Source organism: Nelumbo nucifera, chromosome 1 (genome assembly GCF_055504915.1).
Source record: "Nelumbo nucifera cultivar China Antique chromosome 1, China Antique-T2T, whole genome shotgun sequence".
Lineage (NCBI taxonomy): Eukaryota > Viridiplantae > Streptophyta > Magnoliopsida > Proteales > Nelumbonaceae > Nelumbo > Nelumbo nucifera.
This window is the reverse complement of record NC_142649.1, coordinates 19,612,371-19,756,549: the sequence shown is the minus strand read 5'-3', so window position 1 is coordinate 19,756,549 and position 144,179 is coordinate 19,612,371. Positions and strand designations below refer to the sequence as shown.

The following is a 144,179-nucleotide window of genomic DNA, read 5'->3' as shown; positions in this document are numbered from 1 at the left end:
TTCATTGTCTCCTACAGTGAATTCGGCCAGGCCTTCTAACAAAGGTTGGGCTGAACCCATATGGCTGATGTGTAGATCGATATAAGGGTCCTACGCCATACAAAGAGAGCCAATTAGGCATCAGGTTAAAAGGTAAGTGAACACATAAGCTTAATGGGCCTAAAGCCCAATTCAAACTGGGCTTAAATTAGTTAATTAAAAGGGAGCAAGATATGATTAATAATCTAATTAGGATTGACTGAAAGGATAAGATAAGTCTTATCCATTTAAGAGACCAAATCCAAATATCAGATTTGGATCAAGAAACTCTCTCCTAATTAGATTAGGAGGCTAATCCAAAGAAGACTATAAAAAGGGGGTGAATTCCTCAGTTTTACATACAACAATCTGTAGAATTCTCTCCTTGTTCTTGCTATCCCTACCCAGTTCGATCTCCACTTGTGGAACTGATCAAGAAGAGTTCTTGATATTATTTCTTGGCTGAAAAACAATCTGAAGTCGTGCTCACCAGCTCTTTACTCCATTCTTGCTGAAGAATTTGTTTCTTGCTAAAGAGTCGTCCTGTTGATCTTGCTTCACTACACACTGTGTCATATTCAATGGAAGCGAGTTTTGGTTTTCTTCTTGGGCATGAACACCTTCATTAGGAGTTACTGCTACTTCGTATCCGGTATATCCCTCTCCTCCCTTTGGTTTCAGATCTGGTCCGGTTTTATTTCAAGAATGATCATTAAAAATGCAGTTTTCTAAAATAGGGAATGCGATTCCCAGACGGGAGAGAGAAATTTTTGAAATTTTGCCCAACGTTCCTGTAGTGTTCGACCATCCATATGATATATCTCTCATCCCTTCTGTGGTATTAGAGCCAGGTTCACATTCTTGAACCAAAATCAGACCTGATTTGAATCTACGCGAATAGGCAGAATCGGTTCTACCCAATTTGCGCAGATAAGGGTTTTCACTAAGAGTTTGGTTCTCATCCAAGGGCGATTGATCTGAAATTAAATCTTTTATTTTTTGTAATATATTTAGAACTGTTCTATTTATATTTCTTCAAATTTGGGTTGTTTGTATGGTGGAGATCAAATTCTTTTATTGGCGCAAGAAATCTGTACACCTACTGATTTATTCTATTCATTATTGGTCTGTAAATAATTTTTTTTTTATTTTTTAGACGGGATGTATAGGATTTGATTCTAATGTAATATTAATAGAAAAAATTAGGTTTTTTCTATTTTATTTCATGGAAGACGAAGTTGGTTCACGTGGAGGAGAAAACTTGCGCAGATAAGAAACCTACAAACTAATTTCTTGTTTTACAGGGTTACATCCTTACGAACAACCCCCGTTTGTATTTGTTCATTAATTCTTGAATGTCATTTATCAGTTATTTAATTTCAGATCATCTTCTTGAATTGAATCTTGAATTAAACATCAAACCCTAGACCCATTCAAACCAGATTGGACCAAACTGGTTGGACCGAATCTGTGGTTTGATGGGGTCTGTTCTCAACCCTAAAATTTCCTTCATGGGTCGAGGAATTGATGGATAGTTGCAAGATGTAATTCGACCAACATATATAAAACCCTGTTTTAATTTGTTAAAACTGCTTTAGCCCAATTCAGTAAAAATGTTGTATGGGCCGAACTTCTCTTTACAGTTCAGCCCATATACCTAGGTAATATTAATTGGTAATATTATGGAGTTAAATGGGGTTTATTTATGGGTTTTACAGTTATTTAATTGATTGGATCAATTATGGATTTCATGCATGTGATGTATGGATGTGTGATGTGCTATGTCCATGGGCCATAAGCACATGGCCCATGCTGATTCGATAGTGGCTCTTTCGCACACCATAGTTGAATGCACATCATTGCCATGGTGTCCTTAAGATCATTGGATGATCTCCCTAGGTGGTGGGCCCAACATCAGCTTCCTCCCTGAGAGGAACCGTGCAGAAGCCTAGCCGTCTAGGGCCCATCTAAATCTGGCTCTATGAAAGTCAGTGGGAGCCACTTTGGTTTGACCTAAATAAAACTAGGGCGTAATTATTCATTTTCTCCTAAAAAATATAAGTGCATGTGATAGGGAGATTCATATGATGAACTCTCTAAAGGCCTTCCATCATTAGCATGAAGATGGGTCCTTCAATAATGAGGAGATGCACCATAAAATTGGGTTATCTATTTGCTGTTGGATCTGTTGGATTGTTCCATAAGATGATAGGAGCGTCATAGACCGATGTGGGAGGGGCCTATCCTAAAATAGAAGACTCTCTCACGGTACCTTGGCATTCACGAATATGATGGGTAAGCACTTACTAAACAAAAAGGTTTAACCTAAAATGGCAATGAACCTTGTCTGACAGAGGCCAAAGGGAAAGTTCATTAGATGAGTGAATGTGATCCTTCACAGAAGGTGGTGGGGTAATGCAGCTGAAACAGTTGGCTCTATGCACTGTATGTGGTTTCCCACATTTCCAGAGACATAATTCATAGTCTCCGTCACTGAGGTAGGATGGAAATATCATAGATGAATAAATGAAAATGGAATATAGAGTAAAAGCCATATCTATGTAGAAAACATAAATCAATTTAGGTTGTGAACTAATAATTTGTCTTGCCTTTTATCAGAAATCGCAAACAGACAATTCGCCAAGCTGTTGAACAATAACAAACTTAAGGGCCCAAATTATGCTGACTTGTACCGCAACCTTATGCTGGTATTAACATCCGAGAAATTGGACAAGGTAGCTAAGAACCCTGCTCCGGATTGTCCGGGTGATAGGGCTTCTGAGGCACGTAGGAAGGAATATCAAGAATGGGAAGATAAGAATTCTTTTGCCCGGTGCTACATCATAGCCTCCCTCGACAATCTGATACAAAGACAATTCGATCAAATCAAAGTAGTTTAATTCCCTGAAATGCCCTAAAAACTAGTTGTTTTTCAATTGTTGGGAGGGGTATTTTGGTCATTATAAAGTCATTTATCACTTTACCTAAATACCCCTCTAAACTAGCTAATATATAGTTGGTGGGGAGCATTATTGTCATTTTATCTCCCCCAAAGCCAAAATACATAAATACCCCCTATATAGTTGTTGGGGTGGTGTCTCCAATGGCTAGTTCTTTAGACGGGCCACGGGTGGCATGACAAGATTGTGTGGGTCGTGCCGGTCCGGCCCGCCAACCTGAAACCCCAAGCCTGACATAGCCCATCAGCCCATAAAATCATGCCAGGCCACGACATGGCCCGTGAACCATTGGGCTAGGCCGCGGGTAGCCTGACCAGATTTACACCTCTAATATGGGGTTAATTAGGATTTAGGAACGACAATGGGGCAAGGATTATATTTTCATCTTTGTCCCCAATTATGAAATAAATCTCCGTCCTCGATTTGAGATAGGGACGGGGACTTCATTCCCCATCCTCAGCCCTATTAGGTCGGGGAAGTTAGGTGCTCCACAGAGATAGAGAAAATTACCGGGTTAATCTAGGCCTAACCCTAAGATATAAACTTCATATTGGACCCAATCTAAGCTTAATTCGACACAATTTCAATTGGGTTTGGATTCGGGTTGGGTTGTTTTGGGCCTAGCCACGTTGGTCGGTTTTAAAAGATATTATGAGAATACTTTATACAATTATATTTATTGGGTTTTAAATCCCAAGTTAGAAGTAGAATGGGTTAAAATATGAATAAATTTTACATTATCATCTATAATGAAAAATTATTTTTTTATACAAATAAAAAATGTTTATATGTATGAATTTCTTTGAGAAGGCTCAGGCTACCTAAGACTTCAACCCAAGCCCAATTCAAAGCCCGAAAGCTCAGGCCCAACCTATGCACAATCTCGGATAAGAGTTGGATTGAGCTCGCCCAAATTAGATTCGGATCTGCTGACCACGACACATTGCTGGCCACGTGCATCCTGTTGTACATCAAGAACATTGGTTGTACTTTAAAACATTGATATTCCCGATGTATAGTTGGATGCACGTGGCCAGCAATGTATCTTGGTCAACAGATCCTGACTCCCCAAATTGTACCCCTAAGAAGACTATCCGACGAAGAGGTGAAGCCATACTTTTTTAACTCAAGAGGAAAAAGCACAATTATAAGAAAAACCAAGGCTATGTTTGGAATCAGTGTAAAAGTACACCGGTAACATTTTTACACTGAACTGTGAAAGTGATCGTTGCTTTTTGAAAAACACGATGGGTGAAGAGTGTAAAGTTTTACATCGATAAAATTGATATAAAACTTTATGTTTGATAGGTTTTACATTGATTATTGACGTAAAACTCCACTCCATCCAAATGTACGCAAAATTGAACCAAAATGGGGTTTTATGCCGATTATAATTTCACTTTTCTTCCAAACACGGACAAAATCGAACCGATGTAAACTTTGACACCGCTCTTGATATCGATTCCAAACGCAGCCCAAAGAGAACCTAATTCTATATGGTTGGTGGAAACTAGAAACATCGGTCCAAAACTGTTCAATCGTCAGATGTTCACTGAATCAAGAATATAGAAAATGAGTATTGCATGCAAATCATGGTTTTTAAAACCGACTCAGTGATTGAGCCGGTTAGGGGTTTGGTTATCAGGTCAAACGGTCCAACCGTTTGAATCGAACGCTTGGCCCGTTCTGACAAGAAAATAAAAAAATTCAAAAAAATAAAAAAACGGTTAAAACCATTCAAACTGTTTGAACGATTAACCACCCAGTTCAGTGGTTCGCTGACCAAAATCAACGGTTTTAGGAGGAAATCCGGCTTTTGGGGAAAACAAAACCGGTTGCCTGACCGGTTCCCAGTTTTTCCGGTTCAACCATCCAATCTGGTCCAGTTTTAAAAACAATGGTGCAAATTTCTAACGGCCATCTTTTCTACTTTTGGACAGTGGAGACTGGATACTATTCACCTTGAAATGGAATATCATCTCAAATTGATTTTGGGGTAATCGAACGAGAGGGAGAGAGAGAATTCCTGTTTGACCACTAATAATTAGGGCAAGATAACTTGCACTTCTCTTCTTTGTGGTATTGAACTTGGGTTTAGGCTGGAATGCCAAAGTTTCATTTTGGTTCTACGGAGCTACACAATAAGGATAGTGGGCCATCCCCCAAACCCATAACTCTTCAAGGTGATGGCAGGATTTAATCCTAAGTCGACATTACAGATGGCAGGATTTGATTAAATGATTAAATCACTAAGGGAATAACCGAAAAAATTGGAAAACACTAGATCCGATTGCAAGTCGTCGAAGATAACCACTGTACTTGTCGACACTAAATCTTTGAATGGGATCTCTGTTCTCTTCTTCTGAAAGACAGAAATTCCTCTTTCATTTCATCTCAACAAAACCCTAAAATGAAAAAAGAAAGTAAAAGGAGAATGAAAATAAAAGAGGGTTGGGGTCAGGCATAGGGTTAGGACATGACCGGCATTTTTAAAAATTCTAAACCTAACTGTCACCTGCTAATCTGGTTGTCTGGGTTGACGGTTCAATCATTTGGGTCGATGGTTTGTTGACTTTGTCAACAGCTTTTCATTAAAAAAATGAGTTTTAATGAAACAGAAATGTGGTCAAGCGACGGTTTGGGCGGTTCGACTGTCCGAATCAACAGCAGGTTAAAAACATTTCAAACCAACTTCTCAAAATTGTCATTTTGGATGATTTTCTTGGAATTCAGCTAGCTTAATGGGGTTTCTTTCATCATAAAATTTATGAGATTCCCACTCAAACAATATCTATCCCAGACCTACACCATCTAAGGAGCTTTTTCTAAGGGTGCTCTTGGCTCAATTAACCAAATTGTGGGTCTACTTTTGAAACCGAACTAGTATTACCGGTTTTTAGAAAACCAGTAGCCGAAACTGAACTGAAGTTAATTGGTTAACCGTTGGTCTTTTGGTTTTTTATATTTACAATATATATTATAATTATATTTGTAAGTAGAAATATACATAAAATATTATATTTAAAATAATAAATAATATATTATATATTTATATATAATGCATATTAATTAATTTGTAATATATAGAAAATATAAAATGTATATAAAAATATATATAATATACATGAATGTACATAAAATATATAGAAATATATGTATATCACTCAGTTCAGCTAACCATCAATTTTCTATATTGGTTAACCAAAGGTGGGATCGGTTAACCAGATTTTCGTTTTTCTTCCTCACCCCTAACTTTTTCTACATAAAAGATATGGACTGTGGAGTGTTTTTTTTTTAAATCTCAACTATATTTTTATGTAAATTATTGACTACAATCCTTTATTTTGGGTTAATTTTAGGGGAATCCATTTGATAGGGCACGCTGAGTTTTTGGGGTCTTGTCTTTAAAGATCAAGACTGTTTGATTCACGTCATGGTCTACCAGGCTATTTAAAACAGCTAGCAAGGTTCCTTTCAGCACAGAAAGATCAAAAGCTTCATTTGAAGCTTTCTGATTTTTGTCTTTTTTGGTCTTTCCATGCATGCACTTGTCTTCGTGTATTTTGATCTATGCAATACCAAATGAAAAAAGAGCACATTTTCAACTTTACGCAGACCAAAAGACATGCTAAACACCACCTTATCTTTTAGAGCTTTTTGGGCCATTCAATTACATTACTAAGGTGGCATGGTAACACTTTTCAGTTTAAAGTCTGAAATATTTGCTTTTCAGATGCGATGCTTTTATTTGGTGGTGCATCTGAAATATTATCTGAAAAGTTTTTTTATATCTGTAATTTTAAGACTCAGGCCTGTCACTTAATGTGTTCAGACGTGTTTTAGACATGGCCTAAAGTCAAAAATACCCCTGCCCTATTCGATCTCTCTCTCCCCTATCATCCCGCCATTGCCGCCGCTACAAACTTCTGCAAAGTTTCAGAAGTTTGATTAAAATAATAAAATGTTAAATTATTAATAAATTTATAAATTAATTATTAATAATAAATAATTGTTTATTATAGATATTTCATAGAAGTTGTTAAATTTAGAATAAATAGACAATAAATTAATCCATATGGATAAAAAATTATAAAATAAATATTTCTCAAAATCCAGTATTCAGATTATCAAAGCTTCATTAAGTTAAAAGATCCAAAAAAGCAGAAAATCGATCAAAAATTTCCTTGTTCAAAGCTGGACTGTTCTTACGTTCTTAGATCTTTCTTGCTTTTCAGAAATCAAAATTGAGAGTTAGCCGTTCTCAAATTTTCTTATTTATTGTTCAGTCCAAGAATTCTGCGGCAACTAAAGCCAGTCCAAAAATAATGGAGCAATCGCACAGTTGGTAGGTTCTCTAACTCGTCGGAGTAGAGACCTGGGATCAAATCCGGCTGCGACCAGGGGTTGGGGATGGGCTACCCACTGTTGTGTAGCCCCAATAAGCGAAAAAAAAATAATAATGGAGCAATCGCAATACGACACGTCACCCAGAGCTAACGTGGTGTGCCATTTATTGACCCAGGATTGCCAACTCTCAAGTCAGACAAGAATTAATCCTAATAAGAATTTAATTGTAATAAAGTAATAACTATAAGCACTGATAACTGAAGCAGTAGAAGCGGAAATCACTGAACCAATAGAATTATTACCAAGAAAAGATAAAATTAACTAGTTGAAAGCCCTTTTACATTTTTCTCCGGTCAGCAGCACTGGCCACTGGATGCCGTCGGGGACCTTCTGGGTACAGCGCAGTGATCGGAGCAAACAGAGAAACATTTCCGTCTCAAGAACCCAAGAAATACAAGAATCAAATCACACAATAAGCTAAATAACTCCTTGAGGATTAAGAATATCAAATAGAAAAGATAACGTAGCCAACTAGCCATGCAAGAAGCAAGAATCGATTCATTATTTTTTTCGCTACCAGCGAGAATCAATTCATTAATAAACAGATACAAGGGTATTTAATAAATCAAATCAACGGATCTGTTTCAGATATATAAAAAGAACTGAAACCAGAAACATTGAAACAAGATTGATCATCATCGACAATATTATCATACAACAGATAAGAACGAAGTTAATGGAAGCTAAACAACCCCTTGAATATTTTCTTCTTGATATTCCCTCTCCTCGGTGGTATCGTCGTGGTAGAACATTCATGGAATCGGAAGCGTTCATTCGAACTTCCGACCCAGGATGATCTTGCTTCTGCACCCACCCCAGATACTTCTTCCTCCCCTGTTTCCACCGGACCCACGTTAACAGTTTCATCATCCTCTGTTTCCATCAACACCATGTTTATGGTTTCATCTCTCAGTCCCGTTCCGTTCATCTCCATCTATGTGTGCGGCGAGCGGTCAATGCGAGCAAGCAAGAGCGAAAGAGAGAGAGGAGAGCGAATGTGCGTGAAGCAGAGGGCTGTATGGCACCAGAAAGGCTGCGAGTGATGAATGATCGGTGTTCTGTGGTGACTGGAGTGAGATACTTATAAGGTTTTCTCGCCCATGATCCATGGTTCAACCAGTAAACTGGATATGGACAAAATTTTGACCCATTTATAATGGACCAAATCCAGATAAGTGAAGCCATTACGAATAATGTGCTGTGCTTGTGACTTGTGAGTTCTGAGGGAAGGCTCAGCTCTAATGGTACTACGTTCTGAAAGTCCAAGTCTGGATCGAATTGGAGATGGCAGTGGATACTATCAAGCATGGATAATGGCTTGACCCGAATTGAATGGAATTCTTCTCTTTTTTTTTTTTTCTCTTTAATTTTCCTATTTCTGGGGGCACGCAAGTGCGAACGCATGAATGATTATAGATTCAGTCAAACCGACCAAAGCCATGTTGTCAAAATTAATTCATTTTTTAATTTCTGACCTGGCTAGAAAAAGATAAGAGGCGTTTACCAGGTGATGCCTCTGCCCACCGTTTTGGGCTGCTTTTTGATCTCTTTCTTTTTCACCAGTGGACAACATATGAATTGGAGTGAAAGTTGGGCCGGTTTTGTCAGGCAGAGGTCAATCTAACCCAACCTGAACTATTGAACTTCTATTCCGTTTTGCTAAATATTCTTATTTTCTGGATTTAAGGTTCCCTTTGTTTTGTGGGAAGATTTGGGTGGGATAGGAATAGAGAGATCGAATCAGCCCCCACAAAATTATCCTCATAACATCTCATAGAACATCCCTGCTGTGTATTGGGAACATCTCCCAATGATATATCAGAAATGATGATGTCATCATCAGGAGATATTTTCAATACATGGCAGGGATGTGCTGTGGGACATTGTAGGGGGCTGATTTGAGATGGGATGGGACGGGATGAGAAAATGTGAAAATTTCACTTTTCATTATTTGGTTATACAAAGGAAAATAATGGGAATATTCCTTTTCCGATGTTTGTTTTGTGGGAAAATAATTGAGAGAAAAATGATTGGTTTACTTGTTTTTTGCCAACCAAACCCAAAAATAAAATATTATATTATAATTCAAAAAGATTTGTCCATCAAAGCCCAATGAAGGGAATACTACAGTTCGGTTCCCTTACAAATAGTGTATGCTATTTTACGAGCTCTCTCATTTTTCTGCAAATAGCTCTGTCATTCATATATATTTTATAACACCAATTACAATCTAATTTAGGATGTTTAGGCACATAGCTATATACATTGCGCATTAGAGAAAATATTTATTTGCTAGATTTTTCCTTTATAGCACTAGAAAAAATATTTTCCTGCCATTTAGATTCCAAAGGATTCAGATCTTGAGATGTGCAACCTACCACTGCTATCTCCTTGCAATTTTGCTTGATTAGCAGCCATGGGATCAAGATTTATGTTTCCATGCAATCTTTTGCTTATTGCATCTTGTATGAACCAGAATACAATAGCAACATTCTCCAATGCTTGTCTCTATTCAGATTTGGGTAATGTTTTTAATGAGTTTTAATCTGTTTAATTCCATTCTGTGATGATTCCATGGAACATCTTAGTGCTTGCTAGAAGATGTTCAGATGGAGAGCCAACCAAATTTCTCTTGCAAAATGGCAGAAGAAAAACAAATGATGCATTGTTTCCTGATGTACACCACAGATAAGACATTCTTTATCTTCTTCATGTAAGAAAAAAAGCTTGTCCATAGTGGGAATTGCATCCCAGTGAGCTCTTCATAGGAAAATATGGAATCTAAATGAAATTTTTAGCTACCATATATATTTCCATTGTACCACTTGATGAAAATAGCTGGGACAGGACTGTATAAAGAATATGTATACAGATTTTACTGTGTAAATGTAAGAATTTGAATGTTTCCATAGCAATTGATCATGGTGCAAGTGACCAGAAGGAATGATTATTATTTCCTCCATACTGCCTTGAGGGAAAATTTAAACAAGAGTTTGTAAATCCCATTGACCATTTGGTGGGGATGAAAATTCAATACATCTTCTTGGCTTAAAAGAAAACGAAAAAAGAAAAAAACTTCTTGTTTAATACTCAAAATAAACTATGACCACAAAGAAAAAACAAACAAAAAACCACATTAATTAGATATTTAATGAGTGTGCATAGTTAGTTATGAATCAATGAGCAACGAAGAGTGCTAATCCTGGTTTTGAAACTAGGAATGGAGGTTTGGTGGAAAGTGATAAACTTGAATAATTAAATTGAAACCAGGCAAAACAAATGCAGAGGAATCCTGTACACCCACCAACTTAAGGAATCCGGTACAAAGCCCTTTCATAATATTTAGGAAAACCCAGATTTGATCTGTTAAACTCAAGTGGGTGAAAAGTTTAGACCTAGGTAAACCGAAATCTGAGATATTGAACTCAAGTTGGTGACAAAAACTTAGACCTGGCTTTTCTTATATTTAGTAAAAAGAGCTCAGAAAGGTATTGATGCATGGAAACGATTGACATAGGCCAGCCATCATCGTTAGCTACCAAGGCAGCCGTGGTGGTGATAGCAGATCAAAGTTGCAGAGCAAAGGCAGCCACAGTGGTAATACCAAGTAGTAAGTCACGAGTCACGAGGAATCCAATGTACTTTTACCTTGACCAGAAAACATGAGAACAAAGCCAGGTCTAAACTTCAATCGTAATCCAATCTCAGCTTCATATTTTTCATCCGTAGCCCAAACTTCAAGTCAATCCATTCTAACCTGACTTTTTGAACTGGATTGGGGTTGGGCTCAGACTAACCAATAAATGAACCAGTCAATAATTTGTAATAAAAGAATGCCTGAGGCCTTTATCCTTTGTCATTCCTTCCAACACTACTGTTAACAGAATTCCATTATTACAAGCTAGCATCACCTTCCACCGCCCAAAAAGAAGTTCAAATTTCCTAATTTTGATGATGCCAAGTCAAGTCCACGTTGTTTCCATTGCGGGCTTTAACATAAAACCTAGCCCAATCCTGGAGTTTTCAGGCTGGGCCGAAATGATCACCCTACGACCCATATGGGTCGTTTTAATATAAATGGTAATTGACAGAAGAGGCGACAAGAATATAACTTAAAATTCTTGAAAATTGTATTATCACTGTAAGATGAAAATTAGATAACGCTAATAGTTTCATATTGCTGACTGCCATGTGTATTTGTATTTTTAAATGAAATTATTAAAAATATAACAAGGTAAATAAAATTTTTATGAGTCTTCATTGTCTCTCATAAATTTCATATTTACTCTCTAATAATAAAATAATACCAAATATATGGAGTATTGATTAGATGGATTGAGTTATATTAAGAGCCAATCTAAATATGAATCATAACTTCGACCCAAACCAAGGTTCAAAGTATTGAAAATGTAGGATGTATTGGAAAGACAATTCTAAGAAGCATATCAGGATATGCTTTTGATACGCATAGATAGGGATGAAAAATCATGATATGCATAAATATGTGGGAAATTCAAATACATCATAAAAATACAAATTTTAAATGATTGTAAATAAGTCATTTAAATGTAAAAGTCCATAATTTAATGGTTTATATAATGTGAGATATCGGGATATAATTAGTAACTATTGAAAAATAATAGAATAAAGAAAATTTGAGAAAAACAAAAAAAAACTAAAATGTGTATATATATACATCTATTTTCAAATAACCAATATAAATGTAAATGTGTATACATCAATTTATCTTAATATTTATAAGTATATAAATTTTAGTAATTAATTCTAGAATTTATTAATAAATATCCACTAATAAACAATAAAATTTACTTAAAGGTAATAATGCATATGACCTTAGTAAACAAGTGGGTGTGGCCTAGTGGTGAACTTATGGTTGTTAAAACTTGGTGACTAAGGTTTGAAACTTTTTTATTCTTAAAGTTTGTAGTTTTATGCTAATAAAATGAAATTAATGAGAGAGAATCATTAATTAGTAGAATTAATGAGAGTACCATTAATTAGCAAAATTAATGAGAGAATTTCACTAAAATTTAAATTTAAATTTTAAGTAGGAGTAAATAACTAATTAATGAAAGAAAAAATAGACTTAAATATAGAAGTAATTAAACAAATCAAGTGTATCGGACTATATCGGTTTATTTTAGGTCTGTATTAGCCAATACAAAGCTAAAATAGCCCAATATGGGCCTGTATCGATGATATGAAAAGAAACAGAACGATTGATTTCTACATGTATACTTATCAGCTCATACAGCCCATATGTTGCAAAATTTTGAACATTGCCCACAATGCAAAGAGTTTTCTACAACCACAATTGAGAACAACCCCTTTTAAAGAGACCAGATCTGCTCCTCACCAGGGCGCCTCACACCACCCTCACACGCACATCCTACCATGCATTGGGAACATTTCCCATACTTGTAAGTTACTATTCAGGGGAGATGCTCCCAATGCATGGTGGATGTGCCTGTGAGGCGCCCATGTGTGAGGAGTAGATCCCATTTCCCTTTTAAAACCCACTAAAGTTAACAGAGTCAAAACTTAACGGGCATCTGAACTCAAGAAAAAAAAAACATTTCAAATTTTATAACTTGTGTTCGTTAGGAATGAACCCAACTCATCCCCTACTTTTTAGAGCTCTCGCCTTCTATATCTTCTCTCTACATGCAGGCATTGAGTGCAATGTTGGGTTGAAGAAGAAGAAAAAGAAAGGCTGATGAATATAATTATCCAAATAAATATTTCCTAAAAATCCTTTATTCATTCTGGAAAAAAACTAACAAAATAGTCAAATGTGCCACCATGGTGTTAAAAGTTCTTGCATGTAAAAACAAATTTAAGGTTCAGTTTAGGAGTATGATAGTGCGCGATCTGGATGCTCTTAGCTGGAGGGCAACTTGGACGTTGGCCTACTTTGCTGGCTGGTCGAATTGCAAGAGAGAAGAGCTCAGAGGTCCTGAGGTGGTTTACCCAACGTGGGCGCTTCGATGCTTAAGTTCGTACTGAGTTGTGCGAGCTGAATGCTAGTATGCTAGTAAGCTTATGAGCAATAAATCGTGCATACCTTGTGATGTTGGGGTTAGCATCTTTATATAGGTAAGCTGCCATGGGTCTCATGCAACTCCTCTGAGATCTCTGACTCGTGCTGCTAGGAGTCTGTTCAGCACTAGGAGGTGGACTTCATGCTAGCTGATAAGGCTTATCGAGTTCGTCTGATCCGGATGGGATGAGGATAAGGATCGCAGATGTGCATCGTGATCCTGAAGAGATCGGGGACAGCTAACTAGCTTCTAGAAGTTGGCTACGTGTCATCTCAGCAGGTTGGGCCATCATGAGCTCCTTGGACCTCGGTCTTGGCCGAGGTGCCTGAGGTGACTTGGCTTGCCAAGGTGGTCACTTCAGCTCGACACTCGGACTCCAGTCCGGCCGAGGAGGACACCTCGGTTCAGGAACGAAAGGCATCTAGTAAGAAAGCATCATGTTCACGTCGTGCTCGTAAGCCCCGAGGTCCAAACAGATTAGGTCCTTCTACTCTGACACCCGAGAAGATCTGTCTCTGGCCACCAAGTATAAATTTCCTAACCACTACAGGTATTTCCTGCCCTTGGATGGGAACACAACCATTACGAAGTTACTGTCTTTGAAGAATAGTTGATCACCGGGCTGTGTTTCCCTCTTCACCCCTTCATTATCGAGGTCATCAAGTTTTTTGATATCATTGTTGACCAGCTTCATCCGAACTCATTCCATACTGTGGTCGGAACCATTTCTTTGTTCCACGACTTTGACATGCCTTTAAACTTAGACATTTTCAGCTCACTATGTGCCATTAAGAAAAAGCCTACCGGCCTCCCAGGAGTAGATGGATACAATTATTACATATCTTACCGACCTAGGTACAAACTTCTCCACGAGTATCCTTCCAAGGTCTCGCCCTGGAAGAGTAGATACTTCACTGTCGTTGTTGATAAGGGGTGGCCTTTCCCAACGCACTAGAGGAAGGGCACTAGTGATCCCAAGGACAAGTTGGATAGGAAGCTAAGGAAGAAGATTCGCTTCATGGTTGAACTCGGTCTAAAGTTAGAGGATTATATGACCATGGAGAAAATTGTTAAGGTCGTGCTGAGTCCCCCAGGTAGGTTTCCACTTTGTGTGCACTTGCTTCTTTTTGATACTTACTTTAATTATATATCACCTTAGCTAATCTTCTGTCCATCTTCTACAGGTATCATGGTTGATGTTCCGATAACTACGTTGTTCACTGACATGAAGAGGAGGATGAAGAGGAAGGCATCTTGGGGTGACACTTCTCAGGAACTGGCGGCCAAGCCCGCTACACCCATTGCATCCACTGCTCTAGACAGGGACAAGGAAGTCCCCATCATCAACCTGGTCGAGGAAGATCAAGGGACAAAGTCTCCACCTCACGAACCCGAGGTGACCCAGACACCCAAGCCTTGGTCTAGTCATCCTGAGGCCGACACTTTTGGCATAGGCCCCAAGGAGAGCCAAAGTGTCTTTAATCCCTGGGTTGTCGTCCTCAAGAGTAAGGACGTTGTCTTCCCTGGCGAAGTCTCCATGTATGTCTGACTGCCGCCTCTCCATCTTGCCGCTAAAGCCTTGGGTCATCTCATGGTGCTATGCCTCCAATCTCACTACTATACCTTGTTTGTTCTTTCCTTTTTCTTTACTTAGCAAATTGTACTCTTCTTGCAAACAAACACTATGATCCACTCGTTTCTCAAGCAGTCTGAGCAGCAGGTTGCAAAGATACAAGTTGCTGAGGCAAAGGCAAAAGATTTCAAAGCCAAGGCATAAGTCATCGAGTCTACAGTCGCAGAGTGCCAAACTAAGCTGATACAGACTGTCAACGCCATTAGAAAGCTGGAAGCCGAGGTGAAATCAAGGGAGGAGCATATTGACAGGTTGGTGAAGGAGGCCAAGGAGCAGAAAAATGTTCTTGCCAAGCGCGAAGGTACTTTTGCCAAGTGTGAAGCTACTCTTATTCAAGGGATCAAGGATGCCAAGGTCCTTGCTACCAAGGCTTACAAAGACTCTTTGAAGCTCAATCAGTTTAGGCAGGACATCGCTACATTGGCTTTTCGAAAGGGCTTCAAGCTTTCTTGTTGGTTGGCCAAGCGTGCATTCCCCCAACTCGACCTCGGAGCCGTCACCATGGAGATGGTGGTTCAATCAGAGAAGGAAGAACCAGACTCCGAGGAAGAAAGTGAGAACATTGTCGAGGAGTCGAAGAGAGGATCATTGAGGAGGACAGCCCGAACACCACTACTAAGCAGGCTATGGAGACCGAGCCGGCCAAAAACTCTTCCGAAGATGTTGAAGATGGGGGCGAGGAGCCTTGTGAAAACTGAACTTTTGCCTCTTTTCTTGGACGTCTTTGTAAAAACAATCTACAAAGCCTCCGAGCTCGGTCTTATTAGACTTTTCTCTCTGTTTTTTGAATGTATGAACTCAATCTTTTGAAGAAATGGAATGCAACTCTTCCTTTTGTCACCTTGAGCGCAACAATTTTTCACAATAAATTTCTAAGTGTAGGTTCTCCCAAGGTGCCTAGCATTTAGAACAACTAGGCATAGTAAGGGATTAAACGAAGTAGCTGTGAGCTGAGGTGAATAGGCACGGTAGGGTATATGACCCGAACTGCCTATACACTAATGGCCTAAGATTTGTTCACGCTGCACATATGCTTAGAAAGCGAATGAGTCTTATATTTTAGCACCGAGGTCATTATTGGCTCAGCACTGTGGCCCTTAGGCTTTTTGAGTGACTTGTGGTCCACTCTTTATTATAGTTTAGCTAATGTGCGGCCTAACCAGTTTGCCTAAGCGGGTGGTCATTTGTACTTGAAAAATTTTGCGGATGCGTTGTTCCCGATCTCACATGTAGTATCTCCATAGGTTGTTGACGTTCCAGGAATGGGGCACTCGCCTACCTTCCAACGTCTCGAGCTCGTATGTCCCTTCTCCCAAAACTCATCTTACTCTGTATGGACCCTCCAAGTTTGGTCCAAGCTTACCTACACCGGGCTCAGGTACCATCACTTTTCAGAGTACAAGGTCGCTAACTCAGAATTGGCATTGCTTCGCTCGGGCGTTGTAGTACCGAGCTACTCGTTGTTTGTAGGCCGTAGTCTGGATGTAGGCCACGTCGCGTACCTCTTCGATTAGGTCGAGGTTGGTCCACAACTCGTCGTCGTTGGCCTCCTCATCGTATGCCTTGAATCTTAGAGTCGATACTTCGATCTCAGCTAGGATAACGACCTCCATACCGTAGGTCAAGTTAAACAGTATCTCACCTGTCGCGGTCTTTATAGTAGTTTGGTAGGCCTATAGGACACTAGGTAGCTCGTCGATCCACAAACCCTTAGCTCAAGCTAGTCGAGCTTTTAGTCCGCGGAGAATCGCCCTGTTCGTCACCTCGGCATGTCCGTTCTCTTGTGGATATGCTACCAATGTGAAGTTCTGTTGGATCCTCATCTTGGTGCACCAATTTTGGAACTTGATGTCTTCGAACTGCTTCCCGTTGTCGGAGATCAGCACCTTTGGCAGTCCGAATCTACATACTATGTTCCTCCAAAAGAAGTTTTGTACATTCTAGGCTGTGTTAGTCACCAAGGGCTTGGCCTCCACCCACTTGTAAGGTAGTTAACCACTACGACTAGGAATCTTCTTTGCTCGGTTGTAGGTGGGAATGGACCGAGGAGGTCTATCCCCCACTGGATGAAAGGCCACGGGCTGGTCAAATACTTCAGGTCAGCAGTGGGCTGGTGAAGTATGTTGGTGTGCCTCTGGTAGTTATCACACTTCTGAATGAGCTCGAGCGCATCTGCTTTCATAGTAGGCCAGTAATATCCTTGCCTTAGTGCCTTTTGGACAAGCGCCATACCCCCCAAGTGTCCTCCACAAAGACCTTTGTGGATCTTGTGTAGCACTTGGCTTGCCTCTAATTGTCGCAAGTAGCGCATGTAGGGGAGTGTAAAGGATCTCCTATACAGCTTCCCGTCAATGATCTGCTGGTAGGGTCCCATGGAGCAAATAATCAACGAGATGATCAATCTAGCTCGATTTTGCTATCAACATGGGAGCGACTTCTTCTGCCGCCCTGACAATGTTAAGTTGCGGGTCTTACGCAACCCCTTCAAGATCTCTGGCCCGTGCTGCTAGAAGTCCGTTCCGCACTAGGAGGTGGACTCCGTACTAGCTGATAAGACTTATCGAGTTCGTCTGATTCGAGTAGGATGGGATAAGGCTTGCAGATGTGTGTCATGATCCTGAAAAAATCAGGAACGTCGGACCATCATGAGCTCCCCGTACTTCAGTCTTGGCCGAGGTGGTTGAAGTACCCAAAGTGACCTGATTTGCCAAAGCGACAAAAAATACTGAATCATTGTCCAATCAATAAGTTGATTCCACGTATCCGAACGGTAATAGGTCAGACCAAATTAGTCGATTACAAATATAGGTAGAATATTACTTTATATATTTGTATTTGTAGTAGCAATCCGTGCGGCTGGACGTCTCTGGTCTCGAAAGCGTTTGGTAAGCGCCTGCTAGTGCTCATGTTTAGGCGCTAACATCAACATCGCCGCCATAAGATATGATGGATTTTGACGCCAGAACCAAGGTCAGAATTCGCCAACGAATTATTGGTATCGGGCCTTGACCCATGAGCCCATTTCCAATAATTATTTCTCGAAACATAAATGAAAAATGAGGAAAAAACAAGAAGAAATCAGAGTCGAAAGAGTTTTTGAGCTAAAAAGTTGTGGATAATTAGAACCCATATTTATTACTCACTTTTCCTATCCACTCTCTATACACGTGTTTGACTGCAATTTTACTGAGGATAAAGAAGGATAAGAAGAGTGAGTAGGAAATCTCGTTTGGGATAATCAGAGGAACAGGCGAAGGTAAACCATATTGACATTTGATGATTTGACCATTAAGAGAAAAGCAGCACAAAAATAAAAGAGAATGTTTTGCGGAGATGCGAATGTGAACTACGGAGACTCAAAAACCTAATTCCAATTTCCACATGGTCGGTGGAAACTAGAAGTGTCGGTCCCCATAAGCTGTTCAATTACCAGACATGTTCAATGAATCATCAAAAATGAGCATTGTATGCAAATTTCCAATGGTTTTCCTTTCTACGTTTGGACGGTGGAGACTGGATAGAAATTTCTGTCCACCTTCCCAAGGAAAATGGTCTCAAGTTGATTTTGGAGTCTTCCAACGACAGAGTGTGCATGACCATCAATAAATAGGTCAAGATAGCCTTGACGTCTCTTCTTTGTAGTACTGAACATGAGTTTAGGAAGCAGCCTCCGCAGCGTGTCCAGTTAATTCTCAATTCTCATTGTGGGGTCGTAAGGAAAAATACTGTTACCATTGGAACAGCTGCATATTAGGAACAGCTAAATTTCAACTACAAGCATGGTTCAAAGTATCGATACGTCTATGTGTATCGGCAGGAGTGTATTAAACGTTTTTTAATGGTGTTTTTATTGAAATAAACCAGGGTCCTGAAGCACCTGTAAATAAGTGTATTGAGACCAAAAAATATAATACGATACACCCAAAACTTGGCTACAAGACCTTGACACCTTTGATCACGTAAAGATGTGGTACCTGTTTGGTAGGGCTGAAGCGTGACTTATTCTGGCTTTTTGAAATACAACAACATGGACATCAGCGTGACTTATTCTGGCTTTTTGAGATACAACAACATGGACAGTTTATCTGGAGCACTTCAAATTAGTTGAACTAGTTTAGTTCAATCTTCAGCACATCCCTCCCTAACGAGTATCACGAACAGCGTATGAATTATATTTGGTAAAAAGTCAGGAGAATTCATATCAGCTATTAGTAACTCATTTGAAGGATTGTATACTTCAGCTTCTTTGAATATCTTATTTGGAAAACTTCAACTTAATTAACTGAATCTTTAATTCAATCCTCCCAAACAGGAACCCAGAATGCCTTAGCTACCAATGTCCTACCCACAGTATACTGCAGCCACACCTCTCATAATGCAAGATGGCGATGTGTGTGGCTGCAAGGCGGAGAATGTGGGTAGAGAGTTGTGAGCAGGAAATCTGGAGTGTCAAAACAGGCCCATAGATTAAACCAGCTGCTCATACCCAAAATCATAATTTGGGGTGATTTCCTTGCAATTCAGGTAGCTTAATGGAACAACTTATACTACAATGGCCCAACTCATACAAAAACTCAGATTAGGTCGGGTCAGGCTTAGGTTAAGCTCTACCAAGTTACCAACCCAAGTTTTGAAGGCTAAGTCAAATTCGAATTTAAAAAATCTCTACTCAAATAAGGAGGATGGTGAGTGGGTGGAGAAATTAAGTGGGTCAGTACTCAGTAGAGCCTAGTCTGGTACCAGTTCCCGATCCAAATCAAATATAGGGCCCAAGGTTTGGGGCTAGTATGGTGATGTCTGGTGTGGATGGGCTTTTGCTTCAAGCCCAACTGGTGGTCCTAGTTTCTAACATATGTGAATGCCTAAAGAAAGCCATTGAGCCTAGGAAAAAGAAGCTAGGCCCAATAGACGATGTTGCATAATTTGAAATTCTCATGGAATTCAAGAGAATTTGGCAAAAATTATGATTTGTGTTCAGTGATAAAAAAAAAAAAGGTCTGGGAGGCTCAATTTTGCAATTGAGGAGGAGAAGAAGGTGAATAAGCCCATTAGTGCAGTGCAGTTGATGGCATTGGTTGGAGGTCAAAATGGGTCTCAAGCTGTTGATGAGTAGATTTTCAAATTGAGTGTAAGGAGAGTGCTCTTCAACTTGTGGAGGTGGGTTCCAATTCCTCCCTAGAGGAGTGAGGCGTAACTTTGGTTAGAGTGCTCTTCAAGGCAGTGTTTTTGAAGTTGGAGAAACATTCAAGACATGCCCCGTAAACCTGATGATAAAACTTAGTACGATTTGTTTGAGGAAGAAGATGAGGCAATGAACATTTTGTATGATGCTCGATTCGAATACCATCTTGGATGATATTGTCAATATTTACTCTTTTGGTGGACTGTTGGGTAGGGGTGTCAATCGACCGGGTTTGGGTTGGACCCCGTCTGAATCAAAATCAATTTGAATGGATTGGACCGATCAATAAGACATTGAATTGGACCAGTCCAGACTTAATGGTTCAAAATAATTACTGGATTGAATTGGACCTGACTGATTTGTAATGGGTTTATATTGGACTGGATTGACATAAAATAAGAATACATACAGGTGTCAACGGACCAGGTTTGAATTGGACCCGATCTAAATTAAATCAATTGGAACAGTTTAAATTGGATGGTTCAAACATTGAATTGGACCAGTCCAGAATGGTCCAAATTAAGTATTCATCGGATTGAAATGGACCTGGTCCATCTGTAATGGATTGGATCGGATTGGACATAGTGTTTGACGTTGTGATGGGGGGACGTGAAAAGACTTCGTTTTGAGGTGGAGAGGGGAATTGTTTTGGACGCTCTTTGATTATTGTTAAAGGTTTTCTAGGCCGTTGGTTTATTGATCTTCTCGGTTTTTTGGGTGTTATGTGGGTTGGCCACTTCTCTTGTATTTGCTTTATATTTTTTAATGAATTTTATTTTATTACCAAAATAAAAAATTAATATGGGCTGAGCATTTTTCCATTATATAATTACATATAATCATTTTCCCTTAAAGTCTTATTGTAGAATCCAAATTAGCTTGCAGTGTAGTTCGTGTTCGTAACATTTGAAACTACAATAAGTGGGAATAGCCATTTCCTCATCCTTTTCACCATGATTTGCTTATACTAATTAATTAAGTTCTATAACTAACACTTGATACGCGAAATCAATGTAATTTTGTAGGAAAGGGATTTCAAGTGAGCACAATTCATAGAATCCCTCTCTACATTAGTCATCTATGAATGAGATGGCAATAAACGACTGGAGATCCATTTCGATCAAGCTGAATGATAGTGATGAATGGTTAATCAACATAATGAATGCGAATCAAGAATTGACTCCTACAGACAAGAAGTGCAAGATACCATGTGTTCCCAATAAACAACAATGCTAATATCAGGCCATATCGAAAGGAACTGAACATGGAAAATAAGACGATAGTTTCAGTAGCAAGGGATTTTCTCCTGCTGGAGAACCAACTCCCATATCTAGTGCTTGAGGTGGTGTTGATGGACTCCATATTTGGAAGAGATGAATTCAGAAGAATTAATAATGATCAGAGAGTTTACTTCCACTCTTGTTTTCATTGTATATTTTTGGGACGCCAGGTAGAGGAGGAATACTACGTAAGATTCATGCTTACCTGAACTTGACGACATCTTTCATGACTTTACACCTTGTAATCTCCTTGACCTCCTTCGAACCATGCTGGTCAGAAAATATCAAGAGATCAACTGCATATCAAGGTCGAGGTGGAGGATCAACTACTGTATATCAACAGCATCGACTCTATCGCTTGTCAATTTCGATTTTGCTTTTTCCTGTGATCTTGTTATTCGCCATGAGGCTCATGTTAGGTATTGCGCTCTACTATTTTGTTTGGGGCTTTTGAAGGAGGAGGAAAATATGGCGTCGGTTCTGTACAGCGAGCGAGCTTAAAGCTTCAGGGATCAGTTTCAGGATGAGTGAGTCATTCAGTCGACTGAGGTTATATTTCTAAACTTGAGATAGCCTATGAGACAAGTTGTTTTCAACTTGTTGATCATGCCGATGATGTCAAGGAATTAAGGGCGGATCACATACTTATCAATGACTTTGGCAATGATGAAGATGTAGCCCATCTTATCAATCGGTTAGGAAGGAATTTGATGGATCCTAGTATATCTGAATGTATTCAGATTAAAAGAGACATTCACGAGTTTTGCAGAAAGAAAAGGAAACTAAGGAGGTGGTTTGCTGAAACCAAGCTCCAGTATTTTCGTAGCCCTTTTGGACTATCAGTACTATAGTAATAACTAATAATTTCAATAATTAATAATTATTATAAGTTTATATACAATTTTGGCATGTTTACATGATAGCCAGAAGTTTTCTAATCTCTCGAAAATTGTCAAGGCAAAGGATATAACTTGGAGCAACAAGTAGTAGTTACATCACAAAGTTTTTTTTTTTATTTATTTAAGTAAAATATTTTATTACAAAAAGAAAAGAGAGAAAGACATAAAGGAGAGAAGGAAAATATAAAAGGGACGAGCCCAAACACACAAAAAAAAGAGGCTAGAGCTAGGGGTGTAAACGAATCGAACTCGAACCGGATTAAGCAATATTCAAATTTGAATCCGATTAAAAAATTCAATATTCGAATTCGAGTCGGAATCCAATGGATATTAAAAGTTATATTTAAAGTCGAATCCGATTAAATATTTGAATATTCGATTCGATTCGAATTTGAATAATTAATTATTTTAAGTAATTAATAATTATATAAAATAAATATTTTATTTATATAAAATATATAAATATATAATTATTTATACAATTTAATTATTATATATATAAATTATATAAAACATTTAAATATTTTATACATTATATATAAAAATTAAATAATCAGTTCAATTTTGAATATTTACTGATGATCTGAATTCGATTTGATTATGTCAAATCTTAAATTTGAAATCAGACCCTAGCGAGAGCCCCCAACCCACCATAAAAGCCAACTTAACTATATTACCATACATAACAAAGCATCCAAAGAACTTCTGGTTTGTTGATTTTTATGCTTCCTTCTCATTCTTTGCCTCTAAAGCTTGGGTTGAAAAGGAATATCTATGATGCCCGAAAGGTATGACATTGAAAGAATTTTTTTTGCTGAAAGGGAATATCTATCATCCAATATCAAAATCGTTATGTCCTTTCAGATACCATGCCTTTCTAGTATCATTATAAAAATGCCCCATTTTAAAGGAAAGTATTTCTGAAGTTCATTTTCTCTTGTAGTATACATATTCCCAATCAACTTTTAGGCTGTGTTTGGTTTGAAGGAAAAAATAGGGAAAGGAAAAGAAAGGTGGAGAAACCTTTACAAACCTTGTTTAAATTTCCCTGTCTTTTCCTTCATTTTCTTATATTTTCCTTCAAACCAAACATAACCTTAGGGACTGGATCTATTTAACTTTTTTATGTTGCACTTGTCACTCACTTTCATTCAATCTGTAATAGGGGTCTCATTATTACAGTGTTCATATGACCACATATACAATGGAAACAAGATTATGTTTTGATTTTGGCATATCAATAGGTAGTCAAATCACTGCTCTGCTTTACTTGCTTATTACATTATAATGTATAACTTTGAACAAATTATATTTTCTTTGTCTCACAAAGTGTGGAATATCCTATCACAATGACTACTTGTCAAAATGTCATCCTCATCTACTCCAATATATCTAGTTATTGGCCTTAGAAGGATCTTATTTGTTGACATATAATAAACAAACAAGTCTGATGCTTGACAAAGTACTAATATCATGTCTCCAGGCTACATGCAACAATCCGATTGGAAAATCCAAAAGCACATTGGAAATGATCCATTTCAGTATTTTATAAACACCACACTTATGCTTTGGATTTAACCAAAGTAGTCAATAAAAATTGCTTCATCCCTTAGGTAGTACAAATATGTCAATCTTGTAGGGATAAATTGCCTAAATTCATCGATTGGTTGACAACTTTTAGGGGCCATTTGACAAGTCTTTTTGGGAAGATCTTCTGGTAGCTCTGACAGTCGAAAGACGCATTGAGGCTTTGCTTGAAGATCTGAGCAGCTCGAAGTTAGTTTGACTACCGCGCGCCTTCCCGTGTCTTTTCGTGCGAGAATAAAGTGAAGAAGACATGAAAAGATCTATTTGGAGCTTCCCAAAATAAGTCTAAAATAGGCTTCTTGCGTCTTTTCAATGCTCCGGCTTTTGATGACTAAATCTTCTGTGAACCAAATGGAAATAGATCGATAAACAATTTTCCGGGCTGCAGAAAGACTTACTAAACAGACGGAGATAACAGAAAAAAGCACACCAACTTGACACATGCAATTATACTAGAAACTCAAACTTTATTCATATATAGTAGAATATTGACATACTATATTGGATCCCGAGAGTATACACTAGCTAACACCGGGCCCTTCCAAATTTTATTTTGTTTTATTTTTTTTAAAGCCACATATGGCAAAGTTCATTATTAAATGCTTAGAATACAAGATATTACAAACAAGAATAGTCAAAGAAATTAACGAAGAAAATAGAGAAATAAAACCTATCTATATATAAATTACACACCAATTTGCTGAAGAAAAGATACCAACCCTGAGCACCCGGAGAGAAAACTTGTGAGGCCTTTGCAAATGGTGCAAATTAACCTATTAAACACCAAAAATGATTGAGGATTCAAGCTTCCGACAGTGACAAACCCAACAAGAGATCCTTGAACTGTTATGTTTGTGCCTTGAATTCTGTGGTGACCCGTTTTATAAATTTGTTTCGAATTAATTTGAGAAAAACCCGAAAGCAAATTTTTCATAGCGGTTTGTGGTGGATGCATACCCACCACAAATCGCTATTGGGGGTGTTGGGGCGTAGCCCCCGCGGCAGTATGGACTCAATCCATATTCATCTTATAGGTCCGAATCGAATACGAAAAGTTATGTATTTGTGGGGGGGTTTTTTCTCTTGTATACAGTCTTAGTCTTGTGAGAAACATGTGAGACATTGGGTGTATTTGGGGCTTAGGGTTTTCTGTAAGGGCACAATTCTGTATTTCTTCTTTATTGCCAACTTTATAGTGGATTTTTGTTATTCCTTTGCCTATGGACATAGGGTATAAGCCAAACTATGTAAATTTGTGTATGTTTTTTATGCTTATTTCTCTTTATCTCTACTTTTACTTTCAGGTTAGGTGCCACTTGAATCTGTTTTCTTGGATTTTTCACAACATGAACAAAACATCCCGACCACCTAGGAATGGCATTAGGATGGGGAGCCACTCCTCATCCCCGTTCCCATGAAAATCCCCATCTTTGTTTTTGTCAATGGGGATATAGGGTTTTTCCATCCTTATTCCCATGGGGATACCCACTCACTTTTTTATGAAGTTTAATTCATTTTATTTTTATTTCAATTTCATTTTAAAAGAGATTTTTTAAAAAAATAAAATTAATAGTTATAACTTACAATCCTATCAAGATAAATTTAAATATATTCAGCCATATTTTCAAAAGTATTAACGTAAAGTGTGTAACATATTACCTATATGTAACATTAACGAGAATATGGCTTGTCTTTTATCCATCAACGAGAATATGTGTAACATATTACCTATATGTGCAACATTAATATATTATATGTGTGCTGTATCATGGGCCATGCCAGTATTGTTCAATTATTCGACGCCTGCGGGCCTCAAAACCCCAACCCGCACTGCCCAGGCCCAACCCACTTTACAGGCTTACAACAGACTTTTCTAACTCCTCTTCCACTGGACGAACGTCATGATGGTAGTGCATGAATCAAATCAAACTACATTTGTTAGGACAGTGTGATGAAGCTACACTGAAACAATAAAATCAAATCCTTTGGTTTATATATATGACCCCACCCTTAATTAAATAAACGGATCAACGGCTCTAACAATTCTTGTACTTTATGAAAATGTCAATTTTGCCTTTATACAATTAAAAGAGTCAATTTAGATCCTAGACTTAAAAAAAGAGATCAATTATAGGCAAATAACGTATAGTGTTAGTGATATCGTTTACAATTCGTTAAATAATAAAAAATGCTGATGTGATATTATTAAATTCAAAAAATTGAAAAATTATAATAAGGTCCCATTAAATAAAATTAAAAACTATTTAATGTATAATCATAAATGTTAAAAATAATATATAAGTTTTTTCTCTTTTTTGAAAATTTCTTTTTAAAAAGTAAATAAATAAAGGGATTCTTAGGGTTTAGCCAACCAGTCAATTTCTGAGGTGGAATGAATAATAAAAACCCAAAAATAAATAAATGAACCCCACTTGAAATTATAAGTGGATTTCTCTTCTTCTTTTTCTTGCTCTTTCCTACCCAAAAATAAATAACCCAAACCAGCACCTTGCACCTTTTCTCTATCCAACCCTTCCATTCTCTTTCTCTCCCTTTCACTCTCTTCCCCCATCCCCAATCACCTCGCCCCCGGTCTCTGCCGCGATCCCCAAGCTAGTTTGGACCAAAACGCACACCATGTGTGACTTCTGCTGGTCTTGCCACAAAGTGATGCGAATTGTGGAAATTATATATGTTTTGTACGAACTACGAAGTGGCCACAAAGTGACCTATCGTGGATTTGCTGATTGTTTTGCTTTAATTGCTTTTTGTTCTTTGGCCAGGGATTAAGTCTGACGACTCTGAGTTGTCTGATGAGCTGAAGAAGAAAGCAGAAAAGGCAATTCCTTTTCGCAAGAAGTAGTGTCTTATTATATTTTAACTTAACGGTGAATTTGGAATCACCATGATAGCTGAAAACCAAGAATCTTCCACCAAGCGGTGATGTTTCACAAATCTCTGTCAACCCTTTTCAAAGTAGAATTGTTTCTCAATCATTTTCACCCTTACAGACCAAAGTTTTCCCCGTTGGACTTCTAAGAGTGGATGTTTTGCGCACTGATATCCATTGAAATGCTTCATGAAAGGTGGCGGTGTCCTCTATAAAATTTAGAAGAAAATGAACAAAATATCAAATTAAATACAATAGGAGCTATTAAAGAAAATCCTCTTCTTACCAGCAGTCTGGAGAAGTTGGGGCAATCAAAACATTGAAGAAGGAAGCCCTGTTGCGTCATTGGTTTGTCATTCTACGTATATTTAATTAGTTTCAGCAATTGGTTAGGACGTTGTCGCTGCTATTAGTCACCGGGGGCCTTTCCACCATGGCAAAACCAGAGAAAGCTTGGGTTCCTTGGCTGAGTTCATATCAGCCCCCCGCCCCACGTTCCGCAGCACATCCCAGCTGTGGGACGTTGTAGGGCGCCCCCTAGTTGGGGGCTGATGTGAACTCTTCCCAATGACTGTTAGAAGTTCTAGCGGTCGGATATATCACATCAACACTACTGAAATGTTTGAAACCATCTGATTGGAATTAACATTAATAACACCCGCCATGCACAGATTTTTGTTTCTTGTAAAATGACGATGAAGATGAAGGTCACTTAAGCAAGTTTTTTGGGGAAGGCGGCAGCTGACCAGGGAAGAGGTGATTGGGGATCACTACATGAAAAATGGCTTCACCCGGCGGTTTAGAGCCGGCGGATAGGGATATTTGAGGCGGCAGGCTTTCAAAGACCACCGCCTACCTTTGTTTTAAAAGCTGACACGGCAATTATTAATATACACTCGGTGGATTTTACTATGAACCGAAATTAAACCGGTCTAACCTTACAACGACCAATGTAAAGAAACGCAGGGACGAAAAAGAAATTCTTTCTCCCGTGCGAATTCTCCTTCCTGTTTGACGAGGCAGAAGGTTCTCTGGTTTTCAGTAGAGAAATTTGAAGAAGACAAGTTATTCTTCACGAGGAAAAAAGTTGGGAAGAAAATCTAAGATTGTGTGATTTTCGAAGTGATTTAGAGCTAGGGTTGTGCGATTTTCTGGGCAATTTAGAGCTAGGGTTGTGCGATTTTCTGGGCAACCTCTATTAATTCAAGCAAGAGAAGAGAAGAGAAGAGAAGGTAACGTCCTGGGCAACCTCTGTTCGTTCGAGCTAGGGTTTCCTTTTTCTGGGCAAGAGAAGAGAATAAAATCATTCTATTCTTAGTTTTTTTTATTAGTCTTTTGTTCTTTGTGTATATATATTGTACCCATCTCAGCTTGGTCGACAGGTCAAGCAATACAACAATTCTTTTATTTTTATTTTCTCTCTTCTATATTTTTATCTTGGTATTAGAGCCTATGTCATCTCACAGTGCTGATTCGTTTGAAGCTATGAGCTCTAACTCCTCTGATCTTCAGAACTTGACTACTACAGTAGCCATGAACTCCATTCCCAACATTTCTCCATATCTCACCATCAATCTGAATGGAGAAAATTTTCTTCTATGGAGGGCTCAACTTCTGCCAGTTCTTAGAACCTATAAAATGATGGGCTTAATTGATGGTTCAGCCAAGGCACCACCAGAGGAAATTCCAGATCCTAATGATGGTAGTAAGAGAATTCTTAACCCAAACTATTCTTCATGGGTACAGTTGGACCAATTTGTTTTAAGTTGGCGTGTTGCATCTCTGACAGAGGGCGTATTAACCCAAGTTGTTGGACTGTCTACTGCAGTCGAAGTCTGGAATGCCCTAGAGAGATCGTTTTCTTCTCACTCACAATCTAGGGTGCTACAACTAAGGCAGCAGCTACAAAATCTTATGAAAGGCAATCTGTCCATAAGTGAGTATGTTTAGAAAGCAAAAACTGTTGTAGACAATTTGTCTGCTGTTTCTGAACCGATAGCTAAGGAAGACATTGTTCTTTACGTTTTATCTTGACTAGGAAGCAAATATGAATCTCTTATCATTACCATTACTAATAGAACTGATGTTGATCAATTAGGCATCAATTATGTTCTTGGTCTACTGCTTAGTCATGAATCTTGGCTTGTTTAGCATAATGTTTCCAGTGAGGTTCCCAATGCCAATATAGCAGCAAATAACAATAATAATGGCAAGATTAGTAATAATAATTCCCAGTTTCAAAATAAAAAAAGGGAACTATGGCTGCGGTAGAGGTAGGGGGCGCCACAATCAGTCCGGACGAGGACAAGGTCAAGGTAGAGATAATACATTTGTCTGCCAAGTATGTAACAAACCTGGCCATGGTGCACTCAAGTGCTACCAACGGTACGGCCTCTCGTATCAAAGAGAACATAACAATACATCTCCAGATCTTGCGATTGCATTTAACAGTGGTATGTCTTCCTACAATGGCTCAACAACTAATTTCGACCCTGCTTGGTACCCTGATAGTGGAGCAACTCATCAGATGACTCAAGATGCTGATAATTTACAGAACAAGTCTGAACTTTTGGGTACGGACCAAGTGAAAGTTGGTAATGGTGAAGGTTTGACAATTAAGAATATTGGTTCTTCTTCATTAAATTATGATCATTATCAGTTTAATCTGAAAAATATTTATCATGTTCCTACCTTGACGAAGAATTTGATCTCTGTTAGCAAATTTACAAGAGATAATAATTTAGTATTTGAATTTCACCTTAATTTCTTTTTATTGAAGGATCGTATGGGGAGAATTTTACTCAGATGACCAAGTAGAGATGGACTTTATCAGTTCCCGGGAGTCAATGATGACAGAAAGCAGCTAGATGTTCACAATGCCTTCTTGAATGGATTTATTCAAGAAAATATTTATATGAAACAGCTCCAGGTTTTTGAGGATCAGACACGTCCAGATTATGTCTACAAGCTTAAAAAAACTCTCTATGGTCTTCATCAAGCCCCTCGGGCTTGGTTCTCTCGACTCAGTAACAGACTCCATGATCTTGGCTTCAGAAGCTCTCAATGTGATCTCTCTCTCTTCATCTACACCAAAAATAATATTTCTCTATATATTTTGGTTTATGTTGATGGTATTATTGTTACCAGTTCTTCTGCTACTCATGTTTCTCAACTAATTTTGGATTTTTCTCATATCTCTACACCATTTTCTTGGAGTAGAAGCTCATCGAGACACGACTGAACTATTTCTTTCTCAGCTGCGTTACATTTTGGATCTCCTATAGAAAACTAATTTGATAGCTTCTAAACACTTGACCACGCCTATGGCTCCCACGTCTAGATTGTCTAAATTTTTTGGAGACCTGCTTCCTGATCCTACTCAGTATCGCAGCATTGTTGGGGCCCTGCAATATGTTACACTTACACGTTTAGATGTGGCATTTGCGGTGAACAAAGCTTGTCAATTCCTTTAGAACCCGACCAATGATCATTGGATGGCAGTGAAACGCATTTTGCGTTATCTCAAAGGCATAGTTGAGCATGGGCTATTTTTTGCATCTAATTCTCCTGGGTATTTAGTTGCTTTTTCAGATGCTGATTGGGCCGGTTGCCATGATGACCGCCGGTCTACTAGCGGCTATGGTATTTTTCTTGGGTCTCATGTAATCTCAGAGTGAGAAGAAACAACCCACCATTGCCCCGTTCTAGCACTGAAGCCGAATTTCGCTCATTAGCTAACTCCACAACAGAATTATTGTGGCTTCAGTCTCTACTACGGGATTTGGGCATTCGTCAGTCTGTTCCGCTTATTCTTTATTGTGATAATATTGGTTGAGAGGGCATATTAAGGAAAGCTCTCCAGAAGGTAACTCCACAAGTTTGGTAGTTACCAATGGAGACTCTTAGTCCAGAATAGCAGTTGCTAATAAAGAATCTTTAGCAGTTGCCAATGAAAGATCTCCTCCAAGAATAGTAGTTACTAATGAAAGCTCTCGCATAGATTTAGCAACCACTAAATTAGAAAGAGAATTAATTAACAAGAATTAATTAGCAATCTTTGTAAATAGGCAATTGCCTATTCTACTCTTAGTTTCTTTTATTATTCTTTTATTCTTTGTGTATGTATACTATACCCATCTCGGCCTGATCGACAGGTCAAGCAACAGAACAATTCTTTTATTTTTATTTTTTCTCTTTATTTTTATGTGAGGAAAATTGATGGAGGAGTTGCGATTGGTTGTATAGCGAGAAACGATAAGGGAGAAATTATCGAAAGAAGATGCAAACAAGTTGATGAATGTTTAATTAATACTGCAGAAGAAAACTCTCACAGGTTTAAACATTATCATTGACCATCTGAGAGGTCAAAATTCTGTATGTATGATGGAACCTAAGAAACATTATCGAGGAGTGCTACTACATTTATGAGAAATGGAGATTAAATGTCCAATGGACTCATGTTTTGAGCATTTTTTGTAAAAAGGCAATAGTCATATAATTGCCAGTTTGGGTATTTTCCATCACCTAAACATTGCATGGATTTGATTATCAGTTACGAGTGACCACGTTGTAATTCTCCACTATATTTAGAAGTTGCATGGATGAATTTGAGCATTTTGAAGGCCGGGTGGTCATTACTTTGTAAAATAAAATAAAAGCTTTTCTTTTTTTTTTTTCTTTTTTTTTCATGAATACCATTGGTTTGGTTCTTGGGGTCATCAAGCTAGTGGGTGATCAGATGGTTTTTTAAGAGTAGGAGAGTATCCCTAATTTCACTGAAGACAAATTAAACATGTTTTTTTTTGTTTTTTCTTAGAAGTATTCAATTAAACTTGACCCTTTTTTATAAGTCAACTTGACCCCGCCTTAATTCAATAAAAAGTTATTACTTTAACTTAACAATTTATAGGTCATCATTTATGTTGAATCCGTACACCATGGGTTATTGAATTTAAATTGGCTCCTTAATTCGATTAAAGTTAATTATTTTAACTTAATAATTTAATTAAATTAATAACTTATCTAATTAAACTAAATCAATAACTTAGTACAAAAAATTAATTATTCAGTTCATTAATTCATGTACATAATTAATATATAAAACAAAAATTATTAAGTTTATAAAAAAATACAAAATGATCCATTAACTACTAAAAATGATTAATGATTAAAAATGATTATTCCAAAAAAAAGAAAATGATTGCACCTATACTATATATAAAAGTGTGGATGTAATGTGAAAATTTTTTTGGACTAAAATTACCCTCTATTTCTTTGTTTGAGAAAGGGTATAAAAGCCATTTTATTATAGCTTTAAGGCCAACTTTATTGGCTACTAAAATGGCCATATTTGTGTATTATATATATGTAATATATTATAAATTATATATTAGATTATAATATATTTAAATAATTATATTTTTTATTTTGTTTTATACTATATAATATAATTTATACAATATATTGTATATTATAATTATATGCACGATTATATGATATATAATTATATGTATACAATAATATTACTTATATGCATATTTTCATTAAAAATATCACCCCTTGGAAACATGTAGATCTCTAAAAGTTACCCAAAATCAAAAAAAAAAAAAGATCACCCCAATCGGACATCCGAGCACAAAGTTATGTTCTTTAGAAGTTCACATTTATGTGCAAAAAAATTATCAAAAAACCAGCCGCTTTTCTAAAACAGGCACCAGGTCTTCGATTTTGACCACTTTTTCCCACTATAGTTTTGGGGGCATGACCAAATTGGCTAGGGGGCTCAGGTCATGATTTAACCAATCCAACTAGTTGGTCCGACCTAGTTTTCTAAACACTACTAATTAGACCTATGTCAATATTTTTAACAATATTAACCCATATATTTTAAAACTATCTAAAAAACAAAACCATTCTTTATCCAAGTGATGGCTTAGCAATTCAACCGTATGAATGAAATTGATCAAACCTACGAGTCATATTTAGGTAATAAAATTTTTAAAATATGAACAAATATAGAAAATTACAAAAAAACATAAAAAAAATTAGACACATTTATGATATTTGTATTAATTAAATTAAAAAAATAAGTGTAATAAAAGGAATTATTTTTATTGATAATAAAAATTAAATAATAATTTAGAACTGATGAAAAATTAATAATAAATATTTCAACTGTTGAGTTATATGTGTTTACCTTTAATGTTGTAATTAAATAATAAAAATTAATAAAATATAAAAATACATAAAGTTTACAAAAAAAACATTAAGGCACATGTATAATAGCATATATTTATCATATTAAACAAAAAGTAAGTGTGGCATATCAAAACTATTTTTACACACAAAAATACAAAAAAAATTATAGAAAAAATTGAACACATCTATAATTCTATATTTACACTACTATTAAAAATATAAATAAGATTGTGAAATGCTTTGGCTTCCAATTTCTAAGCCAATGGTTCAACGTTCAGTTTGATCAAGTCAAACTACTAAGATGTAAAATATAATGTAACTTTTATTTTGATCGTTAGATTATGATTATGTTAAAGTCCACTATATATATACATTATTAAGAGATGGGAGTGTGAGACTTTGAGAAGGAGGCGGTTGGTTAAAGCTGATAAGTGAGAAAAGAAAAGGAGAAGAAGAAGAAGAGAAGTAAACATTATCAGAGGTGGTTGTCACCATGTTCATCATTTACCCGAAAAAGAAGAAGAAGAAGAAGAAGAAGAAGAAGAAGGAACCATTGCTACCAACTATCTCCATGTTCATCATTACCACCACTATAGTGTTGTTTGCCCTTTTCTTATATATCTCTTATCTCTCTAAATCTCTCTCAGATCTCAGATCATTTGCTTCATTGGTGTATCTCAGATTTCTAATATAAGATAGGCGTTTTATTTCTTATCTCTTGCATCGATTTTTCAATTACTTCATTAGGGTTGCAATTTTTTTGTTGTTGCAACTTAAAAAGAATCACAAAAATGAGAAAACTCAAAATCAAAATAGAAAAACTAAAACCCTAACTAATTTTCGCCATTGGGAATAACCAAACAAGATTATGACATTTGAAAGTTTTTTTTATTTTTTATTTTCTAATTTTTTATTTTTAAATAAATAAATAAATTTGGGATTAGTTTGAAAATAAACCAAGAACCGTTAACCAGGTTGAACATTTTAACTGTTAAACTGTCTGGGTCAGTGGTTCTTTGACCATTCCAATGGTTTTTTGTAAAATAGCAGTTCAAGGCTAAAACAGAACTAGTGACATAATTGGTTCCCAAGCCAATGGTTTGATCACCCGATCTAGTCTGATTTTTAAACTAGTGACTAAAATACTCATTTTTTAATTTAATTCATATTTAATTGTATGGTTTAACTTGTAAATTGAACTACTACTTTTCACCAAAAAGATAAAACACTACAAAAAGAAGAGTCCAACTAAATAGGTAGGCCTTTTAATGATACTTAAAACTTCGCAATTCAATCTGATTATCACATATTTGGATGAAGTGTTTATGTAATTAGATTTGGATTTTGCAATCAACATCTGATTAATAACAAAAACAAAAAATAAATAAATAAATAAATAATGCATAAAGTTTATAGAAAATTTTGGATATATTATTACTATAATTATCATCATCTAGAATTTCCACGTGCAAAGCACGTGCACACTTACTAATAATTAGTAAAGTGGTTAAATAATTGAATTAATTAATTTCATTAAGTTACCTTAGATTTATTAACTAAATAAAGCTAATAATTTAATTTAAGTTAATTAAGATGTGATAAACAAATTAAAAATAACTATTTAAATAAAATTAATTGAATATGTATTACATGTATAAAAATGTGATTGTCTATGTTAGCATCTCCTAGATCTACACCCTTATACACTATTTGTCTAAACTTACATTTTTTTTTTAAATTTTAACATTATTTATAATTCTATACTCTCATAAAATACTCAATTATCAAATGCTTCTTCCTAAAATATCTCCACCTTCCTAAAATACTCAAATTAAACTTATTGTACAAGTATCGAATCTCAAACAAAATAATAGTGTCATGTACTTAGAATTTTGCCATGCCTACTACTCCATAGGTTTAAAAAAAAAAGAATAAATTGTTAATTGAAAATTAAACCTGATTTAATTTTCTAAATTAAATAAGAACCCAAAATCAAATATAGCATATAAGCATAAGTTGTGAATCTCAAATTAAATAATAAATGATGTGAGTCATTCTTCTAGATAAAATATGGTAAGAAGATTTTGTTTTTCATTGTTATAACTTTCTATTTTCTTCTTCCTCCATATACACTCAACCTGGCCATTCTCATAACTCATATGGATTGTCATGTAAGTATATTTTTTTCCTTTTGTTCTCCTCACATTGTTTGTTTTATTTTCCATTGATTGTTTATTATTTTCATCAATTGCAAGTATAGGTTCTTCTTTGAGATTTGTCATTTTGTTCTCCACCAATCAACAATCCTACATGCGAGCCTTGCAACTCTTATGTCATCCTCTCTAAAATCGTGTAACATTCACCAATCTTAGTTTCTATGGACGTCTTTGTTTCAAGCACTTTAAATTATGATTCTTTAGAGTATATTGGATAGATTGCTCGTTTCTAGCAACATTGCTAAAATAAAATAAGTGGTCAAACGGGTGAACTAAGTTATGGATGAATATACCTTCAACCTATTAGTCTTCTTATTAGGACATGTTCTCTTATTGTGTTCATGCTTGTATTAATATTAGCATGTCATCATCTTACCTCTCATGCCAAACCTTGTACCCTGAAGAGTGTCTCCCATTCCTCTAGAACCCTTTTTTTCTTAGGCCTTCCTCTCTTCTTCATAGGTGCCAGTGGCTCAGGTGCTTCAGTAGTGAACTTAGGACAAAATTTCATCCGAATCACTAGCCACATGGCATACTTATATGTATTCAAGAAAGCTTCCTTACTGTGCCACATAAGCTTCTATCTTCTCCTTTCTATATAGAATGGCACATATGACATGAGGGCAAGGTATGCTAGTTAAGTCCCATTTCCTACAGGTGCATGTCTGCTTTATCTTGTCAACAACAAATTTGCTTGCATCTTCTTGGACCTCATACCCTGACTCTCCAATCCAAATCACTCAAGCCCAAGCACTCTATTCTTTATATTCCTTAATCCTTTCCCATATCTTGGGTACAAATACTCTTTTGAACTTAAAGGCAACTTTTTTTCCCACTATCATTAACATTATTTTCACTTTCATATCCTCTAGCTTTGAAATAAAGGCTTTATGTCTAAACTCAATGATGCCTCCATTGAATGTCTCAAACATGTTGTCAACACAATCACACTTAGATGATGTCCAAAAATATGCCTTTGACCAAGCTAAAGGGTCTATTCTCATCAATTCATCTTTAGTAACAGGCTTCAACCTCCTAAGCTTTTCCACTTCAATTTGAAAATCAACCTTCTTACATGCATCAAAACAGACATAAAATCTCTTGAGAATTGGTTTCTCACCCTTATTCCCTCTTTGAACTTTGACATACACTGAACTACTAGGATTAGACCTAACACACACTACAACATAATCATAAACTAATCTATACTCTTGACAATAATCATTTGCAAAGTGTGTTTTAACCCTCTGCCTTGCTCTCTTATACTATGAGAGGGTGACATCACATAACAAGTGCTCTTAGAGCCTATTTGTTTGCACTGAACATTGACATCCAAATTCCTATGAAACTGTAATAATTACCTTTAAAGGTGTATTGGAGTTTGTGAACTTTTCTCTTCTTAATTTGAAGTCTAAATGGAAAGAATGTTGTTCTAAAATCTAAATGCTAAGTTCTGAAAAATGGCAATTAACTATTTTAACCCTAGATATGAGAAAGTTGTTTGACTTTTAACAAACTAGTTACCAATTAATTAAATGAATATAAATTATTAATTATTTACAAAATTAATAATTAACATTACTAATTAATGATTATTTATAACTAATATTAAATAGTTGTATAATTAAAAAAATAATTAATATATTTAAAGAACAAATTTTTAATTAATGATTTCACTAAAATTAATAATAACATATTTAATATTTAATTATTTTAGTAATGAATTAATAAATAATTAAATAATTAAAAATGTAATTAAATAATAACTAGATAATTAATAAAATAATAATTTCTAAATATTACTTCATTAATAACATATAATTAGATAATTAAATAGTTAATATTAGCTATTTAAATACAGTGATGTTGTACAATGTAATGTTAAGAGATTTCGTTTGGCCAAATGTTATGATTTATGACCAAGACTTTAATGGTGATGCTAAATCCCCTAAACTTAGGTGGCCTTTGATTGCACTTTTCAGACGTCTTAATTTGAAAATGTTGCTTTTTAGATGCCACCTTTGTTTGGTATTGCATTTGAAATAGGGTCTGAAAACTTTTTTTAGATCTAAAATTTTTAGACTGAGGCTAGTCACTTAACGCATTCAAACGCGTTTCAAACATGACCAAAAGTCAAAACTACCCCTTCCCATTCATTTATTAATTAGTAATTTTTAATTATTTCATTAATTTTTAAAAATTATTTTAATGTTTTACTTGTGCAAATTATTAATTAGTAATTATTTATTATTTTAATATTTTTATAGTCATTAATTATTATTTTTTAATTTTAATCGTTTCATTTATTAATTAGTAATTATTAAATTATTATTTTTTATTTGTATTGTTTCAATATTATTTTGAGGTTGAAAATTATTTTTTATGAGATAATGTAAATTGAATTCAACATTTCCAAACAGTATGTTTTAAGGGTAAAATAGTAAATTTCATATGGTAAATGATTGATCCAAAACAAACAAACTTATGGATTCAGATCCCCTAAAAAGTAGAAAAGCATTTATGCATCTTTTCAGATTTCAGACACTTTTAATATCAATATCTTTTTAACTTTTCAGATCTGAATTTTCAGATTTATCAAACGCCACCTTAAGCTGGATGTTACGAATTTAGTGTCATTGGAAGGAGGTTCTCTTCTAAGTGAAACATATATTAACAATAGTCATATTTCTAATGCAAAGACTTTAAGCTGGATGTTATGAATTTGGTACTATTTGAAGGAGGTTTTATCTTCCAAGTGAAACCAGATATTAACTATAATCATGTTTCTAATGCAGTCAACGTATTCTCACTTTTGAGCCAGAGTGGATGTTTGGAAGGCAAGTGTTTTAACGTCTGATTGTGCATACATTCTGTTATAAATATATTTTGGTTGAGATATGTCCCAAAGGCTCAGTTTGGAAAGAGTTCAAGTACAAATATGTAGTGTAAATACATACAAAATACAAGGTTTTACACTCTACAAATTTGTATTTATACTCGTAAACTGTATTTGTATTTATACTCCTAAGGCCAGTATTTTAAGCTGCTGAGGCTGAAACAAACCAATCACAGCCTGTAAGAACCGGACCAGTATTTTAGAACAAGAGATGAGAAATAGTAAGATCACCCAAAGGTTTCCTGTATGCTATCCGTGTCATCTGAAGGAGGCTTAAGAGTGCAAGTACAAATATGTAGTGTAAATACATACAAAATACAAGGTTTTGCACTCTACAAATTTGTATTTATACTCGTAAACTGTATTTGTATTTATACTCCTAAGGCCAGTATTTTAAGCTGCTGAGGCTGAAACAAACCAATCACAGCCTGTAAGAACCGGACCAGTATTTTAGAACAAGAGATGAGAAATAGTAAGATCACCCAAAGGTTTCCTGTATGCTATCCGTGTCATCTGAAGGAGGCTTAAGAGTGCAAGTACAAATATGTAGTGTAAATACATACAAAATACAAGGTTTTGCACTCTACAAATTTGTATTTATACTCGTAAACTGTATTTGTATTTATACTCCTAAGGCCAGTATTTTAAGCTGCTGAGGCTGAAACAAACCAATCACAGCCTGTAAGAACCGGACCAGTATTTTAGAACAAGAGATGAGAAATAGTAAGATCACCCAAAGGTTTCCTGTATGCTATCCGTGTCATCTGAAGGAGGCTTCAAAAGTTTCCTGCTAAACTCTATGACGGAAGCCAAAGTACCCTAGCGTACAGACAGATTATCCATATTCCTTAGATGACATTAAGGGCCCTAGATATGAAGCTTGCTTTTGATGTATGTTCAAAAACAAAAGAAAGGTCAGAATTCTTGCACTTAATATAGGGAATCGTAATCTAGATTGAGTTTTTGTATAAGTCTCAAATTGTCCTCTAGGCCGTCTTTGGTTGCAATGCAATTTTATTTGCACTAATACAAATACATGGGAGTGCAGATGGAAAAAAATGCAAACTCTAATTTTATTTTATTTTGGGTTTTACTTTATTCTACTTCATGTCTTAAATTACTTCATTTGTACTGCAATCAAGCAAACTAACCTAAAATTTGAAACAAAAACTAGATCAGAATTTACATTCAAATTATTTGTACTGCTATAATTTTGCATCTACAAATTTATTTGCATTGCAACCAAACACAGCCAAGGCTCAGTTTGAAAAGAGTACAAATACAAATATGTATGGTGCAAATACACACAATAATGCAAAATACAAGGTTTTGCACTCTACATATTTGTATTTGTACTCCTTCCAAATTGAACCATAAGATCTGTTTGAAAAGAGTATAAATACAAATATATAGAAAATAATACAAAATACAAGATTTTGCACTCTGCATATTTGTATTTATACTTCTTCCAAACTTAGCAAAGAGTACAAATACACATATGAACAATGCAAAAGAAGAATAAGAAATACAAAATACATGTTTTTGAATCATTTTTTCAGAAACAGTGGTTCAGATGAAATACCCATGAGGACTGATTATTCCATTCACAACAAGTTTCCAATGCGGAATTAAAATTTAAACCACTACTGCTAAATCCCAAGGTTGCCAATTCGATTGCTCACAGGTCACACAGACTAGAAACATTTTTCAGAACCAGTTATTCGGAAGAAAAGGTACATCAGATTTGGTTCAATCAGGATTGCATTTGGATTTAGATACATTTTGCGTTATGTAGAGGCAATGAAAATTTTAATATTTTTAAAATGAAACCAAAAACCCAGTTACATCATGGATCAGAATATAATTATGAATTTAATTCATAGTCTGACATTGAAATCAAATATCCTAGGGAAATATACGGTGAGCATAAGCAAAAGTGCCAGTAGGCTCCACCTAATCCCAAAAGGTGGTCACAGGCCAAATACAAAGAAATGTCAAATAATAATCACAAGGCATTTGTACAGAAAAGTTAATGAGCAGCTATTATAGGGCACAATGGCGAATCAGATTCATGTTCCCAATTAATTGGGATTAAGGCTGAGCCGAATTTTAAGCCGTGGAACAAGATAATTTCTTCTCTTACCCTGTTTCTCCGAATTGTATGGATGACCGTCGACAGTAGCTTATCTGAGATTGAATAAACATACTGCTATGTTGCATTTCCTTATGAGAACTAATAAATCTTGTATGAGCACTAAGACAGCCGCTAGCATTGAAGCAGGCACTGTTTGTTCGAGGCTTCAAAACAATCCTCAAGCTTGTCCTTTCATTGATCAACGTTGCGCGTTGCATATAACTGTTAAGGTATAGAACAAATAAATTAAATACAGAACACCATCTCATTCTATTGCTCATTGGTAATTCCTCTTTCCAAGCTACAACTAGCAGTGAAGGATCAAAGTATCGGTATTGGCATTCGACAATTCAGACACCGATACAAATAGATTTCGGAAACACATAAATATAGAGGAAAGATATGGATATGCTTAGAAATACTTGGATATACTAAGAAAATACATACAAATCACATAAATACATTAGTAACACTAAGTATAAGTTGAATTATCTATAAATAAGGTATAAACACACGAGAAATGCGCACTTTAATAAGCTATATGAAGAGAAAGATTAAAATTGATAATGCCAAGACTCTAAAGAATGTATACATCATACAATAATTATTACTTTATTTTAGTTTTTATAATTATAAATTTTTATTTTTATTAAACTTTTTGAAAAAAATTATTTAGTATTTTAATATAAATAATAACTCTATTTTTTCAATAATATAGTTAAAATGTAATTTACATGTAAAATAAAACATATAAAGAATTTAAGATAAAATAAATTATTCTTATAATTTTTTTTCATTAAACTTTTGGGAAAAATTAAATCTTAAATTTGCTACAATTTTATTATTATAACTCCATTTTAATTTTAATAATTATAATTTTTTTGGTATTTATAATTATAATTTCAATGTATATTAAAATCCAAAAACAATCCAAAAGCAGTCAATATACAGATTTGTCAAACAAAGCACCAATACAACACTTCTGTACCAAGTGTGATATGGCCTAATATGAAGGTGTATCACGCCGATATGCACAAGTTGTGGGTTACATACCCAGTCATGGCATATCCCGTATCCGTAGCTATGGATACAGATACAATACACCCCATATTGGGAGTATCATATCGTTACTTTAATCCTTGCTAGCAGTCCATGGTTCACTCATTTGGGTAGATTCCTCTCCTGAAAAGTGATAAGCATAGACAGCCAAGTGGTTACTAGTTGAACTCTGGGTAGAGAAAATCTGCCAAGTATTGGGTGAACCAAACCTGGCTTCATGTCTTCTGGATAGTGCATGCAGTTTGCATCCCCAGAATGGTTTGAGTCGTCATCTTTGCACAACAAGTCATTCAAGGTCAATGAAAACTGGCAATAGGCTGATAGAAGTTGTCGATGAATCTCTTCCGTCCGTCCACATTTCTCATCTTGCCTATCCATCTCAATAAGAACCTGTTGACAACCAACGCATGAAACCTAGACCAATAATGAACATGAACATGAACATGAACATGCGTAAGAAAGATGGTACCTCTGCGGAGAACATCTTGAATATAGGACCAAACCGCTTCCTACAGTACTCATTGAAAAGGAGAGTGCAGATCAGCAATGGGATGGTGAAGCCTGATGCAATTGGTGAATGTTTTATTCCAAACACTCCTAGTGCAATTATTTGTGTCAGCACCAGTGAGAAAATAGTCGTATTGTGTACAATTGGCCAAATTTGTCCACCCGTTTCATATTTTGAAACATATACATTAACAATCTGACATTCACATTTAAAGGACAGTATCAGGAGATATCTGTTAATGGATAAAAAGGATTTACGTGTCGAAAGAGATAACAAAATGAAACAAAAATACAGGGATGTGGAGTAGGAAGAAATAAAAAATTGAGACAACCATTTAGTAATCATTATTCATATCACATTCCAAAATGGAACCGCAAGAAGCTCCTAGAAATCAGGACCATTTGCTGATTGTGGAACACATCAAATTACCTTGGGACAGAAAAAAACAATAACATGCAGAAAATTACCTTGGGACAGAAAAAAAGGTCCGTGATATCCTTGCATCTCCATTCTTGCATTGGAGCATGATTAGGAGATTTAAGTTCTCTGAGAATATTATGGTGATTCTAGTATACACTGCAAAATTACCTTGGGACAGAAAAAAAAGGTCCGTGATATCCTTCCAGAATAGGTGAAGGAAAATCCAAACTCACAATGTCAATCATATGTATTAGACTGAGGTTTACCATCAAATGTCAATAAGATATAGAATTCTCATTAGGTTTTTCTAGACTTTATACCAGCTTTGTCAAATCATCCCTGGTCTTTGAGACACTTATAAAATACTCTAAGGCTCCATAGGAGAAATTGAATCTGCTACCTCACAACCAATGGGATGGAATTCTCCACCTACCTTGATTTCCTTTTGAGACCATTCCCACCACTTCAGAAGAAGTCTGTCAAACCCATTGCAGACCAATGGGTGGCTCTCTTAGGTATTATAACCCTATTGCCAACTAAGGTTTGAGGGAAGATTAACATAGTTTTACAATCATGATTGCCTTCAATGTGGACCCAGAAGAACTGATATTCAGGTGAAACTGAACTGCCTTTATTTCAATCATGATTGCTTTCTTAAGTCTGCATACTATTCCCTTTTCAGCATTCTTTACATATACACTTCTTCTTGTAGATCTCCATTTAGAAAAGCATTCTTTACATCAATTTGAAACAGGGGCCAAGGGTATGTGGCAGCAAGAGAAAGAAGTATCTGAACAGAGGTCATCTTTGCAACTGGTGCAAAGGTCTCTAAGTAATCAATGCCATAGGTCTGTGTCTACCCTTTTGCAACAAGTCTGGCCTTATACCTTTCTATACTTCCATCTACCTTATATTTGACTATGTAAACCCATCTACATCCAACAATCTCCTTACCCTCTGGTAGGTCCACAATCTCCCATGTCTGATTCTTAATTAAAGCTTCCATCTCTTCCTACATAGCTATTTTCCACTCAGGTTTGGAGAGAGCCTCACCGACACCCTTGAATATAGACACGAAGTCAAGAGAGGAAAGAAAAGCTCGGTAGGAAGGAGAAAGTCTATTATAAGAGGTACTGTGAAATATAATGAGCAATACACTTTCTCTTCCCTTTTCTAAGAGTAATAGGAAGGTCCAGGTTATCTATAATGGGGTTATTAGAATCAATGGGAACTAAAACAGCAGAGGGATCAAGAGGAATAACTGAATCCATAAGTTGAATCTAGAGTCTCCAAGGAACCCACAAGAAGTGATGTGAGTTTTGCTACAATGGAATCAACCTCCCTGTGAAGTCTCTGTCGTGAGTAACGCTAAGAAGTAGGATGCAAGGGAGGTGGTAAGGTAGGTGACATAGGAGGATCAGACACAGGAGTGGTCATAGGAACTGGAACTGGAAGAGGGATAGACTGCTCACTCACTTCCCCAAAACACTCCCCCTGAGAAGGTTTCTTCGAGAAGAAGTATGTGGACTAAAAAAAACTGACATCCATAGTAACATACAGACTCCTAAAGACTGGACCATAACAACAATACCCTTTCTGATTTTCTGCATATCCAAGGAAGACACTTCTTTGCCTTCGGATCAAGCTTCGAACGGTGAGGACCAAGAATATGTGCAAAGCAAACACACCCAAACACTCTGAGAGGAATATGGAACATCTCCCCCTCAGGCAAAAAGGAGGTTGAATGGGATGCTAAATCTAAGCATACGGGAGGGCACCTTGTTAATAAAAAATACTGCTGTGAGAATTGCATCACCCCAAAACCGAACTGGAAATGTAGATGTGATCATCATGCTTCTTGCAATCTCAACAATGTGTCTATTCTTCCTTTTTGCAACAACATTCTGATGTAGACTATAGGAACAGTTGCTTTGATGGACAACACCATATTCTAACAAATATGAAGCAAAGTGCTTTTCAAAATATTCCCTAGCATTGTCTGATCTGAACACCTTTATTCGTGTTCCAAACTATGTTAGCACCATCTAATGAAATTGCCTTACCAAGGATGGTACCTCATCTTGGGATCTCATCAAGTAAATCCAAGAATATCGAGAGAAATCATCCACAAATAAGAGAAAATATCGAAAACCACCCATAGAAGGAACATGATAAGGTCCCCACACATCAAAATGAATAACATCAAAAGGAGATAAACATCTTTTATTACTAGCTTTAAAGGAATGTCTACAATGATTTCCATGTTGACAACCTTCACACTCTAGACTTGACAAACTAATAGACTCAAATAGCTTTGGAAACAAAAGACTCAAAGAAGAAAAAGGAAAATGACCTAAACAATTATGCCAAAGCATAATCTGACTCATAGACCCTGACTCACTATCCCTACTGACATGATGACTCTGATGAGGAGGAAACACATTTAGGAGGTAGATTCCATTCACTTCACAACCACTCCCAATTGTCCTCTTTGAATTCAAATCCTGCAAGATACAATGACCAGGAGAAAAAATTACTAAACAATTCAGGTTCTTAACCAAACTACTAATAGATAAAAAATTAGTACTCAATTTGGGAACACGAAGGATAGAGGGAAGGGAAATGAAATCACTAATCTTGATAGACCCCTTCCCAACAATGGGAACATGAGATCCAATAGCTGTGGAGACCCTGTCTCTGCCAGGACAGAGATGGTAAGAAGAAAAAATAGTGGAACTATGGGTCATGTGCTCTGAGGCTTCAGAATCTATAATCCAAGGAAGTCCCTCCTTACCTGATTTGCAGTGGCACGTGAACTACCTGTGTGAGCAAAGGAAGTAGAGAGTGCTCCACCAGAACCACCTGTACCTGGCTGTCCACCTGTTGCTGAACTAGAACTGGCTGTATCCTGTTGGTTCAGAAACCGCCCATACCTCTCAAGTTCGGCCCTTACTGCAGCAGCTGCTCTCTTCCCTTGACACAAAGGCATATGCCTAGGAGAGAGTAACATTGACCCTGGAAAGAATGTGCTGTCTTGCAATATCATATTCGGGATAAAGGCCAGCAAGAAATTCGAACACCCTATACTTCTCTAGGAGCTTCTGGTAGGCAACTGCATCCTTAGTGGTTTCCCAAACAACTGTCTCCAAATGGTCAATCTCCTGCCACAATGTTATGGTCTGACACAGGCTTAGCCTTGCCTACGCTTGGCAGGCTTACGTTAAGGGACATCACCATCATTTTCGCCTATAAGATTTTTGGGAGAATTGATGTTATCTTCAAGCAGACCACTAAAAGCTTAACGTACTCTTTGAGGAGGGGTGGTCGACCTCCTTGGGTGCCTAACCTTGGCACTGCTAGACCAACTTCCCTTGCGATGCGGCCCTGGTTAGTGGCTAGCATGGCTACCAGGGTTCCTCATGGGCGCACACTTGCTCATGGGGACAGTGCATGGACTGACACTACGCTACCGACACTCAAGGGAGGCTTGGCATGTGGGCCTGGCTCAAGCATGACCCTTCACCATGCTAGCCCCTTGCCCAAGCTGAGTGAGCTACCCCATTGCCTCTAGCGCACGGGTGTGTTCCGGCCCAAGCGGTTGCCTCTCAACATGGCACACAAGTGCCCATCATCATCGGCATACAAGAGACCCATCACATCGGTGCCCAACCACCTCTTCGGCGCATAGTCGCCTCTCATTATGGCCGTCCCCCTTTAGCACGTAAGTGGCGCCTCCCATGGACCGGCCAGAGCCAGCCAAGTGCCTCGGCCATGCGACTTGAGGTCATGATTCAATGCTACTGACCTTGGTGAAGCCATCTCATCGGGCAACTCCTAGCCTTGCAGCACACAAAGGGTTTTCCTAGCCTACCTTGGTAGTTCCGCTATAGAACTACCCCCGTGACAACAGGGTTTTAAGGGCTGAAAAGTAAACAACAATAGGTCTATCTCCCTACCTTGTAGCAATAATCTGATTTCTCAACTGTTAAGTCCTAGCAACATTCTCCCTCTGTGAATAGGTTTCTGCAACCCCATCCCATATTTCCGTGGTTGTATTTGCACACAAAAATTTTTACTTATATGGGGCAGCATGGAATTACACAGCCAAGTCATCACTATATAGTTCTCCTGTATCCACCGGGAGCTGTTAGTTTTGGGTTTCACTTCTTCACCAGTGATATACTCTAACTTCCCATGAGCACCAATGGCCATCTTTGCAAATTGTAACCATTCTAAGTAATTCGAACCATCCAACTTAACTGTAGTAATGGTCCCAGCCCCGAAAAGGTCTCCAACACCTCCTCTCACTGGTCCCATTTCACTCCCAGGCTTGTTTTCAACTCCGTTACCCTCCATACTTCTCAAAGAGGGGATAAAAGATTACTATAATATGCAAGAATATCAAATAAATCACTTTTGGTACCAACGACACCCTTCTGGTGCCCTAGATGGTCCTCCCACAAAAGATTCCTTTTCTGCGAGACAGGAGAAGAGAGAGAAGAGGCAGCCACTCTCTCCAGAGACCTCCAAATCAGGCAGGACTTGAACCGCCCCTTACAGAAAACTCCAAGGAACCCTAAAAAATTAGGGCGCCACTTCCTAGGTCAAAACTGAAGAGTCCAACAGAAACAGGACTCTCCCCCTTTCTCCAGTTTTCCCTGATTTTGATGGGAAACCCTAGACCAGCTACAGGGCAAAGCAGATCCACCAAACAATCCAAAAACTGGGCTTCCCTGAGATCTTTGATCAGCCTCTTAAATCACCATGCAGTCGGCCGATCTAGGTCTGCATGAGAAAACATCCTCTACACCACTGTTTGGAAATCTAGATGAATTCTTTGTGAAGAGAAAGAAGAAGAAGATGAAGAGTTTCAGTAGTCGAGAAGAAAAGAGAAGAAAGAAAGAGTAGGATGTCAACCAGAATTAAATTAGTTTTGGCCACCAACCCCTCGTTATATTTTATACTAAAGTAGCTGAACAGTCACAACTTCAAAACATAAGCTAATGGGCGTAAAGCCCAACAACTTCCTAACTTAACAACTTAAAAATATAAGAGCTAAATAATTGGGACCAATAACTAGAAATCGGCCCAACTCAACATGATCTATAGGAAGTATATATGGAGCAATCTCCTGGTTTTGTTGCGAGGGAGAGATACCCAAATTATGTAGGTCGAAGAAAGCTACATATGTGTTGAGACAATCATTCCGAGTATTGCTTGGTTGATTTAATGAGATTATGTAGAAATTTGGCTCGTAATAGTGTTGGGTTAAACATTCTGTATTTAGTTTTAGTTGTGATACCACAATTTGAAAAAAAAAAAAAAACTTGGTCAATTTGTTGTAATTTCTTGGGGATTTTAAGTATTGGGGTTGTTCATAGGTTATATAAAGCATAATCAGGGGTGTTCTTATAATAATATTTACATAATAGGGACTATACTGTCTTTTACTTTATAGTCTAAAGAATATTATGAATATATTGTGTGGAAGAGAGAATGGTTGAGTAACCTTTCTCATATTCAAGCATCAACTCAGAAAAATCTGAAAACTTTAGGACTTCTTACAATGACTTAAGTTAAACCTAGCTTCCTAACATTACCTTCTAGGAGAAGCACAACAAAAATGAGAAAATAGTAAAAGCAAGAAGGAATGAAGCTTCTTATAATCATTATTATAAAGAATGCTAGATATAAGCTTTAAGGGTTCAAGAAAGGCTCACTAAATCCATTTGTAGCAATCATGTGGTTTGATAGGGAATTCTTTCTCAGGTATACTTGGTTAATATGTGAATCAATTAGAAATCAATAAATACTTGATTGATTTTGTTGAAGATTAATCAGTTTTATGATGTTTTTTACGAGTAGATGTTTTATGTTAGTTGTTAGATAGGAGGTGGGGACCACAGTAGTTATGTGATTCCAAATTTTATTATGTTGTGTCTTATATATGCTGTTTTATGTCTTGCCGCCCTATAAGGGCATAGTTGTCTTTGTACTGCTCTATTATTTTTAATATAAATAATAAGAGAAAGGGGTGGCCAGATCATTGCTCTCCTTTCTTTTCAACTTCTCTTCTTCTCTTCTTCTCCTTCTCTCTTCCTTCTTTCTTCAAGAAACGCCTTTTATTTCATATTTTTTAATTCAGCAAGCTTTCTACTTGGTATCAGAGCAGTGGCTAGGGTTTCTAGAAGCATTCTCATGTAGCCCTAGATCAGCCGACTGCATGAATAATAAAGGGCTGATCGATTTGCTGTAGATTGCCCAGTTCTTGGATTTTTTTGTGGGATCTAGTCATCAAGAAGGTGATCTACTGTTCGGCATCAAAATCAGGAAGAACTGGAGTACGGGGAAGAGTCCCAGAAAAGTTGGACTCTTTGTTTTTTATCTGATCTTGGGCGGCCAGGTATTGTTAGCTTTCTTTTGATTTTCTAAAGAGTGTGGTTTGGTTTCTGGATTTTTCTAAGCCTCCTGGAGTGATCGATTCACTCTTCTCTATGTTGGGAGGTGTGGGGAGGAGAGAGATTTCTCTCCAACTAGGATTTTCTTCCTCCGAAAGGGTTTGTTTTTGTGTGTGTGAAATTAAATTGTTTTTGGAAGGTTTCCAATCTATTTTTTCTTACTGTTGAACTATTTGAAGTAAGATGGAGAGTTGGAATACCGAGATGAAATCTACCGGTACTGTGGGACTGGGTGTTGGAGGTAGTAGTGATATTTTTGGGTCTGGGATCATTACTACAGTAAAACTTGATGGTACAAATTATTTGGAGTGGGCACAATCAGCAAAGATGGCTATTAGTGCTTGTGGAAAATTAGGCTAACTCACTGGGGAAGAGAAGAAACTTGATACATACTCTTCCCGATGGGTGCAGGAGAATTACATGGTAATGTCCTGGCTGTGTAATTCTATGTTACCTCATATTGCAAAAAATTTCCTATGGGCTAATACTGCTAAGGAGATTTGGGATGGAGTGACTGAAACCTACTCTCAGAAACAAAATGAAGCCAGAGACTATCAGTTAAGGAATCAGGTGATAAGTATGAAACAGGGAGAAAAACCTCTAGCTGTGTATTTCTCCATGTTGAAAACCCTATGGCAAGAAATAGATCACTTAGAAACTATGGTATAGGAATGTGTAAATGATGCAACAACCTATCACGGACTAGTACAGAGGAATAAGGTTTTTGAGTTATTGGCAGGGCTGAACCCTGAATTCGACATTGCTAGGCAACATATTCTTTCTAGGGAGGGTGTGACAAGACACTCTCTCAAGCCTATGCCTTTGTCTCTGAAGAAGAGAGTAAGAGGAATGTAATGCTGAGACAGCTTGGGATTGACTAGTTGGCTATGGTTGTTACAACAAAACCTAAGCCGAACGGAGACAGGGGGAGTAGTGAGATTAGAAGGGAAGATAAGAAGGACTTGGTGGGTGATTATTGCAAGAAGCCTAAGCATACTAGGAACACTAGCTGGAAGCTTCATCCAAATCTTATGCCTGCCCAAATAAGGAACAAGAAGGGAAATGCAAATGTAGCCAATACAGGAGACTCTTCGGTCCCTCTTTCCCAAACAGATTGGGAATCCATTGCAGTAGCAATAGTGAGGACAAAATTGGAGAGGTTTGAACAGCTTATGAGTAAGAAAGATTCACCTAGCACTAACCTTCTAGATGGACAACAAAATGCAGGAGCCAGCTACACCTCTTCCTTTGCACATACAGGTAGTTCATATGCAACTGCAAATCTTGCATCCACTTCAGGTAAGGAGGGACCTCCTCCCTGGATTATAGACTCAGGAACATCTGAGCACATGACTAAAGCCCCTACCCTTTTCAATTCCTATCAGTTGTGTTCTGGTAGAGTCTCTACCGCAGATGGTTCACATATTCCCATTGCTGGGAAAAGGACAATTAGAGTGACCAATGATATAACTCTATCTTCTGTTTTACATGTCCCTAGACTTCATACCAACTTACTATCTGTTAATTCTTTGACAAAGAATTTGAATTGTTCTGTGACCTTTCTTCCTTGTAATTGTGTTTTGTAGGATCTGGAGTCAAAGAAGATAATTGGGAGTGGTCGTGAGGTGAATGGAGTTTACCTTCTGGATGAGATTCCGAGACATCAGGGCCATCATGTTAGTAGTAGCAGTAGTAATGGGTCAGAGTCAGTGAACCAGATTATGCTCTAGCACAATCGCTTGGGGCACCTTTCTTTTAGTTCTTTGAAATGTCTTTTCCCAAAGTTGTTTGAGTCCGTTCAGTTATCTACTTTGGAGTGTGAGAGTTGTTAGTTAGGAAAGCATTGTAGACAGTGTTTTAAACCAAGTAATAAAAGAAGTACTTTTGCTTTTAATATTGTTCACACTAATGTATGGGGCCATATCATATCCCTTCAATGGGAGGATTCCATTACTTTCTCTTGTTTGTGGATAACATGATATTCTTGGATATATTTGATGAGATCACGTGATGAGGTTCCTAACATGGTACGACAATTCCACCAAATGGTTCTCACACAATTTGGAGTGAGAACTAAGGTTTTTAGATCAGATAATGCTAAAGAGTACTTTGAGGACTTAACCACCTATTTCCTAGAACATGGGGTAATTCATCAGAGCAGTTGTCCATATACACCACAACAAAATGGAGTTGCGGAGAGAAACAAAAGACACATTGTGGAGGTAGCAAGGAGTCTTATGGTGTGTGCTTCAGTTCTTGCGCAGTTTTGGGGAGATGCAGTTCTTACAGCCGTGCATTTGATTAACCGTGTTCCTTCATGGACTTTGGGGTTTAAGGTGTCATTCAGTCTGCTTTTTCCAGATGGGGAAATATTTCATATACCTCTGATGGTTTTTGGGTGGGTTTCCTTTGTTCACATTCTTGGCCCTCATTGCAAGAAATTGGATCCTAAGGCCAAGAAATGTGTTTTTCTTGGGTATGCTCAGAACCAAAAGGGGTATTGCTGTTATGACCTACTGTCGAGGAGAAGATTTGTCACAATGGATGTAACTTTTTTTGAATCCACCTTCTCGAGTGGTTCTCCTCAGGGGGAGAGTTTTGAGGAGGAGAACTCACAATCTGTTCCTCTTCCTGTTTCTTTGGTGCCTTCATCAGTTCAGCCAGCACCTTCATCAATTAAGCCAATACCTCCATCAGTTCAGCCAGCACCTGCACCTCCAGTTTCATTACTTGAGCCACTACGGGCAGCCTCACAGAAATATCAGCGCTGGCAGATGATAGTTGACTCCACACATCCTTTACCCACACCACTCTCTATCAGTCCTTTTGAAACTCCAGATCCAGCAAATACAGTTCCAGGTATTCCTCTTGAGCCTGAGCATGCTATGTTTTTTGATGATAATGTTCCTGTCCCTAACACCATTGTTGCACCTGATCCCACTGACCTTGATCTTCACATTGCACTTTGTAAGGGGAAGAGAAAGTGTACAGCCCATTGCATTTCACACCATCTTTCCTATTGTGCCTTATCACCCTCCTACTGTGCTTTTCTTTCTTCCCTAGATTCTGTGTCTATACCCAAGAATGTTATTGAGGCTCTCTACAAACCTGAGTGGAAAACAACCATGCAAGATGAGATGGATGCTTTGGTTAAAAACCAAACATGGGGAATAACTGATCTCCCCCCAGACAAGGAGACAGTCGGATGTAGATGGGTATTCACAATGAAGTAGAGTTGATGGCAAGATAGAGAAGTACAAGGCAAGGTTGGTAGCAAAAGGGTATACTCAGACCTATGGTATTGATTATATGGAAACCTTTGCACCAGTAGCTAAGATGAGTTCAATTCGTATCATTTTATCTCTAGCAGCTACCTATTCATGGCCTTTGTTCCAGCTTGATGTCAAATATGCCTTCCTCAATGGTGATTTACAAGAGGAGGTATATATGGACATTCCAGCAAGCTTTTATGAGAATGTTGGTAAGGGAAAGGTGTGCAGACTCAGAAAATCTCTGTATGGACTGAAACAGTCACCTAGAGCTTGGTTTGACAGGTTCAGAGGGGCACTCATCCGTTTTGGATACACACAGACACAGTCTAATCACACTCTCTTTGTGAAGATGAGAGATGCTCTGGTGTCAATTCTGATTGTGTATGTGGATGATATAGTGGTGACAGAAAATGATCTAGAGGAGATTGATGATCTCAAAACATCATTGCAGTAAGAATTTGAGATCAAAGATCTTGGTGAACTCAAATACTTCTTGGGGATTGAAGTTGCAAGATCCAAGCATGGGATCTTTATTTCACAGAGGAAGTATGTACTTGACCTATTGTGGGAGACTGGGAAGCTGGGGACCAAACCGGCAAACACTCCTATTGATCCAAATTATAGAGTTAATGGTGTGGATGGTGAGTTGGTAAAGGATGTGGGGAGATATCAAAGAACGGTGGGCCGACTGCTGTATTTGTGTATGACACGACCAGATATTTCTTATGCTGTCAATGTTGTGAATCAGTACATGCATGCACCTCGGGTTCAGCACTGAGAAGCTATTGAGAAGATACTTGCATATCTGAAAAAGCACCCTAGCAGAAGCATTCTTTTCTCAAATCATGAGAATCTGAAGCAAGAGTCCTATATAGATGCAGACTGGGCAAGATGCTTAGATGACAGGAGGTCTACATCAAGAGTGTATACCTTTGTAGGTGGAAACTTGATCTCCTGGAAGAGTAAAAAGCAAGCGATTGTGGCAAGGTCAAGTGCAGAGGCTAAGTATAGATCCATGGCTCATGGTGTCTTAGAACTTCTTTAGGTTAGATCTCTTTTGAGTGAGATTGGGGTGAAAGCAGAGGAACCTATGATGTTATACTATGACAATCAGACTGCAATCAATATTGCCCACAATCTAATTCAGCATGATAGGACAAAACACATTAAAGTTGATAGACATTTTATAAGAGAAAGGGTAACAACTAGAGAAGTCTGTTTGCCTTATGTCTCTTCAGAGTTGCAGCTGGCTGATATTCTCACTAAAGGGGTGGCAAAGAACAAGCTTGAACATGATCTACGCAAGTTGGGAATGTGCGACATTTACTCCCAACTTGAGGGGGAGTGTTGAAGATTAATCAGTTTTATGATGTTTTTTATGAGTAGATGTGTTATGTTAGTTGTTAGATAGGAGGTGGGGACCACAATAGTTATGTGAGTCCAAATTTTATTATATTTTTGTGTCTTATATATGCTGTTTATGTTTTGCCGCCCTATAAGGGCATAGTTGTCTTTGTATTGCTCTATTATTTTTAATATAAATAATAAGTGAAGGGGGCGGCCAGATCATTGCTCTCCTTTCTTTTCAACTTCTCTTCTTCTCATCTTCTCCTTCTCTCTTCCTTCTTTCTTCAAGAAACTCCTTTTATTTCATATTTTTTAATTCAACAAGCTTCCTATTGATTTATCTTTCTATAAATGTATAAACCTTAATTGTAGTTCCAATAAATGATCACAAATTGCATATCAACTAATTGAGTTGGATATGGATTTCTTGATCAGATAAAACAAGGGAAAAGCCAAGTCAGATCGGAGAAATCTACAGTAAAAAAATTAAGGAATCACAAGAAATACATCCTTTCCCTCTGAGGACAAAGGAGGAAGATAGTGTGGTTCTTGTTGGGACAAGCTCTGTAGCAAGGACAGAAGGTGGTCAAGCTGGTGAATGTTCACTTGAAGTGTCAGGGAATGACACCAACAAGGATAGTGAGTTGGCAGCATATCAGTGTTTTTCAGAAAAAAATGTGGTGCTGGAGTTAGAAAGAATCAGTGATAATTCTAGGAATATGCTGGCTTTTGAGAAAGTCCCTAATGTACTGAGAAGATTTAAAACTCAAAAGAGTTAGAGAACTGTCCGGGTGTCTAAGGTTTTTTCCAGATTGCAGGGGGAATTATAGATGGGACCCATAAAGAGGCTGAAGAAAAGTATTAAGAAAAGTAAGGCAGGTCCTAATCAGGATTAAGGAGGCACTAAGCAATTGATCATTTAGGTGGGCAATAGTCATTTAGAAAGAAGGTCCTAATCATTAAGTTTGTTTATGTATGTTTTCTAGGGATTTTGGGTGTTTCTCTTGCTGGTTTTGGGAATTTTGAGTCCAATGTTTTTAGAATATGGTCTTCTTCTTCCTTGTTGGGTGAAATCTTATCACCTGGTTCTAATTTTCTTTTTCTATTTCAATACATTTTCTTTTTATTTATTACCAAAAAAAGTGCCTTGGACAAGTGAACTAGAGTCAATTCAATTTTGACACGACAAGCTTTTTGAAGCATAGTTTTTAGTGCTTGTTTGCCAAATCTCGTAAAGAGGATTCATTATGGATTCAAAATACACTTGCTTCCAAGAAATGAGAATGCTATGAAGTCTATTATGATAGAAGAATAAACCAATTGCAGAAGTTGGTGCATGGCCATGTCCATACTTGAATGAATTTAAGATACAAAATTTGATATAAATCAATTGGCGAAATTCTCACCTGGTTACGGTACACAACATAACCAAGAAGGAAGTACACTAGCAAGAAAGGCAGAATCAAAGGTGCCAAAACAGAACAGGTGAACCCAAGGAGTCCAAAGAGAAGAACTTTTGGAACTTCTGTGTGGTATGGGAAAGATAGGGCACTGTATGATGGATCCTCCTTCTTTCCAAGTATAAATTTATTGAACCAATTGGAAACAAGAGCATAAAGTTGCATTATTTCAGAGGACAAGCTTGTCCAACCTGATGTTAAAACGTAAGTAATAAAGAAAGTAGCCTGCAAACATTTGAAAAGCATAATGTCATACAGTAGGTTATTAGAGTGCCACATTAAACTCATAATAAAAATTTAAAAACTTGGGAGCCTTTTGCTCCACTCATTGAACTTCAAACTATTTTCTATTATTGATGGTTAATTGCATATATAGAACCTGGAGTCTCATAAAATGAAGGCTAACTGCAACTCAACAACCAGTGAATAAATTATTTTCATACATTAAATGTGCAAAACAACTGGCTATTGTTGAAACATAGAAAGCTAAAAAATGAGAATTTCAACTGATGGAAGTTAATATCCACAAAGAAGTGATTCCATAGTTTCATGAGCAGGAACGAAACTTGACCGTTACGATGACATCGCAGTGGAAAGACAGGCAGGGCATTTCCAATAGAATTCTGACAAAAGAAAGCAGGATGATCAAAGCAAACCAGAAAGACTGGAAGTAACAATCACCTGCCTTGGTACAGCTTTTGCAAGTTGCATAGGTATATCTTTTGGTCTAGAAATGGCATTAAGCTGGCTGATGATGGATCCTGACAAAAGATTAACAAAGAAAACATTCCAGATTGTGAAGTATAGGACCTTGCAGCATGCACTCCTTTTCCTGCCACTACGAGAAATAGAACCTTCAACTGCTGAAAATAGCATCATCGTTGGTGGAACAAGATAAAGAAATAATTGCAGGATAACACTTGGAAGGTAACCTGTTACTAGCTGGCTTACAAATGTCCTGCACAGAAGTACATTTTAAGTCAGTTAGGTCCATGATTGTCTATCAGAAAACCAATCAACATGTAATTTTTTCACCTTTCAAAGTCTAAATACACCAATGAAGCATCCAAAGTAACTTGTGTCCATGTCAACAGATTAGAAATCTCAACAATATCCCTCTCAATTTCTTGAATACTGTATGCATAGTATAGTTCCTAAATCAAATATTAGATGATAATGTGGATGGAAGAATCTTCAAAAAGTATCTTGTTACAAGGAAAACTAGTGGAGGCCTTGTGTTATGTTATAAACCATTAGTTAAGCTTTACCCCGAATAAGAGTAGCCAATTTCCTATGGTTCCCATCTTATGTTATAAACCATTAGTTTTCAATAATTTTTTAAAAATACATACTTGGATGAAGTATCTGATAACAGAATTAGGTTTAGAAAGATAAACAGCAAAGAAATAAAAGAAAAAGAGAAGAGAAGAAAAGATACAGAGAAAAAAAACAGAAAAAGGGAGCAGAATGTAATGGTCCTGTTGCCCCACTCATTGATATAGATATGAGTGTAGAGAAAATGGTTGACCAGCTTGTGGTCCCCACTTGTTCATAAGTTTTTCCTTTGATTATAGTACTGCTAGAATACTCTTTTCTGTTGTTTCCAGTGACGGGTATTTGTACCACTTATTTTTGTAGACCTATTTTAATTATCACTTGGGGCGAAGACTAAGCCTGATCGAACCCCTCTCTTCATCTCTGTTTTCTTTTTTGTTTACTAAACAGGTTTGAATCTCCTCGGTTTCAGACAACCTGGTATCAGAGCAGGCCTAAAACTGGTTAGCGCTCTCATGTAGGTGTAGTCCAGCCAACTACATGAGAGTATTTCTAGGGCTGGAAGTTTCAGCTTGATTTGCCTGGTTCTTGGAGGTCATTGGAGATTGAAGGTGACCAAGGTTCAGAATACTTGGAGAGTTGTCGGTGACCAGGAAGAATCAAAGAAAACAGGTTGATTTCTGATTTAGAGCATAAATCAGAGATTGAGAGTGGCGCCCAGTGTTTTCTGGGTTGTTTTTCATACTTTTTTTGGACTGTCAAGCGTCTGAAATTTCTCTGGAATCAGTATAGCTGTTCACTGTTCTCTTGGATTGTTTTAGGGTTTCTTTACGGACTGCTCTTGTGGACTGTATTGTTTTGGCAGCGTTGGTCACCTCTACTGCCCACCATGTGTTCGTAAAAAGGCCTCTGAATTTTTTTTTTTTTCTCTGGGTGCTGTTGGACAATTCTTGGAATTTCTGTTTGGGAAAGGAGTTTGGACAGTGCTGTACTCTCCATTAAATGAATATCCTTTGTCCATTTCAGCATAGAAATGGCTGGAAATGAGAACAAACCAATGGAGAAGGACTTGTAGGAGCTGGAAACTCTATTGACAACAGTTCATTTCAGATTACTACAGTCAAGTTTGATGGAACAAACTATTTGGAATAGGCCCAATCAGCCGCGATGGCCATTGGAGGGAGGGGAAAGATGGGGTATGGGAGGCACAAAGAAACCAGCACAGAAGGACACTTCCCTTGCTAAATAGGTCCAAGAAAATTATTTGATTATGACTTGGTTATGCAACTCCATGCAGCCTCATATTAGTAGAAACTATCTTTGGGCAAAGACAACTAAGGAGATTTGGGACAATATGAAAGAATCCTATTCTCAGCCCCTTAATGTTGCTAGAACCTATGAACTAAAAATTGAGGTGAATAATCTTGAACAGGGGGAGAAACCTATGTGAATTTATTTCTCCACCTTGAAATCATTGTAGTATGAGAGTGATCATCTTGAGACTATTGAGTGGGAGAGCTAGAAAGATGCTACCACATATAGGAAATTAGTTGAGAAAAATAGAGTGTTTGAACTCCTAGCTAGGTTAAACTCTGACTATGACATTGTAAGACAGCAACTTCTCACTAGAAATAATGAGGAAAGTGGAAGAAAAGTTATATTACAAACTCCATCTATGGAATCAGCTTTAGTAGCTATAAAACTGAAGACTGAAGATGATGAGGGATGTAAAGAAGGATGGAAAGAGGGGTGTGTTTTGTGACTACTGTAAGAAACCAAAACATACTAAGGACACTTGTTGGAAGCTTCATCCTCAGCTAATTCTAGAGACTTAGGAACAAGAAAGGAAATGCTAATGCAACTATAACCACAGGAGCTTCATCCACACCCAACACTAGATCCAGTTCTCTTGATGCATCGACTGCTGTTAGGGCTACTTTATCTCAGCTGGAGAATGAAGTTGGCTTCTCTGGACAATCTCATTCTACTCCTCCTCCCACTTCTGTGTTTGCTCAATCAGGTACAAGGGCCACTACCTATCATGCCTCTACCCCAGGCAACACTAGCCATTTTTGGATTGTAGATTCAGGTGCATTTGATCATATGACCAGTTTATCTTCCTTATTTCACACCTATTGCTTGTCCTCTAGCAGAGACAAAGTGTCTATTGCCAATAGCTCTCTTGTCCCTATTTCAGGCAAGGGAGACATCATGTCTCTGATGCTATTTCTTTATCCTCAGTCCTGCTTGTTCCTAAACTAAGTACTAATCTACTTTCTGTCAGTAGTATCACTAAACACCAGAACTGTTCAATGACCTTTTTTCCTGATCATTGTGTTTTCCAGGATCTGGCTACGAGGAAGGTGATTGGGACTGGCCATGACATGAATGGGATCTACTTGCTTAAACATCCCCCTAGGAAGAGTAAAGAAGTTGGGAAGTCTTTTGTGTCACAGCTTGTGAGTCAGATTATGCTTTGGCATAATCGATTGAGCCACCTATCTTTTGGGTCTTTAAGGAGTCTTTTCCTAATTTGTTTGAGTCAATCCAAGTGTCCAGTTTGAAATGTGAGAGTTGTGAGTTGGCAAAGCATTGTAGATCAACTTATTCACAAAATAATAAAAGTTCTTTTCCTTTTGAAATTGTGCATACTGATATTTGGAGGCCCTATCATATTCCGACTATGGGTGGGTACGAATACTTTCTATTGTTTGTTAATGACCACTCTCGGTTTTCATGGGTTTACCTCGTGCACTCTCGGGATGAGGTTCCCACTTTGACCTGCATTTTTCATCAACCCTTATCTTCCTATCTCCTTGTAACATGGAGTGATTCATCAGAGCACTTGTCCTCATACACCTCAGTAAAATGGTGTTGCTGAGAGGAAAAATGGGCACCTCTTTGAAGTGTTGTTATCTCATAAACAAGATTCCTTCACGAGTCTTGGACATGAAAGCTCCTTTTAACTTGTTGTATCCTGATAAGGAGCAGTTTTCTATTCTTCCCAAAACCTTTGGTTGCACTTGTTTTGTCCAAATCCTTGGGCCTACCCATTCAAAATTTGATCCTAAGGCTGCCAAATGTATCTTCCTAGGGTATGCACAAAATCAAAAGGGGTATTATTGTTATGACCCTGTCTCGAGAACCAGATTTGTATCCATGGATGTCACCTTCTTTGAAGATGTCCCCTATGACCCTAGAGTTTCACCTTAGGGGAAGAGTGGTCAGTAGGGTGTATTTGCTCAAGATGCTCCTTTGCATATTCCCACAAGTGGAGGGGAGTGTAATGAGGGGAGTTGTCAAAAGTGTAAAGAATTGAGGGTGTTTCACAGAAGATGGTGGCAGCAAGTTGGTTCTCCTATCTCTTTTGCAGCACCAGATTCAGGTATTGCCTCCTCCTCATCCAATCCTACTACTGATGGCATACCCACTTCCACCACCGAGCCTCAGCCATCCTCAAATGACCTTGACCTCCTGATTGCAGTACGTAAGGGGAAGCGTAGGTGTACCTCATCCTCTGCCCATTGTATCTCCCATTTTAGCCTCCATTACTGCCACTCCTATCCCTAGAACAATTCAAGAGGCCCTTGTTGTCCTTGAGTGGAAGGAAGCAATGAAGATTAAGATGGATGCCCTTACCAAAAATGATACTTGGGAACTGGTTGATCAACCAAGAGAGAAGCATGTTGGGTGTAGGTGGATATTCACAGTGAAGTATAATGCTGATGGTGCAGTTGAAAGATATAAAGCTAGACTGGTGGCTAAGGGATACACTCAAACTTATGGTATTGATTACTTGGAAACCTTTGCACCAATTGCAAAAATGAATTCCATCAGGGTTTTACTGTCTCTTGCTGCTAACTTTTCTTGGCCTCTGTTTCAGATGGATGTTAAAAATGCATTTCTAAATGGTGACTTGCAGGACGAAGTGTATATGGAGTTACCTCCTGGTTTTTATGATGCAAAGATTGGTAAGAAAGTTTGCAAGTTGAAGAAAGCTTTTTTATGGTCTAAAACAATCTCTAAGGGCATGGTTTGATATATTCTGACTTGCTTTGGAAAGATTTGGCTATGTTCAAGCCAAATCTGGCCGCATTCTATTCATTAAGAAGAAAGGATCTCTTTTGACTCTCCTAACTGTCTATGTGGATGACATTGTTGTGACAGGAAGTGATATTGATGAGATTAATTCTCTTAAGCAACTACTTAATCAAGAATTTGAAGTAAAAGACCTAGGTGAGTTGAGGTATTTCCTTGGGATTGAAGTGGCAAGGTCCAAGCATGGCATTTTTGTTTCCCAGAGAAAGTATGTTCTTGATCTCTTGGAAGAGACAGGAAAATTGGGAGCTAAGCCTATTGATATTCCTTTGAGAAAAATCATAAGATAAATGTAGAGGATGGTGAGCCTCTAGAAGATAAAGGTATGTATCAATGGCTTGTAGGAAGACTTCTCTACCTATGTCTAACTCGCCCCGACATTTCTTATGTTGTCAGTGTTGTTAGTCAGTACATGCACTCTCCTTGTTGAGAGGATTTGACCCGACATTTCTTATGTTGCTACTCGCTCCAGTGTTGAAGATGAATACAGGACTATAGCTAATAGTGTTGCTAAAATATTATGGCTGAAGTTTCTCCTTACGGAATTGGGAATTGAGTTTGAAAGACCCTTGATGCTGTATTGTGATAACCAGACGGCCATTAACATTGCTCACAACCCAATACAACATGATAGAACCAAACAAAATGAAGTTGACAGACATTTCATCCGAGAGAAAGTTGCCTCTCAAAAAGTATCCCTTCCTTATGTTGCCACTAATATGCAGCTTGTCGATGTCTTCACCAAGGCAATCAACAAAATCAAGCTTGACACAGATTTAAGCAAGTTGGGAATGATCAATATATTTTCCCAACTTGAGAGGGAGTGTAGAGAAAATGGTTGACCAGCTTGTGGTCCCCACTTGTTCATATGTTTTTCCTTTGATTATAGTACTGCTAGAATACTGTTAGAATACTCTTTTCTATTGTTTCTAGCGACAAGGGTATTCCTATCATTGTACCACTTATTTTTGTAGACATATTTTAAATATCACTTGGGGCGGCAAACTAAGCCTGACCAAACCCCTCTTTTCTCTTCTATTCTCTCTACTTCCTTTCTCTTCTCTTCTCTTCTCTTCATCTTTGTTTTCCTTTCTGTTTACTAAACAGGTCTGAACCTCCTCAGTTTCAAACAACAATAATCAAATAAAACAACAAGGTAGAATGACCAATAATACCCCGCTGCCTAGAACAGTAAAGAGAAATAAAAATAATAATAGTAAAACAGTAACAAAAGATAACATGGGACCACAAATAAATGATCAAGACTCATCTATTGTACGTCTACATTCCCCCTCAAATTGGGAATAGATATTGCTCATTTCCAACTTGCATAAATTTGTCTCCAACTTGACTTTAGTGGCTACTTTGGTGAAGAGATCAGCAAGCTGCATGTTAGAAGCAACATATGGCAGATAAACTTCTTGATAGGAGAAGAAAAACAGCGTTTTGAAAAGAAATGATTGTTTAAAAAGTTGCAGAAAATCAAAAGGAAGTAGTAGAAATCAGGTTTCAAGAAGAGAGAAGAAGAAGAAGAAGATGGCGGCAACTAGGATTCAGAGAGAGAGATTTTCTAACATAACCTCCTTTCTTACACCCTTAATTCCATTTCATTAAATTAAACTTTAGTAATTTACAGAGAGGCCCCTAGTTGGGGAGAAAATTAAAAAACATAACATAAGAAAGAATTAAGCCTAGATTAAAGCCCATTACAGCAAAAAACATAAAAGATAAAAAAGATAAACAGCCTATGGGCCATTCGGCCCATCTTCTCTACACTCCCCCTCAAGCTGAGCATAGATGTCAATAATGCCAAGCTTGCCAGTATCATGCTGAAGTTTAGCCTTGAGAATGCCCTTGGTGAAGAAATCAGCTAATTGTCCTTCAGAAGTGATGAAAGGTAGACACACCTCTCTAGAAGCCACTCTTTCTCAAATGAAGTGTCTGTCAACTTCAATATGTTTAGTTTTGTCATGTTGCACTAGATAGTGAGCAATGTTGATGGCAGTCTGATTATCACAGTATAACATCATTGGCTTATTATGCTCAATACCCAGTTCCTCCATCAAGGATCTAAGCCACAGTAGTTCAGAAACTCCATGAGCCATGGCTCTGTATTCAGCTTTGGCTGAAGATCGGGCATCAACTGATTGTTTCTTGCTTCTCCAAGAGACAATATTACCTGCTACCAAGCTACAGTACCCAGAGGTAGATCTTCTATCATCAATGTTTCCGGCCCAATCAGCATCTGTGTAGGCTTCAAGTTTCATATGGCCATGCTTAGCAAATAGAATTCCCTTTCCAGGGGAACCCTTCAAATAACATAGAATCCGCTTTGTTGCTACCATGTGAGTATCCTTGAGAGCATGCATGAACTAGCTAATGCAACTGACAGCATATGCAATGTCTGGCCGAGTCATGCATAGATAGAGAAGTTTTCTAAAGTAGCCTCTAGAAGACTCCCTTATCTTTCAACAATATTCCATCTAAAGCAGAGAGTTTATGACTCATATCAATAGGAGTAGCAACTGGTCTAACACCCATCTTCCCTGTTTCAGAGAGCAAATCAAGTATATACTTTCTCTGAGAGATAAGGATCCCATCTTTGGATCTAGCAACTTCTATGCCAAGAAAGTATCTCAATTCCCCTAGATCATATTGATCTCAAACTCTGTATGAAGGAAAGATTTGAGATCATTAAACCCTGATACACCATTATCAGTCACAACAATATCACAACATACACAATCAGGTAAACAACCAAGGATCCTCTCCTCTTCACAAAGAGGGTATGATCAGACTGTGTCTATACATAGCCAAAGCTAACAAGGACAGCCCTAAAACTTTCAAACCATATCCTAGGGGATTGTTCAATGGTGCCATCAGCATGATATTTGATGGTAAAAACCCACTTACAGCCTTTTGGATCCTTCCCTTCAGGTAAATCAACCACTTCCCAAGTGTCATTCCTGTGCTGAGCATCAATTTCTGTTCTCATAGCATCCCTCCATTTTGGAATAGTAAGAGCTTCTGACACAGACCTGGCAATTGGGTTAGAAGCAACAGAAGAAAGGTAGCCAAAATATGAAGGAGAGAGCAAATTATAAGGTGTTTGGAAATGCAATGTGCAGTACACTTCTTTTTCCCTTTCCTAATAGCAATAGGGATATCAAGGTCTGGAAAGGATGACTCCAAAGGGGCTGTATCAGTACCTATTGTCTCTTCTGTGACTGTAAGTGTAGGAGGCTCATGTGGTGTAGGGGAAACAATCTACTCACTTCTGGTTCTTTGCCGTTGGTACAACCTGGGATTAAAAAGATGACGATGAGGTAAAGGAGGAGGGATAGGAACACTGGAATGAGAATGAAATGACTGATCCTCTCTTGACTCATTTGCAGGAAAAAGAGTCCCAACAGAAGACTCAATTGGGACAGGAAGGGGGAGAGCAAACAACTGTGACAAATTCTCCCCCTTTGGACAATGCCTCTCCTGAGAAGAATCATAAAAGGAAGAGAGCTCATCAAAGGTGACATCCATTGAGACGTACCGAGTTCCAGTCTTCGAATCAAAACAACAATAACCCTTTTGTGTGGGGGAATAACCAAGGAAGATACACTTGTGGGCTTTTGGTTCAAATTTATGTCTCTAGACACTTGTGATATGTACATAACAAGTGCAACCAAAGACACAGAGAGGAAAAGGAAAAAGATTCTTGCCCGGATGAAGAAGATTGAAGGGAGACTTAAACCCCAAAACCCTGGATGGCATGCGGTTGATTAGGTAGGTTGCAGTGAGAACATCACCACAAAATTTTGTAGGGACATGTGAGACAAATTGGATACTTCTTGCAATTTCAACAATATGCCTATTTCTTCTACCTGCAACTCCATTCTGTTCTGGGGTCCTAACATAGGAGCTTTGGTGAATAACCCCCAAATCAGTGAGATAGCAGGTCAAGTTTTTCTCAAAATATTCTTTTGGATTGTTGGACCTGAAGATTTTAATTCTGGCATCAAACTGGGTTAGAACAAATTCATGGAATTGCCTCACAAGTCTGGGAACTTCATCACGAGACTTCATAAAAAATATCCAAGTGAACCGTGAAAAGTCATCAATGAACAAGATAAAATATTTGTAGCCACCCATAGAAGGTAAGTGGTAAAGCCCCACACATCAGAGTGCACAATATGAAATGGAGATCTTTTATTACTCAAAGGATAACTACTTCTACAATGTTTTGACAATTCACACGACTCACAATGAAAACTGGACAGACTAATTCCCTTAAATAGTTCTAGGAATAAATGACTTAATGCAGAAAAAGAAAAATGACCCAAACGGAAATGACGAAACATGACTCGACTGATGGACTCTGTAGATGTAGACCCAAAAGCAGCTTTTCTAGGCTATCCATGGCTCTATCCAGGAGTGCTCAACAGATATATTTCATTCGCCTCATGGCTACTCCCTATCACTTTTTGAGACTCCAGATCTGAAAAACATAGTAGGAAGGAAAGAAGGTTACACAATAGTTCGATGATGTTAGTGGTGTTAGTGAAGGGGTATTTCAGTCTTTGTACTTGTTGAGAATGCTGATGTGTACTGTTATGTTAGTTCGAGTGCCTCTTACTTAAAGAAGGGCACTCAAGTCTTTTCCAATAGGTTAATAATATAATAACAGGTCTGGCCGAATCTAGGGATTGACTTTTTCTCTAATTCGAACCAGCCTTTCTCTCTTTTCTCTCTTCTCTCTTTTCTTCTTCTTTCCTCTCCTACTTCTTGCTGTCTACTTTACTTTACAGTCAACGAACAAGACAGAATTCTAGGGCAGGTCAAGCTTCAACATGGTATCAGAGCCAGGTTCACCAAATCAGACTTGCTAGACTTTTGCCTTCTGCGCATTCGAATTAGGGTTTCTCTTGGGTTTCTCAGGTGTGAGTTGGAGACTGGGAAAAGGGCTGGTACGTGTGGTGCAGTGGTGTCTCAGCCCTTCGTGTGGTTGGCCTTCAGGCGATGAGGTAAAGTTTTTTTTATATATACTTTTTCTGTTATGGAATACATGAGAGGTGTAGTACAGTTCGCATGATGGGTTTTCAGATTGCAGTATGCTAGGGTTTATGCTAGGGTTTATTCTGGTTTGTGTGTGAATCGAATGGCAATAGTGTCTACTTAATGGTGAAGCTTCCTATAGTTGGGGACTAGTGTTGGTGGTGTTACAAGTGTGGTTTTCAGCATTTGATATCGCTGAAATCAGTGTGTAGACCTCGGTGAGTAGGGGTTGTGGTGTTGTAGTTTTCAGCATTTAATACTGCTGAAATTAGTGTACAGATTTCGATGAGTAGGGTTTGTGGTGTTGCAGTTCTCAGCATTTATTACTGTTGAAATCAGTGTGCAGATTTCGGTGAAGTGTCTGTGTGTAGTGTGCAGTGTGTAGTGCTCATAATTCAGTGCTCAGAATTCAGTGATAAGGGAGTTCGGCAATGGTAGATAACAGTGATAGTAAACCTAGTGTCATGATATCTACTGACTACCTGAATGTCCAAATGACCTCCATTAAACTGAATGGAGAGAATTATGTCCCTTGGACCAAGTCTGTAGAGGTTTTTCTGAAGGCGAAGAAGAAAGTGAAGCATATAAGAGAGGAAAAACCCCCTGCTAATTCTCAGGAGTATGAAGACTGGGAACAGGAAGATGCACAGATCATTACATGGTTGTGGAACAGTATGGAACCCAAAATCAGTGTGAACTTCATGTTTCTTGACACAGCCAAAGAGGTGTGGGATCATGCTAAGAAACTGTATTCAGGTCAGGATAATACCACTAGGGTATATCAACTGTATCAGGAATACTTTAATCTGCAACAGGGAAATCAGAGCCTTGAGGAGTACTATGCCAGTGTGAGGAATATCCGTAATGAGTTAAATGTCTATCATCCCCTCACTTCAAATGTCAAAGTTCAACAGCAACAACGAGAGCAGCTTGATGTGACACGGTTTCTGGTGGGGCTGAAGTCTGAGTATGAACCAGTACGAGCCCAGATACTAGGGGGATCTTCTCTTCCATCTTTAGAGGAGGTGTTTGCTCGTTTTCGGAGGGCTTCCATTGGATCTATGGATTCTAATGTCTCCGATAAATCAGCATTTGCAGTGTCGAGAGGTCGAGGTGGCAGAAGTGGGACTCGAGGAGCCCAGCCTGGCAGGAGTGGTAGTGGTGGATCTACACATATCCGTGGGGGTGGTCGTACTGGAGGCAGAGATTTAGGGGGAGCTCGTGGTAGAGGACGTGGCTCAGGTCCACGGAAGTGTACTCACTGTGGTTTGGATGGACATACCATTAACTACTGCTATGACTTACATGGTCCTCCCTCGACGTGGGCCAACCATGCCATGACTAGTGACACCAGTTTCAGCTCTAGACAGGAGAAACGGTCAGCTGACCCAATGCCTTCTACTCCCTCAAATGGTCCAGGCAAGGAGATGGTGAGTGTTCCTCGTGATAAGTATGAGAGGTTTGTTCAATCCAAGTCGCAGTAGAACACAGCTTCCTTTGCACACTCAGGTATGGCTTGTTTGGCATCCACACCCAACCCCTGGATTATTGACTCTGGAGCCTCCGATCACATGACGGGAACTCCAGGTGTGTTTTCATCTCTCACTCATTGCTCAACATCACAATCTGTTACCCTTGCTAATGGCTCCACGTCATCTATCTGTGGTGTTGGTAATGTTGACCTAGACCCTGTATCCCTATCCTCTGTTTTATATGTACCTCTTCCATTTAATCTTATGTCTGTTAGTAAGCTGACCAAGTCCCTTAAGTGCTCCATCACTTTTTACCCTTCTATGTGTGTTTTTCAGGATCTCAAGACAGGGATGAAGATTGGTGGAGGGCATGAAGCCGGTGGACTGTATTATCTTGATGGTGGTGGACGAAAGTCAACGGCCCTTCAGTCATCCATTTCTCCTCTCCAGTGGCACTGTAGATTTGGTCATCCTTCGCTAAAAGTGTTGCAGTCCTTAGTCCCTTCATTGAGTCAACTTTCTGTTTTAGATTGTGAGTCTTGTCAATTTGGGAAACACCATCGTGTTCCCTTTCGTTCTAGGGTCGATAACCGTGTGTCGAGTCTTTTTTCTTTAATTCATTCAGATGTTTGGGGTCCTTATAAAGTGATGTCATATAATGGATACCGATATTTTGTTATTTTTGTTGATGACTGTTCAAGAATGACGTGGCTCTATTTAATGAAAAAAAGAAGTGAATTATTTTCCATCTTCCAGAAATTTTATGCTAAGATCCGCAATCAATTTGGCGTTCACATCAAAATTTTCCGTTCTGATAATGGTCGTGAATACTTGTCTTCATCTTTTCAAGAATACTTGGACCAATATGGCATTATACACCAAACTTCATGTACCTATACTCCGCAACAAAATGGGGTTGCTGAGAGAAAGAACCGCCATCTTGTAGAAACGGCACGCTCCCTCATGCACCACATGAATGTTCCCAAAACCTTTTGGAGCGATGCAATGCTCACCTCTTGTTTCTTAATTAATCGGATGCCCACGTCTATCCTTGATGGTCGTTCTCTTTTTAGTGTCTTATTCCCCAACATGTCTCCGTTTCCGCTTTCTCCTCGGGTATTTGGGTGTCTGCTTCGTTCATAATCTGAGTCCCAGGACTGACAAGTTAGATGCATGTTCCGTGAAGTGTATCTTCCTTGGTTATTCCCGAACTCAGAAAGGGTACAAGTGTTATCATCCCAGTTCTCGTCGTTCCTTGGTATGTGCTGATGTTACGTTCTTCGAGTCTACTCCGTTCTTCGTGGGGTCCGGTGCTGCTGCTTCCCCCACATCACCACCTCCTCTTCCTCTTCCTGTGCCTGATCCACCTCCTCTGGTTCCAGCCATGCCTACGTCCTTGCCTCCGGTGCCACCATCGGTTGACCGTCCACCCATCCGTCACGTGTATACACATCGCCCGCGTGTACAGGCTGCAGCTCCTCCAGCTTCATCACCGTCGACAGATCCAGCTCCAGCTCCGACACCAGCCTCCGACCTAGATCTTCCTATTGCCTTCCAGAAAGGTAAGCGTACTTGCACCCTTCACCCTATTTCCAATTTTGTTTCACTTACCCACCTCTCCGCTTACCATCGCCAGTTCATATCTTTGTTATCCTCCATGGTTGTTCCTAAGGATTTCCAGGAAGCCCTTACCTCTCCAGAGTGGTGCCGTGCTATGGAAGAAGAGCTCTCTGCTCTGCATCATAATCACACTTGGGATCTCACCGCTCTTCCTCCTGGGAAGCAAGCTGTCGGTTGTAAGTGGGTGTATAGTGTTAAGTACTTGCCAAATGGTCGTGTTGAGCGCCTGAAGGCGCGGCTGGTTGCCAAAGGGTACTCCCAAACCTATGGCATTGACTACACGGAGACGTTCTCCCCGGTTGCTAAGATAGGGTCAGTTCGTGTCGTCATCTCTCTTGCAGCTATGTATGATTGGCCTCTCCATCAGCTAGATATCAAAAATGCCTTTTTGCATGGTGATTTGCTCGAGGAGGTCTACATGGAGCAACCACCCGGGTTTGTTGCTCAGGGGGAGGATGGTAAGGTATGCAGACTTAAGAAGGCTATTTATGGACTTAAACAGTCCCCTCGAGCATGGTTTGGTAAGTTCAGTGAGGTGGTCAAGAAGTTTGGTATGAAACAGTGCCAAGTTGATCACTCTGTCTTCAGTCTTGACTCTTCGGCAGGCAAAATAATATTGGTGGTGTATGTGGATGATATCGTTGTAACTGGGAATGATAAAATGGGCATTGGCAGATTGAAGGCATTCCTACAGGAACACTTTCAGACAAAGGACCTTGGCAAGTTGAAATACTTTTTGGGCATAGAGGTAGCAAGATCTAAGCATGGCATTAATTTGTGCCAGAGGAAATTTGTGCTTGATTTACTGGAAGAAACGGGATTGTTGGGTACTAAACCGGCTGAGACACCTATGGAAACAAATACGAGGTTGAGGAGTGATATAGGTGAAGTGTTTGAAGAGCCTGGCAGATACCGACGACTTGTAGGCAAACTAAACTATCTAACCATTACTCGGCCAGATATTTCATTTGCGGTTAGTGTGGTGAGTCAGTTCATGCAGAAACCTTTGGTCCCACATTGGAATGCAGTGCTAAGGATTGTGAGGTATCTGAAAGGAGCTCCTGGTCGTGGTTTGCTGTACAGAAGTGGTGGAAAACTGGTAGTAGAAGGATACACCGATGCTGATTGGGCAGGTTCTATGTCTGATAGACGATCTACCACAGGCTATTGCACCTATCTGGGGGGTAACCTGGTAACATGGAAAAGTAAGAAGCAAACAGTTGTGGCAAGAAGCAGTGCAGAAGCAGAATATAGGGCCATGGCACATACTGCTTGTGAATTAGTGTGGCTGAGAAACCTTCTACAGGAGATAGGATACGACATCAGTACTCCAATGAAGCTCTATTGTGACAATCAGGCAGCGGTTCATATCTCTTCCAATCCAGTGTTTCATGAAAGAACCAAGCACATCGAAGTTGACTGTCATTTTGTGAGAGAGAAGGTGCTGAATGGGGTGATAGAAACTGCATATGTTAGTACGGGAAACCAGTGGACAGACTTGTTTACAAAAGGCTTGAGTCGGGGGAGAGTGGACTACATATGTAACAAGCTGGGATTATATGATATATACTCACCAGCTTGAGGAGGAGTGTTAGTGGTGTTAGTGAAGGGGTATTTCAGTCTTTGTACTTGTTGAGAATGCTGATGTGTACTGTTATGTTAGTTCGAGTGCCTCTTACTTAAAGAAGGGCACTCAAGTCTTTTCCAATAGGTTAATAATATAATAACAGGTCTGGCCGAATCTAGGGATTGACTTTTTCTCTAATTCAAACCAAGCCTTTCTCTCTTTTCTCTCTTCTCTCTTTTCTTCTTCTTTCCTCTCCTACTTCTTGCTGTCTACTTTACTTTACAGTCAACGAACAAGACAGAATTCTAGGGCAGGTCAAACTTCAACAGATGACTTAGTTAAGCTACTTACAGATAACAATTTTGTATTTAGCTTGGGTACATGAAGAGCAGAAGGAAGTACCAAGTAATCTGTAGCCTTGATGGTTCCCTTGTTGGAGATAGGGGCAAGAGAGTCATCAGCTACGGTGATTTTGTCACGACCAGGAAGTAAATCATAAGAAACAAACAAAGTGGAAAGGCTGGTCATATAATCAGAAGCACCAGAATCAATAATCCAAGGGATCCTACGATTACTTCAAATAGTTGCATGATTGGCACAAGCCCGTATACCTGAATGAGCAAATGTAGAAGAGGTTGAATTTCCTAGAGGGTTGGAAGAAGAGGCCACACCCTCTAGGTGACTAATCATCCTTCCAAACTTCTCATACTCTACCTTCATAGCTGCTAACTGCTCACTATCAGTCATCTCTTCAGTTAGGCATCTGTCACTATTTGGACCAGCAGCGATATTGGCACTCCCTGCCTTCATATTATCAGACTTCTTTTGAAACCGAAGAGGAAGAAGCTCAGGATGCAACTCCCTTGGGTTTCACTCCCATATTAGCAAAGTGACCATTTAGACTAGCCCCTTGAACCTGGACAAGTCTCCTGCTTTCTTCACTACTTACCAAGGCAAGGGCTTGAGACAGTGAAACACTATCCTTGGATAAAATATTTTTCTTTGTGATGTCATACTCTGGATTCAGCCTTGTCAAAAACTCAAACACCCTGTTTCTCTCAACAAGTTTCCTGTAGGTCTCAGCATCATTAGTGGTGTCCTAGGCTACAGCTTCTATCAAATCAATTTCTTGCCATAGAGACTTCACTATTGAGAAATAAACAGCTAAAGGTTTCTCCCCGTCTCAAATTCTTCAAATCACTCCTCAGCTTGTAAGCCCTGGCCACATTTAATTTCTGGGAATAGGCAACTCTCTCCCTAATAAAATGCCAATCCATCTCAATATATTTTATTCTATCATAGTGTATTCAATTGTGGGTAATATTAATAGCGGCCTGATTATCACAGTACAACATCAAAGGCATTTCATAATTAATGCCAAACTCTTTAAGTAGAGATCTTGGCCATAAAAATTATGTTTCTTACTCATCCATGAGACAAGATTCCCTCCAACAAAAGCACAATACCCTGAAGTGGACTTCCTATATCAACACATCTACCCCAATCAACATCAATGTACACCTCAGCCTAGATGCCTCTTCAGGTAGGAAAGGACCCTCCTCAAGAAGCTCACTAGCCTCTATACTAATCTTATGATTCAACTCAATTGATATGCTTGCATGTTTAACTCCTAGTTTTCCCAATTTCCTCTAAAAGATTGAGGACATACTTTCTCTAAGAAATAAAAATGCCATGCAAGATCGTGCCACCTCAATTCCAAAGAAATACTATAATTCACTTAAATATTTCACTTCAAATTCCTTATTGAGAAGCTGCTTAAGGGTATCAATCTCACCAGTATTATTGCTTGTCACTATAGTATCATTACATGATGAGCCTGTAAATAACCGAACTTACCCAAAGCAAGTTTAAACTTATCAAACCGTGTTGTTGGAGATTGTTTTAGACCCTATAATGCTTTCTTCAACCTACAAAGCTTCTTCCTTACATTTGCATCATAAAACCTAGGGGGAAACTCCATATAAACCACCTCTTGCAAATCACCACTAAGAAAAGCATTCTAAATGTCCATTTGAGATAATGGCCATGAAAAATTAGCAACAAGAGACGATAACACTTTGAAGGTATTCATCTTGACAATTGGTGCAAAGGTCTCCAAATAATCAATGCATAAGCCTGTGTGTACCCCTTTACAACCAATCGGGCCTTATACCTTTCAATTGAACCATTTACATTGTACTTTACAATAAACACCCATCCGCATCCAATAGGTTTCTTCCCTTTCACCTAGTTCACCAACTCCCAAGTCCCGCCTTCATTGCATCCTTTCAATTGAATAAAAAAATGGGAGATGCAATGGGTAGTGGATGTAGTGCAACTCTGCCTTCCTTTGAAAACAATAGGAAGATCGAGGTCATCTGGAGAAGGTAAAGACTCAATAGTGGTAGGTGAGGAAAGGTAGCAATGTTAGTTGGGGTGAAGGTGAAATAGAAACAGGTAAGGAAGCAATAGTACCTCAATTTGGCATTACAATGTAGATTGGAACTAGCCAAAGCTGATCACGAGCACTAAATCAACTTGCCTCCACCACCAATGAAACACTCACAACTCCTTACATCTTTGACAATTCCCCTCACTACACCCCTTCAATGACTAGAATTGGCAATGGAACTTCTAGAACCAAAACACCCTTTTCACCATCCTCCATCGAAGAGGAAACCTAGGGATAACAAGGGACATCTTCAAAGAAAGTAACATCCATAGATACAAAGCAAGAGCTAGAGAGAAGATCATAGCAACAATACCCTTTTTGATTTGATGCATAACTGAGGAATATGCACTTGGTAGCCTTAGAATCAATTTTAGAATGATGAGGCCCCAAAATCTGAACAAAACACATGGACCCAAAAATGAGGTTTTTATATCCAAAACCCGAAATCTTCGTCAGGGTACAATAACGTAAAACAGGCTTTCATATCCAAAACCTTGAAAAGGAGCTCTTTTAATGAGATATATGATTTTGTGAATGGAATCCCCCAAAAATGTATAGAAAAGTTGATCTACAATGTTTTGCAAGCTCACAACTCTCACATCTCAGACTAGACACTTGAACTGACTCAAACAAAGAAAGAAAAAGACTCCTCAAAAACCTAAAAGATAAATGGTCCAACCAATTTTGCCAAAGCATAACCTAACTCACAGACTGAGAAGCAAAAAACCTCCTAACTCCTTTATTACTCCTAGGTTGGCACTCAAGCAAGTAGATTCCATTCGCCTCACAACCAGTTTCGATCACCTTCCTTGTCAAGAGATCCTGGGAAACACAATGACCAAGAAAGAAAGTTACTGAACAATTCTAGTTTTTGGTAATACAGCTGAGAAAGCATTTCAAAACCGTTGCTTTACTAACTGAAAGTATATTAGCATTTCATTTGAGAAAAAACATACTGAAGAAAGGGTAATGGATCAAACACCCTAATGTCTCCCTTGCTAGAAATAAGTACAAGAGAGCCATCAACAATAGACATTTTGTCTCTATTAGAGGACAAATAATGAGAGGTGAACAAAGAAGACAAGCCAATCAAGGTCAGAGGCACCCAAATCTACTATTCAAAGAGGACTAGTATTACCTGAGTGTGCAAATGTTGAAGTTGGGTAAGTCAAGGATGATCTAGCAATACCAACTTAATTCTCCAACTAAGTCAAAGTAGCTCTAATAACAGCCAAAACCTCTAAAGAAGTAGAAATAGGACTAGGGCATCAGTAGTGACAACTACATTCCTGATCCTTGCAGATACAAGGTTAGGATAAAGCTTCCAACAAGCGTCTCTAGTGTGTCTTGGCTTCTTACAACAATCACAAAATACCTCTTTTTTCACTTCTTTCTCACTATAACCACCATGTTTCTGCTTTGCAATTGCTAGGGCTACTTCTTTTTGTAAAGTTTATAGCATAACTTTTCTCCGACTCTCTTCATTGTATACAAGGGAATAAACCTAAGACAAAGTAACACTATCTTCAGTAAGGAGTTGTCTCACAATGTTAACACTTTATTTCTTTCAACCAACTTCCTATAAGTTGTTGCTTCTTCTAACTTTCCCACTCAATTGTCTCCAAGTGGTCAATCTCATGCCATAAAGGCTTAAGGTAGAAAAGTAAATCAATACAGGTGTCTCTCCCTATTTGAGATTATCTACTTCACTATTAAACTAACAAGCTTGAAACCACTCTAAATAATTTGTTTCATCAAATTTAACTATAGTGATCTGAAGGAATTACTATCAAACACACTTCCAGCCCCAATTAAGTCCTTCCGCATGATTCAGGTTCAACCCCAGTAGTCTCCATGCAGTTCAAGAGATTCACAAACTCAAGAAAAACTACTCAATTCTACTCTTCTCCAAGCATAGTTTTCAAGATGCCAAGGTGACCCTAGGTGACAAGGAAACGCTTGGTCACCTAGTCGCTTAGGCACCTGCCAAGGCATCGCCTAGTGTTTTAAGGTTTGTGTCCTAGTGCTTCAAGGTTTGTTTCTCATAAATAATACTTCTCTTCCTAATGTTTCAAGGCTAGTGTCCAAGAAATATCATCACCTAGGAAAATTAGGGATTAAACCTTTGTTTTTGTCATATAAAAAGAAGAAAACAAACAGAGAAATAAGGAAAAGGAAAGTTGAAGCACCTATTTTTGTCTCTGAAAAGTGAAAGAAAAAACCCTCAAAAAATGATGAAGGAAAATAAGGGGCAAAGCCCCTATTCTTGTCTCAAAAAAAAAAAAAAAGAATGTAAGAAAAAAAGCATCGAAAATGATGATGGTGCCCCCTGTTCTTGTTCAGGAAAAGATAAGAAAACAAAAGCATCAAATAAAGGAGAAGGGGCATAACTCCTGTTTTTATTCCACAATAGAAGGAAAAGAATAAAAAATTTAAGAAGCAAAGCGGGTTATTTCCTATCTGATAGAGGAACATACCTGATAATTGGTCCTCCTTCTTTACAAGATCAAGCCATCATCTCATTAATTCTGGTTGCTTTAGGTGTTCGCTCTTTTTTTTTATGAATAAAAAAGTGTTATTTTTAGGTGTTCGCTCTTCAAGCCTTCAAAGTCTACAAATTGCTCTGTATCATTTGAACCCTAACAATACAATAATCTAACAAATACAAAATGGTCTATGAAGTGAGAAGAATGAATGTTATGATGTATCACCATCTATTTTAAAATTATGAGATCAAAGTATAAAAATATAAAATTATTGTAAAATAATGTATGTATAATACAAAAACTAGTTGGCGTTTGGGTGAGGCAAGTAACAATAGCACTTAGTCACTTGGGCATCGCCAAGACAACTATACTTCCAAGGGTTGTACATCAATCAAAAATAGATAACAGTCCACAGACCCCTCATAGAAAACCAAGGAAAAAGGATTAAATAAGAGAAGAACCAAAAAATCAAAGAAAACGAATCACTTCCCAAAGAAAACCCTAGAACCAGCCCCGAAGAAAGTCCAAAACTGAACACTACCACTAGTAGTTTCCCAACAGGCTTCTGCTAGCTGTCGATCTAAAGAAAAGAATGAGCGAAAACTTTGATTCTCCAAGCCATTGATGTTACTTAAATGAGAATACTACAAAAATACAAGGATTGACAATATGCCCCCTGCTTAGGTGGCACCAAGATACAAGCATTAAAAGCACAAGACATAATAAGTCCAGGCCCATTACACCCTATATTATGAAACAATCAAAAAATTACATAACAGAAATATAATGGACTCATATTGGACCAGATCAGATTGGACAAAATCCAGTCTAATTGACACCCCTACCTGCAAGTCATCCCCAATCACCATTGCCAAGCTGTCTGACCTCTTGAGCATTGCTAGGACTTCCCACAAGCTTCGGGAAGCTTGAGATACCAAATTCCACTGGCTCTTCATTGGACAATGCCTCGTATTCTTCCTCCGCCAGACTCTTCCCTCTACATGTAATTGCCTCTTCTTGACACCCCTGCCTTAGCCTAAAGACCTTAAACCCTTCACTAACATTAATACCCTAGGGTCCCTTGAGTCTCTCCCCTAGGTCTTTTAACACTATTCGGGTTTAAACGTGGACCTAAATTGGGGGTAATGGACTCTCCCAAGGATTTTCACCCAAAGGTAACCCCAAGTAGGTGAATGGCCAGGAAGAAAGAGCACTCTGAGCAAAATGCAATAGACACAACCTCCCGATAGTCCAAATTGACACCTACCATACAGCTTCTCAAAGTTGATCTTCAGATTGGAGACACTCTTAAAACAATTTATTAGATCCTTAAGATTTCTCACTTTTCTCAAATCACTTCCATCACAAAAACTTATAATATCTTCTGCAAAATGGAGACGAGTCACTGAAACACTATTTCTGCCTTTTTCCAACCACTTATTACCTCCTCTCTATCAGCTTTCAAGATCAATGTGAAGATCTCTTCAATTCAACCTTCCTAGAGAAACCAACTAGGTACAATGCTTGACAATAATTATCGTCTCCAGTTGGTCCTCTATGACTCACATGCTTCAGGCTTACCCAACCAACCAATCCCCTAACTCGATTCAAAAATCTAGTCAATCCTCCTGATCGGTTCTGATTTAGTTTCACCTTGATGCACCTTCTCTACATGTGACCCCCACCTAGGATCTAAAGTAGTAGCCCCTTTTTTACTACATCAACGAATGTTTTGATACCCACCCCATCTTGTCCAATGTCCAATGCCTTTGAATTAATTGCCTTTTCAGGTGGAACCACCATTGGTAACTCTAAATGACACTTTCCAGTTACCTTCAAAACTTGTCTCTTGAGCCTTTTTTCGTTTTCCAATCTCCCTCGTCCATGTGTCACCCACCCCACCAAGATTTCATCGTCTTCAACCTTGAAACAACTCCACCAAGACACTTCAGCTTCCGATAGACACCAAATCTTGAACCATAAGCCATCTGAAAGCAGACTAATGGCTTGACGGACTTCTTCTAGCTTCATCCCCACAATCCAAATCCTTGCAACGTGCAAACCATGGAAGTTGTATGCTACAAGGATTCTGTCCAAAGTTTTAACAATCCTGTCAAGGATAGCTTTGTTCCAAAGGTTCAAAGGAAGCCCCACCAACTTCAGTAAAATACTTCCTTCAGCAACACTTGTAATTACAGGACATGTGCCAACTTCGACCAGAACCAGACCATCCAAAGTCTCCACCGTCACCACAAATGAAATAACTACTCCAACATCCAGTACTGCCTTTCTATTGTCAAAAGGCATAAAGGTAGCAGAAGCTTTAAGTTTGAGTTTCTCTACAGTCGAATCTAGTATTATCCTCCAGTCTTTAATGTCTTTCCTTGCTGATAGTACCAGCCTCTTTCCCCATCCTCCTCTATACACATCCCATATCAACTTCTGGCTTCTGGCTGAACTAACAGCCAAAATTTGTGGGTTTAAACCAACAGAGTTTTATTCTTTCAATTCATCCTTGCTTTAATGTGAGTTATTCAAACTCCCTTCAATACTATTGCTTTTTCTCCTTGGTTTTCTTCCAACTTCATTATAATCTCCTGTAGCTTTTCCGTAAAAAGCTACCATCCTTTTCTCTCCCTACCCTCTAGAAAGCATATAATATGCTTCTTATTATTACCGAAGGATTCAGTTATGGCTACAAACCATCCTTTTGTATTCTTCTTCATCTCTAGTTTGTACTTTTTCCGAACAACACCAATGAAATCTTCCAACCAAGTTTTTTGACAAAGAAAACCGCTTCATCAATAAACCCTTTCAACCAATGAATGGCTTCTCCAACTATGAAAATGGTGGCTCTTTTCTCTTCTCTGATTTCAACAAGCATCTTCCAAATCCAAACCTTCCACCTTCTCTATATTGTTTAGAGGTCTTCTCAAAATTGACTTGAAGTGGTCCACAAACATTCTGTCCATCTCTGCTTGAGAGGAAATTAGTTCTCCAGGAACCTCTAGTTTAGCAACAAAATTTTTCCTCCTCCCATTAGCCATAGCATCAAAGTACTTAGCATTCCCATCACCTTTCTTAATCCATTTGTGCCTTGATTTTTGCCTCCAAAAAATCTCCTCTCTATAGAGAACTTCTTCCAATTCCTTCAATTTCCATCTCAACTGTCTTTCCAGCACATTCATGATGCTTTAAAATTCCTTCTCATCCAATTCCTCAATGTGGGATAGTTAGGTGAACTTTTACTCCTCAAGTGCTTCAATTTTTTTTATGAAATCTTAACCCCCTTCTACTTTACACCCCTCACCTCTTCATTCCACCATTCCCCAACCTTCTGCACAAAGTCCAAGTGTGTCAACCACATATTCTCAAGCCTAAAAAGCTTTGGTCCAACCAAGATCAACTGTGCATCCAATGAGATGGCCTGGCCTGAATAGATCAGAATCAGTTTGAGTTGGAAAGGAAAGCTGGGAGATGGAAAGGAGATTTATGATAGTTGGTTCAAAGTCCTTTGAAATCAGACGAAGTCTGGACCATGGAGACGATTTTGCATTAACGGAAAGGGGCAAGGGAGTTTGGACACGAATAGTCCTTTCTCAAGAGGACATCTTCTGGACCAGAACTTATATTCAAGAAGCTTTGGAAAACAAGCGAAAATATTTAGCAGACCGTAAAAGAGTTAACAAAGGAAGAATCCTATGCCTACAACTCAAAGAAAACACCTGGGGGAGATTCATTCGTCTCAGCAGATAGGAAAAATCAGACAAGGCTAGATCTATTTGCATCCCAGAAGAATCAGCTACTGGAGGCTGGAACTCCTTCATCAAGTTCTTGGGTTGTGTTTGTAATCCCAGAGTGAATCAGTCCTGAAAATTTGAAGCAAGATCACTTCCCTTCGTTTGAAGCCAAAAGTAGGATAATTAAGACTGGAGGCTCTGCGTTCCTGTCTATTGTCCATCAAGATAAACCACTCGGTAACTGGAAATTGGCCTTTGTTTGCTCGAAATCACCTTCATTGAACTGGGAAGAAGTTGAGCTAGGACTGTCTGCGAATCTTCACTCAAAATCCTTACTGAAGCTGCGCCCCTTTGAACAAAACAAAGCAGTGGGTTTTGCCCCTTTGGAAGAACTGATTTTAGCCTGGACCAAGATTAAATCTTTCTTTGTCTTCGGCGGTTGGGTTCAAACCAAACGCTGGTGGCCAAAGATAAATGCAGTCCCAGAACAGTTGAGCTTCAGAGGCTGGCTAATGCTGCAGGTTTTACCCTTCCACCTCTGGACCAAGGAAACCTTTTCCCTAATAGGAGACCTTTGCGAAGGCCTTGAAGAAAAAGACCCCAGGACTCTAAACCTCTCCGAGTTACACTTCGCCAGAATCAAGGTAAAGAATCGCGATATTCATGCCATTCCCCGAGCAATCCCTGTTCTGGACAGAAAAGTGTGGTTTTACCTCTCATTGGAGGTGGAAAAGACGAATGAGTCACCTCCCTCTCAATCCGAGTTGACTCGCCCTAACGACACCTATCCATGTGGCAAGTCTACCTTCGATGCTCAGGAATCGAATCGGACTAGAGGTTGTCATCGGGGAAATGAAAAGTCGGCGACAGGAGTCCAAGCAGCAGTGCAGGACCTTTCATTCCCCATAAAACATAAAGCTCTCGAAGAGGACAAAAAAGGAACAAGGAAGGCAGGCAGTCACCCCCCCCCTTAAAGAAGTATCTCAAATTTCAAAATACCCCCCCCCCAAATCCGACCTTTCAAAAATAAACCACCTTCTAACCGGCTTGAAATTTTGGGCGGATACTCTCAAGCCCACCAGCAACCCCCTCCTCTGGTGGTGGATCGCAAAAAGAACTAAAGAGTCAGGAGAAAAGTAAGAAAAAAGGTCCCAAAAAAGAACTAAAGAGACTTCAGTGGGGATTAATGGATCGCATCTCAGACAGAAGTAGGACAAACAAGGGGAATTCTGGTAGAGTGACTAAATGAAGATATTAAGCTGGAATGTCAGGGGTTTGGGAGGACAGATCAAAAGAAGCTTAGTGAAAGAAATTTTGAAAAGAGAAAACCCAGATATAATTATGCTGCAGGAATCTAAAAAGGAAGTTATTGACAGGAAACTTATGAAAGCAATTTGGGGAATAAGGGGGTAGAAAATGGACTGTTGTTCCAGCGATGGGTTCCAGTGGAGGAATCATCCTAGCTTGGAAGGAAGATGAAATATCAGGTTTGGAGATCGACAAAGGTGAGTTCTCAGTCTCGGTCTTGTTCACAAATTTAAAAGATGATTTCAGCTGGATTCTTACCGGAGTATATGGCCCCAACTCTCCCTCCGAGAGAGAGATTCTAGGAAGAACTGGATTCCTTGCATGAGGAGGAGGATATCCCATGGTGCTTAGCTGGAGATTTCAACATCACAAGATTCAGTTCAGAACATTCCAATGGTAGAGCCCCAACAAGAAGTATGAGGAACTTCTCAAAATTTATCTCCAGGCACAACTTGTGTGACCTCCCCCTTACTAATGGATTCTACACCTGGTCAAATATGCAAGAAAATGTCATAAGTTGCAGACTCGATAGATTTCTGCTTTCTCAGGAGTGGCTGGAAAGATTTCCCAACCTTTGCCAAGAACTTCGTCCCAGATGTACTTCAGACCACTGGCCTATTCTGCTACACACTGAAAGAATCATCACAAGAAAGACCCCTTTTAGACTGGAAAAATTCTGGTTATCTCACAAAGACTTCAATAAAAAGGTTGCAGAATGGTGGGAAGAATGCAAAGTAGAGGGTTGGGCTGGCTTTAGACTCCTACAGAAATTAAGAGCTCTAAAAAGAAACCTAAAAGCTTGGGGGAGAGAGGTATTCAAAACTGTTAAAGAAGAGAAGAAAAGAGTTCTTACAGAGTTAGAGGAGCTGCATAGCAGAGAACAAAATGGGACCTAGATGCTCTAAACAGAAGTAGAAGAGCAGATTTGAAAAAGGAACGGGAACAACTGATCAGAAGAGAAGAAATTTACTGGAGACAAAGATCAAGAGTGAAATGGCTGAAAGGACGAGACAATAACTCCAGATTTTTTCACACTTATGCCTCAGGAAGGAGTAGGAAAAACTTCATCTCCAAGCTGAAAGTGAACCAGAGGGAAGAGGAGAATCCAGAGGAAATTGAGGAAGCCTTGCTCTCCTTTTTCAATAACCTTTACTCCAAGGATAGTAATAACCAATTTACATTGAGTAGATAGGAAGGCACAACTTTATCAGCTGAAAAAAGGGTTTGGTTGGAAAGAAGCTTTAACCAATTTACATTAACCTTTACTCCAGGTCCAGATGGTTTTCCCATCTTTTTCTTCCAGCAGTGTTAGGAAATAGTAAAGTCAGATCTTATGGGTTTTTTTAGGGAATTCCACTCTTCGGCCATTGTTAACAAAGGCCTTAACTCAACCTTTCTCTGTCACATCCCAAAGAAAGGGGGAGTCTTGGAAGCAAAAGATTTTAGGCCAATAAGTTTGATAGGGAGCATCTATAAATTTTGGCTAAAGTCTTGGCCAATAGATTTAAAGAAGTCCTTGAAGAGCTAATTTCCCCAAATCAATTTGCCTTTGTTAAAGGGAGACAGATCGTGGACAGTATTATAATTGCAAATGAGTGTGTGGAAGACAAAAAATCCATTGGGAATCCGGGGGTCCTAGTGAAATTAGATCTAGAAAAGGTGTATGATAAAGTGGATTGGGACTATATCCTTGATTGCCTGAAGATGAGTGGTTTTGGTAGCAGATGGATTAAGGGTTGCATTGGTTCCTCATGGTTTTCGGTGTTGATAAATGGTGAAGCGAAAGGCTACTTTAAGGCTAGTAGGGGTCTCAAACTAGGTTGCCCGCTCTCCCCCTTTCTGTTCACTTTAGTAATGGATATCTTTAGCTACCTTTTCAATAAGGCAACGCTCCTTAACTTGGTGAAAGGTTTCAAAGTGGGTAGAAACAAGATTCATATCTCACATTTACGGTTTGCTGATGGCATAATTTTGTTCATGAATTCTTTGAAATTGTCATTGGTTTGAGGGTTAACTTCTGCAAAAGTTCTATAGTCGCTCTAAACTCAGTGGAAGTGGAACTCTTGGAGAGTTTCAAATCTTTGTTGGGGTGTAAAAAGGAGTCTTCCTATCTCATATCTAGGGATGCCTCTTGGAGGGAATCCAAAATCTCTATTCTCTCAATTTCTGGAGACCAGTGGTTGAAAAATGTGAGAAAAAACTTTCAGCTTGGAAGAAGTGCTATCTCTCAAAAGGGGGGAGACTTACTCTCTTCAATGCCTCCTTAGCAAATATGCCAGTCTACTTCCTTTCAACTTTCCAGATTCCAACCAAAATCCGAAATCAGATTGAGAAGCTTCAAAGGAACTTTCTTTGGGAAGGAGTTGGGGAAAAGAGGAGTCACTTAGTCAGTTGGAAACAAGTTTGCAAGCCGAAAGAGGAAGGTGGCTTGGGAATTGGGCACTTAAAAGAGAAAAATTCTTCTCTCTTAGGTAAATGGCTGTGGAGGTTCCCTAAAGAACCCAATGCTCTTTGGACTGCTGTCATCTCAAGCAAATACAGATCAAATGTAAATGGGTGGGATAGCAATCTCCATTTGAACAGGATAAAATCCACAAATCCATGGAAAGGTATCACCTCCACCTATTCTTCCCTCTTTCCTTTCATAAGATATAAGGTAGGAAATGGCTCAAAAATAAAATTCTGGAAAGACCTTTGGTGGGGGGAATCTACCCTTGCTGCCTCCTTCCCTAGACTTTTTACCCTTACCCTTGACCAAGAAGCCACTATTTCTGCCTGTCTTCCAGACCAAACTGTTGAGAACACCCTAAACCTTCAATCCAGAAGAACCCTAAGGGATTTGGAAATTTCTGAATTAATAACATTAATTCAGACCCTTAAACAAGCTTACATCTCCCCCTCCAAGTCTGACACTCGAATCTGGACCCTGCACCCCACTGGTGAATTCTCTTCTAAGTCTATGTTCAAGGCTTTGATTACTGATGATCATCATCCCCCCTTTCCTTTTAAGAAGATCTGGTGCAGCCACATTCCCTCAAGAGTTTGTTTCTTTGTCTGGGAAGCTTGCCTCCAGAAAGTTTACACTTGTGATCTCTTGCAAAAAATGTTTTTGGGTAGACTGCCTATCTCCCCTCATGTCTGTATCTTATGCCTCCAGAAGGAGAATCAGCAGATCACATTTTCCTTCACTGCAAATTCACCCAAAAGATATGGTTCCATTTTCTAAAAATGGCAGTTTACAGTTGGGCTATACCTGTTAAGGACTTTCTACATCAGTGGCAAGGAACAGGTTTAAGTAAGAGGGGTAAAATTTACTGGCAATCAGTGTTACACGCAGTGCTGTGGGGTGTTTGGGATGAAGAAACAAAAGACTTTTTGACAACAAATCAAGGCCCCTGGAGGAGTTAATTTCAGACATCTCTTACCTGTGCAACCTCTGAACGGTGAATTCAGATCTTTTCAGAGGAGTCTCAGTCAATGACCTCAATAGAGATACTCACCTTTTCTTATTTCTCTCTCACCTCCATCAACCACCCTTGAGACTTCCTGAACCCATCAGTGAAGGTGTGATAATCTTAAACTTTTTTTTTGATGAATGATAATCTTAAACTTTGATGGAAGTGCTTTAGGTAATCCCGGATTAGCTGGTATTGGAGGAACATTAAGGGATGAAAGGGGCAACATCTGTTAAACATTCAGCGGTCCAATTGACGTGGTAGATTCCACAGAGGCTGAAGTAATGGCTGCCCTCACAGGAATCAGAATAATAAAAAGTTTGGGAATTCAAAATATAACCATTGCAGGTGATTCAGCAAATACTATAAAATGGTTAAGAAACAAAGAGGGGGGCCCTTGGAGATTAAGTCACTATTTAGAAGAGGCCAGGGACTCTTTGGAATGCCTAAATGTAAAGTTAGTTTGGATTCCTAGGGAATACAATCATACAGCAGATGGCTTAGCTAAATGTGGTGTGTTCTTAGAGCAACTATATAGCGACAAACTTCCTCCTTTGTAATTTGTAGGGGTTCTCCCCCTGCTTTGTACATCTTCTCATGTACCTCTTTTTTATTAATGAATCTTGGTTAACGATTTTCAAAAAAAATATAAAGGGTCTCTCATTAGAGAGAAGAGAGACACAATTGGCTTATGTATTGTTTAACCAACAATCTCAGCTCTTTTCCCTTCAAAAAAAGCTTTGGTCCAACACCTAAAGGTTCCTAACCTATCATAATTGGGCATTGGTCAAAGGAACTCTAGGCAAAGCTTTGGTCACCAAGCCCCTCCAAAGAATTTCCCAACCTTCATAAATTCACAACTTTGATGAAATCATTGAACTTCCCCATGCTGGTTGTAATGACCTGTTGAGGATTTTTCATTCATCCGTGAACCTAATTACACTAAAATCCCTACACAAGCACCAAGGACCCTCCCATAATCCTTGGGTTTCGTAAAGCTCTTCCTACATCTCATATTCAAATTTCTCTCTGTGTAGTTATTTGGCCCATACAAATTGAGTAACACCCACAAAAAACCATTCTCCAGATTTCTAAACTTCAAAGATACTAAAAATTTGCCTATTAATTCCTCCAAAGCTTCTATGACATCCTCTCTCAAAAACATAACTATTCCATCAAAATCTCCCCAAGAAGTGGCTGAGATCCTGCTCACTCCTCTTGACTTTCACATGCTCCTTGCCAATTTTCTATCCAGTTCCGCTAATTTAGTTTCCTGTAACATCACAATATCAACCTTTCTCTTCTTAGTAGATCCCTTATAGCCTTGTTTTCCTAGCACTCTTTTATGTGCACTCCTCTTGACTTCCACACCTTTTACATTTTCTTCTCTCAATTCTTTCAAAACCACATTCCTCATTAATAAAAGGGATTTATCATGGGCTTAAACCAGATCAGAAAACGGCAACAAGTTTTTCCCATCATCATCATATCATCATTGTCCAAGCCTTAACCCAACTATATGGGATAGGCTACATGAATCTTGTTCTTCCTATCAGTTGTGTTTAATGCCATATCCATTGTTAAATTATTGGCACTTTAATCATTTCTTACTACTCCTAACCATATCCTTTTTGGTCTTCCCCTTCCCCTTCTAGCCCCTTCAACTTGTAACAAATCACTTCTTACAAGTGTTGTTGATGGCCTTCTATGCACATAATCAAACCATCTTAGTCTATTGTCTCTCATTTTATCACCTATTGGAGCTATTCCTAAGTTCTATAAATGACTTCATTCTTTTATCATATCCTTTCTTGTTTTCCTTCCCATCCATTTCAGCATACAAATTTATGCCCACATTCAATTTCTGGACATGTTGATTCTTCACTACCCAATGCTCTGCTCCATAAAACATAGCTGGCCTTACAACTGCAGATGCAACCCTCCGTTTTGTCCATGCTGCTCTAATTCTATGGGTGACATCCTCCTCAATCTCACCCTTGTTATGAATTATCGAACCAAGATACCGAGAAAGGAAACATTGAGTTATCTTGTGGTCTCCAATCCTAAGTGTACCCTGATTTGCACTCCCATTGCGAGGCGTGCACCTTTTTAAGAAAGGTGCAAAATTACAAAAAAAAAGTCAGAAAATTCAAAAAACAATGCCAAAAAATTTTTAAAAAATGCAAAAAAAAATCAAAAAATATTAAACATAATGTTAATAAAAATATAAACTTAAATTTTAAAATAAATGATTTAAAAAACCTATTATCTAAAATTAAAATACATAAACATAACATGTAAAGTGTATTCAAATGAAAATTTAAAAATAAAAGCAAACATATAAAGCATTTTCAAGCATGTAAAACCCACAATCTCTTTTTTTTCCTTAATTGCATTGCTTTAAGTAGCTAATGTGATGTAAAACATATTGCATTCTTGATTCTATGAGTCGCCTTTGTACCACGCCCCTTGAGGCAAGCCCGAGGGGTGCACCTAGGACCTGGGCAAGGTGCCTTTTGAAAGGGGTGCGCCTAGGACCTGGGCGAGGTGCATACCCCAAAATGCGCCTCGCCTGTGCGCCTAGGCATGCCTGAGGCACGTCTTTTAAATCACAAGTCAAGAATGGACCATAAGATATGAAGGTTAAGTTATTGGTTATAATTGTTATATGGACCAATACCAAACAATGTTTTAAAACGTGGAGGCATGCACAAGGCATTCCACTATATTGAGGCACAAGCCATGATTCGGAATACAAGAGGAAGAGAAATGTGTCTTCAGCTTTGTTGGGTTAGGGTGTCTACTTCCTGTGGTGTTCATGTTGATGGTGATAGATTTCCATTTCTTTTTTTTTTCGATAGATTTCCATTTCTTTTTTTTTCAATAGACTTCCATTTCTTGGCATGAGGCATTTTGTTGTTATTTTTCTTTTGGATAGGTAATTGGTTTGTGTTTCAGTTTGTTTTGGTGAGCACTTTGTTTATTTCACTCTTTTAAATTTGATGGATCACTAACATCCACTATAGTTTTCCAAAGGAATTCATTAAACTGTGTAAAAAGAACATTTGATCTTCTTGGAAATCATTTAAGCTAAGCATCAACATTTTTCAACAATATAATGTCGAGAAGTTCTAAACAAGAATAATATTGTTTTGAAGCTTTTTTTAGTTTGTACTATTTATAAGACAATCCATGTATATAAGCTTATCTAAACATATACTTCATGCTTTTACATTTGAATGTGGGAAAATTCACTTCATATATGGAAATAAGCTCCATAGATTTTTAGACAACCAAATTTCTTAGAGCATCTGAAAGTTCTTACATGTCTGACATCAATGCACTTGCCATGTTTAAGTAATATAACGTCAAAATATTTGAAAAACATATGTAGTACGTTGCAACAAGTACAACTTCTTATAAAATAATAAGACTTTCATCATTCCCAAAAAAATCAGTTCAAAATTCACATATTCTAGTATATGATAAAAATTGTACAGAGGTATTCAAGTACCGAGTCTGCTGGACTCTATGTTTGACAATTTTAATGTCTGAAATCAATACAGGTTCAATTTTCAAGTAGCAAAATATCTAGGACAAAGTAAAAGTAAAGCATCTTATCAAGTATAGATGATACTTACTTTCTTAAAATTCCTTTGAGAAATGGAAACATCTGTTGCAACTGTTCCAGTTGTGACAAACCTTGTACGAAGGTGACAGGGACAAGGAACAAAAACATGAAAAGAATAGCAGCAAAAAGAATTGCTATTCGACGGAACCAAAGCTGCCAATAGGGTATCCAAAGGTTTGACCAATAAACATCATGTGGCTCTGGTGCCAAATCAGTGACCCATAACATGGGATTTGAAGATTGAAGAACCTGTGAAACAACAACAGCAGCATAGCGGGTCTTGAAAAAAACAAAAGCTGCAGCACATTCCTGCATGGGAGGTGGATATTCATAGTCTCAGTAAAGCTACAAACCTACTAGCAATAATTCCCATGGCTAATGAGGTTTATAGACATTCCATTGCACTTGTGTGTGTGTGTATAGGACTTTTTATGAAAAAATTAATAAAGCTTTATTGATTTACAAAATCAGATATGTTTTGAAATAAATTACAAAAACAGTTAGGAAGACGAAAAGTTAAATCTTCTTGACCAAATTGAACCCAATTAAGATCAAGTGGCTTGCAATCAAAGACCCCATGAAAATCTGACTGCACTGTAATCATGATGTGATCTATGAATGATACATCTCCTACATTTCTGTTTGTTGACTTCTTTATCTTTAATCCATAACTTCTTGCCCAAACTCAAAATAATCAATTGATGGTTTGATGGCTTATGGGGCATCCACCAGATGAGCGAAAATTTCATCCACCAGATTGTACCTTCAGCGAGAAGAACGGAATCGACCACAAGTTTTGGGACCAACTTTTTTGGGTGGAGAAACTTCTAGCTCTTTGAACAAAAACATCTACAAGTTTATGAGTTCGCAGATCACCACTTCATCTCTCCAACATGTCGTTTTCACAAACTCTTACTCTTCATTCCTTCCCATTCCATCACATTGTTAGAGTCCACTCCTCATTTAAGAATGATAACACCACTATCAACAAGCTCGGTACTCTTCTCTCTTCGGTACGGGTTTCAGGTTCTCATAGCGCCAATATTCTAACCTATCAGCATGTATCTCCGCTCACTCTTCATTCAATCCTTGGAGTTCAAACTTAACAGTTGAGGTTAACACTCACAATAAGATTCAACAGCAAAAGCATCTTGGCTGTCAATGAAAGCAGGAAAGAAGAAATAAAACTTAAGGTCAAAGGCCTCTCACTTTTCATATACTTTTAAGGGGTAATATTGTCCAATAAAATAATATTTCTTTCCTACTCATCTATTTGAACATTATTTTGTAAACGTTACCGATTTTGTCGATTTAGAAAACTTTATTAACCATCAAAGCAAAAAGTGAATATATATATGAAGGGAGACTTTCTACATATTTCTGAGCTCTTACATCAATGAATTATTGTGTAACTTTTATCCTCACTCTTTCCTCTTCCAAGATAGTAAAGGGCACAAGGTGGATGGCCTCTACATGTTGGAGAACAAAATTGGTTCGGAATCAAGAAAATCTTTTGAGATCATGGGTTAGTCTCTGAGTCAATGTAATAATAGTAAGATATATTTGTGGCATTGTCATCTTTGGCATTTGTCTTTTGAGTTGTTGCAACTTTTGTTACCAATGTTTTTTAAATCTTAGTGTCCTCTTTGAAGTGCTAACTTTTTCTCAATCAATGACAAGCGATGTCATTAAGGATTTTTGGCTCTAACCCCTAAAATTTATGAACAGGTCAATTTTGACCCTCATGAATAAAAAGGGCCATTTTCGACCACAGACTTTCATACAAAGGCCATTTGCAGGCAAAAATAGACGATGTTGACAAAACCATTGGGCAATGTTATGTGGCACTACTAAAGTTTGAAAACGGACACTTTCAATCCTACAGTTTGAAAATGGACCACTTTAATAAAGTTAATTAAGTAAATTACTTCAATGTCTAATTAAATGACCTTGAAGTATAATTAAGTTTTAATTTACTTAATTAATTAATAGAGTTAGTTAATTAAATGACCCTATAGTTTTTAATTTATTTAATTAAGTTAATAAAGTAAATCAAATAAATTTCACTAATTAAGATAATTAAGTAAATTAAGCAACTAAATCAATAAATTAAATTAAGTAAACAAAGTTAATTTATTAAATTAAATAAACAAAGATAATCAATCTAAATAAGTAAATTATGCCAATTAAGCAAGGTAATTTAAAAACTAACAAAAAACAGAACCACTTTGGTCACCAATTTCTAGGACAATAGTCTAACAATTTAGCAGTTCAACTGTCTAGGACAACGATTTGTCAACCAAATCAATGTTTTTCCTTGAAAAATTCCAAGCCAAGCATAAAATCAAACTGCTGACCCAAGTGATCGAACCACTAAGTTGATTGATTTGATAAATGGTTCGTGAGTCATTTTATTTTAATTATATTTTACATTTTATTTTTCAAAATGTCATGGATCGATCAATTTAGACCAAACAATTCAACTATTGACATAGAACCATTGACCTAGAACCGCTGAGGGTGGTTATAAGTACTTTATCAGTTTTATTGACAATTATTCATGCTACACTTGCGTATATCCACTTAACTCACAAGAAAAAGTTCCAAAGGTATACAAAATTTCTTTGATGTGCTTTTCACATTTTTTTTTATCAATGACAGAAACTTTTATTAATTAAGAGGATATGGAAAGGATACAACAAGGGGGGTAAAATCTCTTACCCCACCCAAAAAACATCACATTACAATACAGCCCCAAAGAAACTAGTTCTTCCCACCCCTTGTTTAGCTAGATAATCTGCAAAAGAATTGGCGCTCCTCTTGGACAACTGAAACTGAATTTGCATGTCTTGAGTGAGCTGGAAAATTTTCTTTTTTTCATTCGAGAACTTCCATAAACTAGCCTCTTCCTTCTGTAGCCAGTTAATAGCCAGTTTAGAATTACCCTCCACCAACAGCTTCCTAATATTCAGCTGTTTGGCTCTTTTAATTCCTTCTAATACTGCTGAAATTTCAGCTCTCAGAGAATCCCCCCAGCCTATAGGCCTTGAAAACATAGCCATAATTCGACCTTCTTCATCCCTGAACACTCCTCCAATACCTAAAAGACCTAGGTTCCCTTCACTGCTACCATCAAAATTCAATTTAGTAAACCCCATAATTGGAGTAGACCAAGTTGGAACAGTAGCATTAAACAGCCGAGCAGACCAGGCAACTTCTTTCCAATTTCTAATGATGTCTCCTACTGAGATACCTTCAAAAAGCTCCATAGACTTGACCCAATGAACCACCCTAATGTAGATTAAATCAATGATGGCTTCTTTGTTCCTTTCTTTTTCCTGGAAGCTCCGTTGATTTCTTTCCTCCCACACTGACCAACATACAGCTACTCTTACACATCTCCACAAGATCTTACCTCTCTTTTTTAAACCCCTTACTGGATTAGAGTTAAACAAGCTTAGTACACTTGGGGGAGTGGGCCACCTGCAACCAAAAAGAGGAAAAAACCAACACCAGATTTCTGAAACAAAAGGACAAGAACTCTCACCATTCCTCTTGCATAAGATACACCAGTGTGGGGACAAACACCATCTTGGCCTTTTCTTTTGAAGTCACAAGTGTTACACTTTCCTAGGATAGCTTCCTAGCATAAAGCACCTACTCTGGGAGGAATTGGTCTACCCCAAACTTCCGGAGCCGGGAAAGGATGATCAAGGGCCAAATGGGAATGGGTTAATTCCTTGAAGAAGGAAGAGCATGAAAAAATACCCGAAGGAGTAGGAGCCCAAATCCTACTGTCCAATCTAGAGGGGTCAACAACTACCTCCTCCAAAATCTTTATCAAATTAGAAATGGAATCGAATTCAAAGTCTCTAAGAGGCCTCTGGAAGCCCAAGTTCCAAGCAGGGCCAGAAGTAGAATAGGTTAGGAAAGTAGCAACAGGCACATTTTTAAACCTTGAGAGAGAGAACAACAAAGGAAACTGCTCTTTCAAAGGTGAGTTACCCACCCAGATGTGTTCCCAAAATCTTACGGAATTTCCAGAGAAAAGGTCATACCTGATAAAAGGAAGGAAGGGTGGAAGAATAGTATGAATAGACTTCCAGGGAGAAGCTCTTGTAGCCCTAGATGAAACACCCGTGTCCCAACCATTTGCCTCTTGCCCATGAATACTTAGGACTATTTTAGCCCACAGATTATCCTTTTCCTTTGGCAGTCTCCATAACCATTTCCCCAACAAGGCTTCATTCTTCTTCTACAAGTTACCTAAGCCAAGACGACCATCCTTTCTAGCTCTATTTACCAAATCCCACCTAATTCTATGAACTCTTTTCTCCTCCCCAGGTTCCCATAAGAAACCTCTCATGAATTTCTCCAACACCCTACACACTCCCTCAGGAATCTTAAACATAGACAGAAAATATATCGGGAGGTTCGCCAAGATTGCTTTAATCAATGTTATCCTACCACCCAAAGATAGATAGTTTTTCTTCCATGAAGCTAGCCTTTTTGTGAATTTCTCAATCACTGGATTCCAAAAGTCCTTTCTACTAGGAGTATCCCCTAAGGGAAGTCCCAGATATTTCAGAGGCCACTGTACAATCTTGCATCCCAAAATTTGGGCCCTTTCTTCCACCTCTTCGGCCCTCTAACCCACCTTATCTCCTCCCCTCCACAAAACAGAATCGTGTCATCTGCAAACTGTAAATGAGTGATCTGAATTCCATCCCTCCCAACTTTCCAACCACTTACCAGACCCCTAGAATCTGCCCTCTCCATAATCCTCCCCAAAACTTCAGCAATCAGGGTAAAAAGAAAGGGGGATAGAGGGTCCCCTTGCCTAATACCCCTAGTAGCTGGGAAATGGTCCACCACCCTACCATTCACCAAAATGGAATAGTAACAAGTCCTAATGCACCCTTTTATCCACTTACACCACCTTTTCCCAAAACCAAAGGACCCAAGCACTTCCAACAACACAGACCAATCAACCAGGTCATAAGCCTTTTCTATATTCAATTTATATACCAACCCTTTCTTCCCGTTTCTTTTGAAATCTTCCACACTCTCGTTTGCTATTAGTATTTGATCCACAATTTTCCTATTCTTTACAAATGCACCTTGGTTAGGGGAGACAATTGTGGGGAGAACCTCTTTAATTCTGCGCAAGAGAACCTTGGCAATGATTTTGTATAGACTATTAACCAAGCTGATGGGTCTGAACTCCTTCGGGTGGCAAGCACCCTCCTTCGGGTGACAATCTCCCAATAGTCTTGATAAAAAGCCATTGTAAAACCATCGGGTCCTAGGGTTTTATCTCTATCCATAGAGAAGATGGCATCCCTTATTTCCTCCACCTCAAACTCTCTTTCCAACCAATCAATCAGCTCGCCTGGGAGCCTGGGCCAATCCAAACCTTCAATCCTTAACCTCTCATTTAAGGGTCTCTTGAAAATAGATTTGAAATGATTCACAAAAGCCCCTTCAATCTCATTTTGTTGGGTTAAAGTTATACCATCAATCTCCAATTTAGAAATGCAATTCTTCTTCCTTCTACCATTAGCAATAGCATGGAAGAATTTTGTGTTCCTGTCTCCCTCCTTCACCCATTTGTGTCTGGATTTTTGCTACCAACTGATCTCTTCTTTAAAAAGCAGATCCTCTAGATTTTTCCTCAATTCCCACCTCAACACTCTATCTCTTTCCCCAAAGCAGCCTTGGTCTTCCTTTGCATCTAGCTCCTCTAATTGGTTAATCAATTGTTGCTTCTTTTCTTCTAATCTCCCAAAGTGAAGAATGTTCCACTCTTTAATTTTACCTTTAAGCTCTTTTAACTTCCAATGGAATCTCCATACCTGCCCAATTCACCTCCGGGTTACTTGCATTCCACCATTTCTTCACATTCTCTTTAAAATCCGGATGAAGCAACCACATATTCTCAAATCTAAATGGGGAAGGTCCTCTATTTCTAAATTCAGACTTGAAAAATGAGATTGGCCAATGATGAAGTTACTCTTGGAAGGACCCTTGACACCATGTATCTCCAATGCTCTTCCCAATCTGCAGTGAAAAGGAATCTATCTAATTTGGAACAAATTGGATCAGCTTGGAGATTTGACCATGTTAATCTGTTATGTTGGAGTTCAAGTTCCTTGAGTTCAAAAACATTTATAAACTCATTGAATTTCCTCATACTAATGGTACTCCTTTGTCGTACCTTACTGCACTCTTCACTGAATCTAATCACATTGAAATCCCCTCCTAGGCACCAAGCCATCCCATAATCCTCTAATATCTTCCAATTCTTCCCACAGTTCCTTCCTTTGTCTGTATCCAATGGGAACATAAACATTATTTAAGACCCATTCAAACCCATCTCCCACTTGTTTGAATTTAACAGACACTTAGAATCTTCCAACTAATTCTTCAACTCCCTCTACCACTTCATTCTTCCACATAGTGACTAATCCTCCTGATGAGCCCCAAGCAGGGTTCATAGCCCAGCTGAGACTGTTGGCCTTCCACACACTTCTAGCCCAACTCTTGTCAAAAATCATGAGTTTAGATTCCTGGATTAAAAAAATATCTGGGTTTTCTTTCCTTAGGACCTCCTTTATTAGTGCTCTCTTACTTGCTTTCCCCAATCCTCTCACATTCCAACTCACAATCTTCATTGTACCGGAAAAAATCCACCCCACCCCTAAACTTTTCCCTTAATTTTCTCCTTCCCTTGCCCTACCCTTCCTCTCACTAAATTTCTTGTCCCCTTCTACATCCTTTTTCAGCCTTTCAACCTCACTTAACCTTCTTTTTTTTACTTTCCTTTCCTCTTTCTTATTCTTCAGATGCACTTTCAGCTCATTCAGATTTTTAATCTTGCAACCTAGCTCTCCTACAAATTCGGCTAAGGAATCCTCTCTTTCAATTCCTTTTTCAACGCCTTTATTTTCGCCCTCTCTATGCCTCCCGTACACCCCCTCCTGTTCCATTCCTCCTCTATCTTCTTTAGACCCACTAGCCTCACCCTCATTTGTCTTCTCCCTTTCTAATTCCACCCTATTTGTTTTCCCAAGTTCTTCCAAGACTAAATTGCACACCCCCTCCTTCTCACCCTTCTTCTGTATCTCCCCACCCCCCACACCTCTGTCAGCTTCAAGTCCATGAGTAATTGGCAGTGACGCAGGCCTGGAATCTGGGAGACAACCATCAAGAGCAGAGCAAGGATTAGTTTTAAAACCCAAAATCACAAACATACCTGGGTCTGAAAGAAGAGGTTGTTCGACAACAATCTGGGTTTCACAATTCGGTGGCAGAGTATGCTTATGCTGGTCACACCCTAGGCATGATTCACCCTTGCTGGTACTTCTGGGGCTCTGACGTTCATCCCCTCCTGATATATCAAAGTCTGAATTCTGGTGTTCAGTCATTACCATCTCATTTATTCCCAGCCCCCTGTTCATTATCTTGTTTGATTGTTTCCTTCCCAAGGTTCGGTTATCCCCCCCAGCCTCCAAGTAGCACGCATCATCATATGTCAGCTCACCATCAGCAGGGATTCTCAGCGTGGAGGTAAAGTCTTCCCCCTTCTCAGCGGCGGGTCTTAGCATAGATGAAGCGTCTTCCACATTCTCAGCAAAAAGAATGTCAGTGTTGAAGGTGTCTTCCAGCATTTCTATCCCATCCTTAATTTGATTTTCAGCTTCCAAGTTTGTCTCAGCATCGTCCTCTGAAGAGTCGCAACTTACCCAACCCGCGTCTTCTTCTTCCAGCTCATCTCTCCTTGTTCTGGAGTATCTTGGGTTAGGCCTGTCTTCACCGGAGATTCCTTGTTCCCCCTCATTGGATTTGGCGACTAGAAGCCACCGAAGCTGCTGCCTCACTATAGGCTTACTCTCTGCGCGCATCCTGCGTTCTTTCGAGTGCAGCAGAAGTTGGGACGACGATAGACCAGCAATATGGTCTACCATCAAAGATTTAGGAGCCCGACTCACGTGACTACTTAAAGAGTCACCTGAGTCGGCATTAGCACCCTGGGCCTCAATGTTTGGCTCGCACAGACCCACTATCAAACCGGTTGGGTCAGAGCGGGTTAATTTAACTCCAAACCCGGCTTTACTTGAACCCCTCCCTATATCTGACTGTGTTCCCCTTTTAATTAGATCCGCATAGGACAAACCGGCTATTAACCTTTTTTTAATTTCAAAATTACTTGAGAACTTTTCATTAATTACTGCTGTATTTTCTGCGCAAGACTTTTCAGTTCCCAAAACAATCTTCGCCTTTTCACTAGAAGGAACTTCTTCTCTCCTATTGCTGACGTGGCTAAGCAACTTATCTTTGTTCCCGCCAAGTGTTATCCATCTTGCCAACTCATCTCATCCTCAAGCTTCGGCCTCCCACACCACTGCAACGCTTAAACTTCTGAAGCGACCCAAACCTTGTACCAGTATCCATCTGCACAGATGCTGATCGTTCTCGGCACAGCTTCAGCCATTAAACCAGCGATCTTTAAGTGAACTGCTCTCAGGTCTAAAGTTTTATACGAGAGAAGAACACCTCCCATCGCCATGACTAATTTCTCCAAAATGGTTCTCCGCCATAGGTGAAAAGGTAAACCCAGGATTTTCAATCTGAAGCTTCCAACAACAGGACTTGCTGAGTTAGCCAAAGGACACCAATTTTCAATCACTACAGTTCCTTCCTTTGTTTCCACTGTGGTGAACTCAACCGTTGCCTCCCCCACATCAAGCAGTGCTCTCTTTTCATTGAATGGGATTAGGATAATACTCCCAGGGAGCCTTAGTTTCTCCGACACCTCCTCTAATAACCCTTACCAGTCTCTTCTCCCAGATTCCTTTCTCTCCTACCAGTGAGAGTTTTGGTTCTGAAATTGTGAAAGCCATCGTTGGTTGATCCTGGCTTTCCACAGGCTCGTCTAGGCCCAACTTTTCTAATCTTTTCCTTCTTTCTGTCATCTCCTCCTTCTTGCTCAATCCATTATCAACTCTATCTACCTTATACTTCACCGTCCCTCACTCCAACGTAGCAAGTCTTCCATGGAGTGCATTAGCCATCATGATCCAGCCCTGTAATTTGTCACCTTCAGGGATGATGATTGTTTGTTTCTTCTTTTTTTCGAACCTTTCTTCCAGAGAAACAAACCATCCTTTATCATTTCTCCTTCTCTCAACATGGTATTCCCTCCGTAACTGACCAAGTACTACACCATTTTTCGCACCAGCTTACATGGATTGCTCCGTCCAGAAAGCTTTGAAACCAAGGAACAGCTCCACCCACAAGCAGTATCGAGCCTCTTCTTCCTTCTCTTATTTTTATCGTGAACTCTTTCTGATAATAAATCTCCTTCAAAAGAAAGTCTTTCCTTTCCACTATCAGTGTCTTTCTCCATTTTCTAGCCGGTGAGAAACCGTCGGTCTCCATCTTCTCTCTCATGCTCAGGATCTCCTTTCTCTTCAGCCCTATATTTTTTGTGCTTTTCACATATTTTCACGTAGAGATTTAGAGTTTTCAAATATGACAATGTCAGAGAGTATTTTAAAGGAGACTTGATAGAGTTCTTTTGCTAATTGTAGTTCTATTTGTCGGAGCTCTTGCTGAAATACACCACAATAAAATTGTATGGTTGAGAGAAAGAGCCACCATCTTTTTGAAGTTGCTCGTGGTTTGATAATTCACATGCATGTGACTAAGAGATTCTAGGCATATGTTGTTGTAACTGTAACTTATTTGATTTATAACATTCCCTCTTGAATTTGAGTATTAGGACCCACATCATTTTTTTTATCAATAACCAAAACAGATTCATTAAAATAAAATTAAATCAAGGGAGTACAAGGATGAAAACAAGGAGAGATAAATTCTTAACTCTCCCCCAAAAAAAAAAAAGAAAAGTATTACAACATTGCCCAAAAAAGTTGATTTCTTCTCACCCCTTATTTAGTCAAAGTATCAGCAAAGGAGTTAGCATATCTTTTTACCCATTGTAGAATGGCCTCCATGCAACAGCCTTCTAATTCTCCTCTCATAGATGTAACCCCAACAAACAGCACCCTCCTCTTGCAGAAAATCTATAACCAACTTTGAGTCCCCTTCACTCACCAATTTGGGGATAAGCAATTCCATAGCTTTTTGCACTCCTTCCAACACAACCATCATTTCTGCCCTCAGTGAGTCACCCACACCAATTGGACCAGAATAAAAGACCAATAACTCTTCCTTCATCATCCCTAAAAACTCCTCCAATACCTGAAGGATCAGGATTTCCTTCACTACTGCCATAAAAATTCAGCTTTATGAAGCCACCATTAGGTCGGGACCAAGAAGGCCTAACAACAACCTTACAGTGAGAAGAATAAGAAACTTCAAACCACTTCCTCATCACATAACCAGTAGGAAAGTCCTCAAAGAGTTTCAAGGACTTGACGCAAAGGACCACCCTAATGGTAATGATTTCAATTAGGGAACCCCTGCTTCTCTCACTTCACTCCATGAAAACATTTGTTGATTCCTTTCTTTTTTTCTTGATCAATAGCAGAGTTTCAAATATAAAAAGATGATTACAAGATTAGGAGAGAGAAACTTTGCTAACTCTCCCAAAAACAATTTGTAATTACAATTAAGCACCGAAAAATTGATTCCTTCCCACCCCTTGTTTTGCTAAAACATTAGCAAAACCATTTGCAGTTCTTTTAATCCAACTGCATTTCACATCCATATCTTGTGTCAGCTACTTGAATCTCTTATTTTCATTATTAAAAACCCGGAACCCCCTTTCTTCCTTTTGCAACCACTGCACTACCAGCTTTGAATTGCCTTCTATAATCAGTTTTATTACATTCATATCCTTTGCCTTTTGCAGTCCCTCCATGAAAGCCATGACCTCAGCCCTTAAGGAGTCATCTACTCCAATTGGACCAGAAAATAGACCAATAATTTTGCCTTCACTATCTCTAAACCCCCTCTAATGCCAGATGAACCCAAGTTACCCACACTACTCCCATTAAAGTTCAGCTTGATGTAATCAATCAATGGTTGAGACAAAGTAGGGTTTGTATTGGACTTATGACAGTCAGAACTAGACACTTCCTTCCAATTTTTCATGATGTCACCTGCTGAGAAATCTGCAAACATCTCCATAGACTTTACCCAATGAACCACTCACACCAAGATGGTTTCAATGACAACCTCTCTAGTTCTTTCTCGGAAAATAGTCATGAATTCCTTTCTAACCAAACAGTTTAGTTCAGTGCAGCCCTTGCACACTTTAACATCAACCCATTTTCTTTGGCCACCTCAAAAAAGTAGAAGCAAACAAGCTTTGCACATTAGTCGGGGAGACCACTTGCACCCAAACAACGAGAAAAACAAGTCCCAAATAAAAGTTACAAAGGGGCAGGAGATTAATAATTGAAAGCAAGTTTCTCCATTAGCCTTACACATAACACACCAGTGAGGGATGGGATTGCCAACAAAAACCTCCAACATTTGGAGGTGTTAAAATACAGCTTTGTTTTAGGGTTATTTTGGTATTTTCACTTCTTTAAATCAGTGTTTTTTGTCTCTATTCTCAAGCATTTGTATACAGGGGTAATAGTGTAATTTTACCTTTTATTATGAATTAAACATTCTGGGCGGCAGTTCTCTTCTTCGATAGAAACTGTATAACCCTATTCTGTTCGACCTTTCTTCTCTTCTTCTTCTTTATCTCTTCTCCTTCTAGGCTCATACCAGGAGCCTTCTTTTTATTTATTTACTTAAATACAGGCCTGATAACATGGTATCAGAGCCTGGTTGATCCCTGACTGCATCAGTGAAGGACGCCAACTGGTTCAGCTGAGTTTTTATACCAATACAAGAAGAAAGGAAGGGGAAGAACCTAAAAGGACTGATCGCCCAGAAGGTTTAGAGGCTTCTATGCCTCAACCTGCATCGTTGGTCGAGTGTTTGATGGTGGTTTAGACTCCCTCTATTCGACAGTTTGAAGAGGGACTGTGACTGTGAAGTTCGGCTGATTGTTGGTTGTGGTTGATGTGTTTGGTGGGTTATTTTCTAGGAATCGGGAGGTTGGTTGACTCGTAGAAGAAGCTTTTATGCTGATGTTCCAGGTTTAGGGGTTGCGGTAGTGCTGTTGAAATTTCAAAAACAATAGTCAAGTCGGTTGAATGCTGTTGTTGAGTCGGGAAGGTGTTCGTCTAGGGAGAGTGTTGCAGAAGTAACTTGGCTACCTCTGGCAGTGAATACAAAACTAGTGTGATGGTACAACCTGATTTCATGGTTGTACAAATGACATCAGTTAAACTTAATGGTACCAACTACGTACCATGGGCAAAGTCGGTGGAGGTAAATTTTACGGCGAGAGGAAAGTTAAAATATATTAAAGAAAACAAACCAGACCCAGGAGCTGCAAGGTATGATGATTGGATCCAGGAGAATGCAAAAATTATGACAATTCTTTGGAACAGTATGGAACCTCATATCAATGTGAACCTGATGTTCCTTGACACTGCGAAAGAAATTTGGGAACATGCTAAGCAGTTGTATTTTGGGCAAGACAATGTAACTAGAATCTATCAATTGTATCAGGAGTATTTTCAATTACAGCAAGGTGATAGGAGTGTGGAAGAGTACTATGCTTGCTTGAAGAGTTTTCGGAATGAATTGGATTCGTACCAGCCTCTTTCGATTGATCTCAAAGTGCAAAAATAAAAGAGAGATCAGTTGGATGTGGCACATATTCTTTCCAGATTGAGGTCTGAATTTGAACCAATGCATGCCCAGATTTTAGGTAGCAGTGACATACCTACAATATCAAAAGTCTTCTCCAGAATAAGAAGGGTTACAAGTCCACATACAGTCGACCCTAGCCGCAACCAGAGGTGGTAGAGGTGGCTCACGTGGTAGAAGTAGCTACCCCAGAGGTAGTAACCGTGGTGTGAGAGGAGGTCGCAGTGGTGGTAGAGATGGGAATTTCAGAGGTCGTGGTGTCGATATTGCTGGTCGAAGAATGATCAAAGAATGCAGCTACTGTGGGCAGGAAGGACACAGTGTGAACTACTGTTATGATCTGCATGGCCCACCTTCTACTTGGGCCAATCATGCTACTGTAGAAGGAGATAGTGGTACTACGAGAGATGACTCCACTACTTTAGGTACTGGGAAGGAGAAGGAAATGGTTTCCATCACCCAAGAAGAGTATGAAAAACTTCGTTTGTCTTCTTCTTTCAGTAATACTACAACTCTTGCAAAGTCAGGTACAACATGTCTTGTTTCTTCCTTTAAACCATAGATTATTGATTCTGAGGCCTCAAATAACGTGACTGGGTCCTCAGACCTGTTTGCATCTTTATCCCCTCCCTCTACCGCTCAATCGGTTACTCTAGCTGATGGTACTACATCCCGTGTTTCTGGTACCGGTGATGTTTCTTTACATTCTGATTTTACTTTACCGTCGGTCCTATATGTTCCTAAATTTCCCTTTAGTTATGTCTGTTAGTAAGTTGACAAAATCTTTGAATTGCTCCGTCTCATTCTTTTTGTCCTATTGCATTTTTCAGGATCTCATGGCAGTGGGTCACAAACAGCTCTTCATTCCTCTATTACACTGTTGCAGTGGCACTATCGGATGGGTCACCCTTCTCTTCCAACTCTCAAGAGTCTTGTTCCGGAGGTTGTGTCTATTCCCGAGTTACAGTGTGAAGCTTGTCAGTTTAGTAAGCATCATTGTGTCTCTTTTGTTCCAAGGGAACCTACTAGTCTCGAGTCTTTTTGAACTTGTTCATTCAGATGTTTGGGGTCCTTGTCCAGTTTAATCTTACAATGGTTTTAAATATTTTATTTCCTTTGTTGATGATTATTCAACAATGACTTGATTTATTTAATGAAATCTCGTACAGAGGTGTTTGATATATTTCTCTCCTTTTATTCTGAAATTAAGAGTCAATTTGGTATCTCCATTAAATACTTTCATCTAACAATGCAAAAGAATATTTTCAACGCCCATTTCGTATGTTCTTTGAATCTCATGGCATAATACATCAATCATCCTGCTCCTCTACTCCACGACAAAATGGAGTAGCTGAGCAGAAGAATAGACATTTACTTGACACTGCTCGGGCACTTTTGATTCAAATGTCAGTTCCAAAAAAATATTGGAGTGATGTTATTCTTTACTTCTTACTTTCTCATTAATTATATGCCATCTTCCGTGTTAAGTGGCTCATCTCCTTTTTCTATTGTCTTTCCTTCTCAATCTCCATTCCCTTTGCCTCCGCGTGTCTTTGGTTGCGTTTGTTTTGTTCATCGCTTGGGGCAAGTGTTGGATAAGATGGACACTCGTGCTCTTAAATGTGTCTTTCTAGGGTACTCTCGGACCCAGAAAGGATATAAGTGCTACAGTCCTTCCCTTCGGCACTCCTTTGTTATTCCTGATATGACTTTCTTTGAAAATGTTCCTTTTTTTTTCCTCAACTGAACCTACTTCCCTTGATATTCTATCCCCACCTCCTCTTCTATTACCAATGGAGGAGGTGTCTGTGCCTACTCCCGCTGTTCAAGAGTCAATGCGACCACCGATCCATTGAGTGTATGCTCACGACCCTCGTGGTATTGTGTTTCAGCCTTCTCCAGCTCTATCTCTGCCATCAGCAGCTCCTCCGTCAACAGATCCATCTCATTTTGATCTTCCCATTGCACTTCACAAAGGTAAGTGTACTTGTACTGGACATCCTATATCTCGTTATGTTTCATTTGCCCATTTATCTCCATCCTATCGGAATTTTGTATCCTTTTTATCATCTATGTTTGTTCCTAGATCTCTTCACGATGCTCCTCCCTCTCTAGAATGGTAAAGGGCGATGGATGAGGAATTTCATGCTCTTCATTATAATTATACTTGAGACCTCACTTCTCTGCCTCCAGGAAAGAAAGCAGTTGGTTGTCAGTGGGTTTACACTATTAAGCATCTTGCCGATGGTAGTGTGGAGAGATATAAAGCACACTTAGTAGCCAAAGGGTATACATAGACCTATGGTGTTGATTATACTGATACCTTTTCACCTGTAGCTAAAATGGGTTCAGTCCGGGTGCTTATTTCCCTGGCTGCACATTTTGATTGGTCATTGTTCCAGTTGGATATCAAAAATGCATTTCTTCACAGTGACCTAGAGGAGGTGTATATGGAGCAACCTCTAGGTTACATTGCTCAGGGGGAGGAAGGTAAGGTGTATCGGTTGAAGAAAACAATTTATGGGTCGAGGGCTTGGTTTGGGAGATTCAGTAGTGTAATACAACAGTTTGGGATGACACAATGTAGGGTTGATCATTCAGTGTTCAGTAGAGACACTACCTCTAGGAAGATTGTGTTAGTAGTCTATGTTGATGACATCATTATCACAGGAAGTGATGAGCATGGCATTGAAAAGCTCAAACGGTTTTTACAAAACCAGTTCCAAACTAAGGACTTGGGGAACTTGAAATATTTTTTGGGCATAGAAGTAGCAAGGTCAAAGTTGGGAATCTCTCTCTCACAAAGGAACTATGTGCTTGACCTGTTGGAAGAATCTGATCTTTTAGGTAGTAAACCCGTGGATACCCCTATAGATCTGAATGTGAAGATGTCTGATAGTGAGGGGGAGCCCCTAGATGATCCTGGACAGTACAGGAGAGTAGTAGGAAAACTGATTTATTTAACCATTACAAGACCTGAAATTTCCTTCAGCGTTGGATTATTGAGCCAATTCATGCAAAACACAAGGACAACCCATTGGGCAGGGTCAGTTACTGACAAGAAATCAACAACTGGTTACTGCACCTTTTTGGCAGGGAATTTGATTACTTGGAAAAGCAAGAAGCAAAATGTGGTGGTTAGGAGTAGTGTTGAGGCCGAGTACAGAGCCATGGCCCACACTACATGTGAGTTGGTGTGGTTGAGACAATTGTTACAAGAGATGGAAACATCAGTCACAACACCCTTGAAACTATTTTGTGAACCAGGCTGCCATTCATATCTCTTCCAATCCAATGTATCATGAGAGGACTAAACACATATAGGTGGATTGCTACTTTGTTAGAGAAAAGGTGGTCAGTGGTGAAATCATTACCCTATACGTGAAGCCTGAAGATCAACTAGCTGATTTGTTTACCAAAGGCTTGAGTGGTGCTCAGATGAAATACATTTGTAACAAGTTGGAGTTGCATGATATATATGCTCCAACTTGAGGGGGAGTGTTAAAATATAGCTTTGTTTTAGGGTTATTTTAGTTTTTTCCCTTCTTTAAATCAATGTTTTTTGTTTCTATTCTCAAGCATTTGTATATAGGGGTAATAGTGTAATTTTACCTTTTATTATGAATTAAACATTCTGGGTGGCAGTTCTCTTCTTCAATAAAAACTGTATAACCCTATTCTATTCGACCTTTCTTCTCCTCTTCTTCTTCATCTCTTCTCCTTCTAGGCTCATACCAGGAGAATTCTTTTTAAGTTTTTATTTATTTAATTAAATAAAAGGACTGACAACAGGAGGGATGGGGTTGCCCCAAATCTCCTTAACCGGAAAGGCTGGCTCCAATGAATCAAAATGTTGAATAACAGCCTTGAAGAAATAGGCACCAGAGCAGTCCAAGTAGACCCCATCAAGGTACGAGGCAATTCCAAAACATCATTCAATTCTGAGTCCCTCACCCCTTCTCAATCAAAAATCCCAATCAAAGCCATTTCTTGAACCTGAAGGAACAAGAAAAGAGTACACATGTTTATTACTATATCTCGACATGGCAAAAACAGAGAGGAATTTATCTTTCAAGGAGAAGTTACCTTTAAAACCTATTCCTAAAATTTTATAAGGTTACCAAAACAATGGTCATACTTGACAAAGGCAAGAAAGAGGGGAGAATAGCATGGATGGCTTTCCAAGGTGAGACTGTGGTAGCCCCAATAAATATTCCAACATCCCAACTACTAGCTGCAAGCCCATGAATACCTATTGTTGAAGATTAATTAGTTTTATGATGTTATTTTGAGTAGATGTTTTATGTTAGTTGTTAGATACGAGTTAGGGACCACAGTAGTTATGTGAGTCCAAATTTTATTATGTTTTTGAGTGTTATATATGTTGTTTTATGTTTTGCCGCCCTACAAGGGCATAGTTGTCTTTGTACTGTTCTATTATTTTAGTATAAATAATAAGTGAAGGGGGTGGCTAGATTAATGCTCCCTTTTCTTTTCAACTTCTCTTCTTCTCCTTCTCTCTTCCTTCTCTCTTCAAGAACTACTTTTCTTATATATTTTTTTAAAGCAGTAGATTTCTTCTTGGTATCAGAGCATCGGCTAGGGTTTCTTGAAGCATTCTCATGCAGCCCTAAATCAGCCGACTGCATGAAGTAGTAAAGGGCTGATCGATCTGCTATAAATTGCCCAGTTCTTGGAGTTTTTGGAGATCTAGTCATTAGGAAGGTGATCAACTTTTTGACATCAAAATCAGAAAGAACTAGAGTATGGGGAAGAGTCCCAGAAAAGTTGGACTCTTCGTTTTTTATCTAGTCTTGGGCGCCTAGGTATTGTTAGTTTTCTTTTGATTTTCTAAAGAGAGCGGTTTGGTTTCTAGAATTTTCTAGGCCTCCCGGAATAGTCAATTCACTTTTCTCTCTGTTGAGAGGCGTGGGGAGGAGAGAGATTTCCCTCCAGCTAGGGTTTTCTTCTTTCGGAAGGGTTGGTTCATGTGTGTGTGATATTAAATTATTTTTTGAAGGTCTCCAATCTATTTTTTTCTTACTGTTGAACTGTTTGAAGTAAGATGGAGAGTTGGAATACCGAGATGAAATATATCGGTACTATGGGACTGGGTGTTGGAGGTAGTAGTGATATTTTTGGATCTGGGATCATTACTACAGTAAAACTTGATGGTACAAATTATTTGGAGTAGGCACAATCAGCTAAGATGGCTATTGGTGCCCGTGGAAAATTAGGGTATCTCACTGGGGAGGAGAAGAAACCTAATACAGACTCTTCCCGATAGGTGCAAAAGAATTATATGGTAATGTCCTGGCTATGTAATTCTATGTTACCTCAAATTGCAAAAAATTTCCTATGGGCTAATACTGCTAAGGAGATTTGGGATGGAATGACTGAAACCTACTCTCATAAGCAAAATGAAGCCAAAGCCTATCAGTTAAGAAATCAGGTGATAAGTATGAAATAGGGAGAAAAACCTCTTGTTGTGTATTTCTCCATGCTGAAAACCCTATGGTAGGAAATAGATCACTTAAAAACTGTGGTATGGGAAAGTGTAAATGATGCAGCAACTTATCACAGACTGGTAGAAAGGAATAGGGTTTTTGAGTTCTTGGCAGGGTTGAACCTGAATTTGACATTGCTACGTAGCATATTCTTTCTAGGGAGGGTGTGACACTCTCTCAGGCCTATGCTTTTGTCTCTGGAGAGGAGAGTAGGAGAAATGTAATGCTGAGACAGCCTGGGATTAATCAGTCAACTATGGTTGGTACAACAAAACCTAAGTCGAATGAAGACAGGGGGTATAGTGAGACTAGAAGGGAAGATAAGGACTTGGTGTGTGATTATTGCAAGAAGCCTAAGCATACCAAAGACACTTGTTGAAAGCTTCATACAAATCTTATGCCTGCTTGGATAAGAAACAAGAAGGGAAATGCAAATGTAGCCACTACAGGAGACTCTTCATCCCCTCTCTCCCAAACTGATTGGGAATCAATTGCAGTAGTAGCACTGAGAACAGAATTGGAGAGGTCTGGACAGCTTATGAGTAAGAAGGATTCACCTAGCTCTAGACTTCCAGATGGACAGCAGAATGCAAGAGCCAACTACACCACTTCCTTTGCACATACAGGTAATTTAAATACAACTGCAAATCTTGCATCCACTTCAGGTAAGGAGGGACCTCCCTGGATTAGAAACTCAAGAGCAATCTGACCATATGACTAATGCCCCTACCATTTTCATTTCCTATCAGTTCTGCTCTAGTAGAGACAGAGTTACTTTAAGGTTGGAGATTAGCTCAAAATGTTGTGCTGTAAGCTTGGGATTCCTTACCAAGTTCCCATTTCCTCCACAAAATAATAATGTATCATCTACAAATTGCAAGTGTGCAATTGGAAAATCGACATGACCAACCTTCCAACCCCTCACCAAATCTTGTGATTCTACCCTATAAATTAGTTTTCCAAGGACCTCAACAATTAGAGTAAATAGAAAAAGAGAAAGAGGGCCTACTTGCCTACTTCCTCTTAAGGCTGGAAAAAAAATCCACCATTGTTCTTTTTTTTTTTGGTGAAAAACCATTGTCCCATTGACTAAGGAGTAATGAAAAATCTTGACACACCCTTTGATCCACTTGTACCATCTCTCCCCAATGCCAAAACCCCTCAACACTTCCAGCAAGAAAGACCAATCCACCATATCATAAGATTTATCCATATCCAGTTTACATCCTCCATATATTCATTAGCGATTAGGATTTAGTCAGTGATTGGCCTTCCACTTACCAAAGCACCCTGATATGGAGAAATAATGGTAGGGAGAGCAACCCGAATTTTGAGAAATAAAGCTACCCTTTTGTAAGCGGGCAACCTCAATCTCAATAAAATACCTTAGGGGTCCCAAATCATTCACTTCAAATTGGGAGGTTAAGAACTCCTTCAACTTTTGTATCTCAAAGCCATAGTTCATGTAATGATGATACCATCCACATATACTATCAACACTGTGACCTGCCCTGAACATCTCTTAACAAAGAGGGTAAGATCAGACTAGCATTGTATTGTTTGAACCCTACTTGCTGAATTACTATATGAAACCTATTGAACCATGCTTGGGGAAATTGTTTTAATCCATAGAGAGACTTTCTCAACTTGCATACCTTACTTTCGCTTCCTTTAGCATAGAAACCCGGTGGCTGAACCATATACACTTCCTCTTCCAAATCACCATTTATGAAGGGATTCTATATATCAAGTTGGTAAAACTCCCAATCAAGATTTGCAGCTAATGATAGAAGAACCCAAATTGAATTCATCTTTTCTACTAGAGCAAATGTCTCATCATAATCAACACCATAGACGTAAGTGTACCCCTTTTCTACCCGCCTTGCTTTATACCTTTCTACCATTCCCTCTGCCTTGTGTTTTACTGTGAACACCCATTTACACCCCACTAGGCCTTTCCCTTTTGGAAGATCCACCAACTCCCAAGTATAATTCTTATGGAGAGCATTAATTTCCTCTTTCATAGCATCTGTCTGTCTGTTCAGGGTAAGTCAAAGCCTTTACCACACTTTTAGGTATAGGAATACTATCCATGGTAGACAAGAAGACACGGTAAGAGGGAGAAATATGGTCATAGGACACATAATGGGTAATAGGGTGTTTGGTAATGCATGACCTGACCCCTTTTCTTTAGGCAATGGAAATATCAAGATCATCCACAACTAAAATGGGAATAAAGGAAACAATCGGAACAAGGGTACTTGACTCAATTGGACTTACCTTCCTACAGTCTAGCAATATCGATCGCTCGGTATCCGGTGGGTTCACATCTTGAGAACATTGCTGATTTCTATGGCGCTTATGCAGGAAAACACAGAGAGGAGTAGGTTCCGAAATTAAAGGAAGACAGACATGACAAATGATATTCTCCTCTACTCTCCCCTGAGGAGAAACAAAGTAGAATGGTTTAGACTCAATAAAGGAAACATCCACAGAGACAAAGTACTTACGACTAATGGGATCAAGTCACCAATATCCCTTTTGAGAAGAGGGGTACCCAAGGAAGATAAATGGAATAGGCCGAGTGTCCAACTTACAACAAGAAGAGGACAAATCATGAACAAAGGCACGACAACCAAACACTCATAGGAATGGAAAATAAAGGGGACTAAGGGAACAACGAATGATGAGAGGCCTTATAGTTCAATACTCTAGAGGGCATACGATTGATGACATATGCGGTAGCAAGGCATCCATCCAAAAACGTTTAGGCACATTCATATGTAACATCATCCCTCATGTTACTTCAACAAAGTGTTGGTTCTTTCTTTCTGCAACACCATTTTGTTGCAGTGTTCTTGTACATCAACTCCAATGAAGTGATCCATGGGAAGCAAAAAATTAATTTAGATCACCATGGAAATAGTCTTTTGCATTACCTTATTGAGATATTTGAATCTCAACATGAAATTGCATAAACACCATCTTTTGGAAGTCCCTTATAATTCTTGGAACTTCATCTCTAGTATGCATGGGAAATACCCATGTAATGAGGGAGAAGTCATCACAGTGATAAAGTACCTATAACTGCCCTCTGAAGTAATAGTGATAGGTCCCCAAACATCAGCCTTGTTAAGAGTGTAGAAACCATCTACTAAGCTTCCTCTACCAATCGCCCTCCTAGAAGTTAGATCTTGAAAATCAAAAGAATCAGGAAAGAAGGTTACACTACAATTTAAGTAGTTTGTGATACTACTAGTGGAAAGTAAATTGATAGGAAGTTTCGGTACATGCAATACCTTATTAAGGTTAAGGCCATGGAGAAGAGATATTGATCCTTGGCCTGCAATAGAGGAGAAAGATCCACCTACAAGCCTCCCCTTATCTCTCTCAGACAAATGGTTGTAAGATTGGAAAAGATTTGAATTACCAGTCATGTGGTTGGAGGCCCCTAAGTTGATGATCTAGATGGAATCAATGGTAGTAGAAACAAGGAAGGCAAAGGCAACATTACCTAATGTAGACACAAATGAAGAAGAGGGAGTACGAGTAGTAGTGTTCTCGATCTGACGTAAAGCCTTACCATAAGACTCTAGGTGATCACGAACAGAATTGATGATATCTTCCTTGGGGTCAAAACTAGTATGATGATTATGGGTAGTACCAATACAAACATCACCGCACTAAGTATCTTGAGTTGTCACTTTAGTTGTACTATACTTCTTTTGGCCCTTCTGTTGGTTTTTTCTGCTCACTTCAGCTTTCCTACGAGATTTTAACAAGTCTCACGCGTATGTCTAGAGTGTTGACAGTGGGTACACCACAACTTTGTCCTTGTCATCATTCTTCTTAAATTCACTCTTCTTTGTCACATTACCCCTTGCAGCCAATGCTATTTGCTTCTCCCCCTCAGTTGTAACCATCGCACTTCTACTTTCTTCAGACTGGATTAAGGCATACACCTCTTGAATTGAAGGTAATGTACTACTTCCTAAAATCTAAACCCTTAGGGGCTCATACATAGGATTTAGCCCCAACAAGAAGGCAAAGGCTCGCTGCTAGGAGACTAGCTTCTTATAAGCTTTGGCATCATCATCATGTTTCCACTCTATACTCGGAAAATAATCTAACTCCTTCCATACTAAAGTGAGAGCTGAATAGTATGTTAACAAACTCCAATCACCCTGTTTAGAAGTTGTGGATTAAACCTGTAATTGATAGATCTTTGCATAATGTCTTTGCTCAGAATATGTTGTCACAGCTTGTTCCCAAATTTCACCGGCAGTTTCAGCCCATATAAAGTTCTTACTAACATCAGATTCCATAGCTACAAGGAGCCAAGACATCACCATACTATTTTCCCGGTCCCACCTATCATGTTCAGCGGTCCCATTCTTAGGCTCTTTTATCTTCCCATTAATATACCCAGCTTTCCTTCTTGCAATTACATAGAGTTTCACCCCCTTTGACCACTCCAGATAATTCAGGCCATTGAAGGGAGTAGTTGGCATAGGAAACAGCATGTTATCAGTCCCTACACTGGCTGTTCCCCTGATGTGGTGACCCAAGAAGAAGTAGAATCCTTGGAAGTCAAAATGATACCACCCTCTCAACACCCACGACCTTAAAAAAAGTAGCAACACTGATTTAACTATCCAGAAAACAATTCGAACTGCTGAAACTTACAAATTACAGCCCCACAACACTAGGGTTTCAGTCCAGAAAACAATTTCGACTGCTGATACTTACCAATTACAGCTCCACGACACTAGGGTTTTAGGTTTCACAATGACTCACCCACATACAATCCACCTAACACCATGCTGAAATGAAAAATAATCTGGATACACCTACAGCAGGGGTTACACAACTCCTTGTGCACACAGATACGCAGAAACCATATCAACTCTGTCACCTCTACAGCATCGGGTTGTTACACCTGTTCTCCTTGGTGTTATGACCAAGGGAGAATACAAAAGAAAAGAGAAAAAACCCATCAGACGCCAAGGGTTCTCTACTCCACAGTCCAAAAGAAATAAAGTTCTGGAAGAAAACTGCAGATCTGATGAATGCTCTTAGTGCCCCACGATCAGTTCTGATACCATATTTTCATTCAAAAAACTGATCAAACAGTGAAAGAAAAGGTGAAGAGAAAGAGGAGAGAAGAAAGGGAGAAAGTCTTTTGGTTGCCAAAAACCTGGGCTCGTGGTACCCCAATCTCTATTTACACTTTGCTGATAAAAAAAAGAGCTGTAATTACAGAATTGACCCTGGCAGCTCATACTACTAAAAGAACACAAAAGGCCTTATGAAAAGAACACCCTAACAGCACTGCTACTCTACTAACAGGCTGACAACAACACCAATAGGGTGATAAGGACTTCCCAGCAATATCCTCTACCAAGGTGGAATAGGCGTACTCCAAACCTCTTTAACACAAAAGGAAAATCCAAGACTATCACCCTGCTGTATTAAGGTCTTGTTTGGGATCCATCCGCAGAAACGTTTCTCGTGTTTCCGATGTTCTCGCAGGAGAAAACATTTAGTATTCAAAAAAAGTACAAGAAAAACGTTGTCCTGGAATAGAGCCCCAAGAAAAATTTGTCATTTCTCAGGAACAAGAGAAAGGCGGTGTTCCCAACACAGCAACACATTATTTCGAATTTATGAACATGTGTGGCTTGGACTTCACATGTCAACAAGGGTGTTTACAAAAACTCAGACAGAACAACAAATTTAGCTTTCTAAAGCCCTAATTTCTTCAAACGGTCCTCTTCTCCCCATCACCATGACTCACAGTTTTCCCTTTTTCATGTTTTATGTTCTCCAGTGACAACCCCTGACTAGTTTTTCACATGTTGATTCAGGTCGCACTCATCCATCACCGGTTTCTTCTACCAGCAACAATCTGTAGATTCACTTGTTTTTCCGACAACAACCTACCAACAAGAATAGTCCAAGAACTCAGGTAAGAACTCAGGAAAAAGAAACAGAATTCTTGTTCTGGAACAGGAACTTCCTCAAGAACAGAACCAAAAACAATGTCAAACGGGGTCTAAAGAACTAAAGAAAGATGCAGAAGTCAAAGAATCTCTAGATGAAAGAGTCCAGATTCGACTATCCCTTTTTAATGGGTCCAAGACCACCCTCTCAAGACTTTGGAGCAAGAACAAAATATTACTTATTTCACACCCACTGAAGCCTCTTTTAAAACCTAGGTCCCACTCCAATCCAGACCTTGAATTGGACAGAACAAATGGATTCTAAGTATCGTTTTCTTTCTACTCTCCATATTTTTTGGTTATCGTTGTTTTATTCATAACTTTTCTCCCCCATGTGGAAAGTTAGACCACAAGTCCTTCCCTTTGCCTTCCCTGGCTATCCATCCTCTTGGAAGGGGTATAAGTATTTCGATCCTATGTCACAAAGGTACTTCATATTTTTCATCAGCAACAAAGGCACTCCATTTTTATGGATGTATCATTCTTTTTGTTTCTTAGTAAATTATGGATGTATCATTCTTTGAGAGTTGACCTTTCTTTCCGACCTTTCCTAAGGGGAGAACACTATTCTTGATGACAGGTTGCCTAGCTTCTTATGACTATACTAGTGTTATCTCCATCATCAGAGTTAACTCCTCATCATGTTTATTCTCATCACCATAAGCATCATGTCATTTTACAAGATGTGAACAGCAGGAGAACACTATTTTATTTCCATCATCAATAAAAAACAATTCTTGCTTATCACACTTGTTTTACTTTAATATGATTAAATATAAAATGTTATAGATGTACACAAATGTTTTCTACAAAATTTCTGCATTTTTTCATTATTTAGTATTTTTTCTTTTTTTATAATTTAATTATGACATCAAGGGTTATCACATTTCAACCAAAAGGTTGAACTTTTGGCCCGTCATCAAACAAGAATACAATTTCAGTTGAGTCAGTTTTAAGTGTTGTATTTCATTTTCATCATCAATAAAAACATTTCTTGGTTATCACATTTAATTTATTTAATACAATTAATATAAAATATTAGAAATGTGCCCCCAAATATTCTATAATTTTTTACTTTTCATAGTTTTCTGTATTTATTTCTATTTAAAAAAAAATTATTAATTAACAGAGGGCTTCTTCTTCATCGAGGATTTTCTTCTCCATTGCTCTCTGCAACCAATAATGGAACCCTTGGACTGTAAAAACACATGATTTCTTCTCCACTGATCTGGGGTCACATTCTCCTCTCACTCGTTCCATGGTTGGAAACTTTCTGATGCCCAGGTCTCTTCCACTGTAATAACACAGATCTCTCTAATCTCTCTGATGCCCAAATCCCTCCTATACAGAGGGCCGACCCAAGGTAGCTCTCCTGCTGCCAGAACTATACAATTGCTTAAACCCGTCAAGCCCATGATTGTTTCTCAAGTCTAATGTGAAAGAAGGGGTGTCATACCCTGGAATTGGGATCTGGCCAGCTTTTCTATGGCCAACGACGACCAGAAATTCATTGTATTGCCTCATGACGTCCACCACGGTCTTGCCCAGAATCATTGCCGCTACCTTCATCCATCGATCAGGAGTGTCCTTATCATATACCGCAAGAGCATCCTCAAACCTCTTGTTCTCTTCATGGGTATCCCTTGCTCTTGCTCTCATGAAGAAACCAATTCAAGTTAGTAAGATGATAGGAAGCCGGAGAGAAAATTTTCATTCCCGATCTCACCATTTCCGAATTACAGTTACAACACAGAATTACAGCTCATACCAATCCGATGAAAAAATAATAATAATCTCAGAATTCGCGGTGGCCAGTGGGCCAGTCAGCCTCCCTCTCTCTCCTTCCATGGAAAGAATAAAGTCCCAAGTTTGCTACAGTTTGATAATTCAATTACAGAGAATAGGTTCGAGATTTTGATTTCGATGGAACAGAGAAGTAGAGAGCAAAGGTGGGAGAACCCGGAGAGGAAATGCAGAGGTGGAGGTTTTAAGACAAGAAAACAGGCTTTAAATCATGAAGCATTTGCAGGGGATCAGAATACCTTTTTTATGAAAGTATAACCCGAAGAATATAAATGATTATTTAAATGCTTATTGGAGAAAAATGCCACCAAACATGTCAAAAAGAAAAGTTCCACTTAAGGTCTATGCCATGGTTGATATGTAACATTATTTTGTAAATGATAATGGATGTCAAGTTAATAGTTTTCAAAATTCAAAATTTTCAAACTTCAAATATATAAAAATATTAGACTTTGGACTCCACTTCAAGCACAACATTTTTAATTCTTCTGTACCAACTTTGACACATGTACACACGAGGGAGAGAATGGGTCCTCATAGAGGCAGCTAAGAAAAGTTAACCTAGTTTCTAGTATGCTAAAGAAAAACATACGTTCTATGACCTAGGTAATAGAAATCTGTTCAGAATACAAGCCCACAAGAGAAAGCACTTTAAGTTGAAGATAAAGGAAAGCTTTGATAATCACCAGCCAAGCACTTGTATCTTAGAAATGTATAAATAATGAATAAATGAATAATATAATAGTACTAGAACACTCAAATGGCATGTGAAGTCGTCACCTTTTTTCTTATACAAAAATCAACACAGCTAAGGATAAATTTCTCCAAAACATGCATGAGTTGATTTGGTAGTAAGTGGGAAAAATTTGTTGCTCCTCCACAGGTGATACGTCTTAGTATACTTGGGCGACAATTCTGGTCCAAAGACCCTGAACTACGGTGTGAAAGAACACTATATGTCTTTTCTGTATCATTCTGAAAATAGAAAATGTCAGACATCATCACTGGCATGTTAGATTGACAGAAAAATGAGCTTATACATGCACATGAAAGACAAGAAGGGCTAGCTTATACATGCAGATGTATGGCTACATGAATCTTTTTCCACCATTCTGTTCTTTGTCCCAGAAATGTATCTTAAAAAAGAACTTTTACTAGTTAGTACATCATGAAACTGAAAATTTAATGGTAGAGTCATTGTTTATCCATTATCCACATTAAAAAATTGTTTTTTTAAAAATAGTATCTCTGGGTGTATTGAGCAGCAGGATAGAGAGGTCTTTTTAATTTATGTTTTGGACACTCCTGTCCACTATTTATCATAAATAGAGGCATATATGTAATTCACTATCTTTTATTATTAATATAAAGGTGGACCGACTGCTTAGAGAGGATTATGAAGTCTAATCTTTCTATAAAACAGATCTGCAGTTTTCTCCATTCTCTCTTCTCCTCTCTTCTCTCCTTTCTTTCTTTTCTGGTTCAAATTCCATTGTAGCTCTTCTGTACCACTTTTTCACATGGTATCAGAGCAGGTAACAAAAGGAAGATCAGATTACAGCTAATTCTTGCCAACGATCTGGTTAGGGTTCCTTATAGAAGACTGCCATAGCTTGCTACAGGGGATCGAACTAGGCTCAGCAGAGGTCCTGGGTGAATAGTGATGGTTCCAACCATCACAAGTGCTGTGACAGGTGATAAGTGATTGTTTGTGACCCTCTAATGGATCGAAACCAAGAGGAAAGGTGATAATTGAGGCTGCTCAGTACTGTGAAGTGAAGATCTCTTATGAATCTGTGTTGCGATTAATTTCCTGATGAAACTAAGGCTGTGAAGTGATTTTTGTGGAGATTCTGTGACTTGATGTATCCTATTAGTATAGTCCCTGTTGTATGTTACATTACTTGTATTCTTTGTTGTTTTTTCTGTTTTAGTCCTATATGGCATTCGTGTAATTGTGCATATCATTTAATATATAAAGACTCTTTGAGGTGGGGGTCGACCATTTAAGATTATTCTTGTTCACTTCTCTATTTGGCCAAGAGTGTTGACATGGTATCATAACAGGTTGCTCTCTGATCTGTTTTCTATTCTCTCGATCCTCACTGGAAGCAGTAATCCTACCGTCCTATTAGGATTTACTGTCCTCTATTCTTTGAAAAATATTAGGGCAGTTTTAATCAACCCTAATTGCTGTTCAGTCTACTATGGCAACCAGCAGGAAAGATTTTATTAGATCTCTCTTGGGAGCAATGTTTTAAAAGCGCAAGAAGCAAAAAGGGCGCAAGGCACGTGCCTTTTCGAAGCAAGGCGCAAAAATATAAAAAATTGCTAAAAATAAAAAAAAAATGTCAGAAAATTCAAAACAATGCATCAAATAAAAAATATTAAACATAATATTAATAAGAAATATAAACTTAAATTTTAAAATTAATGGTTTATAAAACCTATTATCTAAAATTAAAATACATTAAATTTATCAAAAAAATTATAATACATAAATATAACATGTAAAGCATATTCAAATAAAAATTTAAAAATAAAATCAAACATATAAAACATTTCCAAGCATGTAAAGACCACAATCTTCTTTTTCCTCAATTGCATTACTTCAAGTAGCTAATGTGATGTAAAACATGTTACATTCCTGATTCAACGAGTTGCCTTTGTGCCACACCCCTCAAGGCAAGCCCAAACAAGTCCATGTTAGGGTCTTAAATTCTTAATTCTCATTTTATAATTTTAATTGCCTTTCAAGAAGATATTTTATTAAAATGAATGAATGAACAACATTAGCAAATAGGGGGTTGTTGGAGCTTCCATGAGTGAGCAAAAGTGCTGCACCTAGGACTTGGGCGAGGCACCTAATCTTAAATGCACCTTGTCTGTGCAACTAGGTGCGCGTGAGGTGTGCCTTTTAAATCACTGCTTGGGAGACCTTGGTTTGAGGCCAAACTTCAGATCTAGTGTCGCTTAGACCTTATGTATTCACCTTACAAACAGCATCTGATTTGGTGAAGTTTCTGAAGGAGTTCTTATCTTCTTCTTGTGGCAGCAATAATGTACAGTTTCCTTTTCTAGACTGCAACTCCTTTGGACTTCAGGCCTTCTACAACATCCAGTGATCTAGGCTTTTCTCTCCAGATTGAAGGGTTCTATCTAGTGTTTTTTTAACCCTACACTACACTCAGTTTCTGGTTTGAAGTTTTTCTGAGGGCTGTTTCCGTCAACAGAAGGTACCTATTTGTTCTTGGAAAAGATGCCTGACATGTTGGTAAATCACAGTTTCCTCTCAATTGACTGATTCGATCAACCTATAGCCCTAGATCTGGTGTGACCCTAGGGTTTTCTTGTTTCTCATTTAATTGTTTCAGATTTCAGATTGATATTTGAGAGTTTTTAGATTCGATAATCCTAAAACTTGCCTTTTCTGGACTGTCAATTTCAAGTTCTTGATTGCTGAAGTTGTTTGTGGTATTTTTTAGAGTCTCTTGACTTCCTCTACTGCTGGAATACTTCTCTATCCCCCTGGATTAGAGTGGACTGTTGCTGAATTTGTCTTTCTTTGATATTCTTGTGTCTAGAGTGTTGTTTCTTTTTCTAAAATGGCCTCTGATAGAGCTGATATTATTCATTTGAAACCTGATGGATCAACTTATGGGATTGGCACTGCTGCTGTAGCACATTGTAGTAAGAAATCTTCTACTAGTGGTTATTCTTTTGTTAAAGATGGCATCTATGGTGGATGAAAACATTCGACAACTAGTAGCATCTACTATTTCTTCTACCTTTTCTGCTATTGGCTTATGTGGTGAGTTCTCCAGTTATTGTTCTTCTCCCTCTCACATTTGGATCATTGACTATAGAGCTACCAACCATACGACAGGAGCCTACCCTAACCAACCAAGTAACCTTATAAAACCCATCACAAACATATTCACCCACTGCATCGTTCCCTCTTACCAAAATGTTTCCTGTTCATAATCTCACTACAAATCTGATTTTTGTTGGCTAATTAGTTGATGAAGGTAACATTCTCACCTTTTCTTATGATGGATGTTTGATTCAGGATCGGAACACTAGGAAGGTAAAAGGGAAGGAGTGCAGGTTGGGCCATTTTTTTTGCATCTGAGTCACAATGTAAGAACCTTACTATAATATTATTATGATGGCTTCATCTTACTAGTATGTTGTTGATACATTATATGACTTACGTTTTTTTAAGGTTTTACAATTGAAACTAAAAAGATCCAAGGTTTTTGAGAAGAGAATCAAAGAAAGAAGATAACAATAAAAGAAGTTTCTTCTTTTTTAATCAACTACTCCCTTTCCCTCTCTTAAATTAAATGGAATAGGGGTTCTCCCCTTGTTTTTTGTTGCTCCCTTTTTGTAACTCTCAATCTTTAATTTTTAGAAGTACAACTACAAACTTATATCCTTCTTTAGTTGCTAACTTTGCATGAAATTTCTCTAATAAATACTTTCTATTTCAAAGTGTCATTTTCAAAAATTTTAAATTGAAATTAATATATTTAAAATGATAGTCTTCAGATATGATAATTCTCCATGTTTTGAGAGGAAAGTTAGTGTTATTACTAAATATTATTGCTATTTTTTTCATATATGCATGCCAATTGGCATATAAACTAGGGAACTGACCTAGATTTTAGTTTTTTATTTTATAAAATTCAATTGCCTAGGTCACTAGGCAACTGAGCACTCCACTATCACCTAGAATTGCATATATGCCCTGACAACTATGCAATACATAATCCAAAACTCACACAAAATACAAAACAAAAATGAAGAAAAGTTTATGACAACTACTCACCATCAATTTCTTAATGGTTCCAGACCGGTAAACCATTTGGTGTGTTAAGTAGCTTGAAGCATGGTAATTTGTGAAGAATCTTCGTACTGAATCACTGTATGATTCCTCTGAAGACCATGGGATGGAACGAACAACAATTGAAAAGTGACTTGGATTAGCAGGAGATCCAGTAATGTGTGCTAGCCTCATTTTAGCAATCTTATTGTATTCCTATAGACATAAAAACAAACAAACAAACCTTTCAAATAATTTTTTTTATGAATATATGCAAAATTAAATGAAATATAACGCATATATCAATTACAGAAATTGCATCCTTACAAAGTAAAGAAGAACGCAAGCTGAACAAGTTATTATATATAATGCAAGACAATGGACCCAAAGCCTGCAAAATGAACATCAAAGGAAAGAAAATAAAATCAGATATGCTAATAAATTTGTAGAAGCAATGACTGAAAATATTATCACGACATTCAAATGCAAGTATGCAACATATCAATGAAAAAGCTGAAGGTTATAGGATTGGAAGTTCCAGACAGTAATTAAAGCAGGTACAAATCCATATATATTTACATTGCAATATTTGTAAATATAAGCAACCTTTACTCAATCATTATTAATTGAAAACATGTAAGCAACCTTTACATTGCTTTCTTTATCTGTTTCTAAATTTTAATGAAGCTCGGTTATTGATCAAAAAAAAAAAACACACGTAAGCAACCTATAAGACTTGTTCATGGAAAACTTAATTCAGTAGTGACAGTAAGCAATATAAGCTCATTGCCTCTGGTACGACCTGATTTTGAGGGAAAAAAATCATAAGACTTTTCAATAAACATTTCAGCTCAAGATACAAAGAGACACATGGATTAATATATTCTCATTTTTATCTATGCATATGCTTGTTCTTAATAGGTAAAAAATTCTAATAAAAAAAATAAGCAATGAAATGAAAGGAGACACTATTATTTACTGCTTGATTGCATGCCTAAATGCCTTCCTAGGTGACAGTTTAACTATATAGCTATAATAACAATTTTATAATCCATGTTGGGTTCCACATTTCAGTTTCTTCTTAACAAACTATTTGTGTATATTCTTCTAAAGACAGAAAATTATGAAAAAAAAAAAAGAAAACATCACAAAACCTAGGATTTATAATCAATACCTCTGTAACGTATAACAATTGCTTCAGAATGAAAAAAAAAAAAAAAAATGCATGCCTTTCGTTTCTTTCCCCATCATAAACAGTTTGTTAGCAAACTGTACTACAAACTAGCACTCCTACAAAACAAATCCGAATTCAATCAACCAAATAAAATGGTATTCCTCAAAATACCATCGCTGCCTATTTTATGACAAGTTATCTCTCTCAATATACAAGAAGTTTTTTAAGTGCAGATATGCACCCAGTAGCATTTGTGGGCAGCAACTGTGAAAGCCTCCCAAGTTTTTGAATATTTTCCTTTCAGCCAACAAAGAATCATTTCTTCAAATTATTATCATGATTTTCTATGCTAAAACCAAAACAGACCAAATTGGCCATTCAGCAAATAAAAGCACTCCAACTCAACATATGAATACATAACCAGTCATGTTAAATTTAAAACCCACGTGAAGTAGTTTTTTGCATTATTAAACGGTGCAGTGTATTATCATGATTTTCTATGCTAAAACCAAAACAGACCAAATTGGCCATTCAGCAAATAAAAGCACTCTAACTCAACATATGAATACATAACCAGTCATGTTAAATTTAAAACTCACATGAAGTAGTTTTTTGCATTATTAAATGGTGCAGTATGAAGCATACCATTTTGAACCTTCCTTTACGTTTGATATTGTAAATACATCCAATGATTCTGAAGGAATGTACTTGTGACGCATCTCTTTCCCATAATAATTCAATGGAAGCACTAGAAGAACGCAAATGATAGCAGCAATGGAGAATATCCGGATACTGTAGAGAATTTAATTATCATTTAAGTTCATTGAGGTGACAGGAAAAATAGAAAATAAGAATGTGCAAAATCTATTCAAATACCAAAACATCAGACAATCCAAATACACAATTGCTCAACTAGAAAGCTGAAAGAATTGTAACAAAAGTAGGAAATCTGCAAACATTTTGGTACTTGTTTACTACATGGTTGTCTAAACAAGTAAACTAGAGAATACACTAGAATCTTAAAAACTCTCCCAGAACAAGTAACCTTAATATTGCACCAAGCAAAAAGGAATAAATGTAATTGCCAATGGAAACATTTTTAAAGAATTACTAGGATGAGTTTCTTATTTTGAAGGAAAGTTGTAGAACCAACGTAAAGTACCTGTCTTAAAAACAAATACATATAAAGTTGACCATCCATCATGTTACTGGATGGTTCTATTTATCTCAAGGCAAACAAGCACACTTGCTACTTTACTAGAAGTTAAATTCCAGAAACAAGAAAGAAAATCGTAGCAAAAACACAATGGAGTGAAGGCTGATGCAATAAGCAACAGCACAAGCAACTTCCTAGGAAGTCATAGCTAATTGTGACGGTTCAGCCACCAATGTCACCATCAAGCATGCCATCTAAGTGTCTTCATGTGTCTTGGGTGGGTCATTGTATTCTTTTTGTATAGGGGGGTAATGCCAATGGCAATTATGTAAATAGTAGTATGATTATTCAGTATTTTGATGTATCTTTCTATCACTTCCCCAAAAGCTTAACGTACTCTTTGAGGGGAGGTAGGTAGTCGAGCGAATCAATAGAGTGTAAAGGTTAAGCACGAGATCCCCTCGACACTAAACTGTGTGCTTGTGCTTGCCACCATTTTATGCAATACAAAGAGCCTTTTGTCTAATTTGTGTGCATTTGTTGTTTCCTTGTTGCTTGCTTGTTTACTTCGTAGGCTTACTCGTCAACTAATGTGTGTCGCATGGGGCCCCAACGCACAGCCCCGTGACATAATGGCACATCCAAGCATTAGCTGGATGAAATGCATTTGAACCTGAATGTCTGAATATCACAATTTATCACAAATTGTAAAGAAAGTTCAATTGATCCATGTTCTAGATAATACGATTTTTCTTTTTTCTTTTTTCTTTTTTCTTTAGAACTTCACCAAAAAACATATGCTAAAATCTCAAAAACAAAAATCTATTTGTACCCTATATTCAGTCCAAGTATTGCATAATTAATTGATATTACCAAGTCTACTATTTCTACCATAAGTCATTAATTATACAAATAAAGTTTAGAGCCAGTTAACCCATATACAGTGGTTGTTTAAAACACATTTTCACCAAAAAAACCAAAAAAAAAAAAAGTGTTCTCAAAAAGGTTTCAAAAAAATCCAAAGCATTTAATCAATTAAGTTTTTAAGACAAAAGGCCCTTTGACAAAATTGAAAAGGCAATGATAAGGTGTAAAAGTTGGGTCGCAGTTATTTGGTGGGGACCTTGCCAACTTCTTTTGAAAGAATATGTATAATGAGAACAAATAAAGTAATAATATCATTGAAGTAAGAGAACATGTACAACAATAAGTTGTATACAGGGATTTACAGAACACTGCCCAAGCAGCCCTGTACCCTCTGGCCCTGAATGCATATATATGTCAGCTTGCCTATCAAAAAAATATTGGGTCCCAGTCAATTTAATTCAAATCACATAAATAAGATTGCAAAACTTAAATAATAATCAATGTTTTTTATACAATGGTAAGATTCAGATTGAAACCCCAATTCATCATTCATATCATGAATCACTTTGTAAATTTTAAGATTTTGACAACTAAGACTAACATGCACTACAATTTTCATCATGGACAGCACATTATAACATTAAAAAGTCACCAAGAAGCTAGGGGACCTATCTCTTGGAACATCCTACCTTCCTTTTTATGTTTGGTCTTCTGGAAAGGAATGCAATAAGCACATTTTTAATAGTAAACACCCCAAGGCCACACAAAAGAAAAATGTTTTGAAGAACAAATAGGAAGGTAGATGGTGTGGTAGATTTCAATTTGCATTCTCCTTTTGAATTGTAAAGGCATAGACATGTACATGTGTACTTTTCTCTCACTAAACATGTAAAGTCTTTGTATACAAGGGTTGCCCCTACTTCCTGTCTTGCAATTCATACTTAATAGTTAAATACAATTACCACCATATATATACATTGCTAATGGAAGTGTGAATGGATCTCAAATCTTTGTACTTTTCCTTGAATGCAATACTTGTATTTCTGAATTTACTTCCACTCTATTGTGAGTGCAGAAAACATAATTTTAACTTCTATTCTTCAGTTGAGACATCAACCACTTTCTTTCATTAATTCCTAAATTTAAGCATTTTTGTTTCTCACACCATTAAATTCTACTAATTAACTCTATACCTTATATTCCAATGGTAAAAAAACAAGTAGGTAGTCCTGAACCCGAGTCTTTAGGCTAAAAGGAAACAAATCCACCACTATGCTATGTTTCAATTATTTGTCTTTATGACATGGGTTCTAAATTTTAACTTATAGACATTTTCCCTTCTCAGTGCATCTGTTAAAAAGTAAAGAATGATTATTAAAATGTATATATTTATAAATATTAGCAGAATTGTATTAGTTTCTTGATAATAAGATACACACCATACTTTTAGTTCTTTATCATTTTTCAATGTTTCTCAAGTGTGAATCAATAGTTCACAGTTTACATAAACTTTTAAAGTATGTCTTTCTTATATGTATATGCCTTGCTTATAATCATCTAAAACATAGATTTAGTGTTATAGATGTATTTTTGGGATTTAGCGTTAAAATTGCCTTTTTGATACTCTGAACCTTATAGATACTACATCTAAAGCACAAACTCATTTATAACTTTGCTAATTTTACTATTTTTCCCTAGATATTTTAGCCTTAAGTTTTTTTTTTTTGATAATTGAAATAATTTTATTAATCAGCAATAGACAATAGTACAAAGTCCCCAAGGAAAGGCACGAGTTGCAACCTCTCCGGGCTAGTTAAGTACAGATTTCCAAATTAATAACAACTTACAAAGAAGCACAAAAAAGATCTTCCCTAGAAACCCCCTGTTTGGCTAAAGCATAAACCAAAGAATTAGCAGACCTACTAACCCATTTTACCTCAACTCTCATATTGTTGGTTAACCACTTTACTTTTTTTATGAGATCTTTGTAGCCCCAAATGGTGGTATCCAAGTTTAGGAGCCACCTTGTTACGACCTGAGAGTCCCCTTCAACTAGGAGATGCTCCACCCCAAGCTGGTTGGCGATCTGAATTCCTTGTACTGCAGCAAGGATTTCTGCCCTTGTGGAATCCCCCTCTCCCACCGGTCCTGAGAATAGGGAAATTATGTTGTTGTTCTTATTTCTCAGGATACACCCTATACCTGAAGGCCCGGGGTTGCCTTGGCTGCTTCCATCAAAGTTCAGTTTGATGACACCTTCCAAAGGCAGAACTCATTCTGACAGAACTCTATCCTTCTTTGTTAAAGTGTTAGCTATTACTAGCCAATTCCTCCACAAGTCATCAAAGGAGAAGTCATCAAAGATATCCACAGTTTTCAGCCAATGGATTGCTCTTGTTAGGATACAATCCTTCATTTCATCTAACCCTCTTTCCTTCTCTAAGAAAATTCTTGCATTCCTTTCCTCCCAAAGAGTCCACAGAGTGGCTGCCCTAACACATTTCCACATGACCTTACCTCTTCTAGTGTGCCAAACAAAGACAGATGGGTTGAATAACAAGCTTAAATCAAAAGGCATAGACCACCTACATCCTAATAAACAAAGGCTCCACCTCCATATAGTTGTAGCAAAGGAACAGGAGATCAACAAATGGAAACAGTCCTCATTCTCGGCCTTACACAAGGAACACCAATTTGGGGAAAGACAAAGAGAGGGTCTCTTTTTCTATAAGTTTTCCAAAGTATTGATTTTCCCATAGAAGACTTCCCAGCAAAATACAACAATTTTTGGGGGAATAGGTCGCGCCCAGACTTCTTTGACAGGGAATCCTTGGGAAATGGGATTAGAACTGAGGGATTTTAGAAAAGAAAAGCAAGTAAAAGTACCTTTTGGAAGAGGAGTCCAAACCCTTTGATCAAAAGAAGTGGGGTCCAAGCAAACGGATTCTAGTAAATGAATTAGCTCAATAACACAACTCGACTCACCATCCCTTAACCCTCTACGAAACCCAAAGTCCCAATTTAAAGATAAGGGGTTTAACGGGCTCGGGAGAAAAGTTGCAATTGGCTCATGTTTATGAAGGGAAAGGGAATAGAGCAAGGGGAAACAATCTTTGAGGGGTTGAGTACCCACCCAAATATCCTCCCAGAACATAATAGCATTACCAGAACAAGCATCATACCTGATGAACCTGAGGAAGCGAGGGAGAATACCATGTATAGCCTTCCAAGGTGTAGTAAGGGTAGCTCGGCGAGATATCCCGGAATCCCAACCATTTCCTACACAACCATGAATGCTTGCCACCACCTCATGCCATAATCTTTCTCTCTCTCGGGGCCATCTCCATAGCCACTTCCCTAGAAGGGCTACATTCTTCAGCACTATGTTCACTATCCCTAAACCCCCTTCTTCCATTGGTTTGTTAACTATCTCCCATCTGATCAAGTGATCATTTTTCACCTCTCCTGGTTTCCATAGAAAGTCCCTCATTCTCTTCTCTAGTTTCTTAGCCTCCCTTGGAGGAATCCTAAACACTGAAAGGAAGTAGGTTGGAAGGTTGGCAAGTGTAGCCTTAATTAAAGTCAACCTACCCCCTATTGAAATGTAATTCTTTTTCCAAGCCGCCAAGCACTTATCAAATTTCTCCACAATAGGGTCCAAAAACTACTTTCTTTAGGGTTGGCTCCTAAGGGTGGCCCTAAGTATGTCAAAGGCCAAGAAGAAATATTGCAACCTAAGCATTCTGCAATGGATTCAATCTCCCTATTCTCCAAGTTTACTCCAGCCACACAACTTTTATCAAAATTTACCTTCAAGTTGGAGACCCTCTCAAAGTACTTGTTAAAATCTTAAGGTTCTCCACTTTGCTCAACTCATTCCCTTCACAGAAAATAACAATATCATCACCAAACTGAAGGTAAGTTACTGGAACGCCTCTGCTCCCTATTCTCCATCCCTTTATTTGGCCCTTCTCATCTGCTTTGGAGATCATCCTACTAAAGACATCAGCAACAAGTGTAAAGAGAAAAGGGGAGAGTGGGTCCCCTTGTCTTAAGCCTCTATTGGCTGGAAAAAAGTCCTTAACCACCCCATTCACCAACATTGAATAACGACAAGAGTTTAAGCATCCTCTTATCCAATTACACCATTTATCCCCAAATCCACGTCTTCTTGACATCTCCAACAGGAAACTCCAATCCACTAAGTCATAGGCTTTCTCCAATTCTAGTTTGCAAACAAATCCTTTCTTGCCTGACCTCCTTATCTCTTCCACACTCTTGTTTGCAATAAGGATCTGATCTATAATTTGTCTATCCTGTATAAAGGCTCATTGTGCTTGGCTAACGAGAGAGGGGAGAACTGCTTTGATCCTCCTAGAGAGCACATTTGCCAAAATCTTATAGATGCTTGTCACCAAGCTAATTGGCCAAAAATCTTTGGGGTGTCTGGCATCATTCTTTTTGGGAATTAAGGCTATAAAGGTGGCATTGATTCCAGGACTCACAAAATGTTTATCCTCAAATTCTCTAAATACTCCAATTAAGTCTTCTTTGACTATGTCCCAACAGTCCTGATAAAATGCCATTGTAAATCCGTCAGGACCCGGTGCCTAAGCCCTATCCATAGAAAAAACAGCTTGATTAATTTCCTCTTCCTCAATCATACTTTCCATCCATCCCTTATCTGTTTGGTTCAAAGTTGGCCAATTCTCCTCCCCTACTATTAACCTCTCCTCTTGAGAGGTTATCTCCACACCATCAACCTCAAGCTTTAGTATCAGATTTTTCCTCCTCCCATTAGCCAAAGCATGAAAGAATTTGGTATTCCCATCCCCTTCCATGATCCACTAATGTCTGGATTTTTATCTCCAAGAGATCTCCTCCCTCAACAAAGTCTCCTCTAACTCCTTTTTCAGTTTCCTCCTCATTTCTCTGTCTTGCTCCTCCATCATCCCTTGGGATTCTTTTGCATCTAACTCCTCAATCTGAACCAATAATCTATCTTTTACCTCCTCCACTCTTCCAAATTGATCTTTATTCCATTCTTTTATTTTGCCTCTCAACCTTTTTAATTTTTTGTGGAATCTAACCCCATCCCATTTCACTTCTCTCATCTCTTCGCTCCACCATTCCTTAACCTTAGGCAAGAAGTCCAGGTGTGTCAGCCACATATTTTCAAACCTGAATGGTCTAGGTCCATTACCAAGAGGTTCTTGTCCTACTTCTTCAGACAAGCTTTCTTCTTCAGATTCTCCACAATTAATCCAGTGCCCATCCACGTCTTCTTCCCTCTAATCTTCTTTGGATTTTATATGCCAAGATCAGGTTTGTCTTGTAAGGATGAGGAATGTTTAACCCACCATAACTGTGAAAAATTCGCCCCTTGCCAGCTATTAGAGGTCAATGGGATGATGCTTGACCATCCTTACTGTCTTCCATCGACCCACCCTCTCTCCCACATGTGATACTTAAGTTACCACGTGAGGGAAGCCTAGAATATGATCCAATCGGATAGTCCGATCCCAATTCAATAGTTTTCTCACCCCCTTTTCCCCCCTTCTCAGCACCTCGACATATGAAAGTCCTCCACTCATCTCAATCGTCCGTTTAAATTCAAAAACTTTTGAAAATCCAGCCTTAAATGGTAAAACAGAGCCAAATGGGGCCCTATAAAGCCTCTCTCTCCTTCTATTCCATGTGACATCCATCCGTACATGTCAGCACCATCTTCTTCCTTTCTCCCTTTCCCCCAAAGTGTCATTTCAGCTTCCGATGCTAACCAAACCTTCCTCCACCTCCCATCGGAGAACATCTCAATCAATCTTGTAAGCCTCTCTGGTTTGGAAGACCCAATCTTGATTTTCACCACTTGAAGATCTGAAATGTTCACCGCTACAAAAGAACCACAACAAATTGCAGCCACTTGAGAAAATATTTCCTCTATCTACAGATTGAAGGGAAGCCCAACAACTTTTACTTGAAGGATTTCTTCCTCTAACTTCACATCATGGCAAGAAGGATTCCAGTTCTCTATCATCACCATCCCCTCACGGATATTTACTCTGGAAATTTTCTCATGGCGGCAACCCAGGTCAAGTATGGTCACTTTCTCTTCGAACAGAACAAGCGTTGCCTTCTCAATTAACGAGAGAACTGCCAATAACATCTTGTAAAACTCCATCCCAATCTTCAACCTTCTTAGCCAATCTAACCAGCTCCTCTTTCACCATCCCTCCAGACTTCCATTAATCACCAATTTCAAGCAAAAGGAAGTTGCACACATTCCTTTAATTTCCTCCGCCTTCTCCACCCCACTGTGTGTTTTAGATGCTTGTCTAGCCTCTGAGGCTTCCAGAGGAGCACTGGGGGGGTTTCGCAACCCTTTCCAAAAGCCATCTTCCCTGTTCAAAATGTTGTTAGACAGTGTATGCCCTTAGCTCCAATCAAATTGATGTACTAATGCATTTATTGTAAATGAATAAAAGTACATAATTGTTTCATGTTATAATTGGTGTATTTCTGTGTAATTACCCTTAAATTGGATGTTTATGAGACTCGTGTTAATTTAGAATGTTCTCAACCTTGGATAGACTTGGGGAAGTTTATCCTGTCAAGGCTGACATTGATGTGCTGCCAAGAAGGTTGGGGCAGCCTATCTCAGTTGCCAGGGTTGGACCCAAAGCACATGTAGTGTGTGTTTGTTTGAAACACTGAACTCGGACCAATTTCCAATTATGCCCTGGACCTTGGAGACTGGTGGGCAAAACTGGAAAGTTACACATAACCCCTAGACTCGATTATGGTACTGCATTGGGTGTCAGATTGGGTTGTCTTTGATATGCCAATCAGTGAGATCTTTTGGGGTCAAAACCTGGGTATGTTGGGGCAGTCTGGGAATTCACTCGAGTGGGTGATCATAGTGACAGGATCAGCCCCTTTGTTGAACAAAGTAAAAGATTGGGACTGCACTCTCTCTGATGGAAACCAAAACTATCAGTAGTCGATTTTAACTGTGTTTGAGATTTCTTTTGCAAAATATATTTATATGATAATATTATATATTATGTTGTAAGAAAAAGGTTTGCAAAAGGTTTTAATTGAACCCATCCGAGCAGAGAGTGCAACACTGCACCTTGCAGCTAGGGGAGAGGTCATTCCTATCGGGCAGTGTTTGATCATTAAGGGCTAAGAGGTTAAATGTAAGGAGGCCATTTAGGGTTATTTACCTAATGGGCTATATCTTACTTAAATCCATTATCCTTGGGCCTTCATAGGATGGTTGGACTCAATGATCATTTAATGTAAATGTTGGGCCCATTAAGAGTCCATACTGATGAACTCAGGGTTCACTGTGTTTGATAGTGAATTCGGCCAGCCTTTTCACAGAAGCTAGGCCGAACCCATATGGGCTTATGTAAGGCCATTGTTAGGGTCCCACACCATACAAAGTGAACCAAATGGGCCTAAAGCCCATGATTAATTGGATTAATCAAGTGGTCACATGACAGCTTAAGCAGTCATGTGACTTGGGCGAATATGGGTTTGGATAAGGGTCTGGATCAGCCATTAGGATAAGAGGATAAGTCTTATCCACTTAGAGAGTCCAAATCCAAATAAAGATTTGGATTGGGAACCTCCTAATCAGATTAGGAGTGGTGCTCCTTAAGGCTTATAAATAGGGAGGAGGCGAACTACTCCAGTTATCACTCTACTCTCAGTTCTCTCTCTCTGTTCTTGCCGCCCTAGAAACCCTAATTCGACCTCTAGTTCTTGAACTGATATTGATCAGTTCTGACTTCTGATTTTTGCAAGAATATATCAGAACCAATTCGTGCTCACCTCCCTTGTTTGATCCAAGGTGTTGGATCACAGTTCTGCTGAAAACTATGTTGTTGAACCGACTTCAATTCAAGTTGCGCCATCTTCAATGGAAGCTAGTTTTGGAACTCTCTTTGGGCGTGAACTACCACTTTGGGAGCTACATTTGTGGAATATGTATCAGGTATATTTCTCCATTTCTTTTAGTTTCAAATCTGGTTCGGTTTCGGTGCACAAACGATCCTAGAAAAATGTAGTTTTTCTAAAACTGGGAATACGATTCCCGAAAGGGTGAAAGAAAATTTTTGAAATTTCGCCCAGCCATCTAGCATGGTTCGGCCATCCATATGATGGATTTCCTTTCCTTCACAAAATCATATATAGCTTCCACGAACTTCAGCCAACCCTATTTTCCTTTTCCTTTTGGAATACACACCACCTATTTTCCCAATATTTTGCCGATATGTTCACAATATTTCAGGTTTCATTGACAGACCATATGTTTATGGTTTAAAATTTTAGAATATTATCAAAAACTTTTTAGTATTTCATTAAAACCATTCTAATTTTTTAAAAATATTTTCCTAAAGAACCAACAAGGGATTGGTGATTGGATAATTGGCTTACTATTTTATATACGGTTCACTTACCAAGTCACTATAATTCAAAAGAAAAGGAAATGCATATAACTACAAGAGTATTCTCAATGTAATCAAAAGTTCAAAACATAAAGTAACAATAAAGACAAAAGTGAAAATAGCAAGTAATTTATATATTAAAAGAAGATAACATGGCCATATGACAAAAGGGAGACAAAGAGAAAGATGCCTATTACGGTCTCTTAATCTTCTCCTATTTGACTTATACAGTTCTTTTCTATGGTTTTTTGAGCCTTAAATGTGCAGTTATATTTCTTCTAAAGATTTCTCACTAATTCTACATTTCTAGAAAACTTTCCTAATGTTTTAGATTTTCTAAATATCTTATGAAATAAGTGAAATATCTCCAAAGTTTCTCCAACTCCACATGGTGAAATCTCCATTGGCATTGAAATTTTTTTTTAATAGATGACATTGAAATTGTGAACCATGCTTATATCATTCTTGTATATCTAGATTTTAGATCTGAATGCCATTTCTCAAAATTTAAGTCTTGCCAAGTTTAGTTAAATTTCTAACATGTACAGAATTTTTACAGTATGTTTTATTAAAAGGTACCATTTTACATATTTTAAAAGCACTCATGCTATAGAGTACATATAGAAGTGTTCATGCAGAATCCAGTATGTGTCCAACACCCGCTAGGCATGTACAGGCAACTGGGTATCATATATCTTCCCAGTCAACACCCAAAGAATAGTACCACCAGTAACATGAAATTCATATGTTGGTCACGAGGGGAACAAATTCATATCTATCAACTTTACTGGATAGAATTTTCAGGAAGTGAGATGTTAATCACCTGAAAACAAGTATTCTGAGGAAAACCACAGCATCCAAGCCACCAATTTCCAAGATTTCATCTTCAGATGTTTCCAAGGCTTTCAAAATCCAGCTAGGGGAAGGAACTAACCTCTTTAAGCATATAAATTCATTGCGTTTTATGTTTTCTCGAGCAAGCTTCTGGCCAAAGTAGACACTAACATTTGCTGGTTGTTTTCTCAGGACAGAATACAATGACAAAAGCAGCACACACAGGCCTATATTAATGCCTGCAGAGGTTAAGAGAGCAGAGACTTTCATCTCTGTCCACTACAAGTGGAAATCTTAGGCATCATCCTGCCTACAGCCACATAAAGGCATAAAGGTTTCCACCATTGGCTGAGACAAGTTCTAAAGGAAAATCACTGCAGGAAAATGGATTGACTTTCCTTAGACACAAAATGCAAGATGCTGAAAATGTAATAAATATATCACAGTGAATGTGAAAGTGCAGATGAATCCACATGACAACTACAACGTCAACTTTTACCTTTTAAACAGTTGTTAGGATATACTGAAGTATGTTCAGGTACTAATACAACTGTTCAAAGTTAGACAAGGCTTATTGCAATAAAGAACCTGAAAGATGAACACCCATTTTTAGAATTTTAATATGCTAAAGTTCAACAGTTTACATATAATATTGTGGTAAAAAAATTAAAAGTTTTAAGTAACCTTTTTACCAAAAGTTCAAAATAGTTATTGAGTCCAATTTGCATAGCCGCACACACACAGAGATGCTGGGTTTTAGTGCATAGTAGAAAGAGAGTGAAGGCAGAGAACCAAAATTCAGAAATCACTAAATTAAATTAACCAAGAACAATTGCTATTTTAATAGGCTGAATCTTTGAAAAAGAAATGGAAAATTTTTTTAATTAAAAATACTATTTTAAGATTAAGAAATCACAAATGCTACTTAATGAGATTCAAAAACATGAATTGGACTCCAATTCATGTTTTTTGAATTGGTTTTTCTCTCTAATCCAGCATATTTTTGAATTAAATAATAGCACAATCTAATCCTGCAAACATTTGTCATGTAGCATGTTTGATGTGATTACTATTGTTATGTGAGAAACTCTATCATTCTCCGCCAGTTCTCCACCGTTCTCAGTCACAGTGAGAAACTCCCACCATTTTCCATCATTCTCAGTTAAGTGACAGTGATTACTAAAGATTTCAATTACATCAACTATGAAAGCGAAATGTTTAAAATAAAATACTACAGACACAAAAAAAAAGAATAACCAAATGGCATTTCAAGAAACAGGGCAAAGGAAGACCTTTGCAAGAAGAGATCTTTAGCAGTACAAATGGAAAAGGAAACAGTTCATGCACACACTAATTCAATTACTATAATTTCCATCAACACTAAATAAAACACTAAAGACACAAAAGGAAGAACCAAATGACATTCAAGAAACAGAGCAAGGAAGAATATTAAACAGACCTTTGCAAGAAGAGATCTTCAGCAGTATAAATAGAAAAGGAAATAGTTCATGCACACACAAACTCAATCCCTATTTCCATTAACCCTAAGTAACTTTCCCACCACAATAAACCTACTCTACTCGTAAAATAGAGAATTTTTATAGCATCTTCATCAGCATCAATCTACCCCAAGATAATGAGAATCAATAATTGCTTAAGCAAAGAATCGCATGTACTCCAATCAATTGGAAATGACCTTGTCAATCAATAGGACCCATTAAGAGATCTCTTAGCCCAAAATCACTACAATTTCCTCTACCTATTCTACCTCTACCTAACCCCAAAGGGATCTGATCTTGGAGGACTGAAATTGCAGCTAGACAATTTTCATTCAGGTATCCTTTCAATAGAACCTGCTGTGTTTGGTTGCTGTGCAATTTTATTCGCACTAGTACAAATGCATGGGAATGCAAATGAAGAAAATGCAACTTCTAGTTTAATTTCGCTTTGGATTTTACTTTATTCTGCTCCATGTCTTAATTTACATCATTTGTACTGCAATCAAACAAAATAAGCTAAAATTTGAAACAAAGATAGGTCAGAATTTACACTCAAATCATTTGCACTGCCATAGTTTTGCACCAGTGCAAATTTATTTGTATTGCAACCAAACACAGCCTAAAAGTAAATAGATGAGGACCAATACCTTCCTGAACCATTATGATCTTTAGCCGAAATGCTTCCACCAAATTCCCCTACTTGCAAGTCTTAGCAATCCAAATATTGTCAGTGCAACTCGTACAAGAGAGAACACAACAAATTTGGGGTGTGTCTAATGTGTCTACCACACCAAGAAGAGGCTATTTATATTAAAGGATATAAAAGGGCACACTTCTGTCCTTATAATACAATAAATAATGTACAAGACAATAATGCAAATGAAGAAAAGGGCACACTTTTTTTTTATAGGAAACGGTAACTTTCATTAGATAAAACCATAAGAAACAAAAACTCCCGATTCACCCCCTGTTTTGCTAGGTAGTCAGCTAATGCATTTGCTGACCTCCTAGACCAATACACTTTTGCATCCAGCTCCCTTGTGAGGCTCAATAATTCCCTTACCTGTTGTCTAAGGGACCACGTTCCCAAACTGTTTGATTGCAGCCATCCTACTACTAATTTTGAATCCCCCTCCACTTCCAACTGTTGGAAACCCAATTGCTTGGCCCATCTGAGACCCTAGGGGAGCACCAAAACTTCAGCTCTAAGCGAGTCCCCCACACCTATTGGGCCAGAAAACAGAGCTAGGATTTTTCCTTCCGCATCTCTAAACACATCCCCTATTCCAGAAGGTCCAGGGTTCCCAATAGAGCTGCCATCAAAGTTCAGTTTGACATGACACTGCAAAGGAGGGGACCAAACTGCTTGTATGGTAGGTGATGAAGTAGAAGATCTTGCTAAAATATTCCAACCTCTAATCAAATCATCTGTAGACATCCTTGAACAAGTCAAGAGTTTTCAGCCAATGTACTGCCTTGATGGTGATCCCTTCAATAACTTCAGGAGCTGATTTTTCTTTCCCTTGGAAAATCCTATTGTTTCTCTCTTCCCATACTGCCCACAAGATAGCTGCCCTCGTTGTTCTCCACATCACCCTTCCTTTCTTCTTTGGTTGTCAGAAAAAGCAAGGGTCAAGAGTTTTAAATATCTTAAGAAAAAGGCCAATAGTAAGTAATTTTTTCATTTATTATAAAGAGGATAGAGTTTTACGCAGCACTCTGGGATGGTAAATGGTTCGAGTTGAGCTGGGTTTACCAAAACAACAGTAGTCTTTTACGGTTCCTCCAAGTGACAAGCGAAAACAAACCTCACTTGAACTCAGAGAATTCACCTTTACGTTTGTGTTTTTCAAATGAACAGAAGAAAAATCTTATATATATATATATATATATATATATAAGAAGTATGAGTAAATCTAATAGACAACAAACAATATCAGAAAATAAAAATCAATTAAAAGAAGAAAAAAATAGAAGGAAAACATGCATTTGTCTTTTTCATTTAAAATTAAGGAATAGAGTTGAGGCATTGCATTTATCTTCTCATATCAAAATTTCCAAGAGGAAAACCTAGAGTTAATCAGCAAAAGTAATAAAGTAAAAATTCAAATATGAAATACCAATTGAAATAACTTTCCAATGTCCATAACTCAAATGAGAAGTTCAGATTTAATGAACCTTTCGAATATCCATAACTCAATAGAAAACATGGTGCTGGAAATGCCGTCCGCTGCCGCCTAAGACAAAGACAAGAGGGGGGGCAGAGAGAGAGCACGAAGGAAAACCTCCTTCAACTGTGGAGACTCTGCAAAAATAGAGAAATAAAACTGTGAGACCTGAATCACAAAATGGGAATACAAAAAAGAAAAAATTGTTAGACTTGGACCAATCAAACACCCCTCTCGCGGCAACACTAGGAAGGCAGCACGCTCCGGCCAAGATAGCAAGAAGGTTTAGAAAGAGAAGGAACGACGCTATGCTAGGGTTTAGAAAGAGAAGGAGAGATGGGCTGACGGAGCGAGAGGAAGGGACGAGCGAGAGAGCAGGGTTTGCTTCAGACGAGAAAGAGACGGAGGGAGAGGAAAAAGGCAAAACGCCCATATAAAAATCAGAAGGGTCAAAAAGGAAGGGACGGCGACGACGGCGTTGGCTTCCGGGTTCGGGCCGTTCGGCGATGACGGAGGGATAGCCGGAGTCCGGAGAGGTGTCTGGTCAGGGAATATGGTTTGAGAGGAGAGAAACACGAAACGCGGTATGCCTATCAGAAGGGTGAAAAGACGAACAAACCCTTCACGAAACGTGGGAAGGAGTACGAACGTGCGGTGTGCGGATGCCTTTTGTTTAAGAAGGCCTCGCGTAGACTCTTTTTGTTTTTACGTTTATTTAGGCTATGTTTGATTTGAAGGAAAAGGTTGGGAAAGGAAGGATATACAAGGTCCGTAAGGATTTCCTTACCTTTCTCTAGAATTTCTATTTTTTCCTTCAAATCAAACAGAGTTTTAGGTGTTTGGTTTGAAGGAAAACATAGGAAAAGGAAGGGAAAGACAAGTATACAAGATTTGAAAAGGTTTTCCTACTTTTTCCTTCCTTTCTCTGTATTTTTTTTTAAACCAAACATAGTTTTAGGGATAGCAATTTCATGGGAATTTTTGGTATATGACCCATTATGGCCCTAATAGGATTCGTTTATCAAAACCCTATAGGGTTTAGGACGGGTTTGAGATTGTAGATTAAAATCCTATAGGATTTGGGCTTTGACTTAGGGTACCAATACTCGATACCTAGTTCTATTTGACACAGGTACCTTTTTGATACCAAAATATAAACCCAGCTATTATATATATATAATTCTATTGAATATAAATTAAAATATTAACTAATAAATACAAAAATTGTAAGATATATCATGCACAAATTTATAAATTTTAAGTAATAAGATAATTATTTTGTTACTAATATTTTATTTGTATAAATTTCTTGGGATTAAAATCATCTTTTGATGTAAATTTGGATTTGATAAACTATTTATTCTATTTTCTATTTATTTATAAAATGATAATTTTAAATATTATTTCTTTTAAATTTTAGTTGGAATTATTAATCATAAATGTGTATTGTTTGTTTGGATGAACGCAAAAGTTAATAAAAATTATTTTATTTCATTAAATAACACAAAAGACGAGATGGCTTAGTGGCTTAAAGTAGTGTTAAGAGTTTCAATGTTATCATTAACTAATTCGGGTTCAAATCATGTTGTAAGAATTAATAAATGTTCTTTAGTAGAAAGCATTAATTAACTTTTCAAATTGAGTGGGATAGGTTTAACGGGTTTAGGACAGGATGAATTTTGGAAATTGAGAGGAAAAGTTAGATGAGTTTAGGATCAAGGGTACATAGGCGGGTTCGGGAATGGATAGGGCATTTTGCACGGGTACCCTACCTGTTGCCATTCCTACGTATACTAACACTTCCCATGAAATGCTTGGGATACATGAGAATTTATATGGCATTCATGTTTTAGATTTTGAAAGGGGAAATTGGTCAATGGAATTTTGGTTCCAATTAACTAAGACACCCATGATTTTTTTCAATATATGGGGTTTATGAAAAAATTATTTTTTAGGGGTAAGTGATACACATCTCCCAAGTGGGTAAGTAAGTTCCCCACTTGGGAGCACTTGGATGAGACAAAATTGCCCTTTTAATAATGAATTTTTATAGCTAAAACAGTAACTATCTTATTTACTTGGTAAATAAAAAAACGTGGATATAAACTTACCCGAATAAATATTTTCCAAGTCTCCACTAGTACAACTAGTAGGAGGCCTTACCAACTAACCTTTTGGCACCTTGTAATGCAATGCTATTAATTAATTTGCAATAAAATTAGAGGAGGAAACAAATCAAACTTTTCACGAGTTATTTGAGCTTAGCTTATGTAAAGCTCAATTCGTGTTGGTTTAAACCAAGCTTGAGCCTAATATATAGGCTCATTTGCTAATCAAGTCGAGCTTGAGCGCAATGAAGCTTGATGCATGAGGCTTGCATCAAAGCCTAATACATACATACATATACATGCATGCATGCATGTGCATGCATACATACATATCAAACTGCAAGCCTTGTGACATATCAAACTTTTATCAAGAAAGGATTGCTAGAGGTTTTGCAAAGATGGTCCGACCAAAGGAGTTTCAACTAGGAGATCTAGTACTCAAAGCCATATAGGAGACCGACATGATACTAGGGGCAAGTTCAAGCTTATTTGGGAGGGCCCCTATATCAGCAAAGAGGTATTGCCTGGTTACATTGTTCGACTTGTTGACCTTGATGGAAATGAACTCCCAAAGCCTACCAATGTGATAGGATCAAAAAATATTACGCATAGCCTACTGAGTTGAAAGCCCGAAAGGGCGGCTCAGGCAAAAGTAAGGGTAAAAAAAAGAGAAAAAGGAAAAGAAAGTAATGCCCTTCCTACAATTAATTTGAAAATGAGGTGCAAAGTTGTTGAGAGGCCATCTTTGGTTGATTTTTATCTTGAGCTACCTATTTTTATACCCCATCCCTTGGAATCCATGATTGAGCCTTAGCCTTTCCTTCTTACCTTAATCACTCTTTAGGCAACCTGGTATAAAAAATATATATATATATAGAAAAGCAAGGTAAGGACTCCTAGAGTCTATCACCTATTTCTTAGACAAGGGGCAACAAAAGCCTTAAGAGGTTCATAAAAAGGGAGGCCATCTTTTACTGAAAACATACCCTGAGCCATCCATGATCACACTTTGATCCCTTGACAACAACTTCAAACTTGGCCTTTTCTTCCCTTAAACTTCAAGAAAAAAAATTGAAAAAAAAAGAAAAATATGAAAAAATCCAAAAATATTTTCTTTTTACAGCCTTTCATCGTCTTTAGGGGCCTCTTGAGGAATACTCACCCACCTCCACCCAGATTAGGGGAAACATGGTCCTCGTAAATGTCCTTTAAAAAAAAAGAAAGAAAAAAATCATTCTTCATTACTACTCTTTGTCATCTCATCAAGGGATAGTGGACACTTGAACCAATACTAACCATCAAGCTTCAGCACAGATAAGCACCAGGTACACAATCATTAACTTCCCCATCTCTTACGTTGTAACTCAAGCTTCATCCTCACGTTAACATCATTATTATCATTGCATTGCATCCATTATAGGAGCCCTGAGTCCCATATGCCCCTAATCTTCATATTAGGTGGCTGACCCAAGTCCCACCATTAAAGCATATTTTAGACTTCAAAGCCAAATGCCTAAAGAACCATACATATTGACTTGCCCATGTCAAACATGCATGGCTCAGGTGTAAGAACCTGTTGGATGTCTTTTAGTTGTGCTTAACAAGGAAATACATTGGAATGACTTTCTAACATTCAACAATTTTCTATAAAAAAGATTTTCTCATTAACAAAGGTCATCTTTCCTTTTTCATCATCTATCATGCATCCCAAAAAATCTCAGGGAATTGGCCAATGAGAGATTCCGCAATTCCTCTGTTGTAGGGGTGACCGTAGTCCTAAACAGCTACACAAACATTTTGAGTGAGAAATTTCATTTCAAAAACCCCTTCGGGAAGATCCAGGGATTGATCTGCATACGACAACCCTTCTGTTAACAGCCGAATGAATGCTACACAGCTATGGGGACGTACCAATCTTTTTCTTTCAATCATCAATACTTTTGTCGTGAAAAACTTTTTCAAGCAACATTCTTTTGAACATGACAGTCATTCCATCGCATTTCTACGCAAAAATGTGTTGTCTCCTCAAGCTTTGTTGTTCAGATTATCATCCTCCAACAAAGATGAGCAAATTGTAAACACCCCATTTTTGCACTCTTTAGTCTTTCTGCAGTACTTTGAGCTTCAAGCATGCTTCAGCTTATCTCTAAGCTGAATCGGGGGTATTTTTGAAATTTCACAAAAGTTGGGGCCTCAAGGATCCAAGACCATAGGTATGTAGAGCCTAGAAACCCAAACCCAATGACATCAAGATCATCGAAATCTGATACCGTTTACCCCTTCATCCTAAGACCCAAAGCCGAAGCCAACACTGGTTCTAATTGTCTGATTGGAGTCATTTTGATTATGAATCTCATTTCACATCAAAACAGAAATGTGAGACCATAGGTACATAGAACCCAAAAATCCAAATCCGATGACACCTAGATCACCCGAGTCCGACACCGTTTACCCCATCATCCCAAGACCTAAAGTTAAAACTGATTCCAATCGTCTGATCGGAGTCATTTTGATCCTAAACCTTATTTCACATCAAATCCAAAATCCAAGACCATATATACATAGAGCACAAAAATCCAAATCCAACGACACCAAGATCACCCTAGTCCGACACCGTTTACCCCATCATTCTAAGACCCGAAGTCGGAACCGATTTTGTTCGCCTAATCGGAGTCATTTTGATCCTAAACCTCATTTCATGTTAAATCAGAAATCCAAAACCATAGGTACATACATTCCAAAAATCCAAATCCGACGACACGAAGATCACCCGAAGTCGGAACCAATTTCGATCGTCTGATCGGGATCATCTTTGATCCAGAACCCTATGCCTCATTAAATTTGAAATCCAACCTTTTAGATGGATAGATCTCAAAATTCTAAGTCCAACGGTACCAAGATCATCCAATTCCGACACCATTAGCCCTTCCATCTTGAGACCCAGTGCTAGATTTGATACAGCCCCTCCATTTGGAATCCTTCACAACAACTTCGAACCTAAGTCATCCCACGACCAAAACTTCCTCTCAGCCTCTAGAAGCATCTTAAAAATCCAAGATTTGACCGGCTATAGCTTCTAATCGGTTAAGCCAATCACCTAAACTTGGAATGTCCAATTTAGGTAAATTAGTGAAATCTTTCACTCTTTGTCTTAATTGATTGAGAGGATCTTTCACAAATCTGTCTCGACAGCCCATTCTCTCAATCAATCCCCCTTCAAAAACCATTTAAAGCTCAACCATTGATCTCTCTTGTCTTCCATCTCAGCCCTCCATTTCCCTTTCAAAAAATCTATAAATACCACCCTTTTCTCACATCCTAGATACAAGAGAAAGCCTAGAGAGACGATCCTACACTCATTAGTATAGAGAATACTCCCTTCATGCCCCAAGCATCATCAACGTTCACTCATCCACGTGCAAGACAACCCCTCCTCGCTCTTCTTCATCCCCTAGCTTGAGAGAACACCTACATTATGTCAAAATCCATCACCTAAGCCATGCACAACATTACTGTAATTTTCTGTAGGCATTTACATGACTTCATAACCTCTCCCACGTCTCCTATGTGCTAAGGATTTGCATCCCACGACTCCAATACACTCTTCACTTTGTCCACAGGCTAAGAGAACCAAGCATCCACCATAGAACCGACCCTAGTCATATGAGAGAAGTTAAATCTTGCTTGAAGCGTAATTACTGTCTCAGAAAGTTGCAGGTAACCAACTTTCTTTATCATTTTGGCCGCATAATTTATATCTCTAGTCTTTCACGATGATTATTGGGATCCCTCAAAGTACAAGAGGAGTTCAGGATGGTGCAACATACACATACATTGGGATTAAAGTTGTCAATTGAAGATAAAAATTTGCTGTGCTTAATGTTAGAAAGAGGATGTGATTTTAAATCTTTCCAAGCAATCTCCCAAGTACGATAAAATTTCTGATTATCAGTGATTTAACCCGTTCATTTCAAAGGTTAGTTAGGTGTTAGCTTTCTTTGTTATTTTGTTTAATGTTACTTCTTCTTTTATTATTATTATTATTATTATTATTATTATTATTATTATTATTATTATTATTATTATTATTCTTTTTTATACTTCAACCTTGTTGGTAGTATTTAATTCCTTTCTCATTTGTACCTGTATTAGTTAGTTTTTTTTTTTTGCATTTTTATTTCGTTGCATCCTAGGCTTCAACTAATCTATGTTTTTTTATCCTTCTCACCTATTTTAAATATCCCCTAACATAAATTTCTTTTAGTGTAACATAAATTTCTATTAATATAAAATATTGTTAGTTTTCAATATTTTTTAATTATTTTAATTATTTTAATTATGCTTAGGTTTTTTAGAATTTTCTGGATTTTAATTAATTGTTAGTATTTTTTTTTTCATTATTATTCAGTAATTTTTGCAATATAATACTATTAATAAAACATGTTTTGCATTTTAAATTTTCATTAATTTTTTATAATTTTTAATGAGTTCATTATGCAAAATAAAGGTCTCAACTCATAAAAATTATTAATTAATTAAAAATACATTGATACAAAGTTATCTAATAATATTATTAAAACTATCAATTAATATTTTTATATTTAAATTTCTTATTTTTAATTAATTATTGATATTTTTTTCTTTATTATTCAGTAATGGGTTCTGCATTTTAAAATTTCATTAATTTTTATCATTTTTAATGAGTTCATTATGCACAATAAAGGTCTCAACTCTTAAGTAATCAATAATATTATTAAAACTATCAATTAATATTTTTATATTTAAATTTCTTATTTATATTAGTGTTTATTAAGTTTGATTTTTAAGTGGAACTGGAACACATTATTAATATTTACTAAGTTTTGTAAACATTTATTTTTAGTGAAAGTTTAGTGGATTTTTAAATTAATAACTTTTTTATTGTTTAACCTCAACCTATTTATATTATTTCTATTCTCTCTCTCTCTCTCTCTCTCTTAAATGTCTTTTTTAATAACATGCATTAAAATAAGAGGCACAAGAAAACCCAAAGGTCTCTCTCTAATAGTGTACAACTTTATCAATCTAATCAAGATAAGCAATGATTACTATTTTATGTTTTTAAAACAATAGAAAATAAGAAAAAATGGAAAAAATGGAGAAAATAGATAAATAGCTTCTCTCAAAGGAGAGACATGTTGACATATATATATGGTAAACAAACTTTGAATCAAATTAAAAAAAATCAAAATCAATTCTACAACCTTCATCTAAAATCAAATTCCAATAAAAAATTTAAAAAAAAAAATCTAGGGATTAGGATCGAACCAAACCTATAATTCTTAAAATCCAAAACTCTCATCTATAATGATTAAAGAACTCTTGTTTCTATTCAAGGTTTTCACTCCCTACCTAGGCTAAATAGATGCATGACTCTATGAGTTCAACTTCTGAGAGATTGCATCAAAAAACCATCTTAACCCTTTTCTATGCCTAGGGTATCTAGTAAGTACATGTATGGAAAGGGTCTAATCCTCCACTAACCAATATCAAAAGGTACTTCATTCCTTGACCATTTAGTTTGACCCATGGCCAAGTAGATACATGAATGTATGAATTTATCTCATTAGAAGTAGCACCAAAAGGCCATCTTGACCCTCTTCTGTACTTGGAATATCTACTAGATATGTATAGTGAAGGGTCTAACCCTCCCTTAACTAGTCTCAAAGGATACTCCATTCCTTTAGCTGAACTTAGGCCAAGTAAATACTTGACACTATGAGTTCACTCTTGAGAAGCAATATCATTTTAACAAAAAAAAAAAAAAAGAAGCAACATCAAAAGGCCACTTTGACATTAATACCTTCAAAACATTGGGATATCTAGTAGATATATGTATGGTGTAAGGGTTAATACTCACTTGGCCAATATCAAAATGACATTCGTATGTTCCTTTGTAAACTTTTAAACTCAAATATCCTTCTTTCTCTTATCCAATCCACATTGAATAGATGCTTCACTCAATGAGTTTACTCTTGGTAAGGAACATCAAAAGGCTTTTTTAAAACCCAAAAGCCTTTTCTAAATCAAAATTTGATCCTAACTATACCACTAATTGCTCAAGTCCCAAAATTAATAATAAAAAAAGAGAACAAAAATACCAACATCAGTAATCAATTAAAGTCATTGTCAAATAAAGCCTCTTTACCAAGACAAAATATCAATTCTTAATTTACAAGATAGTGACAATCTCAAATTATGTATAATCACTTGTAACATTTTAGTAAATTTGTCAAAAACAAACATCAAAATCTATGAATACTCTTTCAACCTTATCGAAATAAAGTAAGTTAATCAAGTTTGATCAAATCCCAAAAGATTAATCAAAGTTTCTTTCTACAAATAGAGTTGTTTTCTAACTTCAAGTTCTACCATAGTTTTTACTTTCTAACTGTTTCGTTTGATTTTTAATAGAAGAACTCTAATTTAAGGTGTTCCCCTTACATAAGCTAGTCTAGTTGCCCATAAATCTCTACACATCCTTACTAGGTTCTCTTGACACTCCTAGTCTTAGGACCCCTCTAATCAATTGCTACATCAACTTTAGCACTTTCCATCAAGCCTATTACCTCAACCTCATCCTTAGTATCTGATGAGGGGTAATTTGGTCCTTCCAATCGTATAGCAATACGTGGCCTTCGGACGACACTTCGGCGTTGAGTAAGCAAAACAACTCGACAAGTTAGCTCGATGCACCTTAGCTAGGTTGACCTCCACCTTGGCCAGGGCAAACTAGTAGACCTTGTAAGACTGTAGCGACATGTCCTAGGAGCCTGCCAAGCTACAAGAGTCCAGGGCTGCCTATGAGGAAGAGCTCACTAATCATCCCCAACAATATGCCACCAAAACTACCGATATCTTGACCGTTAGAACGGACCACCATATCGCGCGCCTTGACTTTACTTGGGCAAACCGTAACCTCCATGGGGATCTCGCAACTGGCGCATTAACATGCCAGACAAAATGGAAACAGCTCCGTGAAGAGCTCATGCCCGTTACCAAGAGGGCCCTGAGCACTAATGCCTATAAAAGGCACCTATTTCCACTTAGAATGGTACGCGCACTGAGTACCCTAAAGCTCTCTGAATTTCTTAGAGAACTCTGAAACGCTTTCTGACTTAAGCATCAGAGTACCCTCCCCTGGTAAAAGATACCCGGATACTCTCATTCCCTTTTCCTTGCAACGTACATCAACTTAGACACACAAACATCAGCTTAGTTATACAACAACTCGGCCTTGCACAGGTCGGCCCAGGCAAGCAGACATCCAAGTCGGAGTCCGAGTCATCAGCCACGAGGGAGCTTCCAGATTGAGCGACATCAATTGGCACCGCCTGGGGGAAACTATAACAAAAAGTTAATTCTCTCTTATTTCTTTGAAAGCTAAGAAATGGCATATTCAAGCAACTTGTCCCCCAATAACAACACCAACGACCAAATCCCCACTATCACCTTTGGTCAAATAGATGTTCCCTTGTACCCAGCCATTGCACCAGAGAATGTAAACATGCCTCCTCCTGTGGTTGAGCCCGTAGCGGTTCTCGTAGCAGTTGACTTGCACTAGTTATGGGAAAGCAAATTCGCCTCCATAGCGGGACACCACCACCAACAACAACAGTAGCAGCAACACCAGGTACCTCTCCAACAGGTACCCCCTCAGCAAGTTCCTAGGGTACCTCAACACAACATCGGTCTGAACCAGATCAACCATGTCAACTCGCTTCCACCCCAGGTCCACCGTCAAATCTAGGTCTCCAACGGGGCGCCCGTGCATGACAACAACTGGCCCCATGTCAACAACGCGGCCCACAACAACAACCAACTCCTGGTGGAAAGCTGAGCTACGACTGCCATTGCAACTGAAGCCGCCAGCTTATCTGAAGGGTCCAAAAGAAGGTGCAAGAGACGTGTACACCGTACCACCAAAAAGATCCATCTTGCTCCAACAGGGAGCATAACCC

At 38.1% G+C, this 144,179-nt stretch overlaps 1 protein-coding gene across 17 annotated transcripts; it reads right to left on the bottom strand.

Moving 5' to 3' along the window:
- Positions 1 to 40,020: 40,020 nt before the first annotated feature.
- LOC104590482 (hyperosmolality-gated Ca2+ permeable channel 2.1-like) lies at positions 40,021 to 134,713 on the bottom strand. 17 transcript variants are annotated; one of them, XM_088895349.1, is made up of 15 exons: positions 134,290 to 134,711; positions 134,082 to 134,208; positions 130,904 to 130,992; positions 130,394 to 130,778; positions 119,737 to 119,883; positions 118,245 to 118,308; positions 117,924 to 118,133; positions 113,873 to 114,067; positions 87,047 to 87,345; positions 55,568 to 55,844; positions 54,833 to 55,111; positions 41,891 to 42,124; positions 41,631 to 41,811; positions 41,416 to 41,544; positions 40,021 to 40,584 (listed from the first exon to the last, which is right to left on the bottom strand). In XM_088895349.1, the coding sequence occupies exons 4-14, from the start codon at positions 130,672 to 130,674 to the stop codon at positions 41,495 to 41,497; spliced, it is 2,217 nt and encodes a 738-aa protein (XP_088751475.1). In that variant the 5' UTR covers positions 130,675 to 130,778; positions 130,904 to 130,992; positions 134,082 to 134,208; positions 134,290 to 134,711; the 3' UTR covers positions 40,021 to 40,584; positions 41,416 to 41,494. The 17 variants fall into 17 exon arrangements, with proteins under 17 accessions (XP_088751475.1, XP_088751474.1, XP_088751486.1 ...); XM_088895348.1 differs by having other exon boundaries at positions 134,082 to 134,711; XM_088895360.1 differs by lacking the exon at positions 87,047 to 87,345 and having other exon boundaries at positions 55,568 to 55,724; positions 55,819 to 55,844; positions 134,082 to 134,711.
- Positions 134,714 to 144,179: the final 9,466 nt, after the last annotated feature.

Coding starts and splice junctions, on each gene's coding strand:
- LOC104590482 (XM_088895348.1), bottom strand. CDS start 130,674: ATGAAAGTCTCTGCTCTCTTAACCTCTGCAGGCATTAATATAGGCCTG. Junction 55,112..55,567: donor CAAAAGCTGTACCAAGGCAG/GTGATTGTTACT, acceptor AAATGTTTGCAG/GCTACTTTCTTTATTACTTA. Junction 42,125..54,832: donor ATGTTGTGTACCGTAACCAG/GTGAGAATTTCG, acceptor TGTGAATGTCAG/ATTGTTAATGTATATGTTTC.